The 144,179-nt window shown below is 39.3% G+C and overlaps 1 protein-coding gene across 3 annotated transcripts; it reads right to left on the reverse strand.

Moving 5' to 3' along the window:
• Positions 1 to 445: 445 nt before the first annotated feature.
• UBTD2 (ubiquitin domain containing 2) lies at positions 446 to 73,952 on the reverse strand. Of its 3 annotated transcripts, XM_070739420.1 has the most exons (4): positions 73,174 to 73,259; positions 58,156 to 58,273; positions 25,980 to 26,216; positions 446 to 6,578 (listed from the first exon to the last, which is right to left on the reverse strand). In XM_070739420.1, exons 3-4 carry the CDS (start codon positions 26,152 to 26,154, stop codon positions 6,184 to 6,186), a joined length of 570 nt encoding a protein of 189 aa, XP_070595521.1. In that variant the 5' UTR covers positions 26,155 to 26,216; positions 58,156 to 58,273; positions 73,174 to 73,259; the 3' UTR covers positions 446 to 6,183. The 3 variants fall into 3 exon arrangements, with proteins under 3 accessions (XP_070595521.1, XP_070595520.1, XP_070595519.1); XM_070739419.1 differs by lacking the exons at positions 58,156 to 58,273; positions 73,174 to 73,259 and adding an exon at positions 73,856 to 73,952; XM_070739418.1 differs by lacking the exon at positions 58,156 to 58,273 and having other exon boundaries at positions 73,174 to 73,322.
• Between the last annotated feature and the right edge of the window lie 70,227 nt (positions 73,953 to 144,179).

Genomic DNA, 144,179 nt, shown 5'->3' on the forward strand with positions numbered 1-144,179 from the left:
CATAGCATTCTATAATATACATTCCTACCTTTTTGAAATCAAAAAGTTTCATTTATACTTTTCATTTCACTGTTCAAAAAGAACTATAAGCGCTCAGAGATCTAAGCATAGAGATGTCTGAACATGAGCCAGTACTATTGACATGACAAAGATACAGCATGAATATAAGCCGTGGCTTAAGATAATGTGCTGTATCTTCAGAGAAAACAGGAATTTATTCTTGAGCTAATACAAAAAAAAAAAACTCTTAAAAAAGGTTCATACAACCCATGCATAAAGTTATTTTTTTTAATTTTATAACGTTACAGGAAGAAAAGGTGTCACATCACTGTAATTCTTCTTTCTTTTTAGCCACTGAAATTGTGTACTGCATTACTAACCATCTGTAGAACATGAATGCTTCTTAGATACATGGCACACAACACAGAGTGTACAAAAAAGGATATACCAGAAAAAGAGAAGATATTTTATTCAAGAAATACAAATCGATGGTACCAGCCATCTCTGGAAGCCACTACCATGAGGCAATTAGGACATTAAACTTGAGTCTTTGCTCAGCACACCAGAAAAGAGTGTCATTATACACTGCCAGCTGCCTAGTGCACAATTGCTCAAAAGGAGGTTTCCAGTTTCTTGACATTCCCAGGATATGGAGAAGAGAGGCACAACGAAGGCCCTTGATCGAAGGCAATTTCATTTTTTCAGTTAAAGCCCCAGAAATAATTTGTATATCTTTGAGTTCAAATCAAAAATAAACAAAAATGCCCATTTAAGCTGACTTTCATCTTTGGCTTGATTTAACAACCAGGAAAGAAAAAGGGATCAAACAGATGCATTTTTACTATTCTCCACAAAAGCAATATTTGGATCTTCTGTTTAACAGCATAGTTTTGGTTTGCAAACTATCTGCACTATTTCCAGAAATATTTACCCCGTGACCTTAATCAGACGGCATGAACATAATTTTCATAGCTTGCTAATGCCATGTGGAAACCCATCACTGTTCAAATTTATTTATGAAGCAGGTTTTAAGGAAACCCCACCTCTACTTTTAGACTTTTTAGTTCTGTACATTTACCGATATACTTTCCAATATTCCACTCTCAAAATGAAATGGAGGGAAACAAAAGAGTTGAATTAAAGAATAAATAGTTCATGGCTACATCATTATTTTAAAAACCAGCCAACTAATCTTGGCAATATGGATGCTAGCCAATAAAAATTGCTAGTAGTAGTTTAATATTCTATTGCTTTGAGTAAAATGTTGAAAATGCAGATTGGTTTATTTCTGCATCTCCCATACACAGATTTCTTTCTGCTATTTGCATATTGTTTGGTAGAAATGGGTTTTTTAAAAACGTACTTGGGAGGCATTTGTAAGTGAAGCACATTGCTGGACTGATGAAGAAACTGCACTTCAAGGAAAGCAAACACTGTGAATGCACAATCATGTAAAAATATGAAACAAACATATGGATTGTTTGTGTTAGAACATCAAAGAATTTCAAGTGATGTATATGATTGTAACATTCAAAAGTATGCAAGAAAAAAAAATCAACACCAATGCCAATGCTTCCAATGCAGGTATGTGTATCTGTGTATACACATCACACCTATACACATAACTGTTGACATTAATTTATGTTTGGGTTTGGATGTTTAAAAAATGAAAGCACGTCTGTAAAACATTTTCTGCACCCTGTCAGTTGTTTATATCATGTGTTATCAAACAAACATTATCTCCCGATTAAATATATTGCTCTTATTATCTGTATATAAATTCTAATTATTTATGCAATGAATTGTGAAACCATAGGTGGAGGATGGGTAAATGAAGGCATTTACCCATCAACCTATATTTAAAACACACATTTTTTCTTATCAAATTATTTCTTAAACATCTCTTTAGAGATGAGAGAATTATGATTTCTATATGAACATTTCCTTAATCTTACTTTTTCTGCAGCATAGTGAAACACAGTGAATTTGTCTGTCTTATATTAATTTGTTGCCATGTTGTTGTACATAGCAATAGCACTTAGACTTATATACCTCTTCACAGTGCTTTGCATCCCTCTCTAAGCAGCTTACAGAGTCAACACATTGCCCCCAACAATCTGGGTCCCCATTTTATTGATCTCCGAAGGATGGAAGGCTGAGTCAACTTTGAGCCTAGTGAGATTCGATCTGCCAAACTGCTGGCACCCAGTGATCAGCAGAAGTAGCCTGTAATACTGAACTCTTAACCACTGCGCCACTGAGGCTCATAATTGAGTAGAAGTACTGCTACTCTCCTTTGTTTTTCAGAGTATTCCAGAACAAGCAAATTGTAAACTATCCATTAACTCTGAAGCATATAGTACTGACATCTTTGCCAGATAAGGGTGCAAACAGAGTTGCTATTGGATATATTTGTAGTTCTAATTCAATAGCAAAAGAATGTTAATTAGAAATGTTATGGGAATTTGATGTGGCTATTGGGGAAACTGTTTGCTTTTGATAACTCAGCCAAGTATTATATCTTTATAATATATACTACCTTACATTGGAGTGGAGAGGGAGGCAAATTTTATGGACAATGAGCTGGCAGTGAATCAGAATCTGGACTACATACAAATAGAGTTTAATACAGTGCTTGCTTGAACTTCTATTATTTCAGAATAACTGATTATCCTTGCAGATTAACAACATTAAGAGCCTATAGTAGTTGGCTTATTATTTTTAAGAGTGAGATGATAGAGGTGATGACATATTATAAACTTCTGTGGAGCAGAAAAAGAAAGAAATAATAGACTCACCAGACTCTTCCTTTGCTCTGAGAAACAATTTCAATTCAAAGTAAAAATTATTCATAATATGCGTGAATTAAAGTATCCCTTATTTATAAATCTTATATCAGTGCAAAAGAAGAAGTAATTAAATTATCATGCACCTGCCCCCAATTGATCTTTTGTTAGCGTTAACCAAATTCTAACTTTATGGATAATTCATTTTTTTTCTTTCAAAGTATTCCACTCTAATTGTAAGAATGGTATCCCTCATTTTTTAAGGAAATGTCTTGCAATGTGCCTTCCACGCTGATTCATAAGCATGTTAGAGAAAAATGATCACAGCATTTAAAAACATTGTCCCCGAGGAAAGCCCACTAGGGACTGTGGGAAATACAGAAACTATTCCAATGCATTCTGATGGTTGTTACTTCAGAGCAATATGGTTACTGATGAGCACTTTACAGCGGACTCTATTCCAGATGATGTTTTTACAAAATTAATACAGTAATTCTAATACATCTGTAATCATGTTGGGCAGCATTCTTGGGCAGCTGTTGAGGGTCTACAATTGAATTCTGATGCATCAGCACTGAAAAGCATTAACTTTGTTCTCTGAACAACAGGAAAGCTCTCTTATTCAATGAAGAGAAAAAGGAAAGAAAGCAGTGGATGTTCCGGGCAATTTGGATTTAATTGACAACACTCACGCAGGATAGATTTGCCTGTCATATTTTTCCTACAGAGAGTTGAGTGACTGCCAATGACAGGGAAGAGCTGGTGCTTTCTCCCTTTGTGCTGATTCCACCATTCCTATCCCCATATCTGTGGCAGTACTGTAAAAATAATACTTTAAATATACTGGGGGACAATCAAGAAATTTAATTTGACAAAAAGGGGCAATAGTTACAAAAACCATCAGACTATATATACTTTCATTTTTTCCTTAACAGGTGCACTTTTTCTTCCTTTTCTGAATAGTCCTGGGAAAAAAATAAAAAGTCCTAAATAATAATTCTTGATGTATAATCCTGTAACTTGCACAATATGTAGTGCATATTCCTTATCCAGGCACTGCCCATAAATGAAAATTCTAACATTGTAGAAATTTAAGTTTCACTTAAAGCACATCCAGACCGTGCTTCATATAGTCACAATATTAAAAAGAATCCCTAGTGATATACAGGATTTTGAATTCATTCAATGACTGTTGGGCTCTTAATATTAATGGAACACCAACAACGGTTTCAGGAAAAGGGAAACTTCATAATTTTTAAAAAGTTACTGTTTACTGAATATTTCTGTGAAAACATTTTAGTTACTAAATGACCCTAATCTAGATCAAACAGTAATAGATAATGGCTAGAAGAGTTATATAATGACACATGATACATTCATGTAAATATAAAAAATGATTTCTAAATGCAAAAAATCAGGGGATAATGCATGTTATATCTTTTATTTAAAAAATCAATTTAATTAAAAGTGGAAGTTCTGTAACTGTAAGGTCCAGGTGCATAAAGAAAAAATAAATTAGATTTGGTATTTAGCCAGCAAAAGTTGTATCAGAAATGATGACACTACCAAGCACATGACCATGCTAGAATCAAGAAGCAGACCCACTGACAGGCCCCACTTTAAAATAACATATTTGATTAATATGCCCATTGTTCTGATACAGTTGGTCACTGCCTTTCTCCAAATGTATTTATTATTCTAGAGAGAATCATTATTCTAGAGAGAATTTATTATTCTAGAGAGAGAATTGTTCAATGCACTCTTAAAAGGATATACTGGTGCCTACTTCCCTTAAGAATGTCTTACCTTCAGATTCTAAAGGGAAAATCCTGTATGATATTGCTACGGTTCACATTGAGCTCTAGATAAATGACAACATCATTTAAAATCTATCAACTATAAAAAGTTATAATCTATTTGCCACAGGCACTCTTTATACACTGTTAAATGTGTAAGTATGAACAGGTGTCATGGAAAATAAGAGCATTTTAAAAAAAATGTTCTTATTTAAATGTTTATGGGGTATATATGTTGCCTTTACAAACTAAATGAATCCAGTCTTAATGCAAGCTTCCATCTCTACAACTTATTTAGGGATTCAGGGAAAATAACATAAATATACATGCAATGCAGAATCCCCGAAAATGTACTTATGACTCTAATGGTATATTTGAAAGATCTAGTGTTATACAATCTATATTTTCACCTGCTAGTGAGGGTTTTTGCCCCCAATCCTTTCTCATAATTTTCTCTCATTTTGTGAACAATGGCAGTGTATGTGTGTCTTAAGTGTGAGTGTGCAAACATACGTATATTTAAATTGAGTAGGAATAAAAATCTCAGGCTTGATTATGGCAAGAAATACAAATTTCAATTGGTAAAAATGTTATCAAGCAAGATGAACTCCTATTAGAAAAGTTTATGAAACCAGCTTGTGCTTTTTCCTAATTAGTTCATTGCTATTTTTGAGGGTAAAGAAGGTTCAAAACTATTGTTTTAAACATCAGAGCTGAACCTATTAAATAAAAGATGTCCTGTGCCTTTAATATTCTCATGATGGTATACATTGAATAATTGATTTTTCAGCAATCATAATAGTGTACAATTATTTGATAGGCCCTTTTATTGGTGACAGGGATTTGTATGGTAAGTTTCCTTATAGTGGACAGCTTACAGTAGACAAGAAATTCTGTATTTAATAAGTTATTGCCTAATTTTTCAGAAGGCAGTATTTATACACCCTGAAGTCAGCCCTAGCAAATTTCTATTTGTCGCTAAATCGGAATGTACCAAAACGTTTAGTAAAACCTGAATTTAAGAACATACCATTATTGGAGAGTACTTCTAGTTCTTTGCTACTCATTATTAAGCAGGAGTCTTACTGAGTCGGTAAATAAAACCCTAATAGAAACAACTCCTATAAATATCACAGCATGCTAGATTAACCAGGGGAGCTACAATGATCAGCTGAACTATAAGTGACACTGATTTCATGAAACAGTTCGATTTGGTTTAATCCTTTAAAAAGTGCTTTTCACCTTCATGGATCAATACATCACTTACAGTTCAAAGCACAGTTTTAGCATTATCAACCTTGAATTTTAGACTCACTCTATCACAAACATTTTCCCATTTACTTTGTTAAGAGTGGTGTCAAGAAATACTAAATTGAACGAAACCCCCAAGGATAGTTTAGAAACAGGGACTGTGTGTTTATACATAAGGTTTGTGTGTGCGTATATTTGCTCATATATGTTTTTACCTAAATTCCATCACAGATGGAGGGTTTGCTGGTCTTTGCTTGGAACCAAACCATTTGCAGGAGAGAATGGAAAGTGAAAAAGTTCCCACATGATAGAAGAGCAGAGAAAGGAAAGAAGAGGCATATAGGCAAAAATCAGTCCTCCAAGACAGGGTTTGTTAAGGGCTGGCTCACAATTACTTGTACCACATAATCCCTTGGTATTTTCAGTTCCTCCAGTTTCATTTTGTCTGCAAGTGGCCGGCCTGAAAAAAACCATCGCTGACTTCTAGGTTCTACGCCTTCCACCGTGTGTAGTCGTCTCTTCATGTGATACACAGTGTCCATACTGCGGACCACAAGTTTGAGGTCTTTGCCTGTTGAGAGGCGTAAACGAAGCTGGCACTCGTGACCGGAGTTAGGCGGTGGATCCGGAAAATCCAGAGTCTCTAGATCACCCTTCTCTTCTATCATGTTGATAGGTGGGGCAAGGCAGTAGACAGGAAGCTGGTATCTGTTTCCCAGTTCATCATAGCACTCTGTCAGAGCACCTTTAGAAGAAAGGGGAGGGGAGGGGGAAGAAACCGAGTAAATAACATTTTTTTAAAAAAATTAAAGCAATGTGGCATTTCTTAAATCAATTTAAATTTCTTAAATTAATTTAATTTCTTGAATTTTTTTTAAGGCACATCATACAGAAGGCAACTTTTATCTTCTTCAGAAGTAGAAGTATTTTCTAGTATTAAAGTGTATGTAGATGTTATTTTTTGGGGACCGGGGGAGGTTAGCTTATCAATGGCAAGTTGAAAGCAATGAATGAAGTACAAACATATTGACCTTTGTCAAACTAGAGCTGTTAGAACATATAATATGTTAATGTCAGGACTTGCTCACCTACACAGGTTATTTTAATTTCTTTTTAGCATTACAGGAGTATTTATTAGATTCAGGGAATATGAATAGGCACAGTATTATCAATTACAGAAAATATATGTGCTAGAACACCCTTTATGTATTTAAGTGGCAATCTGTCATTCAAAGCTTGATTATAATCAGGCTCTGATTTACATATAAAGAAAAAAAGGTCACATTTCACAATGCTGAAATATATAAAATTATTGTACCATCTTAAAAATACATCATTGGTAGTTCTCGACTTACGATTATACCTGAGACCGGAGCTCCTGTTGCTTACCAATGTAATTGTAAACCAAATGCCCCGATTGTTAGGCATTTGTTTTACAACTACAACTCCTGCAACTTTCTGCTGGTTTCCCACAGCCAAGTTAATGGAGAAACTGTCAATCCCCAGGCAACTGATAAGCAGGCTGGCAGGCAGGTAAATGGAAACTGCTGGGTGGATGATGGAGGCAAGTGCAAGGGAGTGCGTGAGAGTTGAGGATGGTGTAAGGTAGCCATGGCAAGGCTTAGGGACAGAGTGTATGGGGGATGCAAGGGAGATGCAGTAAGATTGAAGAGAGTGCACAAGGGCGAGAGAAGTGCAGAGAGGCTCAAGAAGGGGAAAATTTATTACAACAAAATATAACCATCCCTGCCAGTTTCCCCACAGACTTTCTAGGGAAGCTGTCAGGTAGAGCCATGAATGGCAATCACATGATTGCAGAGTACTGCAACAAATTGCGAATGCGAGCCGGTTGCCAAGCACCCAGATAGCAATCATGTGACCATGGGAATGTTGTAATGGTAAGAATTCGGAAGACTGGTCATATTCATCAGACTTTCAGCACCATCATAATGTTCAGCTGTTGTTGAAAAAGTAGTAGTAAGTCTAAAATTATCTTTACTGTATTTATTATGTATGTATTACCGGTATTGATGCATTAATCTACTGATGCAAGATATTTCCTCTTAAATAGTCATGTATCTTACTAAATGTGTTTTAGGCTATAATATATATTATTATGTTTATTCAAAAGGTTTGAAATTTAAAATGATCATATCCTCCACATCCCCCTTTTCACACACACACACACACCCTTTTCACATGTATATATCCTCAGCACCTTTCATTTTAAAGATACTTTTTTTTTGAGGCGGGGGGAGGAACGACTTCAGAAAATAAAGACTATTCCAATACTGTTCTTAAACTTTGGTTTCTTTCCTGCTCTATTTCTAAAGATATGACATTTTGCTCTTGTTTGCTTTAAAAATATCTTACATGAGACAATATGGTGATCATAATAAGGTCCTCCTTATTATTGCATTATTATCTGGAGTTTTAAATATTTCTGTTGATAATTATTGAATAGGTTTTGATACCCACAGAACACTGAAAGTGACTAATCTATGAAGTAATAGGGGCCACCATATCATGTTAAATTCCTAGTAAAACAAATAATAATATCTATCATAAATATATGGCCTAAATTAATGAGATTTGCTATTACTGTATTAAAAATAAGGCTCCCCTAAATTTTGAAACATATGCTAGAGCTTCTAGTTGTTTGAATTTCTTCAATTATTGATTTTATTTGGCTCATCAACATTTAAGCCATCCAAAATGCCAAATAAGTTTAACGTTTCTTTCAATTTCTCTATTTTTATTGTTGTAAGCCACCTAGAGTAGCATGATAGGTAGCAAATATATTTAACAAATAAATAATAAAATAATACTGTGGGGAAAATGTAAAATGTGACAAGTAACAAAGCAGGGCTGAAACTGAATACTCAGCAGGTCTTTCGGTGAGCATAATTTTTTTCTGGAAAAGAATTTCAAGGAAGGAATATTAAGAAATATACACTGCTCAAAAAATAAAGGGAACACTTAAAATCAGAATATAACTTCAAGTAAATCAAACTTTTGTGAAATCACTGTCCACTTAGGAAGCAACATTGACAGTCAATTTCACATGCTGTTGTGCAAATGGAATAGTTGTGCAAATGAAATATTCAATGAGAATATTTCATTCATATCTAGGATGTGCTATTTGAGTGTTCCCTTTATATTTTTTGAGCAGTATATATTAAAACAAGGCAAACATGATTTTTATATAATCATTACGAGTTCTGAAATGAAGGTCAGCAATATGCTAAGATTTCTGAAAACATGTCACAAGGTCTAGGGCTGAATCTTGTTTTGCAATTAACAGAGATGCAATATACAAAATACATATACCTACTTGCTTTTGTTTATGTTTATACCATATCTATTATCTTGTACACATTCTGATAAGTAAGTAAGTAAGTAAGTAAGTAAGTAAGTAAGTAAGTAAGTAAGTAAGTAAGTAAATAAATAAATAAATAAATAAATAAATAAATTAAAATAAATGTATTTAATCAATGCACCAAGTAATATTCTATTGCAATGTTGGAGGTCCATTTCTTAGAGTAGGAATCCTCAAAGGTATGATATCATGACCCTCTAAAATGAATCTGGCAAACCATCTCAGAATAAAATGATCAGAATTAGGTTTGTGCAAGAAATTGTTTATTACAAGATACATAGCTCTTATCTATTTTAGGCTCTTCTATTACCATGAAACAAAGCTTTTTTTCATTTTAAATAGCTAGAAATAAAAAAAAATTGATAACATATTGAACTTCATTAACATATACACCTATACAGATACTCTAAAGATTTAGATATATAAGATTTTATGCCACACTGGAAATCACCAGCCATTGTTAACCTATCCATCTATCACTGTGTTGCTTGACAGATGGCCACACACTGAAAACTTATCATCTCCCAAGCGGTATTCCAGGTTTTGTTCCCCATTCTCTCAGCACAACATGAATGAGTTTTGTGTGGGCAAAACAGGAACTTTGTCAAAATTCAATCCAGAGTTGTGCCCTCTGCCTTGTCAGTACTAGGAAACAAGCATGAAAGTTTGGAACAATGTGTTCACTTTGCCTGAAGATAATCAGTTTTATTTTATTTTTTGTAGTTATCAGGGTTACACCTGAATTACAGTATACAATAAGATTAATGAGATTCTAGGTTAATAATAAAATAGTATCATCTCACCCTAAGATGACTTATAATGATTACATGAAAAGACAAGCTACAAATCTAACCATTTTGTTTTCCAGAACTAACTTCCTTCCTTCTTCCTTAAGTTTATACAGAGATCTGAGCTGTGGATATGTAACTTGTATTATAAATTCAGTGTCTTAATATTACGAGGACATTGTTCTCTGTTCCCTGAATCATATTTTAATGCTGATACATTAGCAATGTGGCTTTAAAATTAGCAAAAAACACCCCCATCTCTAGATTCTACTCAATTCCTATTAATCCTTAATGACTTATTAGATGCCTATTCAGTTTTGTACTAAAGATTATTTACCATTCTTACACTTTGTTGTGTTAAATACCTATTTATACACTTTTAATTTAATCTTGGAAAACACTATAAATGCATAACGTATCCGAAATTGAAGTTAATGTGGAAATGGTCATTGGATGCGGGAAAACATGAACTGCAATCCCATGAGCTAGATTTATTTCAGTCATGATTTACAGTTATTTAGTTATTATTTTCTCTGTTTCACATAGGTAAAATAATCATGACCGTACTCTCTCTTTCATCCGTTGGCCGCTCAGGTAGCTTTAGCAAAGAGAATATACACTGAATACAGGAAAAACCTCTCCCATCCCGGAAAGTATTTACTTGCCACCTGAGACATATGTCTATCTTGAGGGTTTTTCCCCCAAGGCATTGAGCACTAATAATGGCTTCTGCCTTAATGCTTTTAATGTTTCCAAACTGCTGCTCTATTGCTGTCCTAGAATATATACACATGAATTCTAGAACTGAGATGTATTACAGTATGTAAAATGAGTTTTACAATTTATAAGTCACATTCACTTCATGATTTGTAATGATGCAACAACTTTACATCATGAAAGTAAAGGAAGTTAATTCAGAAATTCTTCTTTACAAATACCCAGTATAAAACACACTTCTGTATATAAGCATGGTGGTGGTTTTCCAATCTCTGTTTGGTTCTTTGATAGCTTCAAAGTTTCAGTACCATCTATTATGCATCCTCCAACAAAGAAAAAAAATAGAGCCCTTGTGAGAAAGAGAAAAGGTTATCTATGTTGTTATAAGTCAGTGGAGACTTAAATTAAATGATTTAAATTAAATAAAAATAAAAATTCAACCATTAAAATCAGAACCATGTATGCCAGTCCATTGTTATTTAATAGTTTTTCGGTACGTAAAGCCTTTTTAGTCTGAACTTCAAATGTAATTATAGTTAAATAATTTGTTTTTAGTTTTTAAGATGTCCACTGTACAGTACTGGCATTCTAACAGATATTTTGATTATATATTTCTGAATATAACTACTTTTTCTTTAAAATGATAAAACTGTCAAAACCCATAATCACCAAATTTGCTTACAAATCCAGCAGTTTATGAAGCTGTTATCCCCCATATAGATGAAATGCTGTGTATTTAACAGTGAATAATGAATTTCAGGACATTTCCTAATTACTGGAACCACTGGTAAATCAAACTAAAATTCCTGTGTGCAATAAAAACAGTAAATTGCTCCCATTCCCACCACTGTTAGACGTCAGAAGATGGCTTTCTCTTTGCAGCAGGGAACGATTTTTCCCACCTCATGTTTTATGAGAATGCTCACAAAAATGCAAATATATATCTAATTAATTCTACATCATGTTTGTGTGTAATTTATCATTCTGATTGCTACATCTAATTTCCCTGGCAGGATATTAGTGCAATATTATCAGCTTCAAAAGCTAACAGCTGTGCCATTTTATTAAGCTTTTCCCCCTCCTGTTTATATCATGGAAGATCAACTCAAAAGTCTTTAAAGCACATTCCTGTTCTTTTCAGATAATTAATTTACATGGAATTAAGTTTGTGATCATTCAACCAAATAAGCACAATCAACCATCATTTATCTTAAGAAGAAGCAAATAAAGATTTATAATCTCTACCGTGTTTCCCTGAAAATAAGACCTTGTCTTATATTTTTTTGAACCCTGAAATAAGCGCTTGGCCTTATTGCCATGCATTCAAAAGCCTGATTGTGCCTATTATCAGTGGATGTCTTCTTTTGGGGAAAAGAGGGTAGAAACCTTACAAAGTGCATCTACAAATCATGAGATAGTTAAAAATGTCAGAACTATTTGTGAAATCTCCATAGAATTTCAGCATTTTTATTAAAGCCTAATTTTAATTATTAAGAGCCCTGGATACTATTCAGTATAACATTGGGAGAAATATTCCTTGTGTACACTTTATTACAAAAATAAACAATACTAATGAAACAATTTATTATTTTATTTCTTATAGTACAACAAAATAAAGTTTGTCTCAGGATTCCAACTAGCCTAAGAAGCTTACTAACAGAAAAAATAAATAGGAATGTCAATTCATTTTTCTAATCCCCATAGCAGTAAATTATATACTTTAATTGCTATAACTCACTTTCCATTTAAGACAATTCTCAAGGTAAGTAATAAAATCCTGCATCAACATGATTAAAATTTGAAATTATGAATAATAACAGTAACCCATTATTATTTTTAAAATTCAACAGTCTGATATACCATGATCAGATCTGTCACTTTGACAGTACCTGAACTTTATTGCAGGAGTCAGCAATGTAGAGCAGATGGCCTGCCTCCTGTCTTCACAGATTCATGTCTCTCCAGAACTCCCTCTTAGTTGCCATCAATTTGCAGTAACAATGCCAAGCTGTTATGATTTGTGGCAAGGTAGGCACAGCTGAAATTCTGCTGCAGAAGAATTAGAAAGATTCCCTGACTTCTAAAATAGCTACTTGCTATTTGGAGAAGGGCAAAGTTTGCTGTTGATTGCTTACTAGATGCTTAGTATACTATCACGATGTGAAGAACCCTTGAGAAATTCCTGTATTACAAGAATCTCCATTGTATAAACATAAAATTTCTCTTGCAATCATTATAAAATCGATGGACTTTTTGTTGCTTCTATCTTTTCTCCGTTAGTTAATGACACTGGAGTGCTTACCAGCTATGCTGTTGTTTTTGGAGACTGCCCTTTCTTTTTCATAGGCATATAAGGAATGTAATCTCACCTACTAGAAGATACATAAAGTTCAGACATGCTGTATTTATCAGAGAGATGTTGAGTGAATAATTATAGAATCAAAATTATTTGATAGAAAATGAGCTGAAAATGATCAATGCCAGCCTCTGGCTCATCTTGGAGTGAAAAAGGATTGGACTTGGTTAAAATTTTAATGGTTTTAATAAATTATATATGTTTAATGTTTTTAATGATTTCTGTGGGCTTTAAAAAAAAATTCAATCTTCTAAGCTGCCTAAAGTCATGGCAGGGAGATTGATGGCTAAATAAATTTAATAATATTTATCAAATTTAGAACTAACTGTCTCACACGGAGCGTCTCTGGACAGTGTAAAATTAAACACATAAATAATGTATAAAGTATTAGATTTCAATAGGATGCAGTTAAAAGAAGAATAGAATTAAAGTTTAAAAGGTGGGGGAGGGTCTCTAAGACGCTAACCTACTCCAAGTTTGTCTGCTTCTCTGAGAGTCACAAGTTGGGCAGAGCCAAGTGTTTGAACTCTTTTGGAAACGCAGGAACATGGGAGCCCACCTCATGTCTTAGGAGAGGATATTCTAAAGCAGGGCTGTCAATCTCCTGGTCCGCAGGCAAGAAACACCATGTCCTGGCCACGCCCATGCCTCATTGGCGCCCACGCCCTGTGACAATGTGAGTTTGACATATCGATATACATAGATATTTAGCTGTTTCAGATTCAGGATTAGCTGGCAGCTGCCGGAGAGCTTGGGTACTATAACTATGACAGAATAAAACCCCAAACCCTCCTGGTCCCTTGATACTCGCTCGATCGCCATGATATCAAGAAGGTGGGAGATTCTGCTTTTGTGAGTTGGTCGACACAGGGCATTGGACAAATCGGTTTGGGGGTGTAGTGAGGAAGTTTATGTTATGTACAGCCCCGGAAATATCGTGCCCAACACCCATCTGTCAGAGAAGGTAGTTTCCCAAGAGGTGGCGAAATGTTGCCTGCCACTGATGGGAGTGTGTTGGGAGGAGTCACTTTGAATGGCAAAAGCCTCTGGAGACTGCTCCCTTGAAGGAGCACCTTGGCTGCTGGTACTGGCGGTTTCTGTCTGGATAAGCAGGTCTGTCCACTCTGCAAGCACCCTGGCTATAGGACTCCTGAGAATACGACCTCTGGACCTGGGGTGTGGTTCAAGAAGTCTCACTCCAAAAGGGCTGACGCCGAAAGTACGGTGTAGGTCACCTGTCAGGATGCTTGGATGCCCTGGCCGCCACTGTGGACCACACATGAGTGATGTTGGAAGAGGCCACTGTTGGATTCCCGTAGCTATCCCTGAGAAGAGGCATTGGTAAGTACTTACCGTGGGGCACAGCCCTGTCACAGTTGGAGTGAATGTGGCTGGGAGAGGCTGACGCTGGAGAAGTTGGGCCGAGGGCTGTGACACAGGAGGCAGTCCTTCAAGCCGGGGAGGAACCACAGTGTCCGCAGGCAAAGGCAGAGGAGGGAATTCCTGTGAATGGTCCGGAGACCAATCTTTGTCAGTAGCAGAGGCCCGAAAGGTCAGATTGAAGGAGAGCCAGAGCATGAGATGGGGATGGTAACAACTGCTGTGAAGGCATGGGCAAAGATAATTGCAATTGAGGAAAGGGAAAAGCCAAGGATTGCTTCTGGGCCTGCTCCATTTGTTTTTCAAGGGCCTTGATATGCTTCTCTGCTTCCTTCAAGGTAACTGATTCCTGGGAAACCTTTGATTTTGCCTTGGAGGAATGTTCCTTGTCTTTGGCCTTCGAGGAAGCAGATGTAGTGGCCAAAGCCTCTGCTAATGGCTGAGCCTCCATATTATCAGTCATGACTAACTAGTCAGTGGAGATAGTAATCAAAGGACTAGACTCACACTCCTTAGCACTCATGTTCTCACCACCACAGATCTGTAAACTGCACCAAAATGGCAGCTGGAAGCTCGTTTGTGTGATTAGAGAGAAACTATGGCACCAGGCTTAACATTGCAAACTAGAGTGTCATAAGGTAGCTGTTGCTGGGGAGAATCAAGGCTCAGTGAAATTTGCCCAGCAACTGATGACAGCGAGGGCTTCAAAATGGCAGCCGCTATCCTGAAAGGTGGGGAATCTCCAGGCAGCCATTAAAATGGTGGGTGGCATAGCCACTGAACAGCTGAGAGGGAGGGAATTCTTTCCAGGCACACACAGCTGAGCTGCGATCCTGTCTCCTCTCGGAGTGGCGAAAAGCAGCAAATATTACTCAACAAGCCAATGCAAGCAGGCTAGGGGAGGCTGGAGAGGCGGACTCTCATGAGCCAAAGCTGCTCTGAAGCCGTAATAGCTTGAGACGAAAGACAGAGGGAGGGGGTGATGCTGGAAGCAACGGTGGAATGCAGGGTTTGTGTGTGGATGACAGGGACCCTCTGGTGAAGTGTTCTGGCAAGGAAGGGGGCGATACCCACAGAGGGCAGAGGCCCCAATTCCCCCAAGTGCTCTGTATAAGGTATAGCCCACAGAGGGCAGGGATCCAGAGCCGTTGTCCTGTGGCTGCCGCAGAAGGTGTCAGGAAGTCAGATGAGAGAGTAAACTAAGTAGAAGGCCAACTATTTAAAATAAATTAAAATAAATTAAAGGAAAGTCCAACGTGAATCCTCAAAAGGATAGAGTTAAAACTCCTATGTCCCTACTCTACAACTGAGTTTTTTAAAACTGACCTTCTGGGGCAGCTAGAGGGCATTGCTTAATTAATATGTCAATTTAAACTCAGTCCCTACCAATCAGGCTGGACTAAGACCCACATTAGCGCAGCAGCAGCGCATTGGAGAATAAAACAATCTCTTAAGAAATAAATAAAATAAAACTTTATTAAAAGCATACAAATATTAAAAGTAAAAAAAAACATTTTTCACTTTACAGATTAAAATACAAACATTCAATGTTGAAATAAGAAGTCACAGAGCTGTTCAAATCAGGGAATACAGTAGCTAGAAACTGAATTAAGCAGATCTACAAATCTGTTACAAGATCTCTGAAAAAACCCTGGAATGATTCCAATTTATATTACACGTCACAAAATGAATGAATGAGAGGAATGAAGAGTGGGAGGGACTGGAAAGGAGAAAATTCCCTGCATGATTCAAAGCTGACTTTGAAAAACCTGATTTTTTTTCTCATACACACAGTAAAATTATACTTTAACACAACACAGTGACATATCATAAAATATAGGTGCACAATTTCTTGCTTTGAGCACATCTAGTCATATAGAAAAATATTAATCTTGTAGTTAAGATTCTGTGTTATCTCTTATCTGGTCATCCCTGGTATCTTGGAATTCTAACCCTCATTTAAAGGGTTTATATGTTTTGTTTTTAAAGTATGTATTTCAATAAAAAATATTTTTTTAAAAAAAAATGAATTGTAAACCTCATGCGGAGGCTGTAGGGTGATGTTATTTGCATTCTTCCCCAATGTAGTTCACTGTTTTTCTTGAGTTATATATCTTTCATTTTAAAAAGGACTAAGGGGTTACCTTCAGCACCTGGGGAAGCAGAATGATCTGATCTGTGTTTAACAAAGAGCACCTCTCATTTGAGAAGAATGTGGATTGTGCAGCTGCCATATAGGATGTGGCCTGGTTACATGAAAATAATACAGTGTAGAACTTAATTTGTAGCTTATTTTTAATCAACAGATACAAAATCTGCACCAAAATCCACAAAGGCAGCGGTTTCCTATTGGCATGTTTTTAATGCTTATTTGTCGGTCCAATATAAGACTATGATCAATTGTCGAGTGTCCTGCTAAAATTCCTGCCTGTTGTTCTCAAGCACATTGTTCTCAATGACCTAATTCTCTAATTTATTAGCTAGATATTTTGGGGTATTTGGGCTGCTCAGAGAGGGGTAGCACCTCTGGTATTGGGGCATGTGGTATCCTTTTATGGCAGCTCATTTAGGGCAGCTTTTAAGGCAGCTCATTCATCTTTGGTCTCCACCTGTCTCTCAGCTCTGACCTGTGGCTCGTAGTAGCTGTAGCATGTGCAGTGGCCACACCCTGGGCAGCAGCTTCCACAGGCTGGCCAAACCAGGCTGAGAGTAGCCAATGGGTCATTGACCTCTGGCAAAATAGGGACTTGTCTATCCCAAGCATGTGAAGACAGATTCCGGCGGACTGAGCAGATTAAACCTACTAGAATAGGTCAACAGTCATGAAGGTAGTCTGTGCAAGCGATGTGGTATGCTAAGAGCATGGCAAGACACGCCCTGGTCAACCACTAGGAGAAGGGAAACTCTGACTGCAAACCTCCACTGCCTTGTGGTTATATCCATTCATGGAAAAGGCTTCAGAAGTAATCCTTGAGGAAAAATCCAGAGCTGGAGTCCCAGAAGTAGTTTGTGACTGTGTATAGCCATGTTCTGATAACTCCTGCGATGTAACTGCAACCAATCGTATTGGTCTTCGCCATTCCATTGGATTATTTCAGAGACATGGAGAGGGGAGATCTGCTGCTTGGTTAACAGTCTATCCTCCATACTAACCTTCCCAGGCTTCATGCTCTGGGGAGTTCAGAGCATGATACCATGGTCTTTCAAGACTGAAGGATGCCAATGCAATTTTGCATACATTTTAATTGTACGGCTTGCCCATAGCTCCCTGAGTGGCTACCATTACTTTTTCTATATATTGTGATCACTATTTTTATATTTCAACCCTGGGGATGTTCATAACAGGACTTAATGTTATTAAAGAGCTTAAGCAAAATAAGTTTCTATCAAATGATATTAGCTTTTAATAAATTATCAGGGATATACCGTATATACTCGAGTATAAGCCGACCCGAGTATAAGCCGAGGCACCAGTTTTGCCACAAAAAACTGGGAAAACTTACTGACCCGAGTATAAGCCGAGGTTAGAAAATGCAGTGCTACTGATAACTTATAAAAATGGAAACCAATAAAATTACATTAATTGAAACATCAGAAGATTACACGTTTTAGAATATTTATTTTAAAGAAAACCAGTAAACTAGCTCTGTAAATTTAAAACAGGATTCCTTCTCATCATCTCATCATTAATTGGATTTACATTATTGTTCTGTTTTTATATATGCTGTGAGCCACCCTGAGTCCTTGGAGAGGGGCGGCATACAGATCCAGTTAATTAATTAATTAATTAATTAATTAAATAATTAAATAAATAAATAAATCTGTATATCCAAACAGAGCTTCAGCATTAGCTGCTGTGAGGTTATCAGCATAGAAAACCAGATAGGTAGGTAGGTAGGTAGGTAGGTAGGTAGGTAGGTAGGTAGGTGATAGATAGATAGATAGATAGATAGATAGATAGATAGAAAGATAGACAGACAGACAGACAGACAGACTGACTAGTGAGACAAGCAAAACTTGCAAAACACAGACAGCTCTTGTGGTTTTGTATCCTAAATATGCAGGTCCTATTAAGAATCAAACTCATTTTTAAAATATGTAAAATGCTTCCCCTCATACTTGTTAATTGAAACTTGCTCTCAAACCCACTTTATAAAAGGCAACTTTTAAAGATCCACAAACACACTTTAGGAATCCCTGTCTAGCTCTTGCCTTATTAGTTCCTATCCAAGCAAGGACAGCAACTACCACAAAATACCATTTTTTAAACAGTTTAAATCCTTTCAAAGAAGGGGGAGGAGAATCTGACAGCAGGGGGCCTTTTTAATCCAACTAAGGGCAATGCAGAGAGAGCAAGGAATAGTTAGGGTAAACCTGTTGACAAATACACACAGGGAGTAAAAAAAAAAAGCCTCCCGGTTTCAGCAAGGGAAAAAAGGAGGCACTTTGGCCACACACCCACTCCTTCAAAGAGGTAGCTGGCTTTTTTCACGGTGGGGGGGAGAGGGGGCATACACACACACACACACACACACACATGACCTCACCGGCTTCCCATTGCTTTTTCCCCCTCTCAGTTGGAGCACTTGGCTGGCTCCTTTGCTTGAGCCAGGGAGAGGAGGCACCAGCCCCACCCCTCCCACAGCTCCTACGGTGTGCGAGAGGGGAAAAAAGCTGGTGCCTCCTCGCTCTGGCTCAAGCAATGGCGCCCTCTTGTGGTGACTTTGTCAATGACCCGAGTATAAGCCGAAGTTGTGTTTTTCAGCCCATTTTTTGGGCTGAAAAACTCGGCGTATACTCGAGTATATACGGTAGTCTTTTTCAGGGGCTTTGCCTAATGGCAATACCAGGACCAGAGATTTGATTTCTTTTGGGTTGGAGGGTGGGAGTGGGAGAAGCATGGAGCACCATTAGGAATTAGATTAATTAGCAAATTAATAGAAGTGAGGCAGGGAGCAAATTACCTAGTATAACGGTTCTCCCTTTCCTCTTTGGATACTCTAATCTTTAGGATGTTCTTAGCTTCGCCCAAATTTGCATTTACCAGTTTCCAGAATAATGTTTTGTCTTCAGAATCCATGACAGTCAGGAATGAATACCAATGAGTCATTTATTATAACTTATGTTTGGAGATATTTACATTCCATTTTCTTCTTAAGCAGTTCTATGAATATCCACGAGGAATCACTATCTTCTATTCTTCTTGAAAAATTCCTAACCATACAACTTGTTGTTCTACATTAAACCAGTGGCCAGGTTGTTGAAACTTCATTTAGAACTGTCCCACTTGTTACTGATTTTCAATGTTCAATTGTTTGTTGATAGTAGCTTCCAAAGGGAGGAGTCACCATGGAGAAGGACCTGCTTCTGGGTCCTTCCAGATGTACTTTCTTAAGTGATGGGACCTGTAACATTCCTTGCCTTCCTGCTCCAGTGGATTGGGACCAGACAATCCCTCATATGACTCTTTCCCAAGACATGAGGGCTTTAAAGATGTAAACTTTCTATTTCTTTTAGCCTTCCCTCTGAACAAACCAAGATAAAGTTTCATAAATAATTAGCTTTAGGCACAATTCTTCAAAAGAGGATATATATAATTTAAGAGTTGGAGACTCTCACTCTCTACATCCCATGAACGTCCCCAGTGAAGACAATAAATGTGGACGTGTCTGGGATTAGAATGGCTTATGGAAGTATGCAATTCTGAATATAAAAGGAGTGGAAGGTAAATAGCATGAATTAACAAATGAAATAAAATGCTGTTATGAAAATGAAACACAAGATGGTAGGTGTAAATGATTGATCATGTGAAAAAGAGCTGATAAGTACATGTACACAAGTGAAGATATAAGGTCAATTATGAATGAAAGTGCTAAACTTTATCCCAGAAAATATAAATTGGTATCATTTAGACTGTAGGCATATGTGAAAGCAGAAATACATAAATTGGTGATACATGTAAATTACTCTCCAGTGAAAAAGGCTGTGGTTGAGAAAAATAATGCAGATATGGAAATATTTAATATAACTAATGATGACAGAAAAATACTGCACAATGCGTACAAAGGGACAAAAGCTAATTATGTAATCAAATGTAATCAAAAAGAAACATTTAATATTAAAAAAGCAAAAATGCAGGTTTTGCTGAATTTTGATGAAAATAAGAACATAATAAGAAAATGGGACAAAAGGGATGAACATGTCTTTTTGCAGAGCAAAAATAATTAAAAATAGATGTGATTAAACGAATTGGGATGAAACTGAAGTGATAATGCATGAACAGAATAAAACTAATGCTATATATAGTAAAGTCTAAAGAAATGGTGAAGATTTTAGGTTTTGAGAATGTTTTAAATATTTTAAAAAGTATCTAGTTAACTTTAGGAATGCCAATGTAATTTGATTAGCACAACTGTGAAGACTAAATCTATACATGATAATTTTGTGTTCTCCTACACACACAAAAAAAATGGTAGGGAGAATGAATGCAAAAAACAAAAACCCAACCCCAAAACAAAACAACCCAAACAAACAAACCAGGGGAATAAGATTGTTAACTGTCTTGGAAGATGCTTGGCAGAATTCTGATCTGTGGTAGGAGTAATTTGAGCCAAAAAACTGTAGTGGAGTTTTGCACCAGGCAGGAGGCATGCAAATCAGATACTTTATATTCAACGTGACACTGACAAATGCATAAATGTGAAAAAGAAAGTCTATTGTAGTTGCTGTTTTAAGAAAAAGGTATGATAAATGGAAATTTTTACTTAAATGTAGCATATTTTTGGAGTATAAGATAGCTTTTTACCCCCCAAAAGAGGGTGAAAAGTTGGGTGTCCTGTTTTAGTATTAAGATAACACAGCTGAGTTAAATCCTGACTTAGTCATGTTTGGAGTAGATCTATTAAAATAATTGGGAGAAGCTAGTGTGACTACATTTAAGAAAACCTTCTGGCATTAATATATTGCCATAATGTACATTTCTCCAATTCTTTGCAATCTTCTATGGATCAGGCACACATGCACAGAAAAACACAGCAAACAGTGTATATTATCTATACTGTTGCCTGTTTGCTGGGAGGAAAATTGCTGGCAGGCAGAGGAAGAATCCCCCCCCCCTTGTTTTCCTCCCCCATAACTAAGGTTTGTCTTATAATCACGCGTGTCTTATACTCCATAAAATATAGTAGTTGGCATGGTCTTCAAAGAGAAAGAGGTGAAAAACTGACAGAGGAGCAGGCAGTATATATGGTTATAGTAGAAGCAAGCATAGTTTGCAAAAATAGTTATTAATGTGGTAAATTAGATTTAGCTATGTTTTCTTTTATTTTCATGTCTTTAATTCTTTTCTATTACTATTTCTTACTCGTTTTCCACCCTTTGCATAATATAGTGTACCTTGAAAGATAACTGCACAATTGGTGAGATGTACAAGTTAAAGAATGCTTTTTAAATAAAATTTTTGTAAGTTCTGAGAGGCAATTCACTGAATTGCTGCAATTTTCTTTAAGAAAGTTCTGTTGTCTTATTTGTTTGGTAAGTAAAAGAAGAAGAGCATTCTTACTATCTCTACTAATAAAAGTAACTAAATCCAGATTTAAAAAAAAAATTATACATACATACATGCATCCATGCATACACAAAAATAAACACACACAAATGTATGTATTTATATATACAATATACCTGTAAACCCCCCCTCCCCCCCCCCCACACATATTCAAACAAGATTCCCAGGCCTGCTGGCAAAACCATGCCTTCACGGAGTTTGGAAAATATGAAGGGAAGGGAGCCACCATGGAAACCCTCATTTTTGGCCCCACTAAATAGATCTCTTTAATGAGGGGTGGGGAAGACACATAACATACCCCGCCTCTCTGATCTGGTGAATTGGAGAGAGGTAACTGGGAATAGACAGCCTTTCAAATAACCTTGCCACAAGCCATCTGGGGCTTTAAAATTAATGACCACCACCATGAATTGGATGTGGAAGCAAATCAGCATTCAATGCAGCTCCCATAACAGCTGTGCCACATGTGCAAATGTAGATTTACACAAAACCATGCAGCCCCTGTATTTTGAACCAACTGAAGTTTCTGAATACTTTTCAAATGCAATCCCATATAGAGCATATTACAGTGGTCGAGACACTAAGGCAATGATGGCGAACCTATGGCATGGGTGCCACAGGTGGCACGTGGAGCCATATCTGCTGACATGTGAGCTGTTGCCGTAACTCTCAACTCCAACATGCATGTGTGTGCTGGCCAGCTGATTTTTAGCTCACACAGAGGCTCTGGAAGGGCGTTTCTGGCTTCCAGAGAGCTTCTGGGGGGACGGGGGAGGACATTTTTACCTTCTCCCAGCAATAGGGAAGCCTTTGGAGCCTAGGGAGGAAGAAACACGAGCCTACTGGGCCCGCCAGAAATTGGGAAACAGGCCATTTCCAGCCTCCAGAGGGCCTCTGGAAGGGTGGAGGGAGCTGTTTTTTCCCCTCTCCAAGCATTGAATTATGGTGTGGGCACTCATGCATGCGTGATACCACGGGCACACGCTCTTTCGCCACCCAAGGAAAAAAAGGTTCGCATCACTGCACTAAGGTATAGTCATGCATGATCTGCTGGTCCAGGGAAGGGCGTAATTGGTCCACACCCTACACTTTTTTATTTCTTTTTTTTTTTGATGAACAAGGATTGTGCACTGGTCCCTCTGGGCATAGCAACCTCATTCAAAACCAAAGATAGCAATTCTTCATGGACCCAAAACCCCAAACTCTGAGCCACTGACTGTTAAATTAACTGACCCCAAACTTGTTTTCAGACTGTTGTTCCCATCCAGCTCTTAAGAGACTCAAGGCATTGTGAAAGGGAGGTGATGACACTGCATAATTCACAAGATATCATTCTTCCCTGGAAGGAAACAGGTCACTTTAAAGAAAGTGATTATTACCAGCAGACACAATTAGTGTGGAAAAGTATTCAGGCTTTACCCTCTGAGTTACCTGTATTTGGGCAAGTATGTTTTTCCTCTTCTGCTAGTGGTGCTCTAGATGTAATTTCCTCCACTTCATATCTCTCAATTCCTCTGTATGTCCATGGGTATGGGTGCAATCCTGTTCAAAGCCCCAATCCCTATTCCAGGTGACAACTAAGGATTTGGCAGGGTTGCACAGCAGATCTTCACATTTAATACCCAGCTCCTTTTGAAACCCACCTGAATCTATCAGTTGCTGGGGGGTAGGATTGATCTAGTAGGTCCTGCCTTTCTGTGGAGAAGGTAAGGATTCTTCAAGAATCAAGCCAGCAATACGACAAGCCTTATTACAAGCTGATCCGGATTTAAAACTAGCAGTCTAAAACCCGGGCCCCCACAAATTTATTGACCAGATAAATGGATTGAGTTCAAGCGGATGAAACACAAGTTCAATACGAGATTCGAAAAGCACATTCCCTCCAAGGTGACTTTCCCTTGGAGCCTAGGGAAGGAGAAAGACACCACCGAAATACACTGTCTTATTCTGCATACTCCACCTGCCAACATTCTTGCAAACATATATATTTACTTATGTACAAAGCATTTGGAATTTCACTGACGAATGTCTGATTGCCAGATAAATCTAATAAATTATACTACGATACTTCTGTGGTTTAATGACACATTACTAGAATCTGTAAAAATGAGGTATTTTTACTTGAAATGCAGGGCACGATGGTAAAAACAGCTTTCCAATTTCAGAAAAAAACTTAAATGTTTTATATCACAGTGAGGGTTAAATAACAAGAAATTAAAAAATTCATTTTTGAATACCCCAAAGCAGAATTCCCACAATGTCTAAAGAAGTAAAGCATCTCATCTGTGGGACTAGAGAAGAATTGGCAACACAAGCAGCCTTTTCTTCTGACCAAATCACACCCCAAAGGTATGTTTAAAAGGAGATACTCTTTGGGACTTATCAGGAAGTCCCCAAGCAAGAAAAAATCTTGTTCTGATGCTCTTGTCACTGATGATGTTACCCAAGGTCTCCACAAGACGGAATCTAACAATTAAGCAGTTGGAAGATAAGGGGAAATAACTCCTTAAGAATGGAAGATCTACATAAGAAAATCTGCTCCCACTGCAAACTGTAAACACCTTTATGATACAGTTTGTCCCTGAGTAAATTGTTTTGGAAAGTTTTTGTGAAAAGCAGTTATGTAGTTAAATCACAGGGTGACCACTGCTGGTTTGCAAAGGAACTACAGGTGCAAATAATCAAAACAAAACATAACAAAATACAAAATATCTTGTGACAATCTTGCAAGATTTTAGTGTTCTTGTTCAGAATTGTCAATAAATAAAAACAGTGCAAAACATGCTCATTAAAAAGGTGAGAGGGAGGAAGGGAAAAACAAAGTAAACAATTCCTTCCTAGTATATTTTGCAGTTACTGCCTGAGAATATGGACTGAAGAACCCTATAAAATATTTATACTTTACTAGATTCTTTAATCTTCACCCTGTATTTCAGCCTGTTAAACATGTGCTCATATAAATATCTTTTTTCCCAGGGAGAAGGGATGAAAAAGTTTAACAAAACTGGAAGAGTTTGATTAGACAAATTTCATGGAGGATAATACTGCAAATTACACCATTATCCAATGACCAAGATTCATTGTTAAACCTTGCCATTGTTTGGAACAGAAGGACAGGAAAGCTTTTCTTACGATCTTACGAAAATATGTGAATTATAAAGAGGCATTTATACCCAGCTGGACTTGCATTAACGGGTTTATAATGTTTCAAAAAATCTTACTCCTTTGCTTACTTCTAAAATTCAGACTCATCCGTCACTCAGTCAGCCAGTCAACCAATCATCCATCCATCCATCCATCCATCCATCCATCCATCCATCCACCCACCCACCCACTCACCCACCCACTCATCTATACCAGATTCAGATTTCATTATTCTGACCAACTTTCAATCACCTATACCTTAGACAGAGGACCCCAAACCCATTTAAGTGACTTTCAGTTGACAGGCAGATGGCTAAGTATGAAAACATGTCATAGCACACTGCAAACTCCCTCATTCCCTCCTCCCTAAAAAAGCAAAATTGGAAAAGTTCAGAACTATATCCATTGAACAACATATTAACCCAATAATCTTTCAAAGCTAGGGAAAAAATGACCCTTATAGTAAATTTTAATAATATGCACGGAAAAGAAGCTAATGTCAAATAACATTTTTCAGGGTTTATGTTGTTTCAGTTAAGTCAGTGTGGTCTGGGAGGCCAAAGAAGGAAGCATAGAAACATAGAAACATAGAAGTCTGACGGCAGAAAAAGACCTCATGGTCCATCTAGTCTGCCCTTATACTATTTTCTGTATTTTATCTTAGGATGGATATATGTTTATCCCAGGCATTCAGTTACTGTGGATTTATCTACCATGTCTGCTGGAAGTTTGTTCCAAGGATCTACTACTCTAAGACACGCCCAATGCTTTTCTGTTCACAAATGCTAAACTACATCCATTAGGAATATTCTTACCATGTGGTAAAGTTATATTTGCACCATCAATGATTGCTTGTGCCAGTTCATGATCATTGTTCTCAAATGCATGTGATGCAGCCTTCAAGGCATCCCAGATTTCCTTGCGGCCTTCAAAAGCAGGTGCTGTGTCCCAAAATTCATCTCTCTTGCTGCGTAGCTGTCCATCCGTCATGGGGTAATCACTTTTCCATTTTGGTTTCTCCTTTTTCAGGGGCTGATTACGGCCAAGGGCAACTGTATGAAAAGAAAAAAGGAAGTAAACTCTCCTGTCTTCTCATGGGCAGAATGTTCACATTCAACCAACAGCTTTTGACAGTTTTTGGCCATCGCTTACACAGCTATTGTACGTAATATTCATTTCAATTATTTATCTAGTATTGTGCTAGATGGTCCCTTCATTTGCCTATAAAGTTATTACCAAAATAAAGTTATTTTGTTTTATCAAATAAAATAAATAAAACAAAAAGGTATAACTTATTTTACTTCTTAATACTTATTACTTCCCAAATCATATTCCAAAAATAATATTTGTAAGTTGTTCTCGAAGGATTTTTTAATATCTTGAATAACATGGAAAAGCTACCTATTTTTGTTATTTCAATCTCTCACTTCCAATTTGTAATTTCTTATCCTGCTTTACAGAGGCCAATTTGTTTTGAACTGAAATAAACCTCTGTAGACTATGTGCCACCAAACCTGGAACTGCTGTTTATTAAAAGCTAATAAGTACCTCTTAATATAAAGCACTTTCAATACATTCATCCACAGAAATATTGTTCTCTCTTCTTAAAAAAATCAGAAACATATTCCTCAGATTCTCTCCCTACATGAAGAGAGAAGGCAACAGTTCTATGAAAAGAAATATTCGCCCACTTTCAGATTCTTTGCATTTCTGTACAGTTCTCAAATTATGACTATTTACTTAATTAAGTAGACATTCACTGTTTGAATTAACAATACCCTTGGGAAAGGAAGTTTATGGCCCATAAAGTGTTTCTGGCCCATTGAAAACATCATACACACCTCTTAGGATGACATTCACACTTACAACTAGTTGCCAAATATCCCTCAATATTTGATTGTTGTGTGTAATATTTGCTGGCTTCCCTGGAAAATCAATACTTTCTGGATGGATTTTGGAAGGAAGAACTTTCAGTCTGCAGACCAGAGAGATGGTTGCCTGAGCTGGGTTTCCCCATTCCCCGAGGTGCTGAAAATATGATTTTGTCCTGATTTCGCCAGGGACAATTTTTCGTGCCAGAGAGCAGTGAACTTAAACTAAGGAGCAGAGATTGCCCCAGGGAAGTTCACCTGGGAGGATTTTCAGCATGAGAGTAGAGAGACTTGTCCACAGCACACCCTCTACTTGTGTGTGACCTGGGCTGGATCTTTCAGGGTCTCCTTCAAACCCTGAAGCACACTGCATTCTTATCTGGAACAGTGTCCACTTAGCAATTGTATAGATCAGTGATGGCAAACCTTCTTGGGTTCCCGTGCCAAAAGGGTGTGTGTGCTAGTACTAGCACACACATATATGCCCACCCCCATTTCCTCCCTCCACGCATGTACAACCCCCCCTACACTGGCCTGCGCACAATGCTCCCCCCATTCCCGCGCATGCACACAGGCCTCACTCAAAACTGAGACGGTGAAAAATGGCTAAATGGGCATACCAGAAGTTCGGGAAAATGAACTTCCGTTTTGCCTGTTGTGCTGTTTTTTGCACTCCAGAAGCTTCAGGAAGGCTTCCTAAAGCCCCGTACTGCAAAAAACAACACAAGGGCAAACCGGAAGTCAATTTTTCCAAACTTCTGGTTTGCCCGTTGGGCGGTTTTTTCCACTCTGGGGCTTCAGAAAAATTTGAGAAGACAAAACGGCCTTCCCCAAGGTCGAAAATCAGCTGGCTAGCGTGTGCATGTGTGCTGCAACTGACACAGGGCAACACCTCGCATGCCCTCCGATATGGCTCCGTGTGCCACCTGTGGCACGTGTGCCATTGGTTCGCCATTACAGGTATAGAACAACTACTAAAATTTATCAGATCGTCAGATTTATCAGGTCCTGTTGAAATGTAGTGTTTGCTTCATAAATTTCATAAACAAAAAATATCCAACATGCGATTACCAGTGTGAAAATGTTCCTTTATATTCAATAACTAACAGGTTGTACCTTCTTCAGCTGCCACAAACAAATACTTCCTGTAATTTGCAATCAGTCTCTCACATTACAATACTGCGAAGCAATTCTGGCCCATTCCTTCATGACAAACAGCTTCAATTTAATTAACACTAGAGACATTTAAAACATAAAATGCTTGTTCAGGTTCTGCCAAAATATTTTTTGTGATATTTATGTCTGGACTTTCATTTGACCATTCTAAAGCAATGCATTAACCATCACATTTCAGACTTTGTTCGTTTGTTCTCCAGTGGAATTTTCTGAACCAAAGTGAAGTTTTATGCTTCCTTCAATAATGGCAAATGCTAAAGGCCTTGAGAAGCAAAACTCCTCCAAGTCATGATAATATCACTTCGTGCTTAACAGCTGGGATGAGGTTTATATGGTGGAATGCAATGTTTGTGCTCCCATCAGACATAATTATATTCATGTAGCTCAATAGTTCCTCTTTTGTTTGGAAGGGTTACTTTCTGGCATACTTGAGCGTAAGGTTCACTTTCTGGCATACTTGAAACAAGCATTAGTATTCTTCTTAGTGATTTCTGGCTTGTTAGCCTCCCATCAACATCATTACTTGATGTCTTTTTGGTAATGGAATCTTTAAAGCTGACTTTGGCCAAATAGGACATGTCTGCAGGTCCCAGATGTTGTTTTATGTTATGATCTTTGAGCGATTTTGTATAGCAGAGCTAATCTTGGGAAGGTTCACTACTGTCCCTGATTAGATACTGATCAAACTTCAGAAATGATTTTGTAACTGTTTTACAGAGATCTTTATTTTTAAAGAATGAGATAAGTGTCTGTACAATCTTTATGAGGAGAATTTTATGAGAATGAAGCTACGTGAGTTGTTGTGGGTGAACCTAGGTACACCCACATAACACCAATCCTCCGCAAACTGCACTTGCTCCCAATTGGTCTCTGAATGCAATTCAAGGTGTTGGTCATTACCTTTAAAGTCTTACATGGCTTAGGGCCAGACTATCTTCAAGACCGCCTTCTACCACATAGCTCCCAGTGACCGGTAAGGGCCCACAGGGTTGGTCACAGGGTTGGCTGGCGGGTCCGTGGGCTTTCTCTGTGGCTGCCCTGGCTCTCTGGAACCAGTTACCTCCTGAGATCTGGACCACTCCTACCCTATTGGCCTTTCGGAAATCTGTAAAGACCTGGCTTTTCCGACAGGCCCAAGGCCATTGATCTTATGGGGGTAACTAGTGAGATCTCGCCATGAATGGTATGCAGGGGTTTTACTGTTTTAAGTGTAGTTTTTAAATGGTTTCTAGAGGTTTGTATTACTGTTGTTGTTTTATATGCCTGTTGTGAACCAACTAGAGTCCCTAGGACAGTGATGGCGAACCTATGGCACAGGTGCCGCAGGTGGCACAGAGTCATATCTGCTGGCACACAAGCCATTGCTCTAGCTCAGCTCCAACATGCATGTGTGTACTGGCCAGCTGATCTTTGGCTCTCACAGAGGCTCTAGGAGGGCATTTTTGGCTTCCTGAGAGCCTGCGGAGGGATGGGGAAGGGTGTTTTTATCCACTCACGGCTTTTAGGGAAGCCTTTGGAGTCTGGGGAGGGTAAAACATGAGCCTACTGTGCCCACCAGAATTTGGGAAATAGGCCGTTTCTGGCCCCCAGAGGGCCTCCGGAGGAATTGGGGAAGTGGTTTTCGCCTTCCCCGGGCATTGAATTATGGGTGTGGGCATAGCGCGCGCACATGCTCTCTCAGCACCCAAGGAAAAAAAGGTTTGCCATCACTGCCCTAGGGAGTTGGGTGGCATAGAAATTGAATAAATAAATAAACTTTATTGTGATGAAGACAGAGTTCTGAGAGGCATACAGGGCAAGAGTGTCTAAATCAATTTCATTTTTAAATGAAATATTCACAGAGTTAGCCTTCATGTTCTCTTTAACGGACTGATTTGGCTGGAGGGGTGGTGATGGTGTGTGGATTTCTTTGTCATGCTAACACACTGCACATTGGATGACTTTTTTTATAAATGAAATGAAATGAGCATCAAACTTTAGTGTTACTTTTTCACTCAAATGCTCTTAATATATCATGACTCACATGAAGCTCTGATAACCTTCAGTTGCAAAGGTTGGGAAAATTTCAGACAATCTGAAAGGATATAATTTCTTTTTAATATAGAACCTGGGTAGAAGATATAGCCAAGCTGTTTATCAAACAGAGCTCAATCCTTTATGAAAAGAGAATGGATGGCAAGTTTAGAACTAATGGCTCATTTGATTATCCCAGAATATGACAAATTAAGTCACTACTTTGCTTTCATAACTTGTCAAAGCTGATCTGCATGACATATATGAAAGATTTGGGATGGGATGGGGGGAGGTTGTTAGAGACTAAAATTTCTTACACTATCTTTCCTATTCTTAACTGTGAATGTTCCCATTATGAAATTAGGCAACATTGATGGCTTAGATATTATCACTAATTCAATGTATTTTCATGGAAAAGACCTTGACTATAGTGGATGTTTATATAGAAACAGTAATTGTGATTGATGTCTTCTGTATACATTACACAATAACCTGAAGCATGTAATCAGCTTTAACAGAATAAATGCTGTCTCGTGTCCTTATTTTTACTTAAGTCATACAGTAAAAAAGTTTAACACTGTTTCTGTGTTTAATTATTTTTTTTATTTTTTCATTTATTGTTAGTGTTGAAAGGGACCATGTAGGTCATCAAGTCCAACCCCCTGCCTGAGCAGGATGAATAATGTCTTTTTAATAACTTGTAAAGACAAATGGCGGTGATTAAAAACAGTTCTTTGAGAGCTGCTTTATTAACAGTTACATTAGACTCTGTTGATGTGTGTAAAAACACAAAATGTGGAGAAGAATCAATTACACCTAAACATGAAGAGACTGATATACATTGTTTCTGTCAATGTGTGAAATTAAGCATTTTATAGAATGCTTAGGAAATATAAATAATGCCAAAAATGGGACATCAAAGCATAAAATGCTTAATATTTCACACATTTCCTAGGCATTCTATGAAATACTGAAGGCAAACCAGCAAAGTATAAAACATTTCCGCTAAAATGCCGTTCTACACTTTCTTGTTGGAGCAAGTAGATCAATGCTAGTATTTTTCTCTGGTTTTCTTCTACAAGAAAATCCTGTACTTTATTTTGCATTTCTTCTTTCAGAATTACTATACTTTTAAAAACATTTCAAATTTAAATATATTCTGTTCAGTTTGAAATCAAATAAGGTATATTTTGAAATTTAAATGAAGCTAACATTTACAGAAAACTGCTTCCTTGAAACATTCAGTGTTAGCTTCAGAAAGCATGTGCTTCAATAAATAGATGCAAGGATACACAAGTAGATGAGTTAAATTTAATTTATTGTAAGGCTCTGTTATCAGAATCTGGCAAGTTTGAAACTACAAAAATTCCCACCACCACTTTTAACTGCTTGATACTTTTGGGTGAAACCTTTCCAAATTTCTTTCTTTGGCCATTAAGTCATTTGGGGCTCCTGCTTTTCTTGTCTGATTATTTCCTTGGCAGCATCACTTCCCCTCTTTCCCCAAGGTCATTCCCACATTCTACTAAACAGGCAATCTCCTTTCTGAAGATAAACTCAAAGAATACAAGTATTATAGAAATTATGAATGGGCTACTCCAACCTTGTTAAAATTTTCAGCACTTGCTCTTACATTCTCAACAGATATCTATCATGTCGCAAAGATTATTTTGCACGTTTATAAAGCTATTAAATACTACAATTACAGGTAAACCCTTTTTTTAATAACTGGTTTTTGTTTATCTTCACTAAATTATTCAAATTTCATCTCTTTATCAGTAATAGATCAAGTAAGAATACATCATTTAATGGTACTGTTAAAACAATTTAGAAATAAATAATGTATCCATTTTCATTATGCATTTGATTAAATCTCTAACACCGCTCATATGGAGTACATTGTTTTTGAAATAGCAATCCCTCCAACCTTCCAAATTTTTTTTGAAAACCATAGTACAGTACGTACTCCTATTGCTCTATTATATATATTCATTGTCTACATCAGTGGTTCTTAAATTGGGTGATATCGCTCCTAGGGGGCAATTTCATTTTTCAGGGGGGTGATGGAACAAAAGAGGTGACATGGGGGCAAAGGACCAAAAAGGGGCAATATGGAGGCAAGACGTTTGGGGGGTTCTTTTGAAACTTTTTTGTACAGTGAATCACTATATATCTGAAGTACAAAAACATCAGATCATTCACTACTAGTGGATTGAATTATGTTTTCAAATGTTCCTAATGTTCTTCAGTAGAGAACTCCATACATATATGAATACGTATCACTAATCTTCATGCGTGTTGCACAGCAGCCTCTACCCATACAATGGTGCACCATTGGCCAGAATGGGCAGTGATGGAGAAGGGGCGTTTCTTTTGAAAATCACATGCTGAGTGGCTGTCCTCTGTGACATTAGCTGTAATGTCAACATAACTGTTGAAACTAGGTTTAGCAATGTCCACACGTTTCTAGTGTTTCAGTGCAGTTGAAAATTTAATTTGCCGGTAGTGCCTTTCATTTCAAAGGCCTCTCAATATGGCTGAGAAGAGGGAGTGTTGCCAACATTCGACGGAATATTTAAAATTTGGATTCATTCATTGATGTTATTCTTTTTTGCTTTTTTTTCATTATTGTCTGAGCTTTTATCGTTGCATTTGCTTACATTGGATTTCACCTTCCAGTTTGAGTTTTTGGCTTCATTTTTGAATTTTTGTTGTGCTCTGTAAAACATTTTGTCTGTCCCTTTGTACTCCAGTTCGATATTATATTTTGGTTTTTCAATTTTGTTTTCAATTTTTTTGTTGTGCTCTTTGTGTAAACTTTTTGTGTAGATATACATTTTTCTTCAGTTTTAGGCATTTAGTTTGTTGCTATGATTTTTGTTGCTTTCATTCTGTAAAAAAATTCTTTGTGTCTTTTTAATCCTTTTTACAGTGTGCATGAATATATACTTTCCTCGAATCTTAATTTAGTTTCAGAGTTTCCGTCTTGAAATTCTTAGTTCCTGCATTGCGGTTTGTTCTTATGCTCTTTATATTTCTTTTTGTGTATTTAAATTTTACTTGTAATTCAAACATTAAATAGTATTGTTTTTAGTTTCGGACATTTCACTTTCTTGCAATTGAATTTTGTTTTCAGTGGTTATTACATTTAAGTTTCTTGAATAAATATGATAATAATGAAATATATATATCACAAAGTTTAGGAATAAAGTGATGGGAGCATCAAAATTTTTCAGTCAGTTGAGATATGGGGAAAGACTGGAAATAAATTATTTGCATCAATATGTCCTGATGATAATTTTAAAGAAAACAAAAAAAGTGTTTGCATAAATTGAAGAATTATTTCCTATGTTGTGATTGAGAGATTATGTTGGGGGAGGGAGGCAATGATAACTTCCTCATTGGCTCAATTCATTCAAAAGGTTAAGAATCGCTGGTCTACTTTGTACTGCATGACTTCAGTTGCAATAAATTGCAGTAAGGTGTATGATTGGATTGTTGTAGATTTTTTTTAAATTCTACTTTGCATCTTAATATATAGCTTTGGCTCATTTTCCTCAATAAATATGGGACATAACAAGTTTAAAGTTTTTGACTCAGTTTTTTAACTTGGTTCTCTAGTTTTTGGACAAGTGGAGAACAGATAAAATTTTAAGTCATATTTATGAAGAAATAAAGTAAACACATCCTTTTAACTACCAACATACACTATATTCTTTAACTGGCTGTAAGGAAAGCAAAGCAAAACAGATACTTTGTTAACATTGAGCAGAGGTGCCAACAATTTTTAATTTTCCTGGGTTTTTTTTCTTGAATGATAGAATTTTATTCTATTTAGATTTTCATCATTCACTTCACAAAACTGTATTTCCTATTTATTAAATCGCATTTCCATATTATTAAAAATCTACATTTAAAATTAAGATATTTTAAGATCATATTTCACAGTATTGAACTTCTGCTATGGCTTCTTTATCTTAAAACAATTGTCTTTCTGCTTCATGTAAAATTATTTTTTGGGAATTTATTAATAGGGCTTTTCCATCTTTTGTTTTAGGCCATGTTATATCTAATAGAGAACTTTCTCTCTTACAACATGGCTAACACTTTATTACACCCATATACAGCAACACCCACAGAAATATAAGGAGAATGAAATATTGCAAGCTTATTGCCCTTTTCTCCTAATTGCTTAATGATGAGAGCTTGCATGCATTTGTGTTTCAAAAGAGTAATGTAAAATCCTAGTAAAGATGGGCCAAGACTAAAAGATATAAATACTAGTCACGTTGCAGTTTCTCCACACATTAATAAATATAGCTGAAATTTAAAATAGCTGCTCTACATAGTTACATAGCAAGATGCCGCTTATATCTGTTCCAAATGATATTCAGGAAGAAAAATTTCAATCACATTCAGCCTATCAACCAAATAAATCCACTCTCCTAATAAAACAGTATGCTAAAATAAATTTATAAAGCTCACTTGATTTTGTAACAGGGCACAAATGCATCTCTCACTATCCTATCTACTCAACCCCTCCTCTTTTCCCAGTTAAATCCTGATTAACAAGTTAACTTATTGTGTCATTTTTTTAAAAAAAAAAAGAGGTGGCCAACAATATTGAATCCACTTACTCCTCTTTAAATTGGGAAACAGGAAAATGTTTACGTTACTCCAAATGAAAGAAGCCTCAACAACTCTTCAAAACATATACCTCTTTGCATAAATTTAACTGATATAGCAATCACACATTAAGGACAAAGGAGACAGAATCTTAATAATCACTTGTATCAAGGGAAAGCCAAATCCCGATATGAAAAGTACTAAGCAAGGTTTCTAAAAGAGCAGAGGTGGCACAATGGTTAGAGTGCAGTACTACAGGCTACTTCCACTGACTGTTAGCTGCAGTTCAAATCCCATTGGCTCAGGGTTAACTCAGTCTTCCATACATCCAGGGTGGGTAAAATGAGGACCCAGATTGTTGAGGGCAATATGCTGGACTCTGTAAACAACTTAGAGAGGACTGCTAAAGCACTAGGAAGCGGTATATAAGTGTTAGTGCTATTGCTAAGATCACCATGAATTTTTTCTAGAGTTAGGGTTACACAATGATGAAAGTTACACTGGTGGTTGGAAATGGATCTCTGAATTGTAATCATTCAGTTGGACTCTCAGGACATACTACTTCCCCATACTCACTAAACAGATGTGCTTCCTCTGCAGACTGCAAGAAACCATTCATTATGATGAAGAAACATACCATCTAAAGATATGTATCAAAGGAGCAACCTCAACAGATATTTTGAAATATTATATAGTTCAACAATTAACAGTGCTGTACAAGCAATAGCTAGACCAGCCCTTGGAATGAAATTCTACGGAGAGGGGCGGCATACAAATCTAATAATTTTTTAAATTATTATTATTATTATTATTATTATTATTATTATTATTTATAGTGTACAGTATGGAAAAGCTGTATACAGTAGAACCTCTGATCACAAATGCTTCTGACCACAACCAAATCAAGTTTTTTGACCAAAAAATTTACAAAATGTTTAAATCTGGTCACAAACACATACTCAAATGGCAATAGAAACATAGAAGTCTGACGGCAGAAAAAGACCTCATGGTCCATCTAGTCTGCCCTTATACTATTTTCTGTATTTTATCTTAGGATGGATATATGTTTATCCCAGGCATGTTTAAATTCAGTTACTGTGGATTTATCTACCACGTCTGCTGGAAGTTTGTTCCAAGGATCTACTACTCTTTCAGTAAAATAATATTTTCTCATGTTGCTTTTGATCTTTCCCCCAACTAACTTCAGATTGTGTCCCCTTGGTCTTGTGTTCACTTTCCTATTAAAAACACTTCCCTCCTGAACCTTATTTAACCCTTTTATATTTAAATGTTTCGATCATGTCCCCCCTTTTCCTTCTGTCCTCCAGACTATACAGATTGAGTTCATTAAGTCTTTCCTGATACGTTTTATGCTTAAGGCCTTCCACCATTCTTGTAGCCCGTCTTTGGACCCGTTCAATTTTGTCAATATCTTTTTGTAGGTGAGGTCTCCAGAACTGAACACAGTATTCCAAATGTGGTCTCACCAGCATTCTATATAGCGGGATCATAATCTCCCTCTTCCTGCTTGTTATACCTCTAGATATGCAGCCAAGCATCCTACTTGCTTTCCCTACCGCCTGACTGCACTGTTCACCCATTTTGAGACTGTCAGAAATCATTACCCCTAAATCCTTTTCTTTTGAAGTATTTGCTAACACAGAACTGCCAATACAATACTCAGATTGAGGATTCCTTTTCCCCAAGTGCATTATTTTACATTCGGAAACATTAAACTGCAGTTTCCATTGCTTTGACCATTTATCTAGTAAAGCTAAATCATTTACCATATTACAGACCCCTCCAGGAATATCAACCCTATTGCACAGCCACAGCCAGTTTCCCCTTCCTCACCATTTTTTTTGTAAGCGCCAAACAACAGTGACCTTGTGTGGCCGCTGCATTTATTTTGCATTCATTTTGGTTAAGTTCAGGTCATGACCAAATCAGGTTGCAACCAAAGGTATGGAGCGAATTATGTGACCAGAGGTTCTACTGTAATGACTAGCCTGACTATAATTCAGGATGGTAGTGAATAAAATGGGAGAACATTTTGTATCAGCTGTAATGTTGAAAGTCAAAAGAAAAAGCTTTAGGCTATAAAGCGCAATGTCTGAAAAGATTCTACTTTAGATGTCATATTTTAATGCATTTTGAACTGCTCCATTTATAAATAGCTGCCAATTGAGGATTTATAAATAAATTAGGTCTTGCAAAATGTATGTATTAATAATTACAATGTCAAATTAATATTTGTATTTTGCATTTCCCTTCTGCTTTGCAAACAGATGCAGAAATGTAAAACTATGCAGAATATGCATACCAAATATGAAATCCCACTGTCTCAAACTTCCATGGAATTATTGTGCCATATACTGAATACCAAGTTGTTGAAACAACCCAATGGCTTATCTCTCACACAGTGATGTAATACAAAATTGTGATATATAGATAAGTTCTCATTTCAGTTTTTATAAGCATTACTATGACATTTATTTGGGGAAAAACAATTCTAAAACTTTTAACTTCTGATCTATAAATCAAAATAAAATAAAATAAGTTGATAATCTTATGGCCAGGATATTTCTATAAATAGCTAGTACTGTAAGTAGGTTTTCTTCTGATGTTTTGTGGAAAGCAATATACTATTATCACAAATATGCCTGTTGATCATCTGGAGCTTCATAGCCTGCAGACTTCCCGTACTTCTATTCATATGTCTGATAAAGCTATTTATGCATAGCATCTTATAGGAATTTCACATCTTCACAGAAGAAGCATGTAAAAACCTCAAAACCTCACAGCTATTCTACAGTGGCAGGCAGATAGTATTTGCTCAGGAAAAAAAAAGTCTTTGATCTTCAACGGTTTTCAGATGCGTAAAAAGTGCAGGTAAATCTTGCTAAACAATTTGTTCAACAACTGTTTGAAGTTATGGTGGCAATGAACAAATGGTACTTAGGCTTGGCCTTTGAAGTGATAGCCATTGCAGTATTTGCCTCCCCATAGAGATGTGATCAAAATCCAGGTGCTTGACAGTTGACCCACATTTACAAATGCAGGCTGCTCCTCAACTCCACAGATCAGCTTATCCCCCCCCCCCCCACCATTTCTGCTATTTGATTGCTCTGCACTTGCTGTCTCCTAGATCTCTCAGTGGATTTCCAATTGTCAATCATGATTGGGCCAGCTTATGGATCAGCTGAAGGAGTTGGGACCGGCAGGACTGCACTCCAGTGATTGACAACCTTATCAATGTCAGTTTCTATCAGTATTGATGAGGTGGGAGATACTGCATTTGCAGCCCCTCATGTGTGGTTTCCCTCAAGGCTCAAGGCTGTCTTCCATGTGTATAAATCAGATGGGGAAAGAGAGAGATCAAAATATGTTCCTTTATTTCCACAAAAGTTTCTTTGCCTCTGAGTTCTATTATTTTTTTATTAATCGCATCAAGGGTGAAATTTGAACACCTCGGTTCGGCTCGAGAGAGGCCATAGGGACGATTTGAACCAGTTTGCACAACCGGTAAAAATCACCCCTGGTTGGCCCTGCCCACACCCACCACTCACCTATTTTGGCTAACTCGACTGTAAATGTGACTGAATATAACTTCAATGCCTTGATGGGTAGAAATGGATAATAGGATTGCAGAGCACGATTCCCAGGCTGCAGTTCCACCAGGGATGCTCTCAAGCAGCCATGCCAATTTCCCTGTATATATGAGGGTTATCCTGAAAGTAAGGTTACAAGGCACGTAGCTCTCACAGGGGAAGTTGTTTTACTACCGTGTAGCAGGAAGCCAGAGGAATAGAACGAGCAGTGCCAGTGCCTCTTCTGTTTTCATCCTATATGGTCTTGAGCTTTCTTTTGCCAATTTGGGCCCCCAATCCCTGATTATGTTGTCGATCTATTGTTTTAGGGCTGTTTCGTGAATGTTTTTTATCAAGTGGAATCCATTCTATGACTGCCTTGGTCCACCTGCCTCAGTTCTTCTTGCTATGTGACCAGCCCATTTTCTTTTACTCTCTTGATGATATCATACATTTTTATTTGTTCTCTAATCCATTTAATCTGAAACTATCTTAACAGTTGTTGGGAGATAGGCATAAGTCTTCAGAGAGGGGAAGCATAGAAATCCAATCAATCAATCAATCAATCAATCAATCAATCAACCACCCAATCAATCAATCAATCAGCAATCTAGCTCAAATAAATGGAACAGATTACCTCATAGAGTGTTTTCCCCCTCCTTTTCTCTTTGGAGGTGTTCAAACAGAGCAATATATCAGGATGAAGTAGTGAAATCTACAATGTACTAGCAATTTGATTTTATGACCTCACAGGTCCCTTCCAAATCTATGACTCTATGAAGTATTATTAACTAACAAATTAAACAGGAATTACTAAGTGTATAATTCTTCAGGACAATAAGTACTATACCACACTGTCATGTGAAAACAATCAACATTTGTAGCAATGTAACATAATTGCTTTACTTCAAAGACTATTATTTCTGAAAATGAAGCTGTGCTAGCCTGCCTTTACCAACTCTCATTTTTTATATATATTTTTAAAAGCAAAGAGTCACATATAAATTGCCTTAATTTGTCAAAACTGTTTCTGTAGTTCATTCTGTTCAGTCTGTAATCAAACACAGCAAATCTTGCTCTGCGTATCTGCAAGGGGTAATCATCCACAGATGCAAAAAGATCAGCATCTTGTTGAAGGTACAATTGCAAAATAATTTATTGAGTAAGCAACTCAAATATCAGACTGCTTTTAGGGAACATCCTTCTTATGCTAATAAAAGGAATTAAAGGCAAAGTCAGTCTCAAACTGTGGCATTTCTCATGTGTAATGGGCTATATTAAAACATTTGTTCAACACTCGGTTATTAACACCTCAAAGACAGCTACAAGCCTAAAATGGAGCAGCTACTCCTATAAATTATTACAAGATGCTTTTAGGAGTCAGACTAAACAGTGTTTACAATGTTGTGAATAAAACTCCAGCATGACAGCAAATAGGTTAGAAATTTCAATTTTTAATTAATCATAGCCTGCACGCTACCTGAATCTAACAAATTATTTATTCTTTATTATTTTTTTGTATAAAACTAAAAGAAAAGGAGTGGCAGGCCCTGGGAGCAGAGTCAAAAGAGGAATCAGCCTAGACTAGAATCTCTATGTTGCCACAAGCAGACTATGTCCAACCCCTCTTGAATTTCATTAACCCTTATTGAGTACCAAAGTATTGCTGACCCTTAGTTCACTAGATTCCTATTCATAGGCACCAGCAATACATCAGTTTAACTGGAACTTAACTTGTGGCCTGGTCTTTTCTGCCTGACAAAAACAAATTAGCTACAAAATATTGATTAAAAGTATCTATTTCAAATAATTATAGATTAATCAGAATTATAAACTTACACTACTAAACAATTTATTGAATATGTCTGATCCTTCTTTGTAGTTTCAGTAGATAGAAGCATGAGCATGAAAGTATTTGTATGCAAGAATGTTGCATCAAATCATAATAGGAAAGGGGAACAGAAAATGAAAAGTATTTTATAAATATTATGTAGGAGGGTAAAAATAGTTCTAAAAGAGTCATGAAATATTCTCTTTAGTTCATAAAGTATTTTTTTTCTTATAGCAATGCTAACTTAGATGACTAAGGGATGTTATGAAAATGAATACTGATATACAGTAAATTCTATCCCGAAATATTTGCATGGAACAGAAATCTGGCTCTGAATATACCAACCTTACATATCTAGATATACATATAGAATTGTGTATTTATCTGTCTGCGTGAAGAGCAGGTTTCTCATAACTGATCTGACAAACTTCAAAGAGCCCAGATCAATTACAACTGCACGTTTACTGGCAATATTATCTGGGACAAGTTCCAGGTAATATACATTACTAATATTAATAATATTGTATTAAGAATATAGTAGGATTCTAGGAAATCCTGACATATTATGAAAAAATGGTGAATTAATGTATACAACTATTTCCCTTCCAATAGCATCTTCCTCAACAGCATGACAAATGAAACAGTTTAGAAATTATTTGCTGGTTACGTTGGCAATGTTCTCAATATTGGTATGTGATCCATTGAGTATGCCAAATAACTCTTCTGAATATAGTGAACACATCGTTTTGCTTGCATTAGAAGTAGCAGCCTTAAGATGAGTACAAGAAGTACATTTATGAATAGTTTATCTAATGAAAGCTTGATTTGTCAAAATCATGTCTTATTATTTTATGCAAATATAGAAATTTTGATATAAATTTTAGCTGATAGTTAGGGCTAGGCATGGTTAGTATTTGGATAAAGTTTATTACAGATTATCTGTCTGGTGTTTGGATAGAGTTTCCCATAATTTTTCATTTTCCTAGCCTAGACTGGAAATTTTAAAATACATGATAGAAGAAGGAAGTAGCAAACGACTTCCCTATTGCTTTCAAGAAAGCCTCATTGCTGAATCCATGCAATCAGCAGAATTGAATTTAGTTAGAGAATATTTTCATCATTGTGAAAATATACAAAGACCCAATCAACATGAGATGCCATTCTTTAATATCAGGACTATATACTACACTTCGACTATGAAGATTTTACCACAATATTTTTATCTTTTTCTCTATGAGCCACTTGAAAATACGGTCTAAAGCATTTGCATTACTAACATATCAAAAGCTATAAATGCATTTAAAACGTAAATTCTTAATACTGTATTGTACAGTACTAAAAATGAAGAAAAATTAAATTATATAGAGAATGAATATTAGTTTTGGTACATAACGCAGGATTTTTCTACTGAAAGGCTAATAGTTCAAATCAAAAGTTGACATTTCAGAGCAATTATGAAGCTTTCCCCCTCTTGTTTTCCTTTTCTTAAAGGACTTGCAAGGATTAGTAAGGTTTAAACAATAACAATAGTTGTCATGTTAGAATTTTCAAGTAATCAATTGCAGTCTCCAATAAAACATTGATTTACAGACTGATAGGACAAAAATGTTTATTAGATAGGAATGGAATTTTACATAATAAAATATATAAAAGGCTCACTCAGTTTTTTGCCTATGTATTTTATGTGCCTATAAAATGGAAATGGAATTTTAAATGTTGGATAGGATTTATATTCTGCCTTTTATTTAGGAACTTGAGGCAGTATATATTATGTTGTCTCTCCTTCCCTATTACAATATATCAGGTAGCTTCAGTTGAGAATGCATATCTGATCCAAAATCGTCCAGTGAATATCTGTTGAGGTTGGACTAAAACATGGTTTTCTCCATTCTTAGTCCAATGCTCTAACCATCAGCAGCTTTTTGTGAAGTTCCCAAATGGTATTTTATGATGTGAAAAAGCAAAAAATATAGGTATTTTAGGTCATTCCATGACAAGCGTACCAATGATTTTTACCTCTATATTTTTAATTCTTTTGAGATTTTGTTATTTGGTAACAGTGTGTTCAGAAAAAGTGTGAATGAAAACTGAATCTGAAAGACTGTCACCCTCATCAAATGGGGCATAGTTGTGCAGAGTTGTTTACAAGAAAAAATGGGTTTATATTACAAGCAAAATTTTGGTTGGATATTGGAAAAAGATTCCTAACAGTAAAAACAGCTCAAGAATGGAAGAGACATATTTAAAAGATGGATGTGTTTCCTTCACTGCTTGTGTTTGAGCAAAAGCTGCATGATTTATTAGGGCTACTGTGGTAGCAAATTACAGCAAATTTCTACGCTGATCTCCAAGAACATACATTCTATGTTTTTATCATTTGATGATTCAATATATTGTATAAATCCAAGTATGAACACTGCAACCATGTTAAGGATGTTGTAAAAAACAGAGCCAAAGTTACATAAAGAAACTAATAACAATTTAATGTTTCAAAATAGTATCAAAATAAAATTCTAAACATTCTTAAAATAAGCACCCATTTCAGCAATTACATCAGTCCCACTAGACTACTTATTGTCTTAATTATCTTGCTGAATAACTGCTACCAAGAGTATCGAGTACAGTTGGGCATTTCTAGAATAAAGCAACTAAAAAATGAATGCTTAGTATTTCTTAAAATCATTTAACAAATTAAAATAGCTGCTCTGAGTCTCCGGAGAGGGGCGGCATTACAAATCTAATAAATTAAATTAAAATAAAATAATACAGCAGCCCAAATAAAAGATGGGAAGGACAGGAGCAAGATAGGAGGGAGGTATATAACATCCCATACCGCAGCCATTGATCTACTTTATGGAGAAGTTTTCTATTTGAGGAGGTGTCAGAGGATAATCTTCTCCTTCAAACCGTATTTATTTAGCAGGCAATCTAATTTGAAGATGAAGAATTGCATGAAGTGAAAGTAGCCCAATCTTTAAAGCAGGTCACTTAGTCTTTCTTTGTTGAATGGCAGCCAAAATCTGCTTAATTTTATAGACAATACAGCAAAATTTAGCTGTGTTCGGAGAAACTGTGATCTTACTGGGTTGATAGTAACAGCTGTACATAAAAGAGATAAAATTTTCAGAGATATTTTATCAGGTAATGCAATTTTGTAAAGTATAATTACTTCTATATCCTTTCTGCAAATGGAATTCACATTATAGTACATCATATAAAGGCATTTTTACCATAGTTGGAATAGCATAGAAATTATTTTAAAAATAAAATGAATATACTTTTTTAGGGCTTGGAAAGTATTATCTAAGTGTACAAAGTATTTTACAACATCTCAGGCTTATCATAAATTGGTTTGAAATTTTTTATTTTGCTTAATGGAGAATCAATAAAAAAATCCAGCTCCTTTTACAAAGCAATTAGCTTGATGTATTATGCTATATTACCTATGTGAAATTACAAGAAATCTTGATTGTAGTAGGGAATGAATAAATATATACTTTATTTTATTTAGATCCGCAATGTGTGAGGAAAAAATACCAGAGTTATGAACAATTGAATGCTACGATAACATTTTCAAAGATACAGATTAGTCCCATTATAACTACTTGCTAAACTATTATATGAAAAGAAATATAAATATATAAAACCACTGCCAAGCCTATTCCTGGCATGTAATAGGCATTTGAAGAGACAGAAGTTGATCCAATAATTTAATTTTTCAAGCAAAGTTACCTTTCAAAGGCTAGGGTTAGGGTTTAAGGAGAAAAATAACCCATTTGATTAAATAGTTTCTAAATGTGGATCAACTATTATGAGATTATAACTGTATCAGATTACAAATATATGGGGAGATTTAGTAAAAGGAAGTCCTTCTTTACAAAATTCATAAATGATAACAAATCTGTTATTATATTATTATTATTATTATTATTATTATTATTATTATTATTATTATTATTTATTGGATTTGTATGCCATCCCTCTCCGCAGACTTGATGTTTTTGGTCATCAGTTTAGACAATCTCTACAAGGAATTTAGATCAACGATTCCTTATGTTTTTAAAAATCATTTTAAGTTTGGAGAAAAAACCATGTTCACCTTCATGGGTTTTTCTTACAACAACAAAATGTGTTGCTCTGAAAAAGTAGTTCCTGGGGAAGAATAAAGCTGCCTGTTGGCACCATTTGAAACTGCTGCCTCTTTAAAGAGATAGTCCTACTTCAGAGAAGTCTAAATGCTTCTGCGATGAAAGCAATTCCTACAATTAATCTAATGCACTAAAAAGAATATGGAGAAAAACAAATTCACTCCATTATAACACACTTAAAAGTTTGAATTACATTAAAATTGGATACAAAGCTAGAGTCAATGTGGTGTTTAGCTTTTATGCACATCATTATAGTTGTCAGCACTGAGCCAGGCAGGATGGGAATCAGTTATTCTCAGCATAGAGAAAACATGTTATGTTAATGTATCTTAACTACCTCCAAAGGCCATCAAAAATCTTGCAAAACATCCATTTCTTCAGAATGGAATGAGAAAGAGGGCATGTTTGAAGAACAGACATGTAAAATCTACAATTTATTTGCCCAGTTTGCAGCTTCATTTTTGTCTGCAATAAAATGTTTAATCTAGCTGGGTTATTTATAGGAATCTGCTGCCTAAATCTAGTCAAGACGTTAAGGGCTGAAGACCTATAGTTTACTGCCAAGGTAATTTATTTCAGGTATGAAACCTGTCTGTTTCATTGTCCACTCCTACCTCCATCACAAAGAGAAGGGTCGTTGTCTGCAATCAAGGATGAAATGGACAGAACAAACCATCATGGAACTCACACAACTTGGCACAAGCTACATATAACCCAGGATATGACAGATTTATCTGGACATTTTTCAAGTCTGGGTTCCAGCACTGGCATGGCATTGGTTGCACTTGCCAATGACATTTGGATACCTCGGGAGTAGGGCAACCATCCTGGCATTTCTGGACCTTTCGATACAATCAACCATGCTATCCTTCTAGACAGGCATCTGGAGTTGGGAGTGAGATGCTCAATGATACAATGGTTTTCCTCGTCTTGTCTCTGTAGCTAGTTCCAGATGATTTTGGTGGGGGAGGAGAGGTTAAACCTTCAGTCCTTACAATGTGGGGTATCTTTTGTTTTTCCTTTTCAACATCTATAGAAAACCACCAGAGGAGGTCATCCAGAATGGTCTTCAATTCAACCCTGAAAAGATGGAGATCGGTGCAGGAGCTGTGCCCCCAGGAGATCCTCCCTTATGCGTCCTGGTGCCAGCTGGCGGTGGCATGCTGCACCCAGAGCCTGGCCACCCGGCAGGTGAGCCGGCAGTGCTAGATGAAGCAGAACGGCTCTGACTGCATCATGAGGGCGAGCTCCGCCTGCAGCACGGCCCCAGCTTGGGTCTCCAAGAGTACCTGCTGGCTACCCACGGCTGCATGGTTTTTGCTGGGGCAGCTGGCACTGGCACAGGGCTCTGGCTGGAGCTGGGCAACGAGTTGTGCTCTGCTGGTGAGCTGGGTCAAGTCGTGCCAGTTTTCCTGCATGCTGCTGACCACATGCCAGTTTTGCAGAAAGAACCGTAACCATTCTTGACAACTGAGTAGAACAACCTTGGGGTTGCTTTGGGAGGTTGCAGGCAGAGGGGTGGGGTTCAGCCGTGCCCAGTGGTCCAAGCAACTTCCCACAGGTGGAGGGAACCAGGAAGGGACAGTATCTCTGTGGTCACTGTGCTTTTAGAAGCAGAAAGCTACCACGGAGTCTGCAAGGTCCAATGTTCTGCACCCCACGAGCAGATCCCCTTCCAAAGCCCCTGTGGGAGGCAGTAACCCAAGCAGATAATCCAGCAATCATAGTGTTGGACAGGACTGAGACGCTGCTGGAGAACACCTGCCGGGGAGACTGCCCTAGTACTCAGCCAGCCTCAGGAGGTCTTGGAATGGCTGGGTGGGGCAGCCCCAGCTCAGCTACAGTCCCTGATGCAGATGGGTTTTTAAGAGTCTGCTTTTTAAGTATTAAAAATGCTTTAAAGGGTTAAAAAAAAGTTGGCCACGCCCACCCAGTCACATGACTCCCACCAAGCCATGCCCACAGAACCAGTGGCAATAAAATATAGATTTTACTACTGCTTTAAAGCCCTATGTTACATATGACCAAGTTATCTACAGGACCATCTCTCCCCTAAGGACACTTACCTATCCTACATTATTAGATAGATTGGGCATATTCCTGGTCTTTTCTCTTAAACAGGGCAACCTGTGATCCAAATTGTCAATGCCCTTCTCCAGAACCAAATGATGACCCAGATATATTGATTAGCCCAGACCATGAATTAACTGATATTCTCTATATCATTCTTGGGCTGGACTCCCTCCGCGGCAGCATGCAACCCCTGCGTTTCCATCTTGGGGGTCCCTATAGCAGCGGCTGAAACCAGAGCCGCGGGGCAGAGCCTGGCCAGAGATCAGAGAAACCCAGAGCGCGGAACGCAGGAGAGGAGTCGATCCTGCTTGGCCGGCTGTAAAACCAGGAAGCGGTACAGTTCTGTGTGAAACTGGAGGATAAGCTCAGAAGAAGTGAGGAGGAATGCCTGCTGCTGGGCAGGTGAGGTGAATTGAGTAGGAAATACATCTTAAAATTTCTAACAACAACTCTTCCTCCTATGTATAATGTATATTGACATTGTTATAATTCGATTAAGATATGATATGAATAGTGTTTCTTTTTTTTTCTTTCCTTCTTGGGTTTTAAAGAGAAGTAAATTTGGATATTTCTTTTGTTAAGGGCAGCGACGATAAAATGAGGGATTTAAAAAAAAATAAAAGAAGGAATGTGTTTAGTAAGAAGGCTACAAATGGACTGAAGCACAATGGCATAGTTATGAAAAACAACAAATAGCCAAGAGAAATCTAGATAGCTATAGCACTTTAAATGCACATGAAGGCGAAAAACAATATCCAAAATCCGGATGATAGTACAGTGGTACCTCATCATACGAACTTAATTGGTTCCAGGAGGAGGTTCATAAGGTGAAAAGTTCATAAGATGAAACAATGTTCCCCATAGGAATCAATGTAAAAGCAAATAATGTGTGCAAATTCTTCAGGAAAATCCCAAACTTTAGAAGGGAGGCGAACAGAGGGCAGGGAGGAGCAGCTAAAGGGGGCGGGTGGAAGAAGCAAGGCTAGGCTAAAGGGTGAGTGGGAAGGAAGAAAGGCAAGGGGGCGCCCCTCCCTTTTCTTTTTTCAAAAGACACCGTTTCAGTGCTTTTGCAAGCATGCAAAATCTTTACTCCTCCAAGCTGCCCCTCCCTTTTCTTTCTTAAAAAGACACCGTTTCAGTGCTTTTGCAAGCATGCAAAATCTTTACTCCTCCAAGCTGCCCCTCCCTTTTCTTTCTTAAAAAGACACCGTTTCAGTGCTTTTGCAAGCATGCAAAATCTTTATTCCTCCAAGCTGCCCCTCCCTTTTCTTTCTTATAAAGACACCGTTTCAGTGCTTTTGCAAGCATGCAAAATCTTTATTCCTCCAAGCTGCCCCTCCCTTTTCTTTCTTATAAAGACACCGTTTCAGTGCTTTTGCAAGCATGCAAAATCTTTACTCCTCCAAGCTGCCCCTCCCTTTTCTTTCTTATAAAGACACCGTTTCAGTGCTTTTGCAAGCATGCAAAATCTTTATTCCTCCAAGCTGCCCCTCCCTTTTCTTTCTTATAAAGACACCGTTTCAGTGCCTTTGCAAGCATGCAAAATCTTTACTCCTCCAAGCTGCCCCTCCCTTTTCTTTCTTCAAAAAAGGGGGAAAAAAGAAACCCCTTCATCCCAGTAGCAGCTGCTTGGGTTCGTAAGGTGACAATAGTTCGGAAGAAGAGGCAAAAAAATCTTAAACACCGGGTTCGCATCTTGAAAAGTTCGTTAGAAGAGGCATTCGTAAGATGAGGTACCACTGTATATGGAAAGGAGGTAGCACAGCATGAATGATATATACCAGAATAAATTGGATAAATAATTAGAAAAAATTGATTAATTTGACTAAGAATTTGGCATCTGATATTTTATTTTATTTTAATTTGAGGTATGTAAATTGGAATCTTTGTAAGGTGTGAAAAACAATAAAAAAGTATAGCCAAAAAGAGAAACAACTATGGTATATTTGAGGCCTTTTCTCAATGTCTGATCAGATAGGGATGTTCACAAGATGGGTGGGGGGAGTTTTGTTCAGAGTCTGGAATAAAACATCATGTTCTAGAATTTCTGCTGAATCAGTTTGGGTTAACCATGGTTCAGCAACTGAAACTTGAAATATAGTGGCTAGTTTGGGTTTAAGACTAGACAAAATCTCGACATACTTTCTAAAATCTATTAAAAGACAATAATTTCCTTCGGATGATGATAAGGGAGTTCTGAAATGGAAGAACCCGTTGGAAATCATGCCTTCTCTGCTTTCCTGAATCAGGAGAAAAGAGGAATAGGGCCTGAAAAAGTGAGATTTTGTCACTTTAAGTCAAAGTAGAAATGGAACCATTATTTATTTATTTTATTTATTTGTTTATTATTTAGATTTGTATGCCGCCCCTCTCCGCAGACTCGGGGCGGCTCACAGCACGACACAACAATTATCCCAAATACCCAAGTCCAGAAGCAAAGGAGGTGAAAAGCATGTAATATTTCCAGGCTCGATATTTACAACTGTGCCAAATATCCACTAATCTAGAAAGGCAGGAGGAAAAAACTTGGTGCTCAAACTCTGAGTCATAGGCATTGTCTTTATATGACTTCCTTGCACTGCTATGGGCAATCAACTGTTGTGTTTGTGGCTTTATTTTTGTCTGTGATAAAGCTTTTAATCTAGCTGAGTCATGTCTGCTGCCAAAAGTAGCTGAGAAATGAATTCAGGGTTAAATGTCTGGAGACCCATGATTTACTGCCAAGCTTTGTGTAAAGCCTGACATTTATTACACCCCTCCCCCTTTTCACATTTTTATTAGTGATGCTATTGATAGAACAATGTTTTCTCTCTATTAGCCTGAAGCTTTTTCACTATTGATAAGCATCGGTTGCAAATAAAACTTCATCGAATTGTATTATACATCAAATATATTTCAAGGTGTCGAAAAGCAATCTCCCTCTCTAATTCTTGAGAAAATAAATCCCTCTACCAATGAGAAATATGCATAATGAGAACTACTAAACCATATGTTTGAAAACTTTAAAAAAGTATTGGAATGAAAATGTTTATTAGAGCATGTCTGTCAACTTTATATTACTTCCAGGTACATTACATGACCTGTGATGTTTATAAATGTTATATATTTTGTTATATATAGTATTTACCCAAACAGTAAATGGTTATTATTTTTACCTGTTGTCACAATCATCTTTAAGCCTTTCAACACTCCCAGATGTAATTTTAATTATCTCCAGCTGGCTACTAAAGAATGTGACAGCATCATTTTTGTTATTTTACATCTACTATCACAAAATCATCTTACTTCAACATCAATTTTTATCTGGTTGGAGAGGCTTCCTCTTTCTTACAAAATCAAGTCTATCATCTATATATAGAAAAGTACATTTATTTTTTACATTTATTAAATGATAAATTGTTGGATAACAGCCAAGGTGTGTGTGTGTGTGTGTGTGTGTGTGTGTGTGTGTAAATCATAAAGAGATGACTAAATAGGATGACAGGATTTTTAAAACTATGTTATGACATAATGTATTTTAATGTATTATGCTATGTTGTGTGAATCTACCCGAGATTCATAAACTAGGGCTTATGGCTTAGCACGATGTATGAATCCAGACAATACTTTGGTAGTTCTTTGTTGTTGTTGTTGTTGCTGCTGCTGCTGCTAATTTAATAAAAAAGTTGCAATAACAATATAGTCTTGCAATATTCTAATTTTAATATTTCAGAAATAGAGTGAGCTATATAAAGTATAAAAAATACTTTCAGATTTTGTTTTGTTTCTAAAAAATGTATTAATTTGGAAAAAATGCATGTATATTTGAAGTCACTGGATATGCGAATGTATGAAAAAGGGCTACCTGATATGCCTCTTCTAAAATGGTGGATATAGCAACCAAGTATGGGTTGAACCTGTCTCCTCGTTAATTGGACTGACCCTGCCAAGGTTTCTTGTGATGTCATTGTTGCTCTTCCTTCCCCAGTTTCGGATGAAGAAGCGTAGTGACAGACTCTATAAGTGCTATAGACAAACTGAAACTGTCAACCAAAGAACAGCTGAGGCCAATTGAAGAAAACACCAAACAGGGAGGATCTGGCTGCTATATCCACCATTGTAGAAGAGACATATCAGGTAGGTTCAATGCCCCTTCATGGTGGGTATAGCAACCATGTATGGGATGTGCCCAAACCAAAGACAGAAGATGGGAGGGACATAATGGTTGGCGAGGCCTCAATCTCTGAGAATCTGCTGTAAAATCCTCCGGCCGAAAGATGCCTCTGCCAATGCATAAGAGTCAATTTTGCCTAACAAAAGGAGAGGGTAAAGCCCAGGTCGCCTGTCGGCAAACCTTCTCCAGACATGCTTGGGTTGCCCATGCTGCCATAGTAGCTGTGCCCCTGGTCGAATGGGCAGTAATCCTGGAAGGGGCCCTTCTAGCCTGCAACCCATTGGCTACCACCTTGGAGATGGTAGACCAAACCCACCTGCCTACAGTGGAAGGAGATACTTTGCAACCCATTGATGTTGGCTGGAAGGTGACAAACAAGGCTTCCAATCTCTGGAAAGATTCTATGTGCTTAATGTAGATGTGTAATGCCTGCTGAACGTCCAGTGTATGCCAGCGTTTCTCCTTGGGATGAACTGGACAGGTGCAAAAGGTGGGTAGAATGATGTCCTGAAAGCTATGGAAGGTCATGTTGACCTTAGGTAGGATGGTGGGTTCTAAGTGTAATATCACCTTATCTGCATGAAAGATGCACAAATCCTCCCGCACTGACAAGGCTGCCAGTTCAGAAATTTATCTGGCTGACGTGATTGCAACCAAAAAGGCTACAATGCATGTAAGGTGAGACAATGAGGACTCACGGAATGATTCATATGGAGGCTCCGTCAAGGACCGCAAGATCTTTGGCCGATCCCAGGTTGGATATCTGGTAGGGAGGCCATGGTCGCAGCCTGCAGGAATCTCTTGATGTGAGGGTGCTGTGACAAGGAACTGTACTTCTCCCCTGAAAGGAAAATCACCAAGGCCGCTATCTGATGGTGTAGCAAATTCGGACTGAATCCCTTGTCCAGGCCATTATGAAGAAAGATCAGTACAGTGATCCCTCGATTTTCGCGGGGGTTACGTTCCAAGACTTCCCGCGAAAATCGATTATCCGCGATATAGTGGTGCGGAAGTAAAAACACCATCTGCGCATGCGCGCCCTTTTTCCATGGCCGCGCATGCGCAGATGGTGGAGCCGGGGAGCGATGAAAGTGCAACTAATACACATCTATCTAAATAAATAAAATAAACATCTCGCCGCTCGTCCATTCGCCCGCCCGCCCGCCCGCTCGCCGCTTGTCCGTTAGCCCGCCCGCCGCCCGCCGCTTGTCCATTCGCCCGCCCGCCGCTCGTCCGTTCGCCCACCCGCTGCTCGTCCGTTTGCCCGTTCGCCCACCCGCTGCTCGTCCGTTTGCCCGCTCGCCCGCCTGCCGCTCGCCGCTCATCCGTTCGCCCGCCTGCTGCTTGCCGCTCGTCCGTTCACCCGCTCGCCACTTGTCCGTTCGCCTGCCCGCCGCCCGCCGCTCGCCCGCCGCTCGTCCTTTCGCCCGCCCGCTCCACCTCTCTTTCTCCTCTGCTGCAAGAGAGGCGGGACAGGCATTCTCCGGAGGCTGGTGGGTGCACGAGAGAGGGAAAGTGAGAAAAAGAGAGAGAGCAAGAGGGGAAGAGATAGAGAAAGAGAGAAGGAAAGAAAGATAGAGTTGAGAAAGGAAGGGAGCGAGAGAGAGGAAGAAAGAGAGAGAGAGAAGAGTGGAAGGAAGAGAGAGAGAAATGATAGAAAAAAGGGGAGAAAAAAAGAAAAATGAGAAAATGATTGAAGCAGAGAATGACGGGAAAGAAAGAGAAAGAGACAGAGAAGTGACTCTTGGTGATGACGTATGACATCATCGGATGGGAAAAACCGTGGAATAGAAAAAAACCCGTGGAGTATTTTTAAATTATTATTTTTTGAAAAACCGTGGTATAGCATTTTGCGGAAATCGAGACCGCGAAAATCGAGGGATCACTGTACCTCAATCTCTGTCGCCTCAGATGGTAGCAAGTCCAAGTTGTTACAGCACTTGCAGAACACCATCCAGGTAGCATTGTAGATCCTCATTGTAGAAGGTCGACGGGAGGACTGCATGGTCGCAATGAACTTCTCTGGGATTCTGTCTCAGACAACCTGCTCAAGTGCCAAGTGATCAGCTTGAGCCACTGGGGATTCGGATAGAAGAGTATTCTCTGGCTAAGCAAGTCCAGTCTCTGGGGCAGTCTCAGTGGGGGTGACACTGACAGGGACTGTAGATCTGCGAACCACAACCTAGGTGGCCAGAATGGAGCAATGAGGATTACCTCCACCTCTTCCTTCAAGACTTTTCAAATGACTCATAGAATGAGCAGGAGTGGGGTAAAGGCATGATAACCAAAGAACTCCCATGCCCGATGCTTCCAGGGAGATAAACCTGGTGAAATACTGACTAGTCTGAGCATTGAGGGGGCTGGCAAAGAGGTCCACTGTCAGTCTACGAATGTCTGTGCTATTTTGCCAAACATCTCCAGATGAAGTCTCCATTCCACCTGATCAACATACTGAGCCAATCCGCCTAGACATTCTCCGTGCCGAAGATGTGGTCCGCTCAGAGCGAGAGGAGAAAACGTTCTCCCCAAGAATTGATTTCCTTTGCCACCAACATTAGTACCTTAGACCTCATTCTGCCCTGTCGGTTCACGTGGGCTTTTGCAGTAATGTTGTCTGTTCTGACTAGGACATAGTGCCCAAGGCCATGGGTGAATTGGCAGAATGCCAACCCAATCACCTTCAACTCTAGGATGTTGATGCTGAGCCTGCTCTCTGCCGTGGACCATTGTCCTTGGGCCATAAGAGAATCCAGGTGGGCCACCCATCCTCAGAGACTGGCGTCAGTCATCAGGGTCGCCAGCTCTAATGAGTGTTTGCAGCAATTAGTATGGTAGAAGAGTGGGTGCCGTGCCCTGGGGCTATTGCTGCACCTGCTGTTGGTGCTGTGCCCCAGGAGCATGGCACACTGTTGACCTGGGAGCACAAGACTCCTCTGGGTTGGTCAGTAGTACTGGGCGGCTTTGATTTATTTTTGTTTATTATTTTATTTTTATTGAATATTTTTGTTAGGAAATAATAATAATGATCCTTTAGGGTGGGAGGAATCTGAATGACCAGGGAGGGAGAGGTCCACCTAGCTGTTGACTGTAGGCCACAAGGCCCTGGAGCACCGTTGGGATGGCTGGAGTCAAAATGGTGACTGTTCACCACATGGAGCAGAGAAGGAAGGAGGGAAGTGGGATAGGCAATGGCTGAGCTCCATTAATGTTAAGGAGGCAAAATTCTGGACGTTAAGGTGAATGAGCTTAGTTAGAGCAGCAGAAGCCTGAAAAGAGCTGGCTTTGTTATGTAAAAGTGCCCAGAGTGAAAGTGGCCACCGGCACTCTGAGCGCTCAGAGGAAGCAAGCGATCAAAAGGAAGGAAGGAAAGGTCTTGCAGGGAGCTGGGCAGAGGCTTCTGCCCCCCCCCCCCAGGAAAATCAGTTCCAGTGAAGAACACCTCCCAATCAGCCCAGTTGGAACAGACTCACAATTGGACAGAAGTGGGCTACTAGCCAGAACTCCTAAATGGGCTTGCCCCCATGGCTCTGGAGGTCCCGTGAGTTCGAGCGGAGTTATGCTGCTGCACCCGTGCAGGTAGCTGAGTTGTGCATGAAGACGCAAGTGTGCCCGTGTTCTGGTAAGGTTTTTTGATTCTGTGCATGCAGAACCAAAATGAAATATTTTAATAAAAATTGTTTCCACCTAAAAGCTTTGAATAAAAAAGTGTATAGCATTTAAACACAACAATTCTCTATTTCAAAAATGAAATTATTGTTATAGTAGATAAACTTCCATTTTTTCAATATAGCTTCCCAACATTGCTGATATATACAGTACAGTACTTCCCATTATAGCCTGGCATATCTAACTGATATTACCAATGTCTATGGAGATTCTCCGTCATACAGGTCATGGTTGTAAACTGATACTTCCAATTTTTTTTATCTATGCCAATTCATTTTATTATAGGGCAGATTAATAATTTCACAACAAAACAAGTATTAGTATTTACTTAGTATTTACTTCCGGTCTCGACATAACAGACATAGTTAATGATGCATATAATATAGAGTTACAAAAAAAGGAAAAAGGAAAAATGCTTCTATCAATTAGAGACAAAAATCTATATGTTCCCACAATTTGAAAATGTATGTCTGGGTTTATTAACTAAAGACCTATTTGGGAGTGAAACATACAATATTCTTTAGTTCTGGTGAAAATTTTAAAAATACTTTAATTTAATACTCACACTGCATCTACTACACCTATGAGTAATAAAAACTGGAATAAGCAGTACTTTTTAAGAGTCAATCAATGATCTAGAAATGCTGCCCTCAGCATATTTTTATATATAACAAATAGGTTGGCAGGACAGATCAAAGGAAATTATTGTGTATTTTCCATATAACTTAACTGATATTCATTACTGTTAATACTTTTATATAGTGCTATAAAGAATCCATTGTTCATTATTATTACACCTTCATATATTGTGAAGATTTTAGAAAAATAAATTTAAAACCATACATATATTAACTTGCTTAAACCTTATATTGCTAGGATTAAGCAAGTAATAGTGATCAATAAAAGTAATTGGGATTCAGCATTTCATTGTTTTGGATAGTGCTTGATACTTTAACATATGGAATCATTTAGAGCACAGCTAGATATTCAAATGACTATCTGTACCATACTACAGAAATCTGGATGTAGGTCACTGCACTAGAATGGAAGAAGAGATACGTACCGGTAAATACAATCTTGTGTGCATGTATTGTTAGAGATGAAGTAGGTTGTTTGTATATATACAGATGGTCTATTTATTGTACGGATAATTCTAATTTTTAAAAATTATTATTTATATCCTATAACATATATCACACAACATTTTTCTAGCTCTGTCCTTTAATACCAAAACAAAAGTCTCTGGCTTCAATTGCACGCTAGTCTTTAAAAGCTTCCGAATTAATATATTTATTTGTACTTTCTTTCTTTTTTTGGCTTTTTACATGTCCACCGTTCATGATAAAATGTCCCTTCATGTTGTTCATATCTCCAGCAACGTCAAAGTACTTTTATACTTTCTAGACAATTTCTGACCTTTTGAGATTTTTTTGTTCTTATAGGTTTAGAAATTGTTTGTTATCTTTGGTAAATTTTCTTTTCTGACATATTCCTCTATTTTCTCATAAATAAATAAAACTAATAAATGAAATATTTTTATATAGCACATTATTTCAGTATCATTTCTGTTTCATGTAATTCAATTTTATTTCCATTTCTCTTACTGTTAATATGAATATTGTTGTGAAATCGTGATTAGAAATCCTTAATATTTCCTGGGGATTTCCTTAATCCTTTTCTTGTCCAAAATATTTTTTCTTGCCTTCTTCTCTTACCTTTTTGCCTTAAGAATCATGCTGTATTAAATAACATCTAAAAAGGATTTATTTGCATCTCAAATCAGTACCATTATTTAAATTATTTAAAAAATATTTTAATTTCTTTATATCAATAAAAGAGAATATTTGTAGCTCGGGGTTAGAGTCCTTGGTGATCTGAGCTTGCTTCTTTTTTTGCAGACTTTTTATTATCCAAATTTAGGTAGTTGGTTAGGTTTGGATGTTACCTAATTTGGGTAATAAAATGTCTTGCAAAAAAACCAACCAAGCTCCGAGAGTACCAACCATTTTTTTTCCAGTAATCATGCCTCCCATCTGAAAGAATTGAATTTTACTTTATAAAACATTCACAGGGATGCCGTTGTCACATAACTAGTGTTGGGCAAACCAGTTGAAGTTCGGGTTCAGCGAGTTCGGCCAAACTTGACGTCGGAGTTCGGGTTCGGCCCCCCGAATCCCGACACCTCTGGCATGGCGGGAGGTGAAGCGCTGGGGTGGGAGGTAAAGCTCCGGGTCTGGAGTGGCCCCTCCTGCCCCCCACAAGCCAAGTGGGTGGCTTGAGCCTCAGAGCCCTCCCCACCTCCCCCTCCTGTCCACCACCCGTTTGAAGCTGCCAGCCAAGATCCTGAATAGCTGGCTGGCAGAACCTGCCTGCCCATCCCTCTGGCCCAGCGTGAGGCGAAGCGCGGGGGAGAGGTCAGGCTCCGATCCACAGGAGCTCAGTGGGGAGAAAGTCCTGTCTTTGCAGCCAGCAGGAGAGCCGCGGTGGAATAAGTGAGAGGCTCCTAAGTGGGCTCCATGGTCAGGTGCGGCTCTTACCCCGCCCCTGATGTGGGGGGCAAGCAAATGGGAAATGGGATTCCCCACTTCCTTTTGATTGCATCCCCCCGGTCTGTGGAAAGTCCACGCCTCCCCTACCTCTTTGTGCTCCAAAGGTCTGGATTCCCTCCACCCCTTTAAAGCCCTTCAGGGGCGGAGCCCTCCCATCTCTCCCTCCTGCCCACTGCCCGCTTGAAGCTGCCGGCCGGGATCCTGAATAGACGGCATGTGCAGAGCGCCTCACCCCCCCCCCCCCCGCTGCTGCAATAGTATCACGGGGTTTGATCGAACACCGAACCTGAACACGGACTTCTGAAAAAGTCCAGGATCGGGTTCGGTGTACCGAACTCAGCCAAATTCGGCACGGACCCGAACTATGCAAGTTTGGTTCGCCCAACATTACACATACCATATTGGGACTTTTCCTCACTTCGCTAAACCATGCATGGGCATGGGCAGCATATGATGCATCTAACCAATGGGCTTTAGTTTGACAGCCTGTTCTAACAAATCTGTCACTTTTTGAACAGAATTCAATCTAAATCTCTGCTGTTAAAAAATCACATATTCTAATTGGTCTCATCCAAATGGGGTCTTTTTCTTTTTTTTTTCAATCAGGAAAATATATTATTTTTCCTTACATAAAATTCCAATTTGTCTTTCAAAGCTGTTATTTCTATTGTATTAAAATGATGCTGCAGGATTCGATTCTTTGTCTTTTTTTAACAAAATGTATCTTCTTGTTATACAAAATCTGCCAATTAAATATATTCTTTAAGAATAAACAACAAGGACTGGACTCCTTTATTGGCTTAGTAAAATTTTGGTGCAAACACTTTCACCAAAGTAAAAGTAGTAAAGAACAAAAACATTGTCTTCTTATCAGTTTTATAACTTTCTTAAATCTTCTCTTTATTGAGCATTTTGCTCAATGAAAGTTTAAATTAAAATATTTTTTCTTGCTTTTTTGTAATTTCCAAAAGAAGATTTAGCTCATCACAAGGGGTTTTATCTTTGCAGAGAGGAAATCTCTCTTCATTTGTAAATTAAATAATTTTCAAAGTGATTAAGATATGGAGAAGGTAGAGCTCAATGTCTGTGCCAGCTCCCTTGCAATTAGGAGCTGAGATGGAATCCCAGGTCTCTCAGCAGCTCCTCTCAAATAGGAAAACGTGGAGGGTGGATTTGATTTAAATGATGATTTAAATCACCAGTAAAAAGACTTATATCAATTTGATTTAAATCATAATTTTTAAAGAACAACTGTCATCTGCAGCAGCTCCTCCTTTGACCCGCTGTTGACTCACCGACAGTCCTGTTCACTTTAATGGGATGGCTGGTGATGCAGCAGTGACACAGCAAGATGAGGGACGTTGCAGGCAGCAGGTGAGTGGATGCCCGCTAAGGGGCGCTGCCATAATCAATCTGAAATAACAGGTGCTCTTTAATATTATATTTATAAGCTGCTTAGAAAGTTTCACTTTATGCTGAATAAACTAAATTATTAATGTGTCTTGAATAGAAAACTATCTTTAGATAGAATTTTACTCCAGAAGTATTTTATTAAAGTAAATTTGATTTTAAAAAAAACTTATTTAATTTTTTAAAAAAGTCATCGATTTTTATCCACCTAAGAGCACAGTGATTCATGAGGTTAGGATTATCGGCAGGCTCATGCTTGAGACATGACTTCTGCTGCAGGACAGGGTGAATTCCCACTACATGCTTCAACTCCTGCTGATCAAGCAGTCAAAAGTAGGAGGCTGCAAGTAGATACTTGGGTATTATTTTGGTGGGCAACTTAACAGGACATGAAAGGACCCCCCAATTGGGCATCACCCAGGCAACAGTGATATCGCCATTTAATCCTTTCATTCTGGAAACAGTTTGGTGTTCCCGATACAAATGTTCCCAAGTCAACTTCAATTTTTTTATGTTTGTAATGTTTACTCAAGAGGAACTGAGATAAGTTCCTCTTGAGTAAGTTTATTTTTCAATCTTCCTTTGATTCAGGAGGATTGTGCAAGCAGGAATTTGACTTCTAGCAGACAGTTTTAGTTATGGTGTCTCTATTCCTTTGGAGAATGTCGGCTTTCCATGATTCCCTAGGGGAAACTTGGTTTCTTGTAAATGTAATACTCATATGCAGCTGTGTCACATGAATACTCTAATAGGGGTAAAATTCAGTTTTTAATCCTTGGTTGATAGGATGAAGAAGCTAGACATTGCATAGGATCTGTTTGTTTATTTTGCTGTCTTCCCATTGTCTATTTAGTGTCTTTGGGGAAAGCAAGTTATCTTAAATTTAGAGCCATCTTTCTTTTGGGAAAATATAGCACATCACATTAGTTTAAATACTGCCCTTACATTTTGTAGAAAACTGATTACAGTTATTCTATCATAAAATTTCGTATATCAAGAGATATCTGTTTTGAGTAATCATTTTGCATTTCCAGTGAAAACATAAGAAACAAAACCAAAAGAGCTCACAAAAACTTATGAAATTTAAGTCATGGATCCTCACAGAAGTCAGGTTTTTTTTTTCTCAATGAAAACATGACATGTGAAAAGTGATCCATATGCAGTATGCTTGCAGCAGAAACAAAATGACTGCATAGTAACATCTAGCTATTAGGAACTGATGCAACTGCATTTGAAAAGATTATTTAATTATAAAAATCTTGTTATGCTAAATAGTGCTGCTAACAAAGACTCTTTGTTCCTCTCTTTCCCTCCCCACTTACTCAAAGATTCAAGAGTGATGCTAATAATCCATGCTTATAAAATCCACTTCTATGAACACATGCAAGTTTTAAGACTGTCAAAATATATGTTCCTTTTACATACATACATACAGAGAGAAAGGGACACACATGGGAGAGGAAGGGAGAAAAAGACTGGTTGGCTACTAAAGATTTATGGGGGCTAATTCACTATAATTAGAGTGAAACAGATGACATGACTTGTTCTTAGAATAAAATTTGCATGGGAATTATAAATCCCAAGGTAAACACTTCTTGATGTGAAGTCTCAGTCATTACTACTTCAAAGGTACTATCTCTGAATAAGTTATGAAGTCCAATTGAGCAATCTGTGTAACCCTTTTCAGATGACAGGCATCATCCTATAATTTAATCATGGTCATGGGTATAATAAAGAAATATCTTTTTTAAAAAATGTATACAATGGTCGAACAGGATGTTTCATGTGCAAATACAGAGATCTTTCACTACCTCACAACATTTTGAATTTATTTGGAGGGGGGGGGGGTTAAAAACAAAGCTTGAAAATTGCCAAACTTGTTTTATTGAGGACAATACGGCATCTGTACTCATCATGTGGCCATTTTGATTTTATATATGGAAATCCTACATGTTGTGTTTTAATAGTCCACGGAGAGAGGCGGCATACAAATCCAATAAATAAATAAATAAAATAAATAAATAAATATTTATTAGATTTATATGCTGCCCCTCTCCGAAGACTCTATATACTCCAAAGACTCTATGTATAAATCTATGCTTGTAGTACATTAGACTATTTAATTTTATTGTAAGATGTATATATTTTAAGGTTATTCACTGCTTACACCAGAGAAAAATTAGATGCAACAATGATATAGTGCCGTGATGGCGAACCTGTGGCACACGTAGCCCTCTCTGAAGACACACAAGCCATTGACCAGTTCAGCTTTACTGCGCATGTGTGAGTGCCTCCCACTGGTTAGCTGATTTTCGGGTCAGACAAGCTCATGCTTTCTCCTCACTTTCTACTGTACGTGCTTTCCCAGATCTCTGGAGATTCCACCCCAGTGCTGTTTGGGCACACAAGGCTTTTCCCCCTTCTCAGCTCCATTTGGAGATGGTAGGCTCCCCCTCCCCCGGGAAAGAGGCTTCCCCCCCTCCCACGGCTGTTTTGGGATATAAGGCCAAAATGGGGGGGGGCACACATGCATGTTTGATGGGTCGCGCACACATGTGCAGGGGTTGGGACATGCAGGAGGGGTATTGCATTATGGGTCCATGGACACTTTTGGCACCCGAGGGAAAAAAGGTTCACCATTAAATAACCACTAAATTATTATGTTCAAAAAGCTAATAATAACTGAACTCTAATAACTGAACTTCTTTTATATAAGCCATAAACTTGACATTTGTTTCACACTTTAAGAAAGCTGTCAATTTTCCTATCAATAACAGCCTAATTCAGTAGTTCCCAACCTTTGCAAACTAGTGGCACAATGTGGTGAGGGGGGAAGTAGGTTACATGAGCGATGGGCCAGCACACATTACCATGTAATTCACCTTGCATGAGCGGCAGGCTGGTGTGTATGCGCACAGCTCAACTTACGCAAGGTTAGCTGCCCGAGTGTGTGTCTGCATGCTGGGCCACTGCTCATGCAAGTTGACCTGTGAGTTTGTGTGCCAGCCTGCCACTTGTGTGACCTGCTTCCCCTCTCTCCCTCCCCCCACTGGGCTACCAGACTTCAAAGATTGGTGACCAATGGATTAGAGCCAAGAGAAGCCACTAAAAACTTCAGGTGTTTCTTCAGCAATACATAAAATAGAGACCTTAACCCATGGAGGCAAATATCTTGTAATCAACATCACTGTGAAGATTCATATTTGGCATACAGCATTGGAAAGCTACATTTTATTCAAAAAGAACAGGCACTAAGTCTTGCCCCTTCTTGCTCTCAATTTTACTTGTCACAAGGTGGAAGAAAGAACAAGAAGATTTGCTATCCCAAATCTTATCCTCCCCCATAAAAAGGAATTGGTTGAAACAGTGAAATATCTAGAGTGAACCAATGATACTGTCTTTGAATCTGTGAAATCTAGAGGAGCAGAACCTACGAGGAAGCAGATCTGCATCCTCGGTTTTCAGTATCTCAAAATCAGAAAGTGTTCAGAAAGAATGGGGACGTCTGTGAAATGAGATACCAAAGGCGCAATCACTAACAATTCTCATAAGGAAAAATAAGAAAAATGCACCAATATCCATATATGCAAACGTCTCCAAAAAGTTGAAAAGAAAACATATGGGAAATAGAAGCAGAGAAGCATACTTAAATAAAAATGGAACATTGTTACTTCTTTTCTGGAAGTAACAATGCTACTTTCAGAAAAGAATTAGAAAGGCTAACAATCAGAATGAGAAGTGGTTCATGAAAGATACCAAAAATAACAAAAATAATTATTTGGTTCATTAGAAACAAAAATTAGCCCAAGAGGGAAGAATTCCATTATAATCAAAAACTGGCAAATGGAATTGTGAAAAGGCTAATTAACTAATTTAACTCCTATTTTGTATCTGGGTTTTCTCCCCCGAAAAGAGAAATGGAATGGAATGGAATGGAATAGAATAGAATAGAATAGAACTCTTTATTAGCCAAGTGTAATTGCACACACAAGGAATTTGTTTTTGGTGCATATGCTCTCAGTGTACATAAAAGAAAAAGATACATTTGTCAAGAATCATGAGGTACAACACTTAATGATTGTCACATGCCACTGGGTAAAGGCATGAACCATAGCTTAGTATAGACAAAGAAAGTAGGAGAGAACTTAGCTAAATTAAATAACTTTAATCCCGGCCATCTCGGGCTTTTCTGGGCTGTCCTCCTCCTCTTCCTCCTCCTCCTCCTCCTCCCACCCAAATTCCGAGCTTTTATTTCTTTCCTAATGGGTCTGCACGCATTATTTGCTTTTACATGGATTCCTGTGGGAAAAATTGCTTCTACTTACAAACTTTTCTACTTAAGTACCTGGTCATGGAACGAATTAAGTTCTTAAGTAGAGGTACCACTGTATTATCAAGAATATAATATTGTGTCCAATTTTCAACATTGCCACAATTATGTCTGTGAGCACTTGGGTGGGCAAGCTACAAGTAACAGATGACAGATTAACAGAATTGGAAGAGACCTTACAGATCATCTAGTCCAACCCGCCACCCAAGCTATTCCATTGGTTGATTGTTCTCATTGCCAGAAAGTTTGTCCTTATTTCTAGGTTGAATCTCTCCTTGATTAGTTTCCATCCATTATTCCTTGCCTGGCCTTCAGGTGCTTTGGAAATCAGGTTGACCTCCTCCTCTCTCTGATGATGACCTCAAAAATTGGAACACTGCTCATCATGGGCTTGCCAAGACCATTCATGCCTGACTAAACTTATTTTCTCTTTTGATAGAGTTACTATGGTAGCATAATAGATTAGGGAATGCTGTGCAGACAAAGGATCCCTAAATTCTTCTGCTCAGTAACCATGGACTTTCAGATTTTCATCAACTTCTATATATTATATGAAATTTTTAAATACATACTACATTAACCCATAGTGTTAGAAGTACTATAAGGATGATTGTGTGACCAATCCTAATAAGCATCTTCCATTGGTATAGAAAGAAAGAAAACCACCCAAACAGCAAAGGGGCAAAAGATCAGCTCCTAACAGACAAGATAATTTTGAAAAACGTAAGAGAAGGAAGACCAATTGGAATGTGACTTGGTTTGATTACAAGTCATTTGACACTGTGCCACGTTGCTGGATAATGAAATGCCTAGAAATAACAGGAGTCAGTAGAAACATCAGAAGCTCTGCGCACAGATCAATGGCACAGTGGAAAACATAATTGCTGGTCAATGGTGATAGACTGATAGAAGTTAACATCAAGAGAAGAATCTTTCAAGGACACTACACCACGACTGTTTGTCATGGTGTTGATTTCTCTATCAACATTACTAAATAAGCCAGGCCAGGGCTATCAAACAACAAAAATATCTGTCAACCTATCTCACTTCCTCTACATGGATGATCTAAAGTGTATGAAAAAAACAACACGCAATGGAATTGTCCCAATATACAGCTAAGATATTGCAGTGGAATTTGGACTAGAAAAAAGTGCCACTCTTGGAGCAGTTTACATTCTGGACAATACCTTTAATATCAATAACCAACATCTTTTCTTTTTAGACTTTTTAATGTAAAACTGTTTTTTTAGATTTTAATTATTAGATTTGTTACCATGTATTGTATTTATCACTGTTGTGAGCCGCCCCGAGTCTATGGAGAGGGGCGGCATACAAATCTAATAAATAATAATAATAATAATAATAATAATAATAATAATAATAATAATAATAATCTACTCAATATATGGGGGGAGGGGGGGTGTCAAATCCAGTTTAAACAATCTGGTTGACTTTGTGAAAAGTACTATAACCCTGTGTGACAAGCCCATCAAACCTTGAGGAACAATACTTGATACTTTGGGGTACCCCGCTGTAGACACATTGTACCTGAAATTCAGAATACCCTTCAACAAGTCTCTGATATATTATTTTATTTATTTATTTAGTGTATGGCGTACAGGGCCAGAGGGTTTGTTCATGCTCCACTTCAATTTAGACAAAGATATCAAGCAGAATGTACTATGCTGTTAAATATTTATCAATAACTTGGATGATGGAGGTGGGATAACACTTATTAAATTTACAGCTGATATAAAGTCTGAGGTTTGGGTGGTAATGTTTTAGAGAACAGATTTTTTTATAAATATCTAGATGGGCTTGAGCAGCTGAAATGAATAAGGTCAAATTTTATACCATGTTCTACATCAGAGTAGGAAAAATTAAAGGTACAAGTATAGGATGGGGAAGACCTCACTTGGTAGTAGAACATCTGAAACAGATCTCGTTGACCACAGGTTAAACATGAATCATCAATGTGATGCAGCTGCTTAAAAGACAAAGCTATTTTGGGATATGTTACTAGGAGGCTACAGTTCAGACTATAGGAAGAAAGTACAGTATTCCATTTCACACTGTTGTGGTCAAATCTCATCTGCCATAAAATATTCAGTTCTTGATCACCAATTTGAAAAGAACAGTGACAAAATGGAATAGATTCAGAGGAGTGTAAGAGACTCTGAAACAAAGCTTGTGAGGAGAGTTCAGTCTCCATACATTCAGCCTAAATAAAAGGTGACTAAGGTAAGATATGATTACAATCTTTAAATATCAGGAGAGTTGTCACATTGAAGAAATATACTTATCATATACTGTTCTAAAGCAGTGTTTCTCAATCTTGGCAGCTTTATGATGTGTGAAGTTCAAATCCCAGAATCCAGGATGCTTGGCTGGGAAATTCTGGGAGAAAATGTCCAGACATCATAAAGTTACCAAGATTCAAAAAACACTATCATTAAGGGCAAGACCAGGCCCGAAAATTAAAACTATAAGGAAGTAGGTTCAAGTTTTACATCAGGAAGAACGTCCTCATTGAGCTGTCAGTTAGCAGCTCAATCAGGACTCTATCATTTTATGATAATTGAAAAGGGTTAAATAAGGTCCAGGAGGGAAGTGTTTTTAATAGGAAAGTGAACACAAGAACAAGGGGACACAATCTGAAGTTAGTTGGGGGAAAGATCAAAAGCAACATGAGAAAATATTATTTTACTGAAAGAGTAGTAGATCCTTGGAACAAACTTCCAGCAGACGTGGTTGGTAAATCCACAGTAACTGAATTTAAACATGCCTGGGATAAACATATATCCATCCTAGGATAAAATACAGAAAATAGTATAAGGGCAGACTAGATGGATCATCTAGATTTAATGAACTCAATCTGTATAGTCTGGAGGACAGAAGGAAAAGGGGGGACATGATCGAAACATTTAAATATGTTAAAGGGTTAAATAAGGTTCAGGAGGGAAGTGTTTTTAATAGGAAAGTGAACACAAGAACAAGGGGACACAATCTGAAGTTAGTTGGGGGAAAGATCAAAAGCAACGTGAGAAAATATTATTTCACTGAAAGAGTAGTAGATCCTTGGAACAAACTTCCAGCAGACGTGGTTGGTAAATTCACAGTAACTGAATTTAAACATGCCTGGGATAAACATATATCCATCCTAAGATAAAACACAGGAAATAGTATAAGGGCAGACTAGATGGACCATGGGGTCTTTTTCTGCCGTCAGTCTTCTATGTTTCTATGTTTCTATCATGAGGTCTTTTTCTGCCGTCAGTCTTCTATGTTTCTATGTATCAAGTTTTCATTCTTTCCCTTTGCTAAATTTGATTTTGGGGGGTGTGGGTGTGGAATTGATGGCCTTTATATATCTTCAAAATTTAAAGTATTTCTCAATCACCATCTGAATCTTTTGACAGAAATGTTCCTACCTCCCATTATTTCTAAATTATATACCAAAATATTGTGGAGCAGTTATCTACCTATTAGTACAGTGATTTTCAACCTTTTTTGAGCCGCGGCACAATTTTTACATTTACAAAACCATGGGGCACATTGAGGGGGGGGGGGCGCGCTAAAAAAATATTGGACAAAAAAATTCTCTCTCTTCCTCCCTTTTGCTCTATTTCTCTCTCCCTCTTTCTCTCCCTTCCTCTTTTTTCTCTCTCTCTCCATCCCTCTTTCTTTCTCTCTTCCTTATTTCCTCTTTTTTGCTCTCTTTCTCTCTCCCTCCCTCCCTCCCTCTATGTCTTTCTCTCTCCCACCTTCCCTCCCTCTCTTTCTCTCTCTCTCTCTTGCTTTCTTTCTCTCTCTTGCTCTCTCTCTTGCTTGCTTTCTCTCTTGTTCTCTTTTTCTTTCTTTCTTTCTTTCTCTCTCTCTTGTTTTCTTTCTCTGAGCTTCGCGGCACACCTGACCATGTCTCGCGGCACACTGGTTGAAAAACACTGTATTAGTAGATGGAATGGTATTGTTAATTCTTGTATTGTGTTCTAATGGGAATGAACCCATTTCTTTGGAATTAATTCATTTAGATTTCTAAAATGACTACTTCCTCAAGATGCTTGAATTTGACCATTTTCTCCCTTCCCATCCCCACTTTTTTTTATCTGAATAAAAGCTGAAAAATAAAATCTTATTTATAATTAAGTTGCAAACCAACAAAGCAACATTTATTATTTCTCAGGAAATATTTCCAAACTATTAATCCACACAGTTTCAAAGTGTATACAGTATTACTGCTTGTTGAACACATATTTCTCCACTGCCTATAAACAATGCTTGAAGTGTTAAATGTTTACCTATGAGGTTTGCTACTATTCTCTACTGCTGGAACCAGTGATACTTTTAGATTAATTCTAAAGAACTGCAGTGATTTCATAGCAAGGTTCAGGCTATAATTTTAATACTGTAACATCCTCTTAGAGAAATGTGCTATTGTAAGCAGTGGAATTTACCATCTGAGTAAGCATACATATTTATTATCCTTGTGGTTCGACTCTAATACCATTTACTTTGATGGATATCTTTGCCTTCCTATCACACATCTTAAGAATCCATTATAATGATACATACGCTCATCTCTCAGTAGATGTTACTAATCAATAAAATTAGAATATAGATATGAAGTCCTATAGGTACAATACTTTCTTTGTGATAATAAAAATATCTTTTTAACAAAAACAATTTATTGCTCCTTTTAAAAATTCAGTTCATAAACAAAACACAACTTGTTACATTAAACATCTGAAAGACATTTTTAAAATGTTACATATGTTTAATGAATGAATACTTTCAGAAATATACATTCCACTAGAGTTTGAAAGCTTGTCTATTTTCTGTTTGAAATAAGAATAGTTGCTGGAAGTTTACTTCAGATGGAATGTGGAGATCACAGAGAAATAATTACTTTATCATCACTTAAGGTTTGTTCAGTTTCTATAATTGTCCATATACCATATATTGAAAGAATACAGGCTAGGACCTCCAGAGTAGAATACACATTTATCAGACAAACTACAATTATACTAGCAGTTAAAGTAACACTAGGATGTAATGTTAAATTATGCAAACTTTCTTTTAGAATAAATAATGCACAACTTTGGTAGAAGATATTCCAACTACTAAACCCAGAGTTTATGTTCATTAAAATCCAGTTTTAGTTTTTCTAACAGCCCAAAATCCACAGACACTTTGAACCACGCAACTGTATTTTGGGATTTTTGTCTTTTTCTTAGACAATTGGAAAACACAAAAAAATACTGTGAAAAAGCATTTCACAATCATGCCCATCACATTGCATACTGTGCTGCATTCTCCAACCTTTCTCTTCCAGTTGTGGTAATAATTATCCAAATCCAAACGAATTCTGTGGGCCACCCATTCTGAATTAAGAACAGATGGCTATCCAGGATGAACAGATTTTAGGTGACCTTGGAAAACATAACAAGATTATTTGGAAATAACTAGATCTCTAAATGTAAACTTCTAGGAAGGAATGAAATGCAGTCAATTTGGCAAAATAAGTTTCCAAAGTGCAATTATAATTTCAATGTTATTAGCAATTTTGCTATTCCTATCCCAACATCTAGCTTTGGAATCTTACTCATAAAATTTTCTCTGGTTAGTTATAGTCCCAGGACTATACTTGGTTTAGGAGTATTTTTAAGATGAGAGAAACAGAGTACTAGACATTTAACTCATACAGTTGTTATTTTAACATCCTATCCATCTTGTTTAGTTATATGCTTCTATTTCTTGCAGCTAACCACTGGTCATCTCAGGATACTTTAACAGTAAAAAAAGAATGAAACTGAATTGTTGGGAGTACTTTGAATCACGAACAGGCAAGGTACATGTCTGAATGTCAGCAAAAGGTCACAGTATTATTCTATAACAACTCATATATCAAGTAGTTGGCTGTCTTCTTCATTCATTTATTGATATCTATATATATAGCATTAACTATCTACTATGACAAATAACTACAAATTACTCTAAAGAGGCCTTCAGACATAACTGACACTGTAACTGGAAAAATCAATGGTATCCAAACTGAGCCAAATAACTTTTTCAAATATTAGGAATCTACTTTCAATCTTTCACTACTTGCAAACAGCAAACTTGAGAAATTATAATACTTGCTGAAAAGGCCACCAACACTATAATTAGATACACTAGCTGTAATGATAATGGCTTTGTCCCTGTTGCAATTAAATTATTTAGAGTCAAGGTACTAAGTTTTCTGCTGTATAGCACCCAACCGTATGGCACCCAACCGTTTGCCTGCAAAGATGTAAATCAAAGTTTTTAAGAACTATGCTTTGCTTGCCTCAATCTGTGCCGAACTATCTTATATAGCTGGAAATGAGGAGGCCCATATGAGAACTGGACATTTGAAATTCAGGTCAGAACAACTTTTTCTGGGGTCGGACCCTAGCTCATGCAATCCTTGCTGATAAATTAAACTCTGGGGAAAATAGTACAATTGATTTATCCTCCTACCCTTTCACACCAATTCCTGATAATGAAAGAAAGACATCTTAAAGATCAGAGTCATGATTTGGACTTAAAGAACATATTCAAAATTTCAAGCAATTGTTACAAGGCTTTCTATAACAGACCTTTCACTATTTGGAATTTTCTAAAATTTTCTAATTTTCTTGTGCATTCATACTAGGAAGATTTATCTTCAAGGATGTTGGTGGGAAAGTTCAGTAACATCACATTATTGTTAAGACAATAAGATAATTGTGTACATCACATATTGCTATGTTGCTCACTGTGTGATATGTGTGGTCAGAGTTATATTTCTTATCCTTATGTGTAAGTTGGTATGAAATGGAACTTGTGCTAGCAAACTGGTATATCTAAATTTCTTTGAAAGTTATTAAATTGTGTTCAATTGTGAATGCTGGAAAAGATACTGGTTTTAATTTATTTTCAGGTTTGGATCTAAGCTACATAAGTTGGTCTACAAAAGGTCAATACTAAGTATTTACTACCACTACCACTCTAATACATTAATTCTTCATTGCATTTATTATATTTTAATGTATAATGTAGGTTTTTTAATCTCAGTAAACTTTTTTTTTCATTTTGCAGTTAAGAGGCCTTAATGATAGTACTAATTGCCAAAGGAAATAATAGTTTTAACTTAAGTTTTAAAAAAGAGTTTATCAACAAACATTACAATAGAAAAACTGAGCAACCACAAAATCACTGAAACTGTTCAGAATAGAAAAGTAATATACCATAAGCCATGCTGGTCTATATCACTGTAATAGCAGATTGGAGAAAACCACATAAAATTCATCTAACAGTGCTCTGGTTCTGTAAACACACTTCAGGTCTTAATCACACAAATAACATGACACAAATATCTTTTGGCCAAGCTATCAATTTATAACTGTTGATTTATGTACGGTTTAAATTTAATATGCAAAAAGAACAATTATATGGCAGGTTTCAGCTGATACTTCTTTGGAAATATAGAAAAACCACATAATGGCATCATTAGTCTTTAGATCCCACTGCAATTGAAGAACAGTTTACAATACAGACATGCACCAACTCTCATGCCTTTGGTCAACAAAACTGTCAAACAGCTCCACATAAGAAATCCAGCTGAATTCAGATCTATCATGGAAAAAACTGCATAAAGAACAAAATGACAACCCAATGAAAAAGACATACCGGTACCTTGATATTTGTATCGCAAATTCTTACCCACATACTTAACATATATAAATTGTGATACATAGCTACCGGTAACTATATTTCCAAAATGTATTGTATTTAGTAGATTTATCTACAGTCTCAAGAGAAAAATTGAGACTAGGGATCTTCACTAAGTGGTGAATTAATACTTTCTTATAATTCAGAGTCCTAAAAAACCAGAAGCTATATTTTAGAAATGTCTAAGATAAAACTGTAAAGTGCAAGATCTGCTTGTAATAATTTGCAAGAAGCTGTAAATTGATCCAGCACTGCAAGTGAAATTAGAGACAGAAGTGACCTAGTAGGATAGTAACCGTAGTCTCAACTTCAATAGATCTGTTTTTGAATTAGTGTTGTAATGGCAATGCATTTCTAACTTCAACACAGTGCTACTTGTCTTGAAATGGTTAGTGAAATTAGGCATTAATCACAAATGCATATTACTGAAAAGCAGAGAATTTAGACAAAATTTTGAGAATGTGACTTTTTTGCTGGTACATTACGCTTAATGTAATGTACATTAGTTATTTCATTTTTAAAAATATAAAAACTACTGTACTCTCTAGTTTGTTCCACTGTGATGCACAAGTATCTACCTAAATACTTTACAGTATTTAAATAAAAATGGGGGGGGGGGGACCTTCTAAAATATATTACCATGCAACCAATATTCAATGAATTGGAATTTATGTCTGAGAGTCACATTATGAACTAAATATAAGATATCTCTTCAGTGATTATTTTTTACCTTAAACCCTGCATATAATTCTCACAGATTGGACAATCCATAAAATGCAAGTACTGTACTATATTAGTTGATATTTCAAAATGATGCCCAGCAGAAGTAGAATATAGACATAAGATCCTGATAGGTAAATCCAGGCCCAAAAGGATCCATAATCCCACTGGGATCAACTATTCATATGCTTTCATTGTGCAAATTATCATAGGCTTTAATATAATGATACTCTTTTATTTTTAAAAAATCTTTAAAAAATCTTTACCATTCATTTGGCTACAAGATGAAGCTAAAAGAAAAAAAAATTCACATCTAAGACTATTTCTTCTATGACCTTTTATTGCCTCATAATACCTAACCAGCATGGCAGTTTCTTAACAATGGATGACATTACTCAGATATGGTGAATTATCTAGGCCCATCTGAATGGTCACTCTCACTTTATTAAATTTGAGACTAGTTAAGTCTGTGATATTTCACTATCCTGGTTATAGCTTAAACAGATCCTTACATTTCTGTAATAGATGTTCTATAATCTATAGCTACCTGCGTATAACTAAGGAGAAAAGCAGCCATTGTTTTATTGGAAATCATAGGGGGCATAATCCTTAAGTGGGGAGTAAATGTTCTCCAGGTAGCAGAAGAGGAGACAATCCTAAAAAAGGGTGGGGGAAGGAGGGGAAAACCTATCCTTCTCTCCTGATTATCATACAATCTTATGCAGTGTTACAAGCAGGCAAAACATTATTAGCTGCAGCACCCAGCAACTTTTGAGTGCAGTCTGCTTTAAGGGAAAGAAACATTCTAACTTAAAGACTTTCATTTTCTAGCACAATTAGATGCTTTGTATGCTTCAAGGTGTTCTGGAGTTTCAGAAGGCAGGGGAGTTTTAAGAAAAATCACCTTTCCACAATGTCACTACAACTTTAAAGGAGAAGCCATTGAACTACAGGTGAATACTGATGACTCTTTCTTAAGGGAATGTCTATTCCCAATTTCTACCTGTCATCAGGTCAGGAGGTTGGCAATCCAAATTTATCAATAACACGCATTGTATTTCTACTACAACAACAACAACAATAACAATTTGGAAACAGTAAACATTGACAAAATCACGATCTGTCATTTGCAAAAGGCCACCGTACTTGGATCTGTGCGCATCATACGAAAATACATAATACAGTCCTCGAAGCTTGGGAAGGCTTTGACTTGTGATACAAAATCCAGCATATAAATCTCGTTTGTTGTGTATTGCTGTTTTTTTGTGAATAATAATAATAATAACAATAATTTGAAAACAGTAAACATTGACAAAATCACGATCTGTCAGTTGCAAAAGGCCACCGTACTTAGATCTGTGCGCATCATACGAAAATACATTACACAGTCCTAGACGCTTGGGAAGGGTTTGACTTGTGATATGAAATCTAGCATATAAATCTCATTTGCTGTGTATTGTTTTTTGTGATGATAATGATGATAATAATAATAATGTTAATAATGATGATGATAATAATGATAATAATAATAATAATAGTAATAATAATAATAATAATAAATCAGTTTCTAAAGTTATTTGGCAGGGAAAGGATTCACGGGGTTTATATTAGTGTCCGTTTTTTCTTAAAGAGAGGTGAGACTAAGGGAGAGAGGCAGGCCACCTTGAGCAGACCAAGGGCAATTCTCTCTCCATCTCTAGAGTGGGTGAGACGGAAGGCAAGGGGGATACTTTGCCTCTCCGTCCCACTTTTACTTTCAGGTCAGGGCCCTTGCCCCTTAGCCCCGCCGGGATCCCTGCAGGTCCCCTCTCCCTCTTGGAGAGCGCCCGCTGTATAGCCTTTTGAGTTGAGGAAAGTTGGAAGGAGAAGAAGGAGGAGGACCACTTCCAGGAAGCGGGGCGCTCTTTTCGGGCGGAGGGAGGCAGGACAGAGGGGCATGTCTCCCAACAACGGGAGAGAGAGACAACCGAATGAAAAGGAGGTGAAAAAAGGAGAAGGAGAAGAGGAGGCGGCGAGGGCCCCTCCCGGCTTCCCTCCTCATTGTGAGAAGCAGCTGCCTCTGGCTCGCCTCTCTTCCCCGCCTCGGCCAAGAACAGCCCAGCCCCTCCGCCGCTCTCACCTCCGGTGCCGTCCGAGTTCTCATTGAGGCTGCCCGATGAGTCGTGGTGAGAGCCCACACACCCGCCCATGGGGCCCGGCCGTCCCGGCCCGGAGACCCCCCCTCCCCCGCCCCTCCTCCGCCTGCTCGCCGCCCGAGCTCCTCAGTCGTTGTCGTCGTTGCCACCGGTCGGGCAGGCGCGCTGGCTGCGGAGCCGACGCCCCCTCCTCGTTGCGCTCGGCCCGGCCCCGCCTCAGCGCCCGCCTCCCCTCCCCTCCCTCCCCACCCCACCCGCCAGCGCAGGCCGGGAGCGCGGCAGCCTCTCTGCCGAGCCAATCAGGCCTTCCTGCGCGCCGCTCCGGCAGCCGCTCTTTCCACAGGCGGCGTGAGGGCCTTTCCCGGCTCCCCGGCCGCCTGTATGCAGCCGCCTTCTGGCGGGAGGGCCTCCCTTTCTGGTCTGCTTTCTGAGAGAGAGAGAATGAGAGAGCCGGCGGCGGAGGCTGCGCGCAAGAACTCTCGCCCGACGCGGGGCGCTTTCTGAGGGTCTTTTTGCCCTCGCCCTTTCTGGCTCGTCTCGGCGTCTTTCCAAACCAGGCCCGTTTTCTCCGCTTGGCCTTTTGAAACGAAAGGCCGCCCCTGGCGAGTGCAGCGGAGTGAATTGCCGAGCCCTACCTGTCCTCCCCCCCCCCCGACACACGGCTACCTGCTACGGTGGTCCCGTTGTCGCCAGCCGGCATCAGGGAAAAAAGAGCCCACAGCCGCCGCCTCCTTTCCTCTCCTCGTCTGTACTTCCCCGAGTTCATTGCAGCGGATATCAAATGGGCAAAGATTTCCCCATCTATTCTGACCCCTCCTTTTAGGCATATTTTTTTCCCTTAGTAAAAAGTTAATTATTTAGGGAAAGCACCAAGGCTTCCACGGTTCAATCCTGAGCTTCATAGGTTATTTTCCGTCACAATCGATTTGCCGTGCTGCGATTACCCAATACAGTATATGTATATATATTTACTGGAAGGGGATGCAGATACCTATTGAAAAACGAGATTGGTGTTTACCTACTCAGAACAGCAGTTATTGTCAGGCCTGTAGTTCTCATTTGTTGCTTCCTTGGAAACCTTCATTTAGAAGGGGGGGGGGTGTACTCTGTTTTCCCAAAAATAAGATGCTCAATTGGACTTTTCAGTGCATGGCAGTAAGGCCAAGCACCTATTTCACGGTTCAAAAAAGTATAGGGGTCTTATGTTCTGGGGGAACACCATTTATATGGATAGGTGTCTGAATTCAACACGGATATTTATAGATTTAAATCCCTGACTTTAGATTTATAGGTGCATGCCAGCCTAAAGTGTGTGTGTGTGTGTGTGTGCGCGCGCGTGTGTGTGTATACACACACACAGACATACATATTTGTACTTTAGGCTGGCATTCATCTGTCCATCTAAAGTTATAAATAAGGCTATAAATAAGTATTCATAATTTTTTCAGCTTTCACCTTTTACTCCACTTGGGGCCTGGTGGTATGTCATCTTTTCCACCCTGCAGTTATTTCAAACCATTTTGAAGCCAGCTGGTGTATATCCTCAGATAACAAGAATGTTCAGAGTCCCATTTCCTAAAAGTAAAAAAATTCTAGTTCTCTGACCTCTCTAAATTATGTGTCCAGGCCAAATGCAGAGCTTTCAGGATCTGAAGACAAACCTGCCAAATGAGTTCTCCCTAGGTAGGGAAAAGGTGTTTGGGCACCAAGCTCCACTCTCCCAAGTCCAGAGAAAATAAGAGAAAGGAAGAAAGAAGGTTATATAGCTGTCCTTTTCCTATTGGAGAAACAGACTTTACCTCCAAAAGGTCCTAGCATAACTGTTTGCACAGATCTCTGCTTCATTTCCATATATGGTTGTGATTTTTTGTTCATCCTTTCTGCAGCTTCTTTACTACACCTATTGGAGCCATGCAGGTAGAAACTGTTCTCCCATGCCTCTGGAAGGAGAGTCCAGCATGGGATTTAGCTCAAGTCTTATTGGTAGGGACTGAGTTTTAAATTAATATAATTAACATATTAAGTAGGTACCGCCCCCTGCTGCCCCAGTACCTCAGTCTATGATAGGGACTCTGAGTTTTTTACTCCTGAGGGAGTAGTTTGTAGGAAATTTTAATTAATGAGTTATTATTGTAATAAATATAATAATGGATGTATTGCCTTTTTAATGTTGTTTCTTATGTCTTCACAGGTCATAACATCGTTTAGGGGTTTCTGCCCCCCAACGTTCTCCTCATGGGGCCTCTTCTCCCCACGAGTACTGCCCTGACGAGGAAGGTTGAGCCGGAGATCCCTGACCTCCGTGGCCATATCTGGCTCGTTCACCCCAAGTGGGAGGGGTCCGCCCCCTACCCACTTACGGGGACGGCGGAGAGGCTTGGTTATTGAGCCCTGAGACCAGTGGCAGGCGTGCTTCTCAGCTGATTCCGGGAGAAGCGTCCGGAGCGCCTCACAGCTGATGCTTCATAATTGCAATGGAGCGCGCCCAGCCGCAGCCGCAGAAAGAGAGCGAGCGGCCGCAGGAGACACAAGCGGCGAGCGGGGAATTCCCCAGACTTCTTGACAGCCGCAAGTCACGGCGCCTAAACGGCCGTGCACACCACCGCCAAGGGGAACCTCACCCCCCCCAAGGGCGGCAGTTGGTAGCGCCCGCCATTTTTTTACTCAATTGACGCGCGGGACGGATTTTCCTGCTCGGATTTCGGCGCAGTTTGGCAAGGCACCAGGAGCTAGGCTACTAATCTGCCCGGCTACACGCTTCATTGGCTGAGCTACTCACGTGGGTGAGCAACTGTCATCAGCTAATGCTGTCATTTCTGTGTGGATTCAGGCTCCGTTTAATGATTTCTGGTGTAATCAAACTTCTACAGTTTTGTGAGTAAACACTGCCCCATTGCTCTAATAAGGATGGCCGACCAGCAGGTGGATCAGGGAGGGGAGCAACTCCAGTCTGCTCCGGCACCCCCCAAGGGCAAAGAAAGGACTTCCTCTAAGTCCAAGGCCAAGTCCTCCCAAACATCTTCCTCTTTGAAGGAAGCTGAGAGGAAAATAAGGGCATTAGAACAACGCTTAGATGCAGCATTGGCCTCTCCAGCTTCAGGGGTTCTGCATATACCCCCATTCCAGCCGCTTCCAACAGCAGGGCCACTGGCATTGGGAACTCTGGGTTCTGCTACGGAGAGGGACTTATTATTTAGGGTGCTCTTGCACAAGGTGAAACAAGCCTTGGATGTGCCAGGTGCGGCTGCACCTACTGAGGCAGGGGATGGACTTAGGACTTCTGCTTCCCTGTGTAAGGAACAACCCAGGGAGTCCGATAACGTACCTGCGATGGAGATATTCTTAGAAAACATCAAGCGCACCTGGCAGCACCCAGCAGCGGCACAAGGCCCCTCCAATGTGGAGCGTTGTTTCTACACATTTGACGACGAGATGGAGAACCTGCTACAGTTCCCGCCAGTAGATAAGTTGGTAGCCACACTGGTATCCAATGCCGTCGTCCCTTCTGAGACTGCAGATAGTCTCAAGCCTGATGAGAGACGGGCTGAAACTCTCCTGAAAAAGGCCCATCAGATGGCAGCATGGGCCCTACGGGCTGCATCTACTGCATCCATCTTCAATAGGGCATCCATCACGTGGATTCAGGAGGTACAGGCTAGGATGGGGCCTGAAGATTCTCGTCTAAAACAGGATCTAAACAAGCTCCTGGCGGCGGCCGAATTCTCCACAGATGCCACCTTGCACGCGGCGAAGTTTTCCGCAAGGGGCATGGCTTCCACTATTTCTTCTCGGTGCCTCCTTTGGCTTCGACATTGGCAGGCGGATGCCAAGTCAAAATGGCGCCTGTCATCTGCCCCTTTCCAGGGCACAAAATTGTTCGGGGAGGTGTTGGAATTGGTCCTTGTGGAGGACAAGGACAAGAGGAAGATCCTCCCCAGATCCTCTCGACGTCAGGATCACAGTAATGCCCCGTATCGACAGCGACAGCCCTTTCGATGGGACCCAGCCTCCGGAACCACCCAGACCGTATTCACAAGGTCAATATGGTCAGTCCTATTCATACCAGGGTGATAGGGCCTACTTCCAAGACCGGGGCAGAGGGTACCAGCAAGGTTCCAATCAACGAGGCTTCCGTCGAGCCAAGTGACTGCATAGGGCAGGTCCCTTTGGGGGGGAAACTCCAAAGGTTTTGTACCGCCTGGAGGACCACATCCTCCGACGCTTGGGTCTTGGACACAGTGACCCGGGGCCTACGCCTGGAATTCCTTCATATTCCGCCTACCCATTTTGTGTCATGTCCAGTGCCCAAAGACGTTACCAAACGGACATTACTGGAACAAGAGTTTGCGCATCTCCTAGAGATCCAAGCCATCGAGAGGGTGCCAGCCCAGATGGAGGGCATGGGGTTCTACTCCAAGGTCTTCATAGTACCCAAGGCATCGGAAGGTTACAGGCTCATTTTGAATCTGAAGCACCTAAACAGGTACGTGTTATACCGCAGAATCAAGATGGCCTCCCTTCGCACTATCCTGGCGTCAATCCGGCCTCGAGATCTCATGTCATCCATCGACCTGAAGGAGGCGTATTTACACGTGCCCATTCATCCGGAGCACCGGAGATACCTCCGCTTTTATGTCCAGGGGAATCACTATCAGTACCGGGCGATGCCTTTTGGCCTCTCTTCCACACCGCGTACCTTCACCAAGCTCCTGGATTCGCTAATCGCCTCCTTACGGTCCCGGTCAATAAGACTTTTAGCTTACTTGGACGACATCCTGTGTTGGTTCGTATGGACAATGTTGCGACCAGGGCGCACCTCAACCACCAAGGAGGGACCAGAACTCTCAGGTTGATGGAGGAAACGCAACTCCTCTTCGACTGGGCAGAGGTCCATCTTGCGTCACTCCACGCAGAGCACATTGCGGGGAGGCCAATACTCAGGCGGATTGGCTCAGTCGGCAAGCAGTGGATCCAGCGGAGTGGAGTCTGACCCCACATCTGTTCCAGCAAGTGACCAAAAGGTTTGGCAACCCGACGGTGGACTTATTCGTGACTCCGCACAATGCCCAGCTCCCGAGGTTTTATTCCAGATTTCCCACACCAGGAGCCGAGGGGACCAATGCCCTGTACCTTCCGTGGCCCAAGGAATTGCTATACGCCTTTCCACCAACACCACTTATTCCAAGGGTCATCGAGAAGATCCTGGTGGAACAGGCGGAGGTCATCCTGATAGCACCACATTGGCCGCGGCGAGCTTGGTTCGCCGACCTGATGGGGCTCTCAATTGTCCAGCCCTGGCGGATTCCAGACGACCAAATCACCCTCACTCAGGGAGCGATATTCCATCCGGAACCTCAGTGGTTCCACCTGACCGCTTGGCGCTTGAGGGGGACAGATTGAGAACCGGGGATATTCCTGAGAATGTCATCGCCACGATCCAGTCGGCCAGGAGGCCTTCAACGACTTGGATTTACCAGGCTACTTGGTCAGACATCAGCGGCCACAGGATGCTAGTGTAGTCTTGGTGTTGGAGTTTTTACAATCCGGTCTGGAGAAGGGATTGGCTCCCAACACCTTAAGAAGACAGGTAGCGGCTTTGGCAACGATTATTCAATCTGAGGATGGTGGGTCATTGTCCCACCATTCGTTGATTAAAGACTTTCTGAAAGGAGCTACCAATAAGCATCCTCCACCGATATGACGATTTCCTACTTGGGATCTTTCCGTGGTACTGCAAGCACTCACAGCTCCCCCGTTCGAACCCTTGAGAATGGTACCTTTAAGGACTTTATCCCTTAAGACAGCTTTTTTAGTGGCCATTACATCGGCACGGCGGGTGTCGGAGCTGTCGGCCTTGTCAGTAAGACCTGACCTTTGTACATTTCATCCTAATAGGGTGATCCTCCGTTTGGACCCAACGTTCATACCTAAAGTCAACACCCACTTTCACCGGACGCAGGAACTTGTCTTGCCGGATTTCTGCGTTCATGGAACCCATCCGTTGGAACTTAAGTGGCATAAGGTGGACGTGCGCAGAGCTCTGAAACTCTATATCAGGCGCACGGCTCCTTTCCGTAGGACTGAGGCCTTGTTTGTCTCCTTTGGGCAACATCGACTAGGTCTCAAAGTGTCCTCACAGACGATTAGTCAATTGTTGAAGCTTTGTATAGTCGAAGCCTACAAAGCAGGTTCCCATACATTGCCTAGTGGGATCACGGCTCATTCAACTCGTAGTGCCGCTACTTCAGCGGCATGGGCCACACAGGCATCGATAGAGGACATCTGTAGGGCGGCCACGTGGGCCAACCCTACCACCTTTATACGGCATTATAAACTGGACACGTTTGCTTCAGCCGAGGCGGCCTTCGGGAGGAGAGTATTGCAACGAGTGTGTGACACTACAGGGTCATGATTCAATGATATCCCTCCCTTGGACACTGGAACTTGGGTATATCCCATGCTGGACTCTCCTTCCAGAGGCATGGGAGAAGAACCGTTGAACTTACCTGAACGATCTTCTCCATGTCCTGGAAGGAGAGTCCAAACCCTCCCATTGAATTATGGACAGTTGTTGCGGTTCAGTTAATGGTTGTTGTTAGTTGTTTAATAAATTCTGTTTACTACTTGATTTCGTTTTTTAAAACTGAGGTACTGGGGCAGCAAGGGGGCGGTACCTACTTAATATGTTAATTATATTAATTTAAAACTCAGTCCCTACCAATAAGACTTGAGCTAAATCCCATGCTGGACTCTCCTTCCAGGACATGGAGAAGACCGTTCAGGTAAGTTCAACGATTCTTTTGTTAAAAATGCAGGACAAAGTGATTCTATGTACCCTATCTCCTTGTCTTTACTCTTGGTATTGCCTTGAATGCATTGAGATGCAATGTAATAGATAAAAGGAATAACCTTGAGTAACATGGTATGGTGTGATTGGACTGTATGATTGCGTATTACGTTAGGCTACATGCTTATGTTTGTATCCCCAAGGGCGGCATACAAGTCAAATAATAATGATAATGATAATGGTAACAAAATGAAACTGCAACAGGCAAGTCTGGAACAAGACTAACTGCAAGACTCTGCTACTACAGCCTTACAATAAAAGTAGAATTTATTTGGTTTTAACAGATTAACAGACTCCAATCCCCTGCCCAAGCAGGAGACCCTTATATCTGCCTCTATCTAGGATCAAACTCACAGCCTCCTGATCGTGAGGCAAGAGCTCTTACCTGTAATGTTTTGTTGATTTTTTAAAAAAAGCTCATATATTTTATATTCAATATACTATATTATATACAATATAAACAACCTACTAGCAATAGCACTTAGGCTTGTATACCATTTCAAAGTGCTTTACAGCACTCTTAAGCAGTTTACATAGAGTCAGTATATTGCCCCCAACAATCTGGGTTCTTATTTTTACTGACCTCAGAAGGATGGAAGACTGAATCAACCTGTCAGAATCGAACCCCTGGCAGTGGGCAGTCAGCCTGCAATATTTCCCTCTAATCACTATGCCACCATTATTGTCTAGTGGTTTTATACAAGTGATGGGCTCCTACTGGTACAGTCAGGTACACAGAACCGGTAGAAAAAAAATGATTTTTTTTTCTTTTTTTCCCTTGTGGGCTCTGCGTATGTTTTTCCTATCACAGTAAATGAGGTTGAATGTGTATGATTTTAGAAGAGCTGTGTGTGCATGTGTGTATGTATATACACATATAGCTTATATAGTAGATAATATATATTTTTGTGTCCCAGTATGTAATATGTGTTCCCTTGATTTTCACGGGTTCGAACTTCGCAAATAGCCTATACCACGGTTTTTAAAAAAATATTAATTAAAAAATACTTCATGCTTTTTTTCTACACCACAGTTTTTCCCGCCCAATGATGTCATCCGTCATCACCAAACTAATAATTTTTGCAAATAAATAACAAAAAAAAATTATTGTTATTAAATAATTATGTTTATAAATATCAGGATCACTAAGTGTCTTATTCAATGGTGAGTACAAGTAATAATGGTGAGTAAATGGTTGTTAAGTAAATGGGAAATGGTAATTTAGGGGTTTAAAGTGTTAAGGGAAGGCTTGTGATACTGTCCATAGCCAAAAATTGTGTATTTACTTCGGCATCTCTACTTCGCGGAAATTCGACTTTCGGGGGCGGTCTTGGAACGTATCCCCTGCAAAAATCGAGGGAACACTGTAGAATTAAATATATACATAGAATTAAATAGTATATTTTGGATGTTCAGTAATAGTAAATAGGTCACATGATCGCCAAGCCACTCCCGCCTGGTCACGTGGCTGGCAAGCCACACCCACAAAATAAGCCACGCCTCGCAATGGTAGTAAAAAAAATTGCAGCCCTTCACTGTACCCAGTGTTTCTTTCAGAACATTTAATGTGGTTGCACGTGGCCAGAGAGGGATAAGAAGACTCAAGGAATGGGAAGCAAAGCTTCTTTGGGGTGGGAAGGAGAAAAGGATTAAGTTTCTGTAGTCTAGCAATTGGACAAAGCAAGACATTCTTTCAATCAGCAAATCATCCTCAAGTTCCACCAACCTTTGCAGAAAAAACTTCTGCTTGTTCCAGTTTCAGATGAGTGGCACATAGCCAGAAAAAAGCTAATTAAACTCTTCAAACTAGCCAACACCATCTGATTAGGCAACTCCAGAGCTGACTTTGCAGTGGCACAAACTCATTATGCAGCAATGCCTCCATGCAAAACCAGACACTTGTCTCTCCTCTCTCCCTCTTTTGTTGCATGATTTTACTTAATTTGTCCTTAGCCATAAGTGAACATCCAAGTGCATTGGCATAAAAATATATTGTTTCCTTCTTTAAGGTGGATTCTCCTATTATAGCTTCAAGATGTCTAGAATCTGTAATGGTTTTTGTACCTGTGATCTTGGAGACAAAGTCAGGAGCTGTATTATGAGTGTAAATAGAAATCTCCCTCCCTCCCTCCTTCCCTTCGCTTAACTCCAAGCCTATTATAGAAGTTTGGGCAAGCCACCTCTCTCATCAGGTAGCCTCCAGTACAGCCATTCAACTATGTGTCTTCTTTGTTAACACCATGTTTCTTGAGTTTCATTCAGACCTGTTATCCCACCCACCGTATTTTTGAAACCATATTCTCCCCAGCAAAGCAGAAAAAATAGTAGACTCCCTTCCCTGCTATTTTATCTGAAGGTGAAGATGAAACATATTAGCATAAATTTGCACTGAGGGAAAGGAAATTTTACAGTACCATTCCCCAGCCATGCCCACCAAGCCATGTCCATAGAACCGGCAGTAAAAAAAAATTGAATCCCACCAGTGGTGGAGTGGTAACATGATTTTTCATTTAACTACTTCTTCATTTTGCAACACAATTATAATAATAATTGGGGTCAATAAGCAAGGGCTACCTGTAGTTTAGTTAGGAGATACCAAATAAGAAATATTAGAAGATGTTGACAAATTGGAGTAGAGAATCCCCAAAAGAATTGCATCATATTTCATGCTGCATTGTCCCCTCAATATTTTTCACATTGACTGATTACATTTTTTCATTCATTTTATTTATTCAAAGTACACTATATAACCTGTTGTTACCTGAAGTAGAGCAAGAAGGAATCATATGGATCAGCCAAGGATGCAGCAAAAGTTAAAGCGTTATTGTTTTGTGTTGTCTCAAGTTGGCTAGATAGGACTTCAATTCAGCTGATGAATGGAAAAAAATCATAAAACTATTCCTCTGGACGGGTACATTTATGCCTTTAACCCTGCTGTTCTGTTCGAAAAAAGTTCCTAATGTTATGTTCCCGGGTCACCCTGACCCGGACCGAAAACTCTTCATTTGCAGTGCTTATGTTTGGTCTTTTTGAAAGCTTTTTTCACCTGGAAACATGTTTGAACATTTCTGCACACAATGGAATGAAAATTGAACTGAAAAAATTAATCCTTATTGGTTTATTTTGCACATAAATGTGCCTCCCCCCCCCGTTTTTGTGAAAGTTTTTTCAATTTATGGATAGTTTTGCTTGCAAAATCCATTCTATTTTACTAAAGTTGGTGTGGGATTGGTAGCTTGAACATTTCTGCACACAATGATATGAAAATTGAACTGAGAAAATTAATCCTTATTGGTTTATTTTGCTCATAAATGGGCCCCCATGCTTATACTCAAATAGGCTTATACTCGAGTAGGCTTATACTCGAGTATAAAATGATATGGTCTTATATTCAAAAATAAACCAATAAGAATCATTTTTTTTCAGTTCATTTCTATTTTTCTTATGTTTAGGATTGTTCAATTTAGTATATCAAAACTTTTGAGTTTATTGATAATTTTGCCTGCAAAATGCATTCTATTTTACTATTCTATTTTGGTGTGGGATTGGTAGCTTGAACCTTTCTGAACATAATGATATGAAAATTAAACTGAAAAAATGATCCTTATTGGTTTATTTTGCTCATAAATGGGCCCCCATGCTTATACTCAAATAGGCTTATACTCGAGTAGGCTTATACTCGAGTATAAAACAATAAACCAATAAGAGTCATTTTTTTCAGTTCATTTATATTTTTCTTATGTTCAGGATTGTTCAATTTAGTATATCAAACCTTTTGGGGGAAAATTCCTTAGGGATTTGTAGCCTTAAAAAATATAAATTGACACGAAATTCAAAAAGGATGGGGGGAGGGGCTTTTTGATCAAAATAAAAATATAAGTCTCAATTTTTCCAGTTCAATTTTCATATCATTATGTTCATAAATGTTCAAACTAGTTTTCCAGTGGAAAAAGTTTTCAAAAAGACCAAATTCAAGTACCTAAAAAAAATCATTTTGATCCGGGTCTATATGACCCGAACAGAGTAAATGTGACTTTTTTTTTGCCAAGAAAAAATTTTTTCCCCCACCCCCACAAATATTTTTTTGATGATCAGCATTGTTAAATTGAGTAAATGAATGCGTAAGATTTTAAAGAATATTTCGGATTTGGAGCATAAAAAAATAAAAAGTGAAAATTGTTGCAAGCAGCCAGGGGGGGGGAGGCCTTATTTCTGATGTTAAAAAAACAGTAAGAATCATTTTTTTCAGTTCCTTTATATTTTTCTTATATTCAGAAATGTTCAAGGTACCATTCCCACACCAACTCCAGTAAAATAGACTGCATTTTGCAAGCAAAACTATCCATAAATTGAAAAAACTTTCACAAAAACGGGGGGGGAGGCACATTTATGGGCAAAATAAACCAATAAGGATTAATTTTTTCAGTTCAATTTTCATTCCATTGTGTGAAGAAATGTTCAGACTACTTTCCAAGTGAAAAAAGCTTTCAAAAAGACCAAACATAAGCACTGCAAATGAAGAGTTTTCGGTCCGGGTCAGGGTGACCCGGGAACATAACATTAGGGAGGTTTTTTTTTTCAGCAAGAAAGAAACCTCCCACCCCCCAAAAAAAATTCTCATAGAGAGAACCCCTGAAATGATGAAAAGTCATGAAATTTCAAGTTTCAGATATGCAGGGAAAAATTTTTACAGGGTCTCAAACCTTGATTTCGGGTCTCACAGACCCGAACAGAACAGCAGGGTTAAATCCATTGTATGGGGTTTAGTCTGCATTATTATACAGATACTGTAGCTGTCCAGTGTGAACACAACCAGTGAAAAGAAATGTATCCCCTCCCTTGGGGGTCAAATGTTTGCAATCAGAATCTACCTTCCTTTAACTTTAAATGTACCATTCTTTATTGTACCCTCTGAAATGATAAGAGAACAGGTCTTGACCTACTGTCTGACATTCTTTCAGAGGCTGGAAAAGTGCTTATTATATTCCTTCCCTTATCTTTTCTGAAGATTCAATTTCCAGATCCTTCCATTTTTCTTCACAGGTCTTTGTTTTTAGATCCTTGAACAGTGTACCATTTGCTGTTTCTGGCATCTCTTCTAATTGCACTGAATCAGACTGAAAACACGATGCCCAGAGTTGGACACGGTATTCAAAATGGGGTCAGAAGAAGATGATGGTGATGATGATGATAATAATAATTTATAGAGGCAGAATGTAGTGTAATTTGGAGATGATGCAGGTGAAATTGTATTTGTCTTGTCAGCTGCCTCATTATTTGTCATCATTGCTTCAACACTCAAATTGCTTTTAATATGTTTATTTCTTTATTTATTTGTTGTCTACACCCAGACAGTTTACCCTCTCTTGTTCTCGCACATTTGATTTCTGTCTTCTGAATTTGCATTTTTGTTTTGTCTCCATGTATTTATTTATTTATTTATTTATTTACCTTCCCTATTGGTTCGCATCATGTCAGAAGTGCATGCCACTTTCAAAGAGCAGCGACCGGAGGATAAATTTGGGGGGGGGGCATCGCTACCTGTTTGGCGAGCAGGGGACAAATTTCTGCTACTGGTAAGGGCGAACTGGTCCGAATCTGGAGCAACCCACCAGTTGTCCATATATATATACAGTATGCATAAAGCAAGTACAGTGGTACCTCTACTTAAGAATGCCTCTACTTAAGAACCTAAGCCCAGAAAAATTTCCCAGGAAATTTGAGAGGGGCACAAAGGCCCAGCCAGTTTCCTGCCATTCTCCCTTTAATCCAGGCCATCTCGAGCTTTTCTGGGCTGCCAGAGGAGCCTTTAGGTGGCGCTTAAGGAGGCTTTGGCAGCCCAGAGCGGATGAAGCGTTTTCCTTTTTCTGGGTGCTTGGAGAGGGAATAAACTTCTGCCAGCGTTTAGAGAAAAGAAACGCTCCCTTCGTTCTGGGCAGCAACTGTCCTCCTCTTCTTCCTCCTCCTCCCACCCAAATTCCAAGCTTTTATTTCTTTCCTAATGGGTTTGCACGCATTATTTGCTTTTATATTGATTCCTATGGGAAAAATTGCTTCTATTTACAAATTTTTTAAGAACCTGGTCACGGAACAAATTAAGTTATTAAGTAGAGGTACCACTGTATATTGAATTCAGTTTTGTCCAATTATGGGAGTAATATACATAATGTATTTGTATCAAACTTGTATGTTAGCATGTTATATGTTAAGATTTCTGACAAAACTGATGGCATAAACTTTTTTTTTTTTTATAATATTTGTACAGTACTTGTATTCCCTTCAGGAGGTAAGTTTTGAATGATTTTTGATTTTAAATTATTTTCTGGTGAAGCATGTTGTGTCCTCAGCGTATACCATTTTCTCTTGTAGGTTGTCACTGTTCTTTAAATCATTTAATTCTTTCTTATCCGCCTTCTTTTATTCATATTCAATTTCTTTAATGTCATACAGATCTTTCTTTATAAAAAGGTTTTTTGTATATATGTCTTTTGTATTTTTTTTTCTATGTAATGAAAAGGATATAAAGTATTGTTAATTTGATTTTTTCTTTTGAATTATTTTCTTTTCTTAAACCAGTTATAAACATGTATCCAGGTTTTATCGTGTTCTGAATCCTCTTTATTTTTTTATTTAATTGTTAGTGCGTCAAATTCAGCACAGTCTAATATTTTTTTAATTATCAAATCGTCTTCAGGTGTTTCGGGTTGCTTCCAATTTTGAGCTATCGTTATTCTAATTGCTGTCAATATATGAATTAATAAGTAGTGTTTGTTTTTTTCAATTTTTTGATCTATAATTCCCAGGAGAAAGGCTTCAGGTTTTTTATTTATCTTCATTTGTAAAATCTCTTCTATCCAATTCTGCATTTTGTTCCAGAATTTTTTCATTTTTGAGCAGGTCCACCAAATGTGGTAGTATGTCCCCATTTTTTTACACCTCCAACATTTTGGGCTTGTTCCTTTATACATTTTGGCTAATGTTGCCGGTGGAAGGTGCCACCTATAATACATTTTGTATATGTTTTCCTTATAAGCTGTAGATTTTGTTAATTTATAGTTTTTGGTCCAAATTGATTCCCACTTATCTAAATTTATGCTATAACCAAAATTTTTGCCCCAACTATGTATACTATTTTTAACGATGTGTTCCTCCATTTTGTAGTGTAGCATATATTTATATATTTTGGAAATCATTTTTTTTTCTTGGCATAAACTTAATGACTGTGGAAATTGGGCAGCAAACTTTAGATTGCCTTTGCATCTGGCTTCTGATATTTTGTTAATTGGAAGATGTTTCATAAGCAGAAGGTAACGGTTGCAAGATAAAAAAAGCTGTTAACACTTTAGAAACAACACAATGAATTGAATTGGCTGCAAGTGATAACATATCTCAGGCTTCTAAGTAAGAATCAAGATGTGATCTGGATATCCAATATGTAGGGTCTTATGGGAATACTTCTCCTAGTCCACTATAGTATGCATGCATATTTATTGATAAAATATATGAAAAAGGCATTATTACTCAGGTGCAGTAAGTTTATACTGCTATGTGCTTCCTTGGGAATTGCTTACTGCCATGGGAATTGAAGCATCAATGATAACTATGTAAATTTTAATGGAGAGCCAGTTTGATGTATTGAATAAGGTATCAGGCTGGAAACCAGGAGACTGTGAGTTCTAATCCTTCTCCCTTAGGCACAAAGTCGGCTGGGTGACCTTGAGTCAGTCTTTCTTTCTCAGCCATAGGAAGGAGTCATGGCAAGCCAGTTCTGAAAAACGTAGCCATGAAAACTTCAGGGAGTTGTCAGACAATCTTGTACATGAATGAATGGAGAAAACAAAAATACTGGGATCATAAAAACCTCCAGAGCAATGTAATGAGCTGTTTTCTACTGATGGAGTAAGTATGGAATGTCAACTGTATTGATTTTCAGTGAACATCTACTGTACCTCTGCATTCTCACCTTCATCTGACTCCTGGACTGAAGCCCAGACATTATACTATAGCAGCAAGAGGAACACAAGTTAATGCTGAGATAAAATGAAATTCATTATCTGCTCATTATACTCAAAAGTTAACTGAAGACCAGTAAATCAAAAAAGCGTCAGCAATATCTGATTGTCATGTTGAGCTTCCTCTTCTTCCCCATAATCTAAGATAAAGATATGATTTCTAACAGTTGAAAATCCCATGATAAATAATTCTTAGGTTGAAAGATCTAAGTTTTAATTTGATTTAGTCTGACTAGAGAGGAGTTAACATCACAGAATAACGGTCAAAATTGTTCTGATAAAGATATTATTCAACTACAGAATTAGTTTTTTCTATTGTGGATCAGCCTGGCTAATCTTGCTCTAATTTGCTTTTAATGTTCCTGAAGTACCAGCAGTTTTCCTTCTCCCTTTTCTTCTCTACATCCTGATAAATTCTGCATGCTTGCCTGTGCAGCCATGTAATAAGCATTAAGGTTACAACAGTTATTGTAACCCATTATGTTTCATGACTTCAATCATCTTAGCTACTTGAATAGCTGCTTTCAGGACATTTTGAAAAGCAATCTTAGCAGACCTATAGTATGTTCACCAAATATTGAATCAGAAGTCCCAAAGCCAAATTTCTCAAATATCTACCTACATTCATTCATTCATTCATTCATTCATTCATTCAAGCATGTATGAGAGAACAATTATAAGTATGAACAAAGTATATAAACACATAAATATAAACAGGTAAAGTATATGCATAAGAAACGAGTACGAATAATGGGAACAGTAGGATAGGAATGATAGGCACGCTGGTGTACTTAGGCATTCTCCCTTAATCAGTCTGTATGTCTGTCTGTATATCTACCTACCTACCTATCCATCTATCCAGTAAAGGGCAGCCATTCGCGGTCCTACTGGAACACTCGGGAGGGGGATGCAGGGGTGGGGGCGCACATGTGCGCACCCGCCCTTCAATTTCCTGTGCATGTGCAGAGTCATGGGCCAAAGCTGTCCCGCCCAGGAGCCACCAACAGGAAGAAATCTGCAGGAAAGAAAGGATTTCTTCCCACTGGCAGTTCCTGCCCGGGATGGACTGCCGCCACTGCCGCTGCCACGCAGGATCGCCACTGTCATGCAGGACCGAGCCTTGTGGCTGCATGGGCAAAGGTGCCCCATTTAGTCCTGCCCAGGAGCTGCCAGAAGGAAGAAATCTGGGACTAACCAGGACGCCTCTGCCAATGCAGCCAGCCGGCAGCCATGGGGCTGGGTCCTGTATGGCGGTGGTGGTCCATCCTGTCCGGGAGCCATCAGAAGGAAGAAATCCTGCAGGAAGTAGAGCAGCTTGTATATATCATACTGCCATTCCTTCCATTTTGTTTTTCTCACTGGCTTTCCATACTTACTCCATCAGTAGAAAACAGCTCATTATATTGCTCTGGAGGTTTTTATGATCCCACTATTTTTGTTTTTTCCATTCATTCATGTACAACATCGTCTGACAACTCCCTGAAGTTTTCATGGCTACGTTTTTCAGAACTGGTTTGCCATGGCTCCTACTTACGGCTGCTCTTTTAGAATAGCACCATGCTGATGATGACAAAACATACTCTCATGTTTTCTAATACGGCAGGCAATATATTCTAAAAGACCATATAGATCAATGTAAATTTACTCAGGTGACGGACACATCAAATCAATTCTGCCTAAATATGCTTGTGACTGTCAGCCTGGATTGTAGTCAAGCAGATACATCCAGTTGTTGTTGTTTTTTAAATTAATTGTCCTAAGTAGAATTGTTCATGGACATGTTTTAGAAGCTTCTCTCCACTTGCACTTATTTGATAGCAAAAACAATCCTTGTGCCACAATGCCCAGGCAACCTCTTTTCTGCAATACCCTCATGACATTTTCTTCCTCTCATTCCTGTGAGTGAAAAATGCTAAAATTTCTCTCCCCCTTCCTCCCCTCCCCCCTCTCTATTTTTGAATCACTGTTGACCCTTGGCATCTGCCTGCAGTTTGGTCTCTGCAGTGTTCTTGGCAAGATTTTCAGAAGTGATTTGCCATTGCCTTCTTCCTAGGGATGAGCAAGACTAACTAGCCCAAGGTCACACAGCTAGCTTTGTGTGAGACAAGAACTCACAGTCTTTTGTTTCACGGAAGGCTCAGAGATAAGACATCAACCCAGGTGTTTCTGAAATCAGAACCTCTTATTTACATCATAGGTTCAATCATAGGTGAAATCCAGCGGGTTCTGACAGGTGCTGGAGAACCTGTTGTGGAAATTTTGAGTAGTTTGGAGAATCAGCAAATACCACCTTTGGCTGGCCCCAGAATGGGGTGGGAATGGAGATTTTGCAGTATCCTTCTCCTGCCAGACTTACCAAGCCATGTCCATAGAACTGGTAGGGAAAGAAAATTGAATTTCACCCCTGCATAAGTTCATTCTTGGTTCTGTACAAGTACAGTAGTACCTCTAGATACGAGCTGCTCCACATAGAATAGAATAGAATAGAATTTTATTGGCCAAGTGTGATTGGACACACAAGGAATTTGTCTTGGTGCGAGTATTCCAAGTTGCGAGCCACGACGCGAGGGAAATTTCTGTTTGACACCCGAGCTCAAATTCGGGATACGAGCCAAGCTTCCACTAGGTGGCGCAAGAATCCTTGCTTCTGGTTATCTCGGCACGGAAAAACAAAGTCTAAAGGCATTCGTTCGAGATGCGAGTTGATCGACATACGAGCTCAGGTCTGGAACGAATTAAACTCGTATCTAGAGGTACTACTGTAGTCCCCTTGACTTAACAACCATGATTCATTGCTAAGCAAGGCCATTTTTAAGTGTGCTTTGCCACACGTTTCACTGTTTTTCCTCACAGTTTTTAAATGAGTCACTACAGTTGTTAAGTGAATGATGCAATCATTCTGACTTTGTCAGAAGCCGACTGGGAGGGTGACAGATGGTGATCACATGACCTCGGGACAATGCAGCTGCCATAAAAGTTGCCTTGTTGCCAATCAACCCAAATTTTTGATTACATGACCATGGGGATGCCACAACAGTCGTGTGAAAAACCAGTCATAAGTCATTTCCCCCCCCCCAATGCTGTAGTATTTTATTTTTTATTTTATTTATTTATTTATTTTGTCCAATACACATATACATTGAAGAGAACAGACAAGTAGTAATATATATAAAGAAAAGGATAGAAGAAAAGATATAAAAATAGAGGAGAAGATATATGAAAAGAAGAAAAGATCATCTAACCACCGGCTCAAGGTTGACTCAGCCTTTCATCCTTCCGAGGTGGGTAAAATGAGGACCCAGATTGTGGGGGCAATATGCTGGCTCTGTTAAAAAGTGCTATTGTTAGCATGTTGTAAGCCACCCTGAGTCTAAGAAAAAGGGTGGCATAAAAAATGAATAAATAAATAAAATCGAATAAATAAATGAGATAAAGGAGAGACAATTGGACAGGGGACGGAAGGCACACTGGTGCACTTATGTACGCCCCTTACTGACCTCTTAGGAACCTGGAGAGGTCAATCGTGGATAGTCTAAGGGAGAAATGTTGGGGGTTAGGGGTTGACACTACTGAGTCAGGTAATGAGTTCCATGCTTCGACAACTCGATTGCTGAAGTCATATTTTTTACAGTCAAGTAACTTTGAACAGTCACTAAATGAATGGTTGTAAGTCGAGGAATACCTGGATACATGCTTTCAAAAACGTTAAACATCTATACCAGTGATGGTGAACCTTTTTTTGCTTGAGTGCCAAAAGGACGCATGCACATGGCTACACCCATAATGCAATGCCCTTCATCCCCCACGCATTCATAAACAACCTCCACATGCTGCCCCCTCATGCATATGCATGCAGGCCTTCCTGACACCTCTGGACATCCGGTAGGCTCGTTGGGTCTGTTTTCTGCCATCCACAGGGTCCAGAGGCTTTCCTGAAGTGTAGGGAGGGTGATAACGGCCACCCTCATCCTCTGGAAGACCAAAAATAAGCTGGAGCTGACATAGGGCAATGCCTTGTGTGCCCTTAGATATTGCTCTGCGTGCCACCTGTGCCACGCATACCATAGGTTAGCCATCACGGATCTATACTTACATTTGGATTCCACCATGGAAAGACAGCCATTGGAACTAGGTGAAGCATCCAAATTATGTAAACCTGGCCTCTTTTATTTTTTATTTTATTTTTAAAAGAAAGCAACTTTCTAGATTTTAGGGGAAACAAGATTGGACGTATACAATGTTCCCTCGATTTTCGCCGGTTCAAACTTTGCGAATAGCCCATACCACGGTTTTTCAAAAAATATTAATTAAAAAATACTTCGCGGGTTTTTTTCCTATACCACGTTTTTTCCCGCCCGATGACATCATACGACATCGCCGAACTAATAATTTTTGCAAATAAATAGCAAAAAAAATAATTATGGTTAATAAATAATTATGTTTATAAATATCAGGATCACTAAGTGTCTTATTCAATGGTGAGTACCAGTAATAATGGTGAGTACATGGTTGTTAAGGGAATGGGAAATGGTAATTTAGGGGTTTAAAGTGTTAAGGGATGGCTTGGGATACTGTCCATAGCCAAAGATGGTGTATTTACTTTTGCCTCTCTACTTTGCGGAAATCTGACTTTCGCAGGCGGTCTCGGAACGCATCCCCCGTGAAAATCGAGGGAACACTGTACTGACAACTCCAAGGAAAATAGGGAAAATAGTATGTAGCAGCTAAAGAGGACCAATTTTTTTAAATTACCGGTACTATTATAGTCTTACAGGATATGTGCTGCCCTTCTCCAGCAAGATAAATAAGTAAATACCTGCCTAGCTTGGCTGGAAGTGCTTTCTTTGTATAACTTTTTATCTAGGGGGCAGTTTTGCTTTCTTGGTACCAACATGGACATATTTACAATTAAATTTAATTACAGGAGACAAATATTTTATTCCAATATTGAAGTGGCTCTGTAAGTCAACATTCCTAGAACCAGGCTTGAAGGTATTATTAAGGACACATGAAAGGGCTGCATTGCAAATGATCAGTCCTGCCAGGTTGGCGCATCTGATTTTTCATAACAACAGAGTGAGCCAGCAATGTAACAAATACACACAAAGCTGGTGTCTTGGCACGTGCTTCCCCAGTGCTTCTCTATCTGTGCCTTTGTGGCCACATTTCTCTTCTTTAGCTTGAGGGAGACTGAATGCAAAGGAGTGTTGTTGGAAAGAACAAAATGAGAGAATCTGGAGTTCTTAAAGGAGAATGAATTTATTTTACAACAAAATGTTTGTTATTGTCCACTTCCTCAAATGTTAAAGGATTCCTCTTCAGCAATTGAGACAAGTCATTGCAAATGGTCTCCATGCTTATGGAGAATGTACATTTGAGCTCTGAATAGAAGAATAGAATAGATAGAATAGAATAGAATAGAATTCTTTATTGGCCAAGTGTGATTGGACACACATGGAATTTGCCTTTGGTGCATATGCTCTCAGTGTACATAAAATAAAAGATACATTTGTCAAGAATCATATGATACAACACTTAATGGTTGTCATAGGGGTCAAATAAGCAATGAAGAAACAATCAATATTAATAAAAATCTTAGGATACAAGCAACAAGTTACAGTCAAACAGTCCTAAGGGGGAGGAAAAGGATGATAGGAATGATGAGGGAAAATGACTAGTAGAAATAGAAATGAAGACTTAGTAAAAAGTCTGACAGTGTGGAGGGAATTATTTGTTTAGTAGAGTGATGGTGTTAGGGAAAAAACTCTTCTTGTGTCTAGCTGTCTTGGTGTGCAGTGCTCTGTAGTGACGTTTTGAAGGTAGGAGTTGAAACAGTTTGTGTCCAGGATGTGAGGGGTCAGTAAATATTTTCACCGCCCTCTTTTTGACTCATGCAGTATACAGGAATGGAAGGCAGGTTGGCAGCAATTGTTTTTTCTGCAGTTCTGCAGATATAAATGTAGTACAGATAGTCCTTGATTTGTGGCTGGTTGTTTAGTGATCATTTAAAGTTACAACGGACCTACCTGGGAGCTACTTACAACCCAGATTAAAAATTCTGATGGAATTTTGGATAATTTTTGGATCCAAACTTTGGATGCTCAGCACCAAGCAGTTATGACCCTTTGTAGCATCACACAGTCATATTACTTCCATTTTTGACAAAACTATGCCCACAGCAAACCCTTGGTTTGCTTAACAACCATAACAGTTACTTAATGATCACAGTGATTCTCTTAAGGACTACCACCAATACAGGGTTATAAAATAGCATCAGTCACATAAGTGACCTGTTTTATGATGGTCATGACTCATGAACATAATGGGCAAGCTCCATTATGGTTCCAAATCAAAGACCACAGGTTTTTTCTTTCATTCTACCCTAAGTCCAACATGTGTGTTTCTGTGCCTCTGTGTCTGTGTATAGAAAGTGTAAAAAACAGAGGGAAACTTTTTGATACCCATAAATTGCATTATTAAGCCAGGACTTTTACAGATATTTTCTTCTTGGATTTAATCAGTTGTACCTTCTGCAGCTGATTGTCTGGCAAAAGATGCTTTGTCTATAACGCTCCGTCAAAGTGATGTTTTTGCTTGTTGCAACAGCCTTAGACAACTATCCCATTTGGACATTTCTGCTGGAGTGAGACAAACTGCTGAAATCTAAATTCTGTCCAGGTGGCTGAAATAGATGAACCATGTTGTCTCTTGCACTTGAGTCAGCACTGCAGTGAGAAATAAGAAATGATGACTTACAGATGGCTTATTTTTAACCGAGATTTTTTTTTTTTTAAAAAAGAAAGCTCTCTGCAGGCATTTACCTGCAGACAGAACTAAAGTCGAAAGGAGTTGTAGGCATAAATCAAGCCTGACTCATTCCCATTGCTTTCATGTGTGTTTTCAGGGCAAAGCCTTACAAAAGGCCCTGGAAGGGTGAACAAATTAGCATCTTTATGGAGCATCTGAAATCAAGGAACTTTTTCAGAGTTCCTAGTTAGGAAAGTGTTTTAACAAATTCAGCCAAAACATTTATAACACCACAGGATTTTGAGGACAGGTAAGAAGGAGGACTGTGGGACACCATTCACCTTCTTTCCTCTGGCTCTATTAATGTGCAAGAGAACATCTACAAATGGATATAGGGAGATTTCACCATGAGGACTCCTAAGCAATAGTGAAATCTAATTTTTGTTACTACCGGTTCTGTGGGTGGGTGTGGCAGGGGAAGAATGCGGCAAAATTCACATTCCCTTCCTGCTCTAGGGGAAAGATATTGTAAAATCTCTATTTCCACCCCACTTGGAATGGGAATACCAGAAGTGCTATTTTCTGATTCTCTGATGTACTCGAAATTTCCGCTACTGGTTCTCCGAACTATTCAAAATTTCTATCAGTTCTCCAGAACCTGTTGGATTTCACCCCTGCTCCTCAGCCTTTTAAGAAAAGCTATCTGATTTTATAAACTCAACTCCTGTGGCATGTCACCTGGAAAGTATTAGATCAGCAATAGAAAGTTGATTAATGTAGCTTGTTTTATAATATTAAAGCAAGAATCACTTATACTGAGCACCCTATGTTCCTAGGGACATCAGATTCTGGTACAGAAAGTTCTTATTATATATTGAAAACTTTCCTTCCTTCCTTCCTTCCTTCCTTCCTTCCTTCCTTCCTTCCCTCTCTCTCTCTCTCTCTCTCTCTCGCACACACACACACTCAGAGGGAGGAAGGGGGGGATGGCTTTATTCGCAAAAGAAGCCCTGAATACCTTCAACAACACAGGAACAAACTCCTGTTGTGCACTAAGTTATCTCTTTGCTCTCACATGCCTTCATGTTTGCCCTGAAGGGCTTTCAAATCCTCAAGAAGATTTCAGAGGACGCATTGGAGCGATAGAGTGCTTTGTGTCAACACTGTTCTCTGTGTTGGTGGTTGCATGCAATCCTAGAGTTGTGCAGCTAAAACAGGAATGACTTCATATTGAGTAAAGTTAATATGCCTATATGAGGTTAGGCTGGTTAAATCTATAATGCCTTCTTCCAAGCTACTTTTCCAAGATACAGGAAATAGTATAAGGGCAGACTAAATGGACCATGAAGTCTTTTTCTGCCGTCAATCTTCTATGTTTCTAAGTTATTTAAGGCGAAACATTTCTACGTGTAAACTGTCTTGCCAAGACCAATGGGCATTTATTGTGAGAGCAAAGGATAGATGTGCATGACAACTGTCAAGGTTCTGACTAACCAGCCCAAGCAAATCAGATCATTAGTCGGCACAGCATTGTAATGCAAACAATATTGATGTTTGTTATATAACACACATCTTATCATTTTTGTATTATCACAACAATTTACATGGGATGTTTATGACCTTGTGTTATTTTTCAGCTTGTGAAAGTCACTGTGTTTAGCCCACACCAAGATTGAGATATAATGAGCTAGGTTGGCTTTGTCTTTATAAGGGTATCTGTTGAAATCCCTCTTGGGTTCACAATGGCGCATAAAATGAGGTAACCCAAGAACTCAGGAAATTTCCTAAACATAGGAGCACTTTCAGACAATGGAGATTATCTGATTATATGTCAGAGGTGGTATTCAATAGGTTCTAACCAGTTCTGGAGAACTGGTAGTGGAATTTTTGAGTATTTCGGAGAACTGGTAAATACCACCTCTGACTGGCTCTGCCCCCATCTATTCTCTGCTTCCCAAGTCCCAGCTGATTGGGAGGAAATGAAGATTTTGCAACAAACTTCCCCTGGAATGGGAGGGAATGGAGATTTTACAGTTAACCATTCCCTGCCATGCCCACCAAGCCACACCACATCCACCAAGCCACATCCACAGAGCCGGTGATAAAAAAATTTTGAATCCCACCATTGGTATGCACATAGTACTTGCCATCATGTCAGACTGAGTAGAAATGAGCTTCTAATTTTATGTTTCATCTTTTAATGGTTTCATCAATTTAAATATAAATCCAAAAGGGAGCAAATTGAAGATATTTATTACATTTCCCTGTTACCTTTCTTCCATGATCGCCAGGCAGAACCCACTTCTCCTATTTTCCTTACAAAAAACCAGCCTTGTATGGTACAATGTAGAGGTGGGTTCCACTTACCTTTGCCACCAGTTCACATCGCGAGGTTTCATGCCCCCTCATGCAATCCTGCTCCCATGCATGCTCAGCAGGCATAATCAGCCTGAAACACAGCTGATCAGCTGTGCTTTGGGAGAAGGAATAAAGGTAAGTATAAACCCTGAGGGCCCTTTTTCAAGCAGCAGCAGAGAAAAAACTTCTAAGCAGTAAAAAATTCAGGAAAAAAAAATCCTCCCCAAAAGATGGCAGTGTCTATGGATTGGTACCAACTGAACCGGATTCGTGACACCATCGTGATGTCAACAGCGGGGGGCTACCAGTTCAGGTGATCTGGTCTGAACCGGGAGGAACCAACTCCTGGTAGAATGGCCCAAAGTGAGCCATTGGGTTTCTGAGACTGATGGATGTGTGGAACTCATTACTAGACTCCGTGGTGTCAACCCCCAACCCCCAACATTTTCCCCTTAGACTTTCCACGGTTGACCTCTCCAGATTCCTTAGAGGTCAGTAAGGGGTGAGCATAAGTGCACTAGTGTGCCTTCCGTCCTCTGTCCAATTGTCTCTCCTATATTTTATATATCTTTTCTCCCATTCATATATCCTTTCCTCTACTCTTCATTGATGTATTCTATTCTCATATCTCTTCTTCTATTCCTTCCCTGATATTTACTACTACCTGTTTTTATTCTCTTTAACTTTCAATTTGTATTGGACTAACTAACTAACTAACTAACTAACTAACTAACTAACTAACTAACTAACTAACTAACTAACTAACTAACTAAATTCAGATCTCCCTACTCCATCTTAAACACTACATCTTATTGGTTTGGTGTAAATATCTGAATATTATATGTTGAAATTGGGGGGAAATTATATTATATTTTCCCATCTTGCTTAAGGCAGTTGTCTGCCTGACCCTCAGATAGGGTTAGTCCAGATTCAGACAGATTCAACTATGTTTCAGTGCCGTAAACTGCAGCCTGTTTTTAGAGAAGCAATGTCATGAAAAGCTAATGATCTAAAACGGATCTCTGCTGCCCTCTTGTGGTAAACATGATGATTTCTATGAGGGAAATAAATAGATTCACTTCATATCTCTTTGTTTAAACCACTTTATTTATTTATTAATTTATTTATTATTTATTTTTTATTTATTCATTTGTCCAATACAGTAGTCCCTCGCTATACCGCGCTTCAACTACTGCGGCTTCACTTCATCGCGGGTTTCTGAGGAAGCCGATCGGCAGATTTAAACAGCCCGCCGAACTCGATTGGCAGGTTTAAAAAATAAATAAATCTAAAATTGTAAATACTGTATTTAAATACTGTATCTAAAATAAATACTGTGTGGGAAGGGTTTATAAACACTTAAAACAATGAAAACTTACCAAACAATTACAATATAAATACTTAAATAAGTACTATCAGTCGATAAATTCCCCATCGCGGATTTCACCTATCGCGGCCAGGTCTGGAACATAACACCAGCAATAGGTGAGGGACTACTGTACACAATACGTATGGAGGAGAATAGACATGAAGTAATATATATATAAAGATAATATGTAAAAATAGAGAAGATATATGAAAGGAAGAAAATATATATGATATATGAGATAAAGGAAAGACAATTGGACAGGGGATGAAAGGCACACTAGTGCACTTATGCATGCCCCTTACTGACCTCTTAGGAACCTGGAGAGGTCAATCGTGGATAGTCTAAGGGAGAAATGTTGGGGGTTAGGGGTTGACACTATTCCTTCATACAAGAAATTAAAAGACACTTGCTCTTGGGGAGGAAAGCTATGGCAAATCTAGAAAGTATATTAAAAAGCAAAGACATCACCCTGCCAACAAAATTGCGCATAGTCAAGGCTATGGTTTTCCCAGTCGCAATATATGGCTATGAAAGTTGGACAGTAAGGGAGGCTGAGTGCCAAAGAATTGAGGCCTTTGAACTATGATGCTGGAGAAGATTCCTGTGAGTCTCTTGGATTGCAAAGTGATCAAACCAGTCAGTCTTAGAGGAGATCAACCCTAACTGCTCTTTAGAAAGCCAGATTCCCAAGATGAAATTCAAATACTTTGACCACCAAATGAGAAGGAAGGACTCACTGGAGAAGAGCCTATTTCTGGGAAAAGATTGAGGGCAAAAGAAGAAAGGGGCAACAGAGAGTGAGGTGGCTTGATGGAGTCACTGAGGCAGAAGGTGTGAGCTTAAATGGACTCTGGGAGATGGTAGAGGACAGGAAGGCCTGGAGTAATGTTGTCTATGAGGTCAGAATGGGTTGGGCACAACTTTGCAACTAACAACAACAAACTCTCCTCTCCCAGTGAACTTCTGTGGCTGAAGGAACTAGAACAGTAGTCATTGCTCTTAACTCTACTATTAACCACTGTACTGCCTTGGCTCTAGTTTAGTCTTCTTCTATAAAAGAAATCGGACATAATGGTTTAAGACTTCGAAAAGGCAAATGAACATAGGCATTTCTTGACTTATGAACCCAAAATTTATGTTGTTAAATTAGACATTTTCTAAATGAGTTTTGCCCCATTTTACGACCTTTATCACCACAGTTGTTAAGTGAATCACTGCAGTTGTTAAGTTCCTAAATGTGACTTCCTAAATATGGATAGAAAATGAAATGTGAAGGTTGGAGGAGTCATATCAAACTTGGGGTATCTCTCTGCTCTGAGAGCTTAAGTGAAGATGGACTTCTGATAGTTTCATGGATAAACCACATGCGCCAGGACACCAATTTCATTAAAACAATCTCTCTAGTAACTGCCTCAGAGAAAAGACATCTCTTCCCTTCTGTCTTCTATGCACACTATGAATGAGAACAAGCGAGAGGGTCAGTGGCTTTAGCAGGAGCAGTCAGCCAGAACATATGAATCTCCTGAACCCCAAATAAAGGAGGGACAAAGAGAAATATAATGGATGACGGATGGAGTGTGAGAAAGAGAAGGCAAGCAGAAATGCCATTTTTATATAAAAACAGTGTCCATTTCTACTGTGTTATTCTTCCTAAGTTTTCAAAACAGCGATACTGAATTAGTTCACACTTTGTCCAAATTGTTGGTGGGTTTTTTTGTTTAAGGCTTAACATGCTAGTTTAACCTGAAAACTGATTTGTGAATCACGAATCACAGTTAGCATGTTCAGTTCAGCCACATTGGTTCATTTATTAAACCAGCATTAAACACACAACAGTCCTATGTCCAGTAGTGGGTTGCTACTGGTATGGATAAGGACGCCACACCAGTAGCGAAAGTTGAGCTGTGTGCACAGGTTTGCTTCTCCTGTGCCCGCCCAAGTGCAATGAGATTTTGCTTCTGCACATGCGCAGGAAGAAAAATCTTGTGAGGGGACGTGTGTGAGAGAGATTTCGGTGATTTTTTGCTTCTGCCATGCACGGAAGCAAAAAAAATTCACCAAAATCTCATGCATGTGCATGTCCCCTTGCAAGAGTGTCTCACTTGCAAGAATTTCTCAAAATCTCACTGTGACACATGTGGGCACGCGCAGGAGAAGTGAACCTGCACGCATATCAGAAGGGTAGTTGTGATAGCGGCAACCCACGCCTTCTTATGTCATGTATGGTTTAGAAAAGTTGGTCAATGTTTCTACGGGCTCTTTGGTGTAATTAAGAGGATGAAACTTTCAGGGAAATGGATTATCAGGGATTTTATCTTCTGTGGTTGGGATTTTTTAAACCTTATAATTGGTTCATTATGAAGCTAAATATAATTCTCTCGGACTAGGAAAATGGTAGTTTACACGATCCTGTAGAGTAGGACTGTCAAACTCACAGCCTGGATGTGTCACACATTGGCCACGCCCACATCCAGTTTGGCAAAGGGGGGAAAAGTCACGATACATCATGTGATGATGCCATGATGACGCAAGTTTGACGCTCCTGCTATAGAGTGTCAAAAAGAAAGCTGAACTTAAAACAAGGTATAATTCCTCATAAAACAGTTTCTCTCTCATGGTGCCCCCCTGAAGCATGAACTAATATCTGGAAATTCTGATTACTGTCACCCTACCTGTCATATGAGAGCTTACTTTATTGGTGCAGAAGGTGAAGGGAGAACAGCTAATTATTATTATTATTATTATTATTAATAATAATAATAATAATAATAATAATTAATTAGATTTGTATGCCGCCCCTCTCCGAAGACTCGGGGCGGCTCACAACAATAATAAAAACAATATTATAGTGAAACAAATCTAATATTAAAAAAGAAGCATATAAAACCCTATCATATTTAAAAACCAAACAACACATACATACCAAACACAAAATATAAAGAGCCTGGGGAAAAGGTGTCTCAACTCCCCCATGCCTGGCGGTATAGATGGGTCTTGAATAGTTTACGAAATTACCAAAACATATAGAAACATAGAAACATAGAAGTCTGACAGCAGAAAAAGACCTCCTGGTCCATCTAGTCTGCCCTTATACTATTTTCTGTATTTTATCTTAGGATGGATATACTGTATGTTTATCCCAGGCATGTTTAAATTCAGTTACTGTGGATTTACCAACCACTTCTGCTACATTATATGTGATATAATCCTACATTATGTTGTGATTCCGTCTGAGGCCCCTCAGGGAACGGCTGATCCTCTGACGGCTTCCTGCTCAGAGGGGGAGGATGAGGAACAGGAGGTTCAGGCAGATGGGGAGGAGGAATCTCAGGCTGAGGGAGAGGGAGGACAGCCAGAGTCCCCCGAGAGGGAGCTCTCCCCAGCAAGCAGCCTGGATTCCTTAGATAAAAATGCACAAGCAATAATCGATCTCCGGCAGAGAAGAGCAACACAACGAAGGGGACAATTAGCCAGGTACTTTAAGCACTAAAGAGGCAACAGCTGGGTTTGGGTGTGGTGTTCTCTGGAAAGGCTGAAAAGGCAGACCCACCCTTCCTGGCTTGTGGAGTATTATCTTTGGGAGTCCTGGGACCTGGCTGTGATCTTTGGCATCTTGGAATTCTGGTTTGTGACTTTGAATACTGAAACCTTGGGGGAAAAAGGTGTGGGTCTTATTCTCTACAGTGGTGGGTGTGCCAGCAAGAAGTCTTCTGTATTGTCTGGCCATCAGGACTCTGCTGTGAAGTCTCATAGCCTGCCTGTTGGGAAGAACAGGTTTTTCTCTGTGTTTATTTTTCAAACTATAAAGTGCTTTTGCTTTTACCAGCGTGTCTGGCTGCTTTTTCCAGTTGGTGTTGAAGTCTGGGGGCACCCAGACAGAACACATTATATGTGATATTACATTTTCAGTCCATGTCCACTCCAGCTGCTTGTCCACAGGTGGCAGCATGCTCCTGAAAAAAGAATTTTTCAAAAAGAGTCTTTAAAATGGGAAAAATCAGAAAGTTCTCAGTATTACGGGTTTTTAAATTGTTTTTAACTATTGGATTTGTATTGTTTTATTGTTGTAAGCTGCTCCGAGTCTCCGGAGAGGCATACAAATCTAATAAATAATAATAATAATAATAATAATAATAATAATAATAATAACAATTATACACAGAATGTATAAATTACATTTTGCTGTAGAATAGCAAGTTCTGCTGGTCAAAGCATGTTAAATACTGTACTGCACACTCTTGCTTTTAAAAATATATGACCAAGAAGAAGGCTGCTATATATAATTTCTTCAGACATATCACTAACACTTGATAGATTGGTGATGTCAGAAGCATAAGGAAAGAGAGTGGATTTTTTTAAAGCAGAGGGAAAAAATGTATGTGGCGCACTGAGGTTTTCATATAAGTTTTTCGAGTAAGATATCCCAAGCAGCATTCCCTATTAACAGTAAGGACGTTGCCAGTTAAAATTTAGTATACTTTGATCAGACTGCCCTAAATGGTGGAAAAGCCCATTTTTACCACAAGTATGCTTATACCATACAAGCCTTCAGAGATAGATATTGTCATCCAGGATTGACTTATGGGACATTTTGTATGAACATTTTACAATATTGAATGTGGGTTGCTGGATGAAGTAAAAGAGGTGTAGGATGAAAGCAAGGATTTCATGAGAACAATTGGCATGTTTAGCAAATGGTTGAACACTGAGAGAGGTTTCATTCATTCATTCATTCATTCATTCATTCATCTCAACCAAGTGACCCTGGACAGCTTACAATTCTAAAACTATAAAACAGTTAAAGCAATTAAAAACATCAAAACAATAAATACATCCTCAAAACAAATAAGTACAAACATCAATTGTTATGATTAATCAAATAATAGTAGAGCCAAGTAATAGGTCCCTTAACACATTCTGAGTCCCAGGAGGCAGGACACTGCCACGTTTTAAAGCTTTGTGATTGGTCAACAAGGTTGGAGTGTGTGATTTGCTTGGTGATTTAACATATTTATGGACGGAAGCACTGGGAATTCTTGTAGTGATGTCGGAAGTGTGTTGGATGTACACATGAATGTTACTGATGGACAGGACAAACTGTATTGTTTGCAGTAGATTATAGATAATAGAGATTAAATTATACTCGGCAACAAGAATATGGGCCTGAAAAATTAATGAACAAAGAAGTATAGAAACTTGTGTACTTGAAGCAGAATGTTATCTGAAAATGGGCATAGGGATGGAAAAATATTACAATGGGTAAATAGAGGTAGAAAGGTAAGTGGGCTGCTGAAAGGAATGAATGTTTCATAAAAGCAGTGAAAATAGTTTATACATATACAAGAGTGCTTTTTAATACGTTGATGTATGGAAATAAGAGTTGGTATGTCATAAGAAATATAAAAGTAGGTAAGGATAAAAACTTTTGCACAATAGATGGAGTTAGTGTATATTAGTTTCAGCTGTCTTTCCTTTCCCTTTTCTTATTCTCATGCCTAATGTCTTTGGCTTATTATTTCTTCTTCTTTTGTAGTTGGCATGCTGTTACTTACTCTGAAAGGAAACATGTAGTAATGGGCTGTTGCCCCCATGGGGTGTGGACGCAGTGGGGGTAGTAAGTTTATGCACTATTTATTGAATACTTAATAATAGCTCCGAGGAGCTCCGGGAGTTGAAACGCCAGAAGAGACGTCTAGAGAAGCGATGGAGGAAGAGTAGGTCTGAATCAGATCGAACACTTGTAAGAGCTTTTATTAAGACTTACAAAGTGGCGCTCAAGGCGGCAAGATGCGCGTACCATGCCGCCTTGATTGCATCAGCGGAATCCCACCCGGCCGCTCTGTTTAGGGTGACCCGCTCCCTTCTTAACCAGGGGGGAGTTGGGGAGCCCTTGCAGAGCAGTGCCGAGGATTTTGACACGTTTTTCGCTGATAAAGTCGCTCAGATCTGGGCTGATCTCGACTCCAATTGGAAAACAGAGTTGACAACGAGTCAGTCAAGGTGACTGGGGCCCGTACTTGTCCACCTGTCTGGGAAGAGTTTGATCTGGTGACACCTGATGAAGTGGACAAGGCCATTGGAGCTGTGAGTTCTGCCACCTGTTTACTGGATCCGTGTCCCTCCTGGTTGGTCTCGGCCAGCAGGGAGGTGACACAGAGCTGGGTCCAGGAGATTACCAATGCTTCCTTGGGGAGGGGAGTTTTTCCAACACTCTATAAAGAAGCGCTCGTGCGCCCCCTCCTCAAGAAGCCTTCCCTGGACCCAGCCGTACTTAATAACTATCGTCCAGTCTCCAACCTTCCCTTTATGGGGAAGGTTGTTGAGAAGGTGGTGGCACTCCAACGGTCCTTGGAAGAAGCCGATTATCTAGGTCCCCAGCAGTCGGGTTTCAGGCCCGGTTACAGCACGGAAACTGCTTTGGTTGCGTTGATGGATGATCTCTGGTGGGCCCGGGACAGGGGTTTATCCTCTGTCCTGGTGCTTCTTGACCTCTCAGCGGCTTTCAATACCATCGACCATGGTATCCTTCTGCACCGGCTGCAGGGGTTGGGGGTGGGAGGCACTGTTCTCCAGTGGTTCTCCTCCTACCTCTCTGGCCGGTTGCAGTCGGTGTTAGTGGGGGGTCAGAGGTCGGCTCTGAGGTCTCTCCCTTGTGGGGTGCCTCAGGGGTCGGTCCTCTCCCCCTGCTATTTAATATCTACATGAAACCGCTGGGTGAGATCATCCAAGGACATGGGGTGAGGTATCATCAATATGCTGATGATACCCAGCTTTACATCTCCACCCCATGTCCAGTCAACGAAGCAGTGGAAGTGATGTGCCGGTGCCTGGAGGCTGTTGGGGCCTGGATGGGTGTCAACAGGCTCAAACTCAACCCGGATAAGACGGAGTGGCTGTGGGTTTTGCCTCCCAAGGACAATCCCATCTGTCTGTCCATTACCCTGGGGGGGGGAAATTATTGACCCCCTCAGAGAGGGTCCGCAACTTGGGCGTCCTCCTCGATCCACAGCTCACATTAGAGAACCATCTTTCAGCTGTGGCGAGGGGGGCGTTTGCCCAGGTTCGCCTGATGCACCAGTTGCGGCCCTATCTGGACCGGGACTCATTGCTCACAGCCACTCATGCCCTCATCACCTCGAGGTTCGACTACTGTAATGCTCTCTACATGGGGCTACCTTTGAAAAGTGTTCGGAAACTTCAGATCGTGCAGAATGCAGCTGCGAGAGCAGTCATGGGCTTACCTAGGTATGCCCATGTTTCACCATCACTCCGCAGTCTGCATTGGTTGCCGATCAATTTCCGGTCACAATTCAAAGTGTTGGTTATGACCTTTAAAGCCCTTCATGGCACTGGACCAGAATATCTCCAAGACCGCCTCCTGCCGCACGAATCCCAGCGACCGATTAGGTCCCACAGAGTGGGCCTTCTCCGGGTCCCATCAACTAAACAATGTCGGTTGGCGGGCCCCAGGGGAAGAGCCTTCTCTGTGGCGGCACCGGCTCTCTGGAACCAACTCCCCCCGGAGATTAGAACTGCCCCTACTCTTCCTGCCTTCCGTAAACTCCTTAAAACCCACCTTTGCCGTCAGGCATGGGGGAATTGAAACACCTCCCCTGGGCATGTTCAATTTATACATGGTATGCTTGTGTGTATGTCTGTTAGTATATGGGGTTCTTTTAAATCTTTAAATATTTTAAAGTTATTTGGATTATTTATGATTTGTTCTATCTTGTTGTGAGCCGCCCCGAGTCTTCAGAGAGGGGCGGCATAGAAATCTAAATAATAAATAAATAAATAAATAAATAAATAATAATAATAATAATAATAATAATAATAATAATAATAATAATAATAATAATTTATTAGATTTGTATGCCATCCCTCTCCAAGGACTCGGAGCAGCTCACAACAATAAAACATCATATACAAATCCAATGTTAAAACAGTCTTTAAAAAACCCCTATCAAAACACTCATACAGTTTATTTAAAAATTTTCCTTCCTTCTCTAGTACCTTAGTATGATCCTTAATTACTTAATTAATTAAATTAATTATTTAAATAGGAAATAATTAAATAGTATGTTTTTACCCCCTTTAATCATTTTAATCTTTATCTAGAACTGAACTTTTATAGCAATTAAAGGAAATTGAGCTACTTGCCTAATCTGTTATCATACTGAACCTTGTGTGTTCAGTACAAAACCTTAAAATGTTACTGTGCTCCTCAACAAATAATGCTGTCTATCATTTGTCCTTTTTGTGGCTATTCAAATAATGTGACTTAATCAACGGAAAAAGAGTCCAAGCACCTATTTGAAAACTTATCTTGGTTGGTAAACCACTCATACCCAATCACATGACCTTTAAGCCACCACCCCCGGGGTCACGTGATTGTCAAGCCACTCTCACTTGGTCATATGGCCGGCAATCCACACCCACAAAATAAGCCATGCCCAAAGTATGGCAGTAAAAATTTTGGCAGCCCATCACAGGGAACATGTATGTAAGAATTAACTCTTAGTATTGCACTATGCTACAAAAGCCTGTCTTCAAATCATTTAGTTATAAAATTTAGTGAGTCACATGGAGTCAATAATTGTCTCAAAGTCTTCTGTCTTGCTGGACTGTAGTAGCAAATATTTTGTTCAAATACCTGGTGGGTGTTAAGCCTATTCATATTGATACATTCTCTCACAAGTAAACACCATTGCTTTTGTGTCAATGTTTACTTACGTTCATGTCAATGTACAAAAGGCTAGTAGCTGTAGTGCATTATGCTAAGTATAAACCCACAAAAATCTACCAGGCTTTGTTAGTTATTAAATCTCATTGATTTGACAGATCCACTATAAGCGTGTTTAAACATAGATCTAGCTCATAGCCAACAGAATAAGCCTATTATGATAAACTTTGACTGGAAATCAGGATTGTCTGCTCCATTAGTATTAACTTTCTTGTAAATCATAGCAGAACTCCAGGTGCCAATTATACAGAATATATTTGATGTATGGAGACTAGATTGAGTCATCTATAGGTGTGAATATTGTTTAAAGCAAGACAAATTCATTTTATCATCATTCTAATTTATCAATTATTTAAAGTTTAAAATATCACAATTAATAGCATTTTTGATAGATCTGAGCTCAGGGGGAAGGTAACAAAAGCAATCATAACAAATAATTTGAATATACAGTATTTAAAACAAGAGGCCAAGTTTGGTGCAGTGATTAAAGTAGAGAACTAAAAATGGGGACATTGTGATTTCTATTTGCACCTTGAGCACAAAGCCTTCGGGGTCTGATCTTAGGCCAGACACTCACTTTCAGCCCTAGGAAGCAGACAATGGCAAGCTGCTTCCATAATATTGCTGAGAAATTTGCACGGACTAGCCCAAGCGGTTGCCAAATGTTAACCATGACTTGAAGGCAGAAATACAATAAAAACAAAGAAAAAAACCAACCAACCAACCAAATAATTTGCCAAGAAATTAAGATTTGTACATTAACAGATTTAGCATGTTCTTTAAAATATTTGAAGACCGAGGAAGGTTAACCAAAACAAATAAATCATATGATTTCTATGTATGTATTTATTCCATGTGGACAATCAGATTCACATAAAATGAAGCCAGAGCTTGTCTTAATCTTAATTGGCAGACTAAGCCCTAGTTGGGTATATTTAAATCTTCAGTATAGACTTTTTTTTAAAAAAAAATATTTATAACCTGGAATTAAGTTGATAGCGTACGTTTAGGAGACAAAATTCTTCTACAAAAATCTCAAATATCTTTTTTCCATAAAAAAAGAATCCAACTTGGTCGTAGAACTATGATCTTCTGGGGTTTGGATCTGGAAAAAGGAGATATGTGAACCTTCCTTTATGGATGTAGAATTTTCCACCCTGGATCCCTTCCATCCTAAATGTCAATTTTCTTTGCTGACTGCCTTGATGAGTAATGTAATAAATATTGGAAAGTTACATGGCTGGACCTCATTATATTGGTAGTGCAGTCAAAGCCAAATAAACCCTGACATAGCAATTTGTAACAAATCTGGATGTTTGATTAGGCATTATTCATGAGAAGGAAGGAAAGAAGAAAAGGGGATGCAAACCAATGAAATACACAACTGTTTTTGTGATTGAAAAAAAGATTCAGTTTGTTCAGAAACACAGACTCTGGTCTACTTACTCGAATGGCTTTCTAAGCATATGGGAGAAAGATGAAGGCAATAAATGAAATATTGTCCATCTAATTAAAATCTGGCTTCAGTTGCTTTGTGCAATGTCCTAAGCAGTAATGAGATTCTCTTTATTTCAAGCACATTGCAGAGCGGTTAACCTTATGGTGTGGCTTCTGTCAACAGTTTTACACAGAAGAATGCTTCAGTGTGTGTCCATGATGAGAGAGAATCTGTCTTCTTAAGTCTGGTAATGTTTGAAATTACTTTTTATAAATTTGTCCTGAAACCTTTTGAACCAACCAACCAAATTTTTATGTATAAGTTGCTTGATACACAGAGTTCCCTGTGTGAAATGGAAATATACAAAAACATATAAGCAGACTTGAGCTGTAAGGGGCCACATCATTCTTTCTACAACTCACTCTTTCTTAACTCAACGTCCTTCAGATGCACTGGGGCTTTTAACTCACTTTTTGCTGTATCCTGACTGGGTATCAGTTTGAGATTGTTCATGGCTGTGCAGTAATGAATAAATCAATGAGCTTGGCAGCAATTTATGCAGCTTGACCTTCACATACCTTACCAATAAACTGAGGATTCTGGTCATACAAAAAAAAGAGGAAAAAATAATCTGGTTTTATTCAATCAGAAATGATGAGAAGAAAACTTAAGAGCTAAATAGGTAGCACAGTGCGATATGTGAAGCATTGACTACATTCCTTCCATAGCCAAAACCTCATGAGATCTCACAGGAAAGTACAGAAATATTAAATATTATATTATTTAATATTATCTTGGGCATTTACCTATTTAGTTGTTTTTAAAAATATTGGAAATCAATGGTTCCCATGTAGTGGCATCATGATTATCACATAGTAACTGCCACAAATTATACTCAGCATTGTGTACATATTAAAAACAAAGATTTTTAAGACTTTTTGGTCTCAAAGATTTGGGAATTACAGCTGGAATCTGAAGCATTCTCACTAAGAAGTAGTGTTGGGCGAACCGAACCCGCACAATTTGGGTCCGTACCGAATTTTGTGGTGTTCGGCATGCTGGACCCGAACCTGAATTTTTTAAAAAAACCGTGCTTTAGTTCGGCATTCCTGCTGAACACCGCGGAAGCCACCGCCCGGCTGTCATCTGCTGAGAAGAGGAGGAGGAGCCGGACGCTGGTGGCAGCGGAGGAAGGAGAACACCGGGGAGCTGTCAGCTGGTCGGGAGGCTAGAAGAAAGGCACAAAAGGAGCTTTAGGATCACTTCCTGGATTCAATGGAATCCAGGAAGTGATCACTTTGGCGTCCTTAGCAATCTGCCGGTATACGTGATGTCAAAGCTCCGCCCCTGGAATCTCTTCGTGGGAGGGATTCCCCAGCTCCTTCAAAGGGAGGTCTTTTCATGTAAAATTTTTATTTTTATAAAAAAGGACGCAACAGCGGTGCCACAAGCGAAGGGAGGTCTTTTCATGTAAAATTTTTATTTTTATAAAAAAGGACGCCACAGCGGTGCCGCAAGCAAAGGGAGGTCTTTTCATGTAAAAATAAAAGTTTTTATTTTCACATGAAAGGACCTCACTTTGTTTGCGGTTCCGCTGCGACGTCCTTTTTCATAAAAGTAAGAAAAAAAATAAAAATTAAAAATCCGTAAAAATAAAAAATGATGGGATTCCGGGGGCGGAGCTTTGGGTTCGGCCGAATTTTGCGCAAAGTTCGGCTGAACTTGCCTAACCCGAACACCGTTGGGTTCGCCCATCACTACTAAGAAGTTCATCTGAACTTAATATGGTTAACATTTAAAATAAGTAATTTAATCTTATTAATTTGCTAAGGGAAGAAATTCAGTGTTACCTAATCTGGGCTGCAAAAAATAGATGAGGACTAGATGTCAGTAGTGAGACCTAGAAATTTTTTTAACTTAGTGGTTGCCCAGTTTTTTGAAGCTCAGATCTTAAAAAATAACATATTGTGCCACATAAACATCAGGATCATTTCCTTTTTAAAAATTAATAAAAATAAAATGTAAAACTCTTGTGTATCTTATATGATTTTGCAAATTGATTTTGCATCTTTTCAACAGAAAAGCTTCAGTCATAATATTTTGCATTTTCATAACTTTGTAGAGTTGTTGCAAAATGTATTTACTGCTAAAATGTGCCCAATTTCCTACAACTCACACAGTGAAGAAACAGCCGTCCCATTAACAAAATTGCGTTATAACTTTTCTAACTTAATAGTCCTGACTTTTTATTTGAAAAACAAAGTTTGCCTGTGATATTTGGCCAACAATTACAGAAGGAATAACTTTGAAGAAGTAATTCACAGTCAGAACAGACAGATTCATACTATCCTGCTTTAAAGTGTTCAAAATAGGTGGTTGGCAGATATTTAATTTGGCACTTTTGGTTTATAAAATTTAGTCCAGGAACAAGAAATTAGATGCTTTGAATTGCTGTCAATGTGAACTGAAGCTTCCAGATAGGCTAGGTTTTATTTAGGAGAGGTATCTTTGAAGTTAAGATGGCATTTGGCACAGATTGACTGGTTTCACGCAAAGCAGATGGCCAAAACCAAACAGCTCTGATTTAGCATATCAAATAATACATGACAAGTAGGCAAACTCCATTATGCTGTGCTTACTCTATAAATCAAACAGACAGGAATACCAACAGGGATTCAGTGATCTTTATTTCCCTGTTTCTTCCAAGTTGGCATTTCATGATTATATATATTTTACCATATTTTACCAGCATAAAAGTGGAAAACAACTACATATCAACTAAACATTGTAGTTTGTTCTCCTCTGCTGGTCATCTTGATTTCTGAATCTAGATTGGTATGATTGTTTGGAAAATATAGGTATCATCCAACTATTTTGAAAAAAAAGCTCTTTATAATTAATTACATAGAATATCTACACCTCTACTAAAGACCATAATTTATTATAAGAAAGGGTTTTTGTTCACATAGTTATGGGGTTCAGATATTACCCAAAGGCATAACTTTATTTTTTTTAACCAAAGTTTGCTGAAAAACCAACAGTGACCTTGCTTACACTATTTATACTGTAACCATGCCAAGCAAATCTCAAAGCTGATGCACATATCACAGTCAGATCAAATAAAGGACAAATGCGTTGGGGCAGTAGGCGCGTCTCCTACCTGAGCCAGTACTGACCCAGGAAACACACCAAGCAGCTTGAGTCTCCTCTCCAAATGGACCCAGCAGCAGCAGCAGAGGTGCCCCACGCCCGCCGAATGAGTGCTGCGCTGTCTGGCCCCACCTAGTGGTGGGTGCTGTCACTGCTGGCTGGGGCGGCGAGATTTGGCTTCTGCACATGCGCAGAAGCTGAATCTCATGCGTATGGTGTGTGCACAGCGCGTGCATGGTACGTGCAGGGTGTGTGGCGATGGAGATGTGCGCGCAACTCCATTTTCACCCCTGGAATGGTGTTCCACGCCGTCCTGCCAGGAGCCCACCTCTGCATATATGTCAAATGCAATGAGGGCCTTCAATCATCCTGACTTGTAGCAGAAACGCTTTTGACACCAGATACAGCACTATAAAGAGCCTCTATCGGTTTTCAGACCAAATAAAATGATCAATCCAAGACACCTAGTCCACAGAGCATTAGTTGATCTACAGCTTTTCTATCTGAAGGCTGGAAAATGTGTTTCCTCATTTCAGAAAAGTGAAATGTTCTGACAAATGTTTGTAACATATCTGCCCAGCAGTTTGCGGAGACCAATAGGCCATGTCTTCTGACAAATCTTTTGAGCAAACACAGAACACCACTTCAACTAAAATTTCAGGAACAAAGGGATCTATTGACCCACAGCTAAAGCACATCTCTGGTGGCTGAAAGAAAAACTTTAATTGTATACTTTAATCAAAAATCCCCCCTCAGGAATTAACCAAGTTTTATTGATCGAAGGGGAACAGCAGGTTGTTTTCTTCTGAACTTCATTTCAAGGCTAAGAAAGAGATTCTTCTGCAGACAACAGATATAATAGTCCATTGTTCCAAAGTTTGTTAAGAAGCCAACACTGTTATAAAAAGCATAGAATGGCTCATGCAGTATGTGAGCAGGTTTTTTGCAATATATTTATATCCTGACTTTATTCAGGAGTTCAAGGAAATAATATTTCTTACTCCTATTGTCAGCCACCACAATCTCAACCACTGGGCGAGATTGGCTGACGACTATAGCAATGCTACTGGCCTGCACCAACCATGGATATCTACATTCTTTGGTTTTCTATGCATCTGCTAATGTACAATCCTGGTGGATTTCCTAACTCTATCACATTTTTTTTCCTGGACAGAGCCTTCTCCCAGTTCCTTTGCTGCTGGTCCTTAAACACATCAAAAGGACAAAATGTCCATTGCATCTAAATTCTACTATGACAAGCAATGTTCTTAGAAGCTTCATACTTTCTGATTTAAACAGATCTTAGTCACTCCCTGTCTTTGCTGCGTAAATCAGTTATTAAATTCCCTGAACGCCTTCTATAAATGCAAGCAACACTTTTCCTTCAGGCAGTGGCCACTAGAGGGCGATATAATTGCATAAAACTGAGTTTTCATGCTGGTCAGGAATGATAGACGTTCTGTTATGTTTATTATACTGTGTGATAATGTGAGAAGAACACATCATCATGACAATGAAGCAGGGAAAACTCAATGTGCCAGCCCAGATAAGGCTGTCAGTGTGCTAATGTAGTGAACTGGTTGAATTATGCCTCCTCCTTCTCAGATGAATGTTTATATTTGGTTTTGAAATCTTGTTTGTCTGCTTAAATAATAGATTTCATCAGCATTTTGTCCTGCCACTTTTGTTGGATAAATGCATCCACAAACTTTTTTTTTTAAAAAAAAATCTGTTAGAAGAAATGTCCATCTGGGTTCAGTTCCAAGTGTGAAGAAAGACACTAGAAACATGGAGACTAGAGGTGGGCTTCATCAAAGTGGTTGTTAATGTTCTGAACAGCAAATCCCACCTCTGGCTGGGCATAAAAAGATTGCTGAGATACATGAAGCACACAAAAGACATGAAATTGTTCTTAGAACCAGAACACAACAAGTTTCCTGAGTTAGTTTGCTACGCAGACTCTGATTGGGCAGGAGACAAAGAAAAACAAAAAAGTACCTCAGGTTACATAATGTTTTTAAGTGGCTGTCCAATTTATTGGAAAGTTAGAAAGCAGAACTTTATCTCTTGTTCTTCTACTGAGTCAGAATATGCCTGTGTTTCTGACAGTTGCAATGCTCTAACTTGTGTTTCTGCTCTTGTTGGTAGGATTTGGAGTGATCCTATGAAACCAATTGTCATAATGGAGGACAATCTCTCCGTTACCTTCATATCTGACACTGAATATGTGGGAGCGCGTTCACGGCACATCGATATAAGATATAAGAATGCCAGAGAATATGTGAAACAAGGATTCGTGAAACTACATTATGTGCCTACAACTGAACAAATTGCTGACGTGCTGAACAAACCACTGCCAGCTGACCAACACGAATACCTCTGCAAAAGAATGTGCCTCATGTGAATAGTGTCACTGAAGACTGTCAAAGAAGGGGTGTCACGCTGTATATTGACAGCCCCTCAGAGACATTTAGTAATGAAACAGTTAACTAGTGTGTCTTATTGAATCCTCCTCTTATGTCACAATATCCTGCCAACCTCTTTTTCTTCTCTCTTCTTCTGCCTAACCTCCATGGTGTAAGATGTATATGTTCTCCTGTCTCTCGAGACAGTCTTTTATTTGTTTATTTCTGTTTTTAAAATAAACATAATCTTGTTTAAAAAATGATTGAGGCTTCTATCCATCGACCTCCGGAGTTAAGGTCCTAACAGACTTTAATTTCCGTGACACTCCCCACCTTATCTCACGTGCCTTGGACGGTGGCTAGAGTAACACCCAGGCCCTGGCCAGAGTTGTTTTGGCTTGCTCAGACCACTTGGCCCAGGTGATCTCCACAACTCACCTGCTCTGTTCAATATGACTGCCCATGAAGGTAAGGCACTTGGCTGAAGCTTGCCTCAGAGTGTATATGGTGAGGTTCGGCCACCTTTAGGGCCTGGCTCTTGCCATCCTTCTGCCTGCATACTGCCCATTCAAGCTTCACCTCAAGTCAGGTGATGCACCAGTCCATGTCTCTGGCCTTCTCTGGGGCCTCCACTTGTATGCCGGGCCACCACTATGAGGACAGTGCAAGCCCCATGGGTGTTCTGCCTGACTGGCTCGACAATACGTAATAGTCCAAGGAAAAGAAATCAAACACACACGTGCTCTGCTAATCAGCAAACTTGTATTAGGTAAACAAAAATGGCTTACTCAAAAAACAGTTTTTAGTGTTCGAAAATAATGCAAGGCTTACTTCAGCCGTATACAAAAACACAGGAAAAAACAAACAAAGACAACCTGGAATGAGCAAAGACGTTTCAGGAGTCCTTTTGAATCTTTGAAGCAAACAGCAAGTCCCAGAGTTTTCACCTCCCACTTGTCTGAAAAAGCTGGGTTGAAAACTCCAACGGCACAGAAACTTCGAAGCAGGAACCACAAAACAACACAGATAAACAACCACTGTTTGCCTTGGCCCTTATTTATTTATTAGATTTGTATGCCACCCCTTTCCGTAGACCCTTGTTCCCCTTATCCCTTTAGCCTTCAATAAGGGAACCACACCCAGCCCAGGTGCTCCTATAATGACTTATAATACTTCTTAAAGCGATCCCTTCTTTGCATAGCTCTTCGGCTACATAGATGAATATATTGATCTGCAGAAGAACTCAGGGAGGAAAGACTGTCTGAGGGACTGCAGGCCAAATCCCCTGGGCTGTCTGCTGAATTCTGCGTCCCAGTGGCCTCATCCTCCTGGCTGTCTGCCACTTCTTCCTGGCTGTCTGCCACATCTTCCTGGCTGTCAGCCAGGCTTTCACATTCACTTTGTGCTGCGTTCTCCCATCTGTGGGAGCAACGGCTGGCCCAGGCCCAAACACAACAATGGGTTAGAAGGTAAGGCTGATGGCAGACAAGGAAGATCCGCTCTGGGCTTGCTGCGCTCAGCTAAAGAATCACCTCGATGTGGGGGTGGGGAGACACACACATAGTGAGGCTTGGTTGCTTTTTGGGTCCAGGTTTAGCTTCTGCAAGGCCTTCCAGGTGGGAGGCCTGAGAGAAAATGCCTCCCCAAGGGCTGCCTGCTTGCCTATCTACCAGCCCAACTGGCCTGGAAGCAGCATGTCTCCTTGTTGCGGGCTGGATTTGGGACCCAAGGCAGAGTGGAGGTCAAGCAGACAGCAGTTTGACCACCTTTGAGTAGGGCCTGAAAGGTGGTCAAACCTCACCATGCCTCCCCCTGAGAAATCTTCTGAAGGTTTTTTTCCCCCCCTGCTAGAGAAATGTCAAATCCAACTAACAAATTTTCCTCCTGAATTGGTTTGATTCTGAAGACAAATAGTAAAGTTTGAAAATATTTGAGAATGTGCCATTTAGTAGTTCACTTCCTAGGGCAAGTGGGTCTAATTTACAGTCCCTGTAGCAGAGAAATATCTGCAACGAATAAATGTACAAAATAGGCAGCCTTCTCCCCTCTCCCCTCCAAACAACAGAATTTCAAACTTTTTATGAGCAGTCTGTTATTTATTTATTTATTAGATTTGTATGCCGCCCCTTTCCAGAGACTCGGGGCGGCTAACAGCGACAATAAAACAGTGTACAATAGTAATTTGGTATTGATGATTAAAAATCAATTAATATAAAAACCAAACATACATACATACACACCATGCATAGAATTGTAAAGGCCTAGGGGGAAAGAGGATCTCAATTCCCCCATGCCTGGCGGCAGAGGTGGGTTTTAAGTTGTTTACGAAAGGCAAGGAGGGTGGGGGCAGTTCTAATCTCTGGGGGGAGTTGGTTCCAGAGGGCCAGGGCCGCCACAGAGAAGGCTCTTCCCCTGGGTCCCGCCAGGCGACATTGCTTAGTTGACGGGACCCGGAGAAGATCCACTCTGTGGGACCTAACTGGTCGCTGGGATTCGTGCAGCAGAAGGCGGTCCCTGAGGTAATCTGGTCCGGTGCCATGAAGGGCTTTATAGGTCATAACCAACACTTTGAATTGTGACCGGAAACTGATCGGCAACCAATGCAGATTGCGGAGTGTTGGTGTAACATGGGCATATTTGGGAAAGCCCATGATTGCTCTCGCAGCTGCATTCTGCACGATCTGAAGTTTCCGAACATTTTTCAGAGGTAGCCCCATGTAGAGAGCATTACAGTAGTCAAGCCTCAAGGTGATGAGGGCATGAGTGACCGTGAGCAGTGACTCCCGGTCCAAGTAGGGTCGCAACTGGTGCACCAGGCGAACCTGGGCAAACGTCCCCCTCGCCACAGCTGAAAGATGTTTCTCTAATGTGAGCTGTGGATCGAGGAGGACGCCCAAGTTGCGAACCTTCTCTGAGGGGGCCAGTGATTCTCCCCCCAGGGTAATGGACGGACAGATGGAGTTGTCCTTGGGAGGTAAGATCCACAGCCACTCCGTCTTGTCTGGGTTGAGTTTGAGCTTGTTGACACTCATCCAGGCCCTAACATCCTCCAGGCACCGGCCCATCACTTCCACTGCTTCGTTGGCTGGACATGGGGTGGAGATGTATAACTGGGTATCATCGGCGTATTGATGATACCTCACCCCATGCCCTTGGATGATCTCACCTAGCGGTTTCATGTAGATATTAAATAGCAGGGGGGAGAGGACCGACCCCTGAGGCACTCCACAAGGGTTAGGGTTAGGGTTAGGGTTAGACATTGCATAAAAAACAAAAATCAAGAGAGGAGGGGTTTTGGTTTTTTCCTCTTTTCTCGACCTGTGCGCTTGACCATCGGACGGCATGAGTAGGCCATCCATATTTATGTGACAAAGGGACTTCATTTCTCATTGGTTCTAGGTTTGGCATGGCTGAGGACTCACGGCCCTCACATCATCTGGTCCCAAAATTTCATTTCTTTTCCAAGCATGCAGTATATGGACCATATGTGCCAAGTCGGTGCAGCTCAGGTGCAATAGCACCCCAATGTCTCATTGCTGGCTGACCTCTCAAACTTTGCCAATGCGTTCAGCAAGAGCAGAGAGAGAGAGAGAGCTTTCTGGCTCCCTCTTATGGCAATTTGCACCACTACCTCTTAAAGCTATAGTACTTCAATGTATACAATCATTCATTATTAGCTTATTTATATATTGCAAACCCAATTGTTTTGTACATAGTACTAACAGGTAGAAAAATGGCAGACGAGTGGCCTGTGCACATACTGTATTTTATTGTGAGTCTGAACTAAGAGCAGTTTAAAAGGTTGGAGAAGATGTAGAAGGCAGAAAATTACTAATCTTACAACATTATCAAGCTGGGAAAACCAACAGCTAAATGCATTTTCTAAAGTGATGTAACGCTATTTTCAAGAAGCTAAATTATGTTTCACGCTTTGAAGATGATTTATAAGCATCTTGCAAAGATCTTGCATTTAGCCCTAGCACAATTCAATATCAAACAGGTACATTATCTGTAAATTATTTTGGTAAAAGTTAGGCCCTTTTATTCATTTCTGCGAGTCAGAAAATGACCTGGTATCAGGTAAGATAATAGTAGTTCTTCCTTATTCCAGCATTATATTAATGTACTTAATCCAATGTCTAAATGAAACAAGAAAAATGATAGCTTTTGTTATGGGCACAGGATTAACAGTGCAGTTTAGACACTAGGGATACATGAATCAAACTTCAAAAGCGGTTAGATTAGATTTAAAACTGGCTTGAGATCTAAATGTGGAAGATATATCATAAAAACAATATGAGATTTGAAAACAGATTTGATCATAATCTACAGTGGGGATCATCAAACCTGCCCACCTGTTTTATTTCTTAGCGAATAGGCCTAGAGACAGTAGATTATTTAGAAAACAGCCATTCTGCAAAATTTTAGAGGTTTAATCTGATTATATATTTTTTAAAGTATTCTAAAACTTTAGTAACTATGGGAAAAGATTAGCCTGAACAACCTATTTTTTTTTAGAAAGTTTCCATAGAGATGTTATGTTGAACTAATGAAGAGAGTTAAGGTGCAGCTACAGCCAAGACAGTCTTTGCAATGACTGTCTTGGCTATGCAAAGCTGGCTGAGGAACTCTGGGAGTTGAAGTCCATAGGTCTTAAAGGTGCCAAGGTTGGAAACCCCCTGCTTTAGATAATCTGCTGCGAAGATGGATAGTGTAGGAGATGATTAGGTTGAGCCCAAGGGAGAGGATCAAGTGCATCATAAATCATGAATTCCTGCGTGCCCACCAGGGATCCAAGTCCAACCCTCCTTGAATGCCTTTTATACCCACTCCGTTCCTTGAGTGTTACTAGCCTCAGAGTTTTGTAGAGCTCTTAAACTTGCAATAAAACTTTATACTCATTTGAACTCCCTGAATCTCCTGATTTCCCTGGTGCTTGACAGATAGACTCAGTTTAATCAGCGATGGGTACACAATTGGACGGTCTGATAAAACAGACTGGGGACAGAGAAAATCTGTCTGATTGTTAAGATTCAACAACAACAACTTGTTGGTAAATAAAATTAACCCATCAAATGGAGATTCTCAATTGGGCCAATAAACAAGGAAGAGGTAGGCAGTGCTCAACTTTGAGGAAAAGAGTTTAAAAAATTGTTTCCAGAAATCCATGGAGAGGAAAAAAAAGACAGCTGTGGAATTCATTAACAGAATTATAATGAGCTTTAATTGCAATTTTGAGATAAGAAATACCAATTATTTGCGTAATAAAGGAGAAGGAGCTACTGAAGCTGAATTGATTCAGGTGAGTGAACTTTTACACCTCCCTTATGTTTCCCCCTTCCTGGTGATTTTTTTTACGGTGGGGAAAGATAAGGGTCTGCGTACAAAGATGTTTTTGTTTGGGATAGAGCATAACTTCTGCTGTGATTATTCTCTGCCTTTCCAAGTTGTTAATTGTAAAGACTGAGGGAAGCAATACTAGAAACATCAGCAGTATTCATGTTTCTTTCTCCTCTTTTAAAACCATATTAATCAGCAATGGGTTCTGAAACCCATTACTACTGGTTCACATGTGAGCTCACGCTTGTGCACGATGCTTCTGTGCATGAAGAACTGTGAGCAACCCACTGCTGATACTCATATCGATTATCTAGGTCCTCAGCAGTCTGGATTCAGGCCCGGCTACAGCACGAAAACTGCTTTGGTCGCGTTGCATTGAATTGTAACCCTTCCCTGGTGCAGAACTGAAGGGATTGGATACTGTAGCCTAGAGGTTAATTCTCTGCCTTACAAGGCAAAGGTTGCAGGTTCAAGTCCCAGTGAGGGTATGGCTAGCTGATGAGGCCAAAATAGATCTATCCTAGTCTCCCTTAATTTTCAAATTCAACAAAATTTCTGGCGACGTTTCGACGAGGTCCCACTCTTCATCTTCTGGCTGGTGTGTCTGTCCTTGTTCTAGGGCGAACACAGCGAGACCTGAGCTGCCTTCCTTCTATAAATACTGGTGGCTGGGTGTGGTTTGATGACTCAGCAATTGCCTGCTGTGTAGAAACTTCCTGGTGAGTCAGTGGGTCGTTGATGTAACTGAGGTATGCTGATTAGTTAATGGTTGTAGATTAGGTGTGATATCCTGAGTAGTTGGAGCTTGCAGGCTACTTGATTTCCGGGTCCCATCGACAAAACAATGTCATCTGGTGGGACCCAGGGGAAGAGCCTTTTCTGTGGTGGCCCCGATCCTCTGGAATCAATCCCCCCAGAGATTAGGATTGCCCCCACCCTCCTTGCCTTTCGCAAACTCCTTAAAACCCACCTCTGCCATCAGGAATGGGGAAAATGATTCCCCTGGGCTGTTTCCGTTTTATGTATGGTTTGTCTGAGATGTATGACTGTTTTTATATTAAGGGTTTTAAATTGTTTTTAATCATTGGATTTGTACTGTTTTGTTGTTGTGAGCCGCTCCAAGTCTTTGGAGAGGGGTGGCATACAAATCTAATAAATAATACAAATCTAATAAATAAAAAGTAAAGAGCTTGAGTAGTACCTCCCTGTTTTATGCTGTACTCCCAACCACTACAATCTTACTATTTCTTTAGCTACTTTCTCCACCTGCATGTAACCCAATATGAACATTCAGAGAGGAATGACACTTAAAACGAGTATGAGTCCTTGGAAGAAGAAATAGCGATAGTTTAACAAAGCGTTGGCTATGTTTTGGCATCTGATGAATGTAGCAGGAAATGATTTGACAGGAAAACATGTTTCTCTAGCCACCTGCAGGCAACAAGCTTTGTCAAATCAAAGTTCAGAGATGAAAAGCAAGTAGTCATCTCTATTTCCAGCTGTCCCAGGGAAATCTGAAATATTTTGTTCGGTTCTCATCATCTGCTCAAGTGACTTCATAAAGTTAGGATAGGATGACAAGCTGTGCAAGCAGAGAAGCTGTTTTCTAGCTAGCGACTATGCCACTCTGAGCTGCATTTGAAGATAGCATAAGCACAAAGAAGGAGTGTGATGGAAAAATCTGACTGGAATGCTAGAAGGATTAGGTACCTTTCTCTTAACAGTTCATGTCTCCATCCACACAGTATAGTTTTATGCAAGAGACCCAGTTCTTTAGGACATAATTTCCACATTGGCTCTTGTTTGCAGACAGACTCTATTGATTAAGTGGCATGCAATTACTTTTTTATATCAAGAGAATGACGAGAGAGTCCTTAAAGTGAAAAATGAAAACGTTCCACCCATTTCATGCTCCCTATGCAGATTCAACCTTAGATAACTAGAGTTATGGCAGAAAGACTTTCCTTCGAAGACTTGGCTGCAAGACCCCAAAAAGGCACCACAAATTCATCTCTGTTGCATTTTCATTGTGTTGTGAAGCCCAGCTTCTGAAAGAGCCTTCAGAGTTTTCCTGGGCTCCCTCTTGCAATTCCACCTGAGGTGGGACTCAGCAGGTCCTGACCAGTTCACCTCCTTGTATTGGCATTATTATGATTATCATTATTCTGTTGCTTTGCATGTACATTAAGTGCTTCTGTACCAGAGAAAAATTACTTCTATCCATGCCCAGGGAACTGGGCATGGATAGCCTAGAGAAAAAGAGAAAAGGAGGGCCAGAGCGGACATGATAGCAGTCTACAAGTATACGAGGGGATGTCACAGAGAGGAGGGGATCACTTTATTCTTCAGGGCACCAGAGGGCCAGACGAGGAACAATGGCTGGAAGCTGATCAAGGAGAAATTCAACATGGAGATAAGGATGAACTTCCTGATGGTCAGAGCGATCAACCAATGGAACAACCTACCAGCAGATGTTGTGAACTTCAACACTCTGGACATTTTAAAGAGAAGATTGAACTGCCACTTGACTGGTGTACTATAGGGTTCCTGCTTGGGCAGGGGGTTGAACTCGATGGCCTTCATGGTCCCTTTCAACTCTAACAATCAATCAATCAATCAATCAATCAATGAATCAATCAATCAATCAATAAATAAACAAACAAATAAATAAATAATCACACCTGGCCAAATAAAGTTCAATTCAATTGAATGCAATTCATTCAATTCAAAATCAAATACAGATATTTCACTGCTTACTTCTGTTAGACTTAAACTTTGCTTCCCTCCACCGCCCCAGGAGCTGAAGGCAGAGATATATAGCTCTCTTCCTGTATTGCTTCCCCCACAAAATTGGACAGAACATTTTGGAGAGATTGGCAGATGTGACTCCTTTCTCCTAAGCACAATACAAAAGATCCCAAATGTTCCCTGGACAGGTAATTAGCGGGCTTTATCGGGCTTTCTTGCTTAAATAGCCTGATGTGTCAATAGCAAATCTTGGGCTCCCTGGAAACTAATGCACTAGACAACAAATAGCCATTTAGGTATAACAAAAAAGCTATGATGAAAAGAGCCGGAAGAGATTTTATAAAGTCCATTAAATAATGGAATGGCAGTGATTGTCTCACATTGCCTCAGAGGAAGCTAAATCAAACTCTAGACATTTGGTCCAGTGAAGGTTGCCTATTTGCAGAAATAATTTGGATTAGCAAAATTCAATTAGACTACAAAGGAAAAGTTCTCACGAGGTCTAAAAATAATTTGCAGAGTGGACTTACTTACAATCCTATCTCCCATGTTGGAAGTTCAGAATTTCTGACACAATTTTTTTCCTCTCTAGTACCTAAAACAAATAATCCACTATGTATAAATCAATGTGAGCTTCGGATTAGATGTAAGTTACTCATTAGTTTGGAGATATAAAGGAGTGAATGATTTTCTAATGGAACTAAGCCCAAATATCATCCCAAGAAAGCCATCTCTCTCCTGAATGTCTCCCATCCAGAGCCTCCAGGCACGGGATAACAAGAACCCTTTTATTGTGTGTTTAGACCAATGATTGGGATCAGAAACATGTTAGTCTACTCAGTGCAATTTCTAGCTATTTGTTAAATTCTATAAAATCCTCGCACTGCTTCTCTCTCTCTCCCAGGTAGTGAAGTACAAAGTTCAAACTCTTTGTGAAACTCAGATTCAAATTTTCAAGGAGTTTTAATTTTGCATTGTCAAACTTGTGAGTTAAACTACTCTGGAAAAAGAAGGACCAAAGAGGGCTCCAAGTTAGTAAGTAGTTAGTAAGGACATTCACTATAAAGGCCCCAGTTCAAAGATCATTGATACCTTTGTCAAGATATGTATTTGTATAATAGAAAGAAGCAAGCTATTCTGAGCTCTAGCTAGTCTAAAAAGTAGCTTCATGGTACTGTTTGCATCTTAACATGATGTGACAAAAACGAGCTTCAACATTTTATCATCACCTTTCTGATATCTCAAATCTTCTTATGTTTCCCTGAAGGGATTAGTTGTAGATCCTGAACCAGAATGTTTTATTGTTGGGATTAGAGCCCTACTGAACAGGTAAAGAAGAAACATACTTATTTTGAAAACTTCCTGAAATTTTAATCCCCAGGTCCTAAATAAATTTTTAAGGTATTATATTCGTTGATGGGTTCCAATAAATCAACCCACTTTTTCTGGTCTTCTCCTTAACTGATACTCATAATGTTTCATAGCAGAGATGCTCTCATAATTCCACAGGTTCTAAAGGAGTAAGTAAGTAAGTAAGTAAGTAAGTAAGTAAGTAAGTAAGTAAGTAAGTAAGTAAGTAAGTAAGTAAGTAAGTAAGTTATCTATCTATACGAGTAAGGAGTAAGGTTACTCCCTGGCCATGGGGGAGGGCAATATTCTACATCCTAGACTTGTGATGGTTAACTAACTGTTTTTTGCGGGATATCGGGCAGGGAGGGGATATTTATTAATCTATTAAGTACTATTGTCTGTCTCATAAACTGTACCTGGCTTGTTGTTATGTCCTTTGGTAAAAGGGCATTATAAATAAACAGTATTATTATTATTATTATTATTATTATTATTATTATTATTATTACTATTATTATTACTACTATTGTTGTTTTGTTATTGTTATTGTTGTTGTTTTGTTGTTATTTATTATAATAATTATTGTTGTTGTTGTTACACCCTCCCCCCAAAGACAACGGGACTTTCTTAATTTTTTCCTTTGAAAATATTTTGGTTGTCAAGGTTCCAGGTAACATCCAAACTTAATCAGAGTACTCCTTAAAGTTCCAATTTATTTTGGGAGCCAACCTGGCACCCACACTAGGAAACCTGAATCTGAATTTCCCACTCAGTTGAAAGTTCACATCCCTTGTCCCCCACCCACAAGCCTGTAATGTTTCCCACTCAGATTGTACCAGCATACCACTTCCGCCTAGGAAGGTGGGCATAGGATGGCCTTGAACCACTCTAAAGCATTTTTTGTGGCTGCATCTGTTCCCTTATGAAAATCACCCCTCCCAATTTCCCATAAACATCAGGCCTTCTATAGATAGTGTGGCAAGCCATTGTCCATCAATTTCTGCACCAGCTTGATATTGGTTCTCTTCCAAGAAACGTCCTCAGTTCTAACTAACTGGTGAGGAATGGATTGGTTTATATTCTTTGCAGTCATTTGGTCATCATGAGTGAAAGAGATCTTAAAGTCCAAACTCAGAGGAGGAAATACCATCAAAGCAATTAACATCTGGGTAATTCAAGTCATTAGATACACAGCTGGAATATAATGCACCAGTCTCAAGCATTAAAAGCACTGGATAAGAAGACCAAAAAAAATGACAACAAATCTCGCTTTTCATCTACAAGGTGGTGTTCAAAGGAATCAAATAGTTTTTTTTTCTATTTTAAGCCATAACACAGATTTGAGACATTATGATTTCAGTAATTGGACATTAGAGGGACTAAAGATTCCAGGCAGAAAAGGAAAATAAAAGTGCCTTCAGCTGACATGGGGATTTACTTCTATCTTTCTGAGGTTGGTAAAATGAGAACCCGGATAGTTGGGGACAACAAGCTGACTCTGTAAACTGCTTAGAGAGAGTTGTAAAAGCACTATGAAGTGGTATATAAGTCTAGGTGCTATTGCTATGGCTATCAAGATTGTCAGAGACAAAAGAAAAGAATAAAAAGTTAAAATGGTTAAAATAAGACATAGTTCTATAAACCTCTGGTAACAGACTTTTTGATAACATCTGACTGCTGATTGAAAAGTTGATGATTTATGGATTCACAAATAGATAAAGGACAGGTTATGAGAAGAAGAGGTATTTGTAACCTTATCAGGGATGAAAAGTTATCAATGCTTACTTGTGATGAAGATTGGAAGTACTGTAATTCCTTTATATATTTCTCTTCTTTTCCTTTCTGTTACTTTTTCTTCCTTTTCTTTCGCTACACTTTTTATTCTTTTTAGTTTTTCCTTTCTCTGTGCTTAATTTATATTTGTTTTCACTATTGTAATTAAAATCTTTAACAACAGTTATAAATAGTGATGGGCAAACTGAACTTGCACTATTCAGGTCCGTACCAAATTTTGCGGTGTTCGGTATGCCGAACACGAACTCGAAATGTTTTCAAACTTCGGGCAAAGTTCAGGGTCATGTTAGGCGTTTGGATCTTTGATGTCACTGGCAGGTTGCTAAGGACACCAAGGTGATCACTTCCTGGATTCCATGGAATCCAGGAAGTGATCACCTTGGCGTCCTTAGCAACTTGCTGGTGATGTCAAAGCTCCACCCCTGGATTCTCTTCGTGGGAGGGATTCCCGCTTTGGGTTCGAGTTCGGGTTCGGTTCGGGTTCGGCCGAATTTTGCGTAAAGTTCGTCCGAACTTGCTGAACCCGAACACCATTGGGTTCGCCCATCACTAGTTATAAAATACTAGTACATAAAATTAAACTCTTTAACTTGAAAGATAAATGTAAATAATATAATAGAATTGAATGGAATGGAACGGAATGGAATAGAATAGAATAAATTTTATTGGCGAAATGTGATTGGACACACAAGGAATTTGTCTTGGTGAACATGCTGTCAGCGTACATAAAAGAAAAGTTCATCAAGAATCATAAAGTATAACACTTAATGATAGTCTGGGTTTGTGTCCAGGATATGAGGTATCTGTAAATATTTTCACAGCCCTCTTTTTGACTCGTGCAATATACAGGTCCTCAATGGAAAGCAGGTTGGTAGCAATTGTATTTTCTGCAGTTCTAATTATCCTTTGAAGTCTGTGTCAGTGTTGTTGGATTGCAGAACCAAAACAGACATTTATAGAGATGGCTAGAAAATTCTAAACATTAATATTTATATGGATTTAAAAACTGTTTATCATTATGTAAAATAAATATAGATGATCTTATATAAAAAAGAAAAATAAATATTGGTCTTAAAAATCCAATCAGTTAAAAACGTTAAGTTCTACATTTTCTCCCACTGTACCTAACTAAGCGATTACATAAAAGTATTTATAAACATGAAAAATGCTTGCACTGTGCTGTCCCCTCTTGTTCAGATATGTCAGAAATGCAGAATTCCTCTTCAAAGTCTTCCTACTAGGGGCTCATTTGTATTCACTCTGCTGCAGATTCCTCTCTACAATAAGCATGTCAGATTTTCTTGCCTAACTCTCTCCCGATTAGTACTAGGGTTATTTTTCCTTTGATTATCCTTAGCTGGAGACAACTGTGTCCTTTCAAACATCTCCAATAGTTATTTATTCCTGCTAACAGCACATGTCGTCTCTTCTGCCTCTGGAATTTGGCTTTATAGGATATTATTTATTAAGTCAATAGTTTTCTTTTAGAGAGGCTTCCTTCCAATTGCTCTCCATTTCATTCCTGCCTCCTTGTCCCTTTGCTCTCCTTTCAGCCTGCCAGGCTTCTAACTTTAGTTTAGGAAGCAGAAAGATGCCAGAGCAAGAAAGAATCAAGCTGTCACAAGCATAGCTTATGACAGCTTCCCGCAGGCATTGAGGCTTGCTCTGTCCATGGCAATTTACCTATCCTGCAAATATTTGAATGTGCATTCTAAGACTACAAGGATCAGCAGACGAAGCTGGTGGTGAAACCTAGCGTATGTGAAGAAAAACTATACTTGCCCAAGTATATCCTCAAGCATTCTGTGTTGCTGATCTGATGTGTCAGACACAAGAGAGCAATCACGTTGCTCAGCAAATGCTGGGAAATAGATCCATAAAATCCATTTACACATATACTCTTTTATTGGGACATGCTTTCATAACAAGGTCTCTCACCCTGTGATTTTTGTTTGAGAGGCTGGTTTCCGCCGAGGCCCTCCTGACTCTTCTCTTGCAGATTGCAGCCCGCAGCAGGTAACTTAAACGTGGAAGAAAAGCAGGCTAGGATTTCCACTGGGAAATCATCCGAACTCAGTGGATGTACTGTGGCAGAACTCAAGTACCACTTGCTTCCCTGCAAAATGCTTCTTGATGCTACGATTTCCTAGATGTCTCTATTATTCATATAAGAGCAAATGGCACCTGCTGTTATTGCCTTTTTCAAAAGATACAATATAGATGTCAAAACCTGGACTGGAAACGATTTGAAAAGAAAACTTCATAATATTACTTCAAATCCTGCTCTGTAAGTCTGTGGAACATTTTTCCCCACCCTGTGTTGTGGTTAGCTCTGGCCCTGCTCCTGCCCCAAGGACTGTGGATGTGGGGGAGACATCCACATGCTGCAGGCCTGTTTTGCCCCGGTGGAATCTGCTGATGAAGGCTTCTCTGACCAAGAAGACATGAGTGACAGGGAGGAGGAGAGTGTGGCAGACAGCTCAGAAGGAGATCAATTATCTAGCTCCTCCTTGGATTCAGAACAAGAGTTAATGATACAGCCACGCATGCGGAGAGCGATGCATAGGCAACAACAACTGAGAGATTATTATCAAAGAAAATGAGGCCACCTGTGGTTGGGTGGGGCTGTGGTAATTAGTGAGGCTGCTATAAATAGCAGCCTGGGGGTTTGGCCGTTGTGGAGGATTATCTGATTTTGTGTTTCATGACTGCTTTACTGACTTTGACTTTTTGTGTGCTGATTTTTCCCCGCTTTGAAACTAAACCAGGGCAAAGTGTGTTTCACTTTGTGAAAGAAGAAGGACTGTGAATTACCTCACAGCTGCAAGCTAAGTATCACAGAACTGATAAGGGACTTGTACAAATTACAAGTTTGTTTGGAGACGAGTGCTCTTTGCTATACCAAAAGAGGGCTTGGTTTAAGTGAATTTTCATTATAAAGAACATTGTTTTGAATTTTCAAATGTGTGTGTGTCTGAAATTTGTACCTGTGAATTTTTGGGAGGAGTCTACCAGAGAGCCCAACAGAACACCCTGAAAGAGGCTTAATTTTTTGGGAGCCTTTTTCAAGAAGCCAGAGAATTGCACCCAAAATTTATAATGGAACAGGTGAGAAATGGAAATTGCCCAATGTTTTGGCATGAATCAGTTGTTTTTCTTTTGCCTTCTGAAAAAAAAAATACTGTATTTTATAGTGTGGCATCTTGGCCCTATTTTTAAATTTTATTTTAGCACCTTCAAATTCATTTTTGACTCCTTGTGACTGCCTGGACCAGTCCCTCAGTTTTCCTGGCAAGATTTCAAGGTTGCCAATGCCTGCTAATATAGTTGTGAAGTTGCTAAACAATGACCCAAAGTTTTCCAACTGGCTTTGTACTTTAAGGAGGACTCATGATCTTCCAGTGTGTAACCAGAAGCCACTACATCAAAATTCCTGTTTTTTGCCCTTTCATCTCTATGAAAAAACAGTATGGTATAATCGAGAGTATGACCAGGTGATTATTGCAACAAAATGCAAGAGAATCTTATTTACAATGCAAATGAAGCCTTTTAAATAATACTAGCCTATATCCTGTGACAATACATTGAAATACCACCAAACAACAATATCCGCCTTATTCCAGGACCTTGAAGAATGACTCAGTAGGAGGATAAAATATCTGTGATTTGTGCTCATTTCTCTTCGGAGTGATTTAATTATTTTTAAAACATATTTATTTATTCTTCTAAAACATTGCCTCACAATACTCAGGTTTCAGTCTCTTCTGATTATTAGTTCTTTGCTTTTCATCTGTATCCTCTTTGTAGCAAACACAAGGGCAGCGCCGGACTTACCCGGCTGGCAGGCTTTGCTGGAGGGACCGGGAGACACGGTCCCTCATGGCGGCCGCCATCTTGGATCCCGGGCGAAGTCTCGCGACGCGAGACTTCGCTCGGGGGAGTGGGACCTGATTGGTCAGGTCCCTGATTGGTCCGGGCGGGGCCTGCTCGCCCTATATAAGGGCGAGCAGGCCTGGGGCTCCCCCTTTTCGCCCGGACTGAGCTCTAGAGCAGACACCCGCCCGCGCTCCACTATTTTGCAGTGTGCTTCGGGGTCGCCCTTAGGGGGCCGAATGGGAATTTTTTGCAGTTCTGCCTCTTAGCTGAGCTGTTTTTTCGCCCATTCCACACTGGGGTGACGGATGTGCGGTTAGGGGGTGCTTGCATTAATTAGGTTAATTGGCTTACCTTTGGTCATTTGGGTAGGCAGGTTAGGGGTGGAAAACTGGGTGGTTTAGCAACCGCGCGTTCTCCCTTGGGCATCTTTGGGGATGATTGACAGGTTCTCCGCAAGCTCATGGAGGGAGTTTCTGCCTGAGCAGCTGGGGGGAACCTGTCTTTGGGTCCTGCACCTTTAATTCCCCGATTCGGGTTAGCCGGTGGGACCCCCCTCATGCACAGCATGGCAGAAAAAGGTCACAGGTGACGGCCTGGCCCTCACCTGGACCTTGCATCGAGATACGCCCATGAGTTGCCCAGGAATGTTTACTGGCATAACGTCATTTCCGCCCCGGAAGTATTTGTTTGACCCTGCAGGTCCATTTCCGGGTCATAGTTGTTTATGCTAATTTATGCAAAGTATTTGAATAAATTATGCAAATTTATGTTAATAAAAATGACCCAATTTTAAATCCAGCTCTGGTGTCCGTGTCGTTACTCCGTCTCTCCAGCAATAGTATGTGGTTTTATTTAGAATCCTCTTTCCATCCTACATATTATTGAAAAGGCCTTCAAGATAAAGAATATTAGTTGCCATCATGAAAATGGTAAGGAAAAAAATAAGGCATCAAAGGAATCCATTTATTTTATTTTAACCCTCAAAACGATGCTATAGAACATCAGAATAACTTGACACAAGAACAGTTTTTTCCCAAACGCCATCACTCTGCTAAACTAATAATTCCCTCAACACTGTCAAACTATTTACTAAGGGTGCACTACTATTAATCTTCTCATCATTCCCTTCATCCATCTCCTCCCATCAATGACTGTATGACTAGTAAGTAAGGTCATATAGATACAAGTAGATTCAAAGATATGACTAACTTTGTTGCTTGTATCCTTACAATTTATATTAACTGTTTCTTGATGGCTTATTTGTACCCGCACATGTACATTGTGAGAATATACACCAAGACAAATTCCTTGTGTGTCCAATCACACTTCTATTCTATTCTATTCTATTCTATTCTCTATTCTCTATTCTCTATTCTCTATTCTCTATTCTCTATTCTCTATTCTCTATTCTCTATTCTCTATTCTCTATTCTCTATTCTCTATTCTCTATTCGCTATTCTATATTCTATATTCTATATTCTATATTCTATATTCTATATTCTATTCTATTCTACCTTACCCTGCCCTGCCCTACCCTATTCTCTGCAGTATACACCATATACAGTAGCTGATTGCATGCTGACTCCATTCTTGACTTCATATACATCTTACACTTAAACCTGAGATCAGAATGTTCCCATCCTCATAGTACTTTTCACTTTAACTCCAAAGGTGTTTACGCACTTACCAATACTGGAGTTCATTAGGCTTTCATTAGGCTTTCTGAAAAAAACAAAACGAAACAAAAAAGAATGCACACATTTGACAAGTCACGCTATAAAGTGTCTATATAATTAATGTGGGTGATTCTAAAGCAGCATTTTATTTTAAGGGCTGTTGATCACAGTCCACTTCAACTTGTTTGTCTATCTTCAAATGTGAAGCAAATATCTTAAAATGATTTATGCAGCTCGATTGAGCCTTTTGTGTGAGGTTCTCCCCCGCCCCCAAACTGCTGCTGAGATTTAGAAAATGTTTAATGCTAAATCTGTGGGTGTGTCAGAATAGTATTGTGGCAAGTACATGCAATTTCATTCTTCACCTTGTGTAGAAAAATCGTGTACGTAAAAACAAAAGCTTATATCAGATGATGAAAATTGTCCAGGTAGCAAATTGAAGAAGCATAAAGGAAATAATAGTTTTTGTAAAAAATAAAACCCTATTGGTTACAAGTTGGAAAACAGAAAGTAGTGAGGGTTGATGCATGTTAAGGAGTGTGCAGAATGACCCTTGAGTTATCAAGGACATGGACAGAGGAAAATATGAGGTTCCAGCAGATATCCAGGAGATATGACTAGGGAGGTTTCTTCAGAGGTTTCTTGGTAAAATTTACAGGAGAACAACCCTGAAAAAGGTCAACACCCTGAGTTACTTAATCCATTACCTGCTTCATTTCCTAAGTGATTAAAAAGGTACCACTCTTAAATTGGTTAATAAAATGCCCAATAGACACATGTTAACTTTTTTTTTTAAAAAAAGTTATTATAAGTTGATGCTGTGCATCTATGAACTAAATCCAAATGTATTTTTGCTTTAAAATAATTGCTTAATTTATCTACAAACCTATTTCATTTCATTTTTTCATTTCATTTTATTGGATTTGTATGCCACCCCTCTCCATAGACTTGGGGCGGCTAACAACAGTAATAAAAACAACGTGCGACAATCCAATACTAAAGAAGCTAACAACCCTTATTTTAAAACAAATCATACATACAAACGTACCATACATAAATTGTGGAAGCCTAGGGGGAAAGAATATCTTAATTCCCCCATGCCTGACGACAAAGGTGGGTTTTAAGAAGCTTGCGAAAGGCAAGAAGGGTGGGGGCTATTCTAATCTCTGGGGGGAGTTGATTCCAGAGGGCCGGGGCCGCCACAGAGAAGGCTCTTCCCCTGGGTCCCGCCAAACGACATTGTTTAGTTAACGGGACCCGGAGAAGGCCAACTCTGTGGGACCTAATTGGTCGCTGGGATTCGTGCAGCAGAAGGTGGTTCCGGAGATAATGCAGCTCCAATGTCAAGTTCTTTCTATTATAATGAAATGCAGAAATGTAGAGGGGTTTTTTTTAACATGAACTCAGCAAAGTTTTTTTCCACTTCCATCCTGAGTAGGCTGACAAGTGGATGAAATCTGAGTTCCATTACAAGGAATAAAAGGGAGAAGGATTGTGATGTTTCAGCATCAACCACTCAATTTGCTGAGCTGTGTAATGAGCTACAGTTTGGCTGATTATATGGCTGGGTAAACAAACAGACACTCAGATGAGCATGTACTACTTATATAGTCATCTGGACGGAAAGCAATGTACATCACCACATTCTTGAAGGAAATGTCAGAGATAAGTTCTTTGAATAGATATTAGTGGAGAAGTGTTTGCAGTAGAATCTTCATTTTTTCCCCTCATTTTGATACCACCAGTGATGGACTGCTACCAGAACAGTAAGGTGCTTTGTTTTGGTAGTGATTTTCAGGATGCGTGCACAGCTGAGCGATACTAACATGTGTACATGCACCCCTGTGTGAGATTTCGCTTCTGTGCATGCGCGGCAAGTGAAATCTTGTGTGAAGATGCTCATGCGAGTGAGATTTCGGCAATCTTTGCTGATTTTTTTGCTTCTGGGTATGCATGGAAGCAAAAATATCGGTGAAAATCACCAAAATCTCACTTGCATGAGGGTCTTCACATGAGATTTCTCTTGCTGTGCATGCACAGAAGTGAAATCTGTCACTGACGGTCACATCCAGGACAGCATTGGAAGGTGCACCGGTAGCGCCGAAGGTGGCAGGCCTTCCCTGGATACCACCATTATGAAAACCATAGAAACCTGGCCTAGTGTCTGGTTAAGTACCAGTACCCCACTGAAATTTTTTTCCCCATTGCTTCAGTAATGACCTGTACCTTTGGTATAGCTCAAGGGAAAATTTTGGAAATGCCCAATGGGTCTATTGTGGTCTACCAGTGGCCTGTGGAGCTGGCAGCAGAGTCAGACAGCAAGGAACCTGGGGAGGAACATGGACCAGGCATTGAGTCTGGAGAAGGTTCGGTGAGGCAGAAGGGGCTGAGATCCAGCCCAGGCCATCTGGAATGTCTGTGCCGACTCCAGAGCCTCCAGAGGTTGACATGAGCAAGGCAGAGGAATAGGGGGAGCCTGTTTCCTATGTGCACATAGGAAGTCAAGAACAGTTAAGACTACTCAGAAGGCAGGAACAGTTAAGACTACTCAGGAGTAAGGCTTGGAGATGATTGGCTCCCTTTCGTAGACTATAAAACTGGAGCAAACAGATGTGCTTCTTGCAGGAAGCAATTTGATCCACTTCATGTCTCAGCATTTCAGTTCTGACTCCATGTTTCTATTTGGCCTTGCCAAGCTCCTTGCCAATTAGGACTGTCAAAAAATAAAATTTTGGTAGGTTTTTTTCTGTTCTGCTGCTTGAAAGAGGGCCCTCCCTCCAGCTCCTGGACTTATACTGACTTTTATTACTTCTTCCAAAGCCCAGCTCATCAGATGTGTTTTGGGCTGATTTCCAGTTACTGAGCATGTGGGGAAGCAAAATTGCAAGAGGGAACGTGCGTGTCGCGGAGAAAGCACGTACGCACAAATTCTGTCATTATGGAAACAATGGTGAAGCTAAGTAGAAACCACTGGTGTATACGTATGTGCATATATGTGTGTGTGTGTGTGTGTGTGTAGGTATAGGTGTTTATATACAGTGGTACCTCTACTTACGAACTTAATTCGTCCGTGACCAGGTTCGTAAGTAGAAAAGTTCGTAAGTAGAAGCAATTTTTCCCATAGGAATCAATGTAAATCTAATAATGCATGTAAACCCATTAGTACAATCCAAACTTTAAGACTTAAAAAAAAAGCGGCAGGCGGACAAAGTGAAGGCTAATGGAGTGGAGACGGACAGAGAGGAGATGTGAGGAATGGAAGTCCTAATGAAGGTTAACGCCGCCCCAAATCGCTTCCCAAATCACCCCTTCAGATGCTTCCTATGCCATCCCAAACCGCTCCCAAAATCACTCCACTAGACGCTTCCTATGCCGCCACAATCACTCCCAAAATCACCCCTCCAGATGCTTTCCATGCCACCACAAATCGCTCCCAAAATCACCCTCCAAAGGCTTCTTACACCATCCGAAATTGCTCTCAAAATCACCTCTCCAGATGCTTTCTATGCCACACCAAATATCTCCCAAAATTACCCCTCCAAACACTTCTTATGGCACCCCAAATCGAGGTCCTAATGAAGGCAAATGGAGTGGAGAAAGGCAGCAAGGAGAAACGAGAGATTTTGAAAGGAGAGATGATTTTGGAAGATTTTGGAAGTGATTTGGGGTAGAATAGGAAGCTTTTGGAAATGTGATTTAGGAGGAGATTTGGGGTGGCATAGGAAGCTTTTGGAGGGGTGATTTTGGGAGTGATTTGGGGCGGCATAGGAAGCTTTTGGAGGGGAGATTTTGGAAGCGATTTGGGGCGGCATAGGAAGCTTTTGGATGGGTGGTTTTGGAGGCAATTTGGGGCGGCATAGGAAGCTTTTGGGGGGGTGATTTTGGGAGCAATTTGGGATGGCATAGGAAGCATCTGGAGGGGTGATTTTGGCAGGAGGATGGGGTGGCTATGAGGAGCGGAGGAAGCAGAGGGCTAGAGGGGGAAAAGTGGCATGGAAATGGGGCGTCTGCGGAGAGCTCCTCCGACGTCACTGGAGATCTGAGCCTATGATACAGACATTGCAAAGCCTTTGGTTATTGCCAGAAGAATGTCACAGAATAGTTCTTAGCTTCAATCCAAGAAGCATTTGTATCTCAGAAATATAGAAGATTTGGTAAATTAGGTTCAGGAACCTTAGCTAGAGAGGATTTCCTGACACTTTAAAAGCAAATAGATGAATGGGAGAAGAACAGATAGCTACAAATCTGAAGGAGGAGGCAAAACAGTAAAATCCCTCCTCTCCCCCCATCTCCTATGCAGACAGTACAGCTTGTACCAGTTAGTCAGAACGTGCTGAATACAGAGACAGGAAGCTGATGTTGAATAGCTAAAACAGGGCACCGAGGTGGAGTTTCATCAGGGTCTGTGTATAACAACAACAGTAATTGCAGTGAGAGCAACAAGTCAGGTGAGGTGAAGCCTTATCAAGGAGAACAGGTGTCTGCTTCTGAAGAGATGGAAATAATTGCACTCTCATTTGTGAATGGTCTTTGCATTAAGAGGATAGAAATGAGCACACCAGCACATTCACAGGCTCATGAAGTAAAGTGGGGACTGTACCTCTCCTTCTTCCTGGAGACTGTTTTGTTCTTGTCCCTTCTCAAGTGCTCTAACTGAAGTAACCAGCTCCATCTTTCAGATTATTTATAGGAAGCAAATCTAAGGCTAGTATAAATACCTTATTTTTTGGACTTTAAGACGAACGTATAAGATTTTGAAGAGGTAAGTAAGAAAATAAAAGTTTTTCTCCTCCCCTCCTCACAGGAACACTCTGCAGGCCTCCTAAATTCTCTCTTTGACCCGTTTTTTTTGGTTTTTTTGCAAAAGCAGGTCCATTTTTAACCCTGTTTTGCAAAAAATGGGTTGTGCAGAGGGTTTGGAAGGACTGCAAAGTCCTCCTGGGGGCTGGGGGAAGGCGAAAACATCAACTTTTTTTTTTTTGCAAAAATGTCCGTTTGCAAAAATGGGGGCATTTTTGCCTTTCCCCTAAAATATAGTTCAGATGTAGCATGAATAACATTTTCAGCAGCAACACACTCTGTGTAGCAGGATTGTTGAATCAAATTGCTGTGTAGACACTCGAATAAGCTGGCTTTTTGTGCTTTCCTTGGTTACTTGGAAACATTAAAACAAATACTAAGGTGTATTTGTTTAAATGTAGACTCTGGCTCAATGATTTATAAGGAAATCTGGGTACCATTTTAAGAGTAAACAGCTCATGTGAATGAAAGGAACTGACCCTTGTCTTCCTTAGAGAGTTTTGTCTTGGAGATCTTCCTCTGTATTTTTCTACTTACAGTATCAGTCTTGTAAGAAAATAAAGAATTTAAGCAAAAGCCTGCAGTCAAAATAAGTTCATCATTTTGTTTACAGTGGATACTAGAAGCCTTTGGGAAACCTATGAAACAGACAAATTTACAACAGCTGTTATTTAGAAGTCCCCTGGATACAATATATCACTATTATGAAATCTGCTATGGATAACTTTATTCTTGACGGCTTCTCTAATCTATTTTTGAAGTTAACTGTTGATAGCTGTCAGTGCATCTTCTGCTTCAGAGCTCTAGAATTTAAGTCTCAAGGTAAGATTTATGGGTGCAAATAAGAAAATGTCTTCAATCCTGACATTTAAATTTAATTTGGAGATGCTTTAACAATTAGAATAGAATAACAGAGTTGGAAGGGACCTTGGAAGTCTTCTTGTCCAACCCTCTGCTTAGGCAGGAAATTTTACACCACTTCAAAAAAATGGTTATCCAACCTCTTCTTAAAACCTTCCAGTGTTGGGGCATTCAGAGCTTCTGGAGGCAAGCTGTTCCACTGATTAATTGTTCTAACTGTCAGGAAATTTCTCCTTAGTTCTAGGTTGCTTCTCTTCTTGTTTAGTTTCCACCTGTTGCTTCTTATTCTACCCTCAGGTGCTTTGGAGAATAGCTTGACTCCCTCTTGCATCGGATGCAGAATAACACACGGACATGAAAGCTGGGTAATAAGGGTCACTTCATTAAATAAAAACATAGAGAGATGTGCAGAGGTCTCTAAATGGGGCAGAAGTTCCTAGGTACAACATACTTGGGCAACTAAATGGGTGTAACTCCTAGCCTGGGCAGTGCGAAGCTATCTTTAGCCTACGGCCAGCCATGTAAGCCATGCCTCAAGCATGTGGGAGAGCTCACCCCCATGACCTGGAACCGGAAATGATGTAAGTGAGCCCCAAAGGCACCCTCTCTACACCACCCTGATAGTGTAGACAGCTTGAGCTGTGGAAAGGGGGAGCCCCTCGTCTTCCGAAAGATATCCAAGGGAGAACACACAGTTGCTACTGACACTCTTTTCTGCCCCTTTACTGCCAAACAATGAACGAGGAGAGATTAGTCAATTGCTACATGCTGCCATACTTAACCACAGACACACTGCATAACCAAAATTCACTTCTCTGTCCTCCAGGGTGGAGTAGGCAAAAAACAATCTAGACTCAATTATGCTGTGATTGCAAAAATTCCTACTTGGCCCCCAGATGGGTGACCCTTTAAGCACCCTAGATCAGTGTTTCCCAACCTTGGCAACTTGAAGAGATCTGGACTTCAACTCCCAGAATTCCCCAGCCAGTGAATGCTGGCTGGGGAATTCTGGGAGTTGAAGTCCAGATCTCTACAAGTTGCCAAGGTTGGGAAACACTGCCCTAGACTGAGCAGAGGAAGGGTGGGTTTCTGCTCTTGCTTGCAGCCAGGCAGAAAAGGGGGAGAGCTGGGTGGCTTGCAGGCCTTTAAAAAGGCAGCCCGCTCTGCCCATGTCTATTCCGGCCATGTGAGGCCGCACAGAGGATGCTTTCCCAGCCAACCAGGAATTTGGTGTTGTGTTGTCCGGCACCAAGGGCACCCAGCCTTTCAATTCTTTGTGGCAGCCCCTGAGATATTGGAACACTGCTATCCTTCTTTTAATTAAACTAGACATACTCAATTCCATCAACCTCGAGTCCCCTAATCATCTTGTTTATTCTTCTCTGTATCCTTTCTAGAGTCTCAACATCCTTTTTGCATCGTAGTGACCAACACTGTATTCCAAGTGTGGCCTTACCAAGGCCTTATAAAGTGGTATTAGCACTTCATGTGATCGATGATCTCCCTCTGTTTATGCAGCCTAGAACTGTGTTGACTTTTTTGGCAGCTGCTGCACACTGCCTGCTCACATCTAAATGGTTGTCCACTAGGACTCCAAGATCCCTTTCACAGTTACTACTGTTGAGCAAGGTACCACATATACTGTGCATTTGGTTTTTCTTGTCTAAATGTAGAACCTTAATTTTCCACCATTGAATTTTATTTTGTTAGATAGCACCCTGTTAAATATGCATTGAAGCAATGTAAATAAGTTAAATGTGTATTAAGCGTCTGATTGGTTGAAACATTGACAGTTAGGTTTAGGCAGGAAAGTAAAAGTATATAAGGAGCGTTCTGACACTGTTACAGTCAGTCGCATTCTAAGCTGAAGTCACTTTCCAAAAAGAGCTTTCTCCTGCTGAACCAAATAAAGAATTTTAAAGAACCGACTGCCTCACTCTTCTTCACATCCAATGTTTAAGTTTGTCAAAATCCTCCTGTACATAATATTCAATTTGAATCAAATGCTACTGATGTACTATAGGAGAAGCAGGAAACATCCTCTCACTTTTCCACTTAAAACACTATGCACTATTTTACAAACACATTTTCTAGAATTGCCCTTAATTTTATAAATTAAAGACCCTGAAATGCTGTCAGCCTCCTTAAACCTTGTTGCAGCCATTTGATAATTTGGTGTTTTCCTTGCATTTTCCAAATCTGTAATATTCTTTTACTAAACCTGGCTCCATTGCCTTCTCAGGATTTAGCTCCTGATGAGCAGTGCCCTTTGCTGTGACTTTCATTCATGTTTAGTTGAGATTAATCAGTGGGAGAATAGGTAATTTGTGTTTTCCCATACATGTGCTAATCCAGGTGCTTTGTCACTTGGGTAGGGAATCATCTTTAAATGGAATTAACCTCTTCCCTCTTGTCTCATTTCCAGTACTACAGCTTGACACTGAGAAGAGGGGCAACAGGTAGATACAGTGAATATAAAAAGTCTACACAGCCCTGTTAAAATGTTTTTCGAGATGTAAAAAAAAACCAGAGGAAGATAAATCCCTTCAGAATTTTCCCCACCTTTAATATAGTGTACAAGCTGTACCATTTTTAAAATGAAAAGATGATTGCTTGTGATATTGCAGTAATCCCCAATGTGTTTTTCATTCACGCGAGGATTAATAATTCTGGTATCTCCAACTGTGGGATGCATAATTTCTGAGAGGAAAATGAATTATTCAAAACCAAATCGTAAAGTCACAAAAATCACCTGTAGGATTGATTGCTGCTTAGCTTTGGGTCTGATATTGACAAAAAGCGGTATCAGAATTAAATATACAGAATGCATGCTTCATATTTTGATCATACATCTCTTTCTCCTTCATTCTCTCACTCACCTCTCCAACATGCAAATTATATACAAGACATTCTCACGTTTCCATGACTTACAACTTGTTTTACTATTTGTGCTTTCTTTTTTATCAAATATTTTATTGAGGTTTTTTAAATAACCTAAAATACTTGAAAACAAAAATTAAGATAAAAGAATGAAGGGAAATACAAGATTTATGAAAAACAAAATGAAAAAAATCCAAAAGATTTATTTATTTATTGGATTTGTATGCCGCCCCTCTCCGTGGACTGTGATCTCAAGATGTGATCTCTGACTCTATGCAACATAATAACACACTAAAGTACTTATACCCTTAGCTTTTTATATTACCTCTAATTATAATAAACCAGTTTTATAACTTACAATCATTAAATCTTCAAGCTAAAATTCCAAATTTCATTTTTTCTATAACAAGCATAGAAACCACAAGCAACGTCACAAGAAAAACAGGACCAAATAAAATATTTTTGTTTAAAACAATTTACATTGTATCTTAAACAAATCCATTTTTGCCCTTATGTGAAATAATATATATTTCTATTTGCATTTATTAGTTTTTATATACCATCATCACCTATATTAACAAAATTTATGATACTATTTCAAATTCTTTAACCTTAAAGGGAAAACCCAAGAGTGTTTTTTCAACTTGGCTTTCTGTTTCTTTTTTGAAGATGTTTTACTTCTTACACACATTATGGAAAGGAAGATGAAGTGATTGCATCTGAAGGTCAATGCATTCTGTTATATCACAGTACAACACAGTATGGGTTATTTTTCAAAATTTGTGAAGAAAATTCATGAGAGTTGACCCTGATACATTGTACTACAATTTATATATAAACAATGGGTTGAAGTTTCCAAAACAACATTGGTTCTACCTTCTAGATTCGAGCTAAGGTGGAAGAAAACAAGGGTACCCACTAAAACATCATAGGCAGCCATCCTTTATTTTTATTTATAAGATTTTTCCATTACAGCTGTGAAATAGTTGCTATTTTTGTGGGTTCAATTTATTCAGGCAATTACAAACAGTAACCATAGGTTTTTAATTGGGCTGCCAGATTTGGGGCTGCACAAACCTGGGCAGCCTCTAGATGGCAGCAGTAGCCTTTTGCTCAAAAAGTTATGATAACTATCACAGGCTCTGGGCACCCTCCATCAGCACTTCCTTTTGGTCTTCCTGAGGGAACAAAATAATGACACCTTTAGTATTATAATGATCCTGTAAAGGGAAGGAAGCATGTAAATAATATGATTTATGTAATAATTATGTTTGCAGGCTATCCTTTCTCAAAGAAATTCAAAACAGACTGTCCTCATGTCAGAATCAAAATACAGTGGTACCCCGGTTCTCGACGACAATTCGTTCCAGAAGTGTGGTCGAGAACCGATTTGGTTGAGTACCGAATTAATTTATCCCATAGGAAATAATGGAAATGGGTTTAATTGGTTTCCAGCCCCTATTTCCTTTATTTCCTATGGGATAAAGATCTGAGGTCTAAGCACTCCAAGCTGTAGGAAGGGTGGGGGCAGCTGCAATACCGGCAGTTTCGGGGGGGGGCTCCTTTCCTCAGTGGTTCGTCTTCTTCCCTTTAAGCAGCTACACCAACTTTCTTCTTCTTGGCGATGGCGGTGGCGGCTTTCCTTCAAGCAACAGCAGCCCCGGGAACGTCACATGAGAAAGGGAAGCCGCTGATGTTCCTGGCACTGCTGCTGCTCGAAGGAAAGCCGCCGCCACCATCGGGAAGGAGAAAGTTGGTGTAGCTGCTTAAAGGGAAGACAAACCACTGAGGAAACTGCCAAAACTGCCAGTATTGCAGCCGCCCCCACCCTTCCTACAGCTTGGAGCACTTAGACTAGAGACATGGGAGGCTGTTTAGTGGGTGGCCAGGATGGGCGTGTCAGATTCCGACTCCCATTCCGTCTCACCCCGTCCCCTCAGATCTTGTAGCATTTCGGATAATAAACAAAATTTTCTGTGGCTGTTCGGTATCCAAATTTTTGTTCAGATACCGAAGCAAATTTTTGCTGAAAATTTTGTTCGGTATCCAAAATGTACGAGAACCAAAGCGTTCGAGTACCGAGGTACCACTGTATATGTTAGGTCATGGTCATTGCATATTGGACTAAGTTTTTTACCCTCTTTATGTGAGAAATGAAATGGTCAGGGAACCTGGTAGCTAACAAGCAAGGTGATACAGGGGACCCCTAGGACGCAGACAAACCAGGGGCAGTGTTCCCTCTAAGAACTCACTTAATAACCATCTTACTCAGGAAATAGAAACGTTGGCCTCCATTGGGGTCAGAACAGAAGTCGAGGATTATCGGTCTGACCAGTGCACTCTTTTAGAAGCAGATCAGGAGTCCATTTTGAAGCTCCACAGAAAACATCTAGGAGGGGGGGAAGCAGGTTGTCCTCGATCTACAATGGTTCATTTACTGACCGTTCAAAGTTGCAACAACCCTGAAAAAGGTGACTTATGCCCCTTTTTCACACTTACAACTTGCACAGCAGCCCCATGATTGCATGATCAAAACTTGGCTGCCATTTCATATTTATGACCATTGCTGTGTCCTGAGGTCACATGACTCCCTTTTGTGACTGTCTCACAAGCAAAGACAATGGGGAAGGTGGGGCGGAGAAGCCAATTTCACTTAATGATTGTGTTTCTAACCGATCCACACCCAGGCATGAAAATGTGCCACTCAGACATTATACTTTTCCTCCCACACCGAAAAAAAATTAGAGGGAACATTGGATATAGCATTGGTATATTTAAGAAATTGCCTTTGAAACATAATTAAGGCAGATGCTCTGTTGTATGTACGCCTTCAAGTTATGATATTTTTTCCCAATATTTGTCCCTTTTGTATATCAAGTAGTTTATGACCAAAAAAAGATTTTTTGGGGAAGTGGGAAATAAATGATACAAATGTTCTATCTTGCATGTTTATATTTTGGATTTGGGTTAAAGCTCTAAAATGTGTAGAATTTGGCAGAGTCTGTTGTTAAAAAGATCATATTGTAAATTCAAAAAAGTTAATGCACTTGCATTTATTATATTTGACTCAATGTTACATTTCATGTTTTATTCTTCAAGGCAATGTAATTTTGTTTTAGTTCATTTTGTTACAAGCAAATGTTTTAAACATCTGTTGTTGATATTTATAAGAAGTGTGGCATGTCACAGGCCTAACCAAAGTGTCTCTTGGCTGAAACAATTACCATTTTTGATTGGTTTTATGTAGATGTACAACTCTGAAGGAGGCAACGTGAGAAATGAAAGATCATTGAAAACAAGGATAAATTAGATTTTGAGAGTCATTGATAGAAAAGAAGAGCAGTAGAGTAATTTCTGAATTTGGAGCATTATGTCTTTTTCACAGCCATAAGTAATAATCACAAGAGGGAGAAGCTTTAAATTAACTGGTTGTCATCAGCATCTTCACTGCCTGTTGAGTTCCCTATTATCATTTTTCATTGTTCCAGAAGTAAAAAAAAATATGACCATATTATTCAGAAATAGAAATGTTGAAAGAATGTGTGCCTCATACATAGAAAGGTACATTAGATTGTAATTTAAAAACTCTTCTACATTTATTTGCAACATGGAGACAATTTTAAGCAGGATCACTGCAAAACTTTTTGTTGGTGAAATACCCTATGGCAGCATTTGCTGCAGCCAAAATGTATTCCTTGCTCTACACGTAATTTATTTATTTACATTTATAAGCCACCCTTTTCCAGTGGACTCAGGGTGGCATACAAGATAAAAACAATTACAGAATTTAAAAACCACAAACATAGTAACAGCCAGAGCAGAATGTTCATGCTCAACAGCCCCAGATTGAAAAGATTAAAATCTTTTCCAAAAATGGGGCATATAACCAGCGTGGCTCACCGCCCCAAATGCGATGCTCTTTTTTAAAATCTCTGCACGCCCCGTTTTTGGAATCAGGGAGGAAAGTGTTTTCGGGCTGCAGTGCCAGTCGGAACACCACTGTCCAAAACGCGATGCTATTTTTTGCTCTAAGCACCCTCTGTTTTTGGAACGGGGAGGAAAGTTGTTGACTTGAGTGCACAAAGCCTGAAATAGTAATCAAGATATTAAATCAATTTGTGTTTTCTGGCACAAAGTGCCCAGCAGGTCAGCAAGCATCACCACCAAAACCAATAAATAAAAATCTCCAAACCAGGTTATTGATGTATCAGATGGAAGAATAGTGAATCTTTGTGACTGTTGTGTCCCCCAATCCACCCACTCCAGTTAAATGGCCAGAATAATTTTTTTCTTGTTTTGCTCCCCCAAAATTAAGGTGCATCTTATACTCCAAAAAAATACGGTATTTCTTCATAAGATAGAAAAAAGTGGGATAGACAGCTACACAACCAGATGGATTAACAACTGACTAACCAACCTTACTCGGTGAGTAGTCCTCAATGGCTCTAAGTCCACATGGAGAGAAGTAAGCAATGGGGTACCACAAGGTTCCATCCAGTACTCTTTAATATCTTCATAAATGACCTAGATGAGGTAATAACAGGAGAAAACCCCAGAGGACAGACTCAGAATCCAGAGGGACCTTGTCAGACTCGA

This window comes from Erythrolamprus reginae, chromosome 2, assembly GCF_031021105.1.
Source record: "Erythrolamprus reginae isolate rEryReg1 chromosome 2, rEryReg1.hap1, whole genome shotgun sequence".
NCBI lineage: Eukaryota > Metazoa > Chordata > Lepidosauria > Squamata > Dipsadidae > Erythrolamprus > Erythrolamprus reginae.

Excerpts from the sequence above, each read along its gene's own strand:
- UBTD2 (XM_070739418.1), bottom strand. The coding sequence starts at position 73,243 with ATGGGCGGGTGTGTGGGCTCTCACCACGACTCATCGGGCAGCCTCAAT. Across the intron at positions 26,217-73,173 it reads GAACTCGGACGGCACCGGAG|TTGCCCTTGGCCGTAATCAG; the intron begins GTGAGAGCGGCG and ends CTTTTCATACAG. Across the intron at positions 6,579-25,979 it reads AAATATAACTTTACCACATG|GTGCTCTGACAGAGTGCTAT; the intron begins GTAAGAATATTC and ends TTTCTTCTAAAG.